Source organism: Galeopterus variegatus, unplaced genomic scaffold (assembly GCF_000696425.1).
Source record: "Galeopterus variegatus unplaced genomic scaffold, G_variegatus-3.0.2 Scaffold858, whole genome shotgun sequence".
Taxonomy (NCBI): Eukaryota; Metazoa; Chordata; class Mammalia; order Dermoptera; family Cynocephalidae; genus Galeopterus; species Galeopterus variegatus.
In genome coordinates this window covers 3,196-124,011 of record NW_007726969.1, presented here as the reverse complement: position 1 = coordinate 124,011, position 120,816 = coordinate 3,196, and the positions used below count along the sequence as shown (strand labels likewise).

At 44.0% G+C, this 120,816-nt stretch overlaps 1 protein-coding gene across 4 annotated transcripts; it reads left to right on the top strand.

Moving 5' to 3' along the window:
* The first annotated feature begins 12,793 nt into the window (after positions 1-12,793).
* On the top strand, positions 12,794-103,162 carry FGF1 (fibroblast growth factor 1 (acidic)). Of its 4 annotated transcripts, none has more exons than XM_008572977.1 (4): positions 12,794-13,165; positions 84,770-84,969; positions 97,574-97,677; positions 102,567-102,963. In XM_008572977.1, the coding sequence occupies exons 2-4, from the start codon at positions 84,801-84,803 to the stop codon at positions 102,756-102,758; spliced, it is 465 nt and encodes a 154-aa protein (XP_008571199.1). In that variant the 5' UTR covers positions 12,794-13,165; positions 84,770-84,800; the 3' UTR covers positions 102,759-102,963. The 4 variants fall into 4 exon arrangements, with proteins under 4 accessions (XP_008571199.1, XP_008571197.1, XP_008571198.1 ...); XM_008572975.1 differs by lacking the exon at positions 12,794-13,165 and adding an exon at positions 22,588-22,658 and having other exon boundaries at positions 102,564-102,963; XM_008572976.1 differs by lacking the exon at positions 12,794-13,165 and adding an exon at positions 74,080-74,126 and having other exon boundaries at positions 102,564-102,963.
* Positions 103,163-120,816: the final 17,654 nt, after the last annotated feature.

Below are 120,816 nucleotides of genomic sequence, written 5' to 3'. Positions count from 1 at the left end.
CCCTCCCCCGCCCCCTTCACTGTCTAGTAGGTCACTCAGTCTTCATTCAGTCTTTACGTGGACCACATGCACATGGATGAGTGGAGGGTGCTCCCTTGTGGCAAAAGCAGAAAATTATCTGAGCTGTAATGCACTTGCTCTTTACCCTTTTATTTTAAATTTTTTATTTTTATTTTGTCAATATACAATGTAGTTAGTTATTGTGTCCCATCACCGAAACCTCCCTCCCTCCTTAACAAGGTTTGCCAAACAGACTTTTTAACTGCCTGATAAAAGATCCAGGAAAACTTGAGATGTTCATCATTCACCATATCTGGTCCATGTGTAGAGAAGGGGCCAAGGGTCCATTCAGTATGTGATGGGTCAGATACTTGGCCCCAAAGTGTCCGAGGACAGCAGAAATGATTTGTTCTCACAGCTTTGGGATTTTGTAGCATGAGAAGGTGTCTTAGGAGAATAGTCCAAACCTGATACTCGTTAAATTCTCTGTTGGAGAATATGTCTTTGTAACATAAATTAGAAGTAAACAATTTAAAAGCCCTTGAAACACCATGTGACTAAGAAGGGACCTTATAATGACTTTGAATCATGTTTGGGTTTTTTTTTCTAATTTTCCTGATATTAGAAAGCTGGCATTATTAACAGTGACTTGGTGCAAAAACACTCTGAAGCAATTGTCACCAGCTCTGTCACCAATTGATTTAAAGTATGCAGTCAATTTAGCTTTTAGCAGCCGCTACAATAGTATTCACTGCCACCTGCTGCTCGGGCCTGGAATGAACGAGAGGTGGTAACCAGGAAACAGAGTCAGCTAAGCAGCACCTCTCAAACTTCAGAGTGCATTAGAAAAACCTGGAAGGCTTATGAAAACAGATTATTTCCAGACCCCACCTCTGGATTCTGACTCAGCATGACTGGGGCAGAGGATGCTGAGAATTTGTTCTTCTAATAACTTCCTGGGTGATGCTGCTGCTGGTTGGGGGATGCCTCTTTGGATAATGTTTGTAATTCTCCTTGTACCACACACTTCTAGAGCTTGATTATTAATCAGTCAAAATCAGTGAGTAGTCAAGAGCCTCTAATTCAGGGTGTCTCAACCTGGGCATTCTTTTTTTTTTTTTCCTTTTTGTCTTTTTTCGTGACCGGCTACAGTTCGCAACCCTCAGTGTCGCGCCCATACCGGACCAGGACCGGCAACGGGATCGCAACCCTCAGTGTTGCACCTGCACCTCGCTCAGCCAGTGAGCGGGAACCGGTCTGTATGTGGGATCCGAACCCTCGGCGGGAGCGCCTCCGCGCTCTCAAGCGGCGCACTGTAGCAGTGTGCCACCGGGCCGGCCCAACCTGGGCATTCTTGATATTTGACCTGGTAATTCTTTGTTGTGGGTGGGGGCTGTCCTTACATTGCAGGATGTTTAGCAGCGTCCCTGGCCTCTACCCACCAGATGTCAGCAGCAGCCTCCTTTCTCCAGGTTTTGATAATCAAACATGTCTCAGACACCAGCAGATGGACCCAGGAGGTAACATTGCCCCTAGTTGCAAAACACCGCTCTACAGGGTGGGAATATTTTCTCTCCCATTTGGTAGACTGTGAAGGCATCCTCAAGTATAGCCTTATGTAATACTTCTGACACATAGTGAAGTCTCAGCTCTTTAGGTTTAAATAACAATATAAAAAAAACCTTACATTTGAGTACCTGCTATATTTAAGTTACTCTGCTAATGCTTTTCAATACGTAATCAATATTTTAAAAACTTGATATATTTCACATTTTTGTGTATTTTACCCTCACAGCGGATCTTAATTTGCACTAGCCACATTTCACGGGCTGCAGAGCCACACATGTTTCCAGCTGCCGTGCTGGATAGCACAGGTCTAGACTCTGGGCCCAGACTCTGCCTCAGCCCAGCTGTCTTCCGGCCTTTATATGTGGAACAACATGTGCCAATTTTACTTCCATGTCCTTCAATTTCCGCCTGCATTTCAGCTATTTTGTCACCCTCACATACCTATTCATGTACTCTGCAATCTGTTCTTGGAATATTTCTCTTTATTTTTAAATGAGGTCTACAGTTTTATAAACTTTATCAAACAGTAGAATGCCTCATCTGGCGGCCAGACTGTGTTGACTGTTATCATATTGTAGTTCTGATAGCTTTTCCAGCGGCTGTTTTCCAACACAGTCTGTTTGTACGTGCACGACAGAGATCTTTCATCTTTTCTGATGCTAAGCACTGATGCACACATTTAGTCTCACTCCTGTGCTTTTTGGTTTATCTCACAACATCTAGGAGCGTTCATCCCCATTTGGGGATTTTGCCTTTTCATTAGTCTCAATACGATGTTTCTCCCTGTAGTTCTTCAGGTTGTCCTTAATATATTTCTGATCACTTAGGGAACAAATATTCTCTAGAGAATTTTGCAATAAACCTTTTAGTATCACCAAGTTTGCTCATTCATATTTTACAGGTATGAAAATCAAGTCAGACTTAAATTTACACAAATAAAAAGTAGAAACGAGAGCTTAACCTTATGAAAAGCTCCCTATGAGCCACGCACTGTGCTCAGCACCTGACCTGCATTATCTTATTTATTTCTCCTAATGGGCCTATGAGGTAGGTGCTATGATGATTGCTATGTTAGAGGTGAGGTGAGGAGGCACACAGAGTTCAAGTGACTTGCCCAAGGCCACCCAGCTAGCAACTGGCAGAGCTGGGAGTCACACGGCGGGTCTGTGTGATGATGGAGTTGATCCCTTAACCTCTCGCTCTGTTGTCAGGAAAGATGATTCACAGATGTTCTTGCTTCTGAGTTCGTAAGGGTGTAGTTCCATAGATTATATGCCATACTCAGGATACCACAGGGTTTCTCTTGATGGGAAAGAAATATATATACTTAAATATATATATAATATATACTTGGTATTCTACAATCTGCCTCTGAAGTAAGGTGCCAGGACTTCTCAGGATGCAAAGCTCTCCCATTGGGAGCTCAAACCAAGTAGTCACATCAGAACCCATCAGAACCCAGCACCTGGCGAGTATAGGGGCAGCGGCCAGAGCACAGAGGAGTTAGGAGTGAATATGGGGTGTGAGGATATGGGGTGACAGTTCCTTCAGGATGACAGGCCTCCAGGGGAAGAGAGAGGCAGGGAGAGTGGGAGCTGGAGGGAGGCAGGGCTCAAGGGAGGGGCTGTGCTTTCGCTTTGTCATTGTGTTTGTTAAAGGCAGTGTTGCAAAGCTGCTGGGGAGAAGGTTCAGAGCCGGAGATCTGGAAGAGCACTGGGAGGGGTAGGTGCTGAGTCAGCAAGGACTGCAGAGTCAGGATGGGAAGCTATTTGCATCCTGTGTTGGGGGAGTGTTTTGCTGAGTCTCACACCTAAGCCTGTTTGTACCTGCCTCACTCTATGGCTTCCCACTCTTACCGCCTGATAATCTATGACTATCAAAGATTCCCAGAGCTGGGTGGCTTGCTGGTTGTTTATAGTCAGAAATATTTTCCCTCTATGGTGTAACCCCTTATCCTTTTTGGTGATGAAATACAAAATGCATGATACTAGAACATGTGTCCTGGGGCAGCCCCATATGCAGGTGATGTGGTGTCATGCAAGGGACACTAAGTCTGCCTCCACCTGAAGTAGCTTTCACAGCTGGCCTGGGTCCTTGAACTAGTTCATCATTTGGATTACGTTCCTAAAGAGTCCTGTTAAACCTGCCACTGATGAATTAGACTGGCTTAAAATAAATAAATAAGAGTCCTGTTAAAGTACAAACAAGTCACATGATCTTGAAAAGAACATCCATGTTCATTGCAGCTTTATTCACAGTAAGAGGCAGAAGCAACTCATGTGCGTTGATAGATGAGTGAATAAATAAAATGTGGTATATATGTACAATGGAATATTATTCAGCGTTAAAAAGGAAGAAAATTCTGACAAATGCCACCCCATGGATGAACCTTGAGGACATTACACTAAGTGACATAAGCCAGACACCAAAGGACAAATACCGTATGGTTCCACTTACACGAGGTACCTAGAGGGCTCAAATTCACAGAGACGGAAAGTAGAATGGCGGCCACCAGGGCCTGGGGAGGGAGGAATGAGGACTTATTGCCTAATGGGTGTGAAGTTTCTGTGTGGGGAGATGAAGAGTCCCAGAGATGGAGTGGAGACAGCCGCACAACGTGCGTGTACCTGCTGCCGCTGAACTGTACATTTAAAAATGGTTAAAATGGTAAATTTTATGTTATATGCATTTTACCCCAGTGAAACAAACAAACAAAAAACCAGGCCAGTTGACCACTCATTCTCACCTAGCAGTTTGGCGCAGCTTTGCTTTTCAGTGAAGGACACTCCTCAGAGCAGGACTTTAAGGAGCCGGGGCAGGATGAGCTGGAGACAGAGGATGGTCAGAGGAGACCAAGCACTGGGCTCCAGGATGCGCTGTGAGGGAGGCCGGATGGTGGGTCCTGGCCTGAGCGGGGCGCCCTGCCGGGTCCTCGGTAGCAGAAGGAGAATGCAAGAGCCCAGACACCTTGGGGAGCTGCTGAGAGGGGAGTAGCCTTTGCTACTTTGCCTTTTCCTGCGGCCGCCTGGCCAGAGACCTCCTCCCGGGGAGTGGTAACACTGCCACACAGTGTGAATATCAGGCCCCTGTGAGTCAGCGACAGGCATGTTTGGAAAACCTTCTCCCAGATGTCCCCTCTCACAGGCTGGTGTAAGGGAGGCCCCAGCACCACATGCCACACCCACGACCCGCCACCGGGCCGCTGGGCCTGTGCTTTCCTTAATTCAGTGGGAAACTCCTCCACCAACAGACCTCAGGGAAGAAAGCCATTTTGGTCAGAGAAAGCAGCATTTTAAACTTGTGTCATTAATGAGGGAGTCTGAACTGTTAGACTGGCGTGGGAACACTCAGGGAAGGAATAGGTTAAATTTCCATGTACCTCCAGCTTGAGTCCCAACAGATGCTATTTTTATCAAATACTTTCTATTCTGTCACATGCTTTTTCAACTTTCTATTATTAGACAACTCAGGAAAGTCTGAGTTTGATCTCTCTCCCTTCTGGCTTCTCCCTTCCCGTTTTGCAGAAGGGGTGAGGTGTGGGCAGAGACCCTGACCCATCGATAGAAAGTGAATGATAGGGAAATGGCAGCATCTGAGAACTCGCCCGGAGTCAGAGCGTCCCAGAAATGGGCTCTGCCTCCTTTGAAGTGACATCTAGTCCTGGCTTCACCCCCTCCCAGCTAGCATAGCTGATGGGACAGGAAAAAATACGTATTTTGGAGTATTTACAGCATTGTTTCTCCCCACCCCCACTTCCTGCGAAGGAGGATTTAAACTTGGCCAGCTAAGTTCTGGAGTATTTCTTGTGCAGAATATGGGGAAATGAGGGAAAGGATTCTGAATTGTGTGCTGGGGGTGGGATGGCTTGATGGGCCCATCCATGGGAGTTGCTTACTAAAGAAAGTGGAATAGACCAGAAGGTGGGAGGGAGAATAAGAGAGACAAGAGCCAGGGATGGGCTGAGTTGGGGGGAATTCAAGAGATAAATTAAGGGGTATTGGAGTCACTGCTGGGCTGTCAGGAGAAGGACTCAGGAGAGAGACAAGAGAAGAGAACTTTTCAGAAATGTTGGTGTTATGAATGGAATCCACCCCTGCCTTCTGGCATTTTTAAGAGATTGCAATAAAGATATAAGTTGGTTTAAAAGCTATGTCTTGCAGGAGGGGCTGGTGTTAATTCAAGCAGCCTGGACTACTGGGAGAGTAGAGTTTAATGGCAAGGGAGTACCACCCTTCACCCCACTTCTCCCATCAACACAGCCTGGAGTCCAGATGTTTTAAACCAGTGTCCTATGGACTGCGTGTGGATGCCAGGTATACTCTGGCTAGTTGAGAGTTAATTATTTTGTGAACCAACATTGAAAATTGGGATTTCACATTTTAAAAGCCTGCATTTCCTTTCCTACTTCTCTTGAAAAAACTGGAAAATCTGGCAACATGAGGCCCTCATTCCCACAAGGCAAAAACCATCTAGTGCTCTCTAGTTAACCCCAGTGCCCACTGCTTACAGAAGGTGTGCACATGCACATGCACCTGGCCTGCTTCCTGCACTTATGTTTCTACCGTCTGGTAATGACAGACTGGATAATGAGGATAATTAGAAAAACAGGAAAAAATAAAAGTAAAATCTGCTTGAAAGCATCAGAGTTAAAAAGGCAATGAAGACTCACCAAACCAATATATGGGGAAAGATAAGTATTCAGGGAGACAAGCCAAATAACTGGGCCTCTTTGCCTCTGCAGATATTTGCTCCTTCTAGAAAAGACAGCTAAGAAGCTGAGAGACTAAGTAGCACCTAGGGATCTTTGCATGCTTATGGGACAAAAGTTGGAATTCAATGCCCATTAAAGGAGAGGGGGTCCTATAACCCCCTATTTTAGGCTAGGACCCTGAAGGACTACACCTTAAGACTGGATGAATTGGAAGTAGATGAGATTTTGCAGGGCAGAGACACAATATGCTTAAGTCTCCAAATTGGATGAAGGTGATCCCAGATTGCTAGTATCCCCAGGTGCTTGCAAAAGCTAATGTAAATACTCTCTGGAGGGATTTAACACTGTAGTAAGTGTTACATTACTTCTACCAACAATTTTTCATATACAATTTTAGCACATATGAAAATAAACAGTTGGATAATGAAATAAGACAACATGAAAGAAATTTGGTATAAACAACTGTAATAGAAGCAATTCCACAGAACTCTAGTTATTGGAGCCAACAGACACATACTCTAAAATAACTATGTTTACTGAGCATAAGGAGATAAAAGATAATCTTGAAAATTTTAGCCAAAATCTGGAAACTTTAAAAAAAATGGTGATGAAGATTCAAAAAATTACCAAATAGAAATTTAGAACTGAAAATATACCAACAAAAGTAAAGAGCCCAGTGGATGGGTTTAAGAAAAGATTAGACACAGCTGAAAGGAGAATCGATAAAGTGAGAAGTAGGTTAGCAAAAAAATCAGGATGAAACATGGAGAGACAAAAGGGTGGAAAATGCTACAGAGAGAATAAGAGAGATTGGAAAGGTAAAGTGAAAATTGAAATTCTAGAAGGGGAGGAGACAGAGAAAATGGGTCAGCAGCAATATCTGAAGAAAAAATAGTTGAGAAATTGCCAAAATTGATTATAGACAGATTCCAAAAGCCCTGAGAGCTGCAAGTAGGACACATTTTTTAAAAAGCCAAACCTAGGCACACCACAGTAAATTAGATGACCAAAGACAAAGAGAAAAAAAGTTACAAGCAGCCATCATTACTTGAAAAAATGTAATAGACTGTTAGCTTATTTCTTGAAACAATAGAAGCTAGAAATTAGTGGAATTTAGATATTTTTCAAATGCTGAAAGAAAATAACTGCCAACCTAGAATGCTATTCCCAGTGAAAATAGCTTCAATAATAAAAGTGAAATTAAGACATTTTCAGGACTCTTTAGCAGCAGCAGATACTAAGGGGTATGCTTCAAGCCAGAGGGAAAGTGATTTAAGATGATAGGCTGTAGATGCAGGACAAGGTGAAATACAATGCAAAGGTCAATTTGAGGAAATCCAAATGAATAGACTGTGCAAAACAACATCTGCAGGGGGGTAAAAAATTAAGATATGTAAAAAGTGCATATAAATCAGGAGGGAGCCTAAATGGAATTAAAATGTCTAAGATCCTTGTATGAGTACAGAAGAAGAAAAAAGTGCCAGTTAATATTAGACTTTGATAACTCGAGGACATATATTGTGATCTCTAGGACAACCTGTAAAAGAATACCAAAAATATATATAACGTCCAACATAATAGAAAAATAGAATATTCAGCCATGCCAAAAGCACACAAAAAGGGAAAACAAAAAGAACACAGAACGTGGGACAAATAAAAACACTAAAGATGGTAGATTTAAATCCAAATACATCAGTAATTACATTAAATGTAGACAAACTAAATACTTCAATTAAAAAATGGTTACACTGTAAAATGTTGAATATACTAGTTATCCTGAACAATAAACAAAGTAATTAATTAATTTTTTAAAAAGTCAAAGATTCTGGGACTGGATAAAAAAACCTATATAGTGTTTATAAGAAACACATCTAAGGGCCGGCCCGGTGGCGCACTGGATAAGTGCGCCGCTTGGGAAGCGTGGCAGCGCTCCCGCTCGAGGGTTCGGATCCCACATACAGACCGGTTCCCGCTCACTGGCTGAGCGAGGCGCGGGGGCAACACCGAGGGTTGCGATCCCGTTGCCGGTCCCCGGTCCGGTACGGGGGCAACACTGAGGGTTGCGATCTGTTGCCGGACATGGAAAAAGACAAAAGACAAAAAAAAAAGAAACACATCTAAAACATTAGTATTAAATGTTGAAATTAAAGAGTGGAAAAATATAAATATTAAAATTATATTAATATTAACAGTACCTATATTAATACCAAAGTAGACTTTAAGGTAAAAAGCAATGCTCCAGCTAAAGAGAGATACAACATAATGATAAAAAGTTTAATTTTTTAAAAAAGTTTAGTTCACAAGGAAGATATGATTACAAAACTAATACATATCTTACAATGTAGCTTTGAAAACATAAAGCTAAGATTGACAAAACCACAAGAATTGAGAGATAAAGGAGTATGAATACAGATTATTTGAACACAATTAGCAAACGTGACTTTGTGAACTTATATAGACAATTGTACCCAACAGTTATAGAATTCATGTTCCCCAAATATTTTCGATTCCTCACCTTCTAAGAAAATAATGGAATTGGGCTGGCCCAGTGGCGCACTGCTACAGTGCGCCGCTTGGGAGCGCAGCGGCGCTCCCACCGAGGGTTCGGATCCCACATACAGACCGGTTCCCGCTCACTGGCTGAGCGAGGTGCGGGAGCAACACCGAGGGCTGCAATCCCGTTGCCGGTCCCGGTCCGGTATGGGCGCGACACTGAGGGTTGCGATCCATTGCCGGACACGAAAAAAGACAAAAAGGAAAAAAAAAAAAAAGAAAAGAAAGAAAATAATGGAATTGAAATTCTCTACCTCATTTTATGTTAGGTGTAGCCATGTGACTTGTTTTTGCCAATGAAATGAGAGTAGAAATAACTTCCAGTATATCAGTAAATACGTCTCCTTGTTTCCTCCTGAAAGCAGAGGTCTGGAGCTCCTTCAGTCCGGGTCCCTGAGTGAGGATGAGGAGAAGAGCCTCCCAGATATGTCCCAACCCGCAAATAGACATGTTGACATGGGTGAGTGAGAAGGAAACCTTCGTTATTTTAAGTCACGGGGATTTGGGGATTATTTATAACCTCAGTATAACCTAGTCTATCCCAACTAATACAAGTAGAACAAGAGGACTGTTTCCTAGGCACAGAGGTGAGCTAAGTTCTGGGAGGTGGGCATGGGAATCGGGGCTGGAGCGGAGAGAGCAGCTCCCAAGAAGAGCTTATAAAGATTTTCTAGAGGCAAGTTTTGAAGGGCTTTGGATTTAACAATAAGCAATGGATATTGTCCTAGAAGTTGAAGGACTCCAGAAGCTGGTGGCTGGTTGAATATTGGTAGTAATGGAGAGGACGAACTGGGACGAATCTAATCAATACGAAGGGAGGAAATTAGGCAGAGAGCTATTACCAATGAACATGTTGCAGTTTATTGTTTTGTTTTGTTTTCACTCCCTAGAGGTGACCATTATTAAGAATTTGGTGAGACTAAGTTTCATGCCAAAAAAAAAAAAAAAAAAAAAAAAGAATTTGGTTAGCAATTGCATGCACACACAAACATACACATAAACCAATTTTAAAAAACACAAATTGTATCAATCATACCCTACCTTCTGAAAAAAATTTCTAGTTAATAAGATCTTCCTGGTTATTTTTCATGTTATCTCAAAGAGATTTCTCTTTCCCTGGTCACTCCCCATTACATACTGACAATCCCTATTATGCGTTCTCTTACCACCAAATACCCCTCCTTGGTAATGCTTATCAAAGCTGAATTCTTATATTATTTGAGTAATTATTAAGTTAATCTGTTTTCTCACTCAACTCCCTAGAGGTAGCCATGACTAAGGATTTGGCATGTAACATGTCAGTTTTTGCTCACTATTTTTGTATCTAGTGCCCAAAACAAGGCTTGGCACATAGTAGGTGCTCAGTGGGTGCTTGATGAATGGAAGGATGAATGAATGAACAGAGGACAACCTGTCACCCGACAGCAATAACCATAACCAGCCCTAGAGTGCAGCAGACTTCACCTGTTTTTGCTCTTGTGCCTTCTAAAACTGTTTTGAAAAACAATGTTACCTGTAACCACATTTCAAAACCGATATGTTAATTTTTATCATTAAGTTCATATGGTTTAAAGGTTATAACTTGCAGCATATAGTAAATATTGAACTGTAAAAATTAAATTGTGACATCATTCTTTAAGTGTTAACCTGTTATTATTATTTCTAATATTCTCTTTGATTTTCTTCCACAGTTCTGTCCCTCAATATTCAAGGTATGGGAGTGATAAAGTTGTTAAATGAAAAAATGCCTAATTAATCATTAAAGGAAGCTGAATTAAATCATTAAAGGCAGCTTCCAGTTTGGGAACTTGGAGATTTTTACACTTGGGGCAATGTCACTTTAGTAAAATCTGTGAAAAGTGACGAGTGTGTGTTGTGAACACAGACACGTTCTCAAGCAAACCAGCTTTAGGAAAGAGCACCTACAGAAACAGAGAACCTGAAAAATGATTCTCTAAAAATAATCCTTAGTGTGCGGCTCAGAAAGCCTTGAAGAAACCGTCCTGGCGTAATGCACTTTATGGCCTGCAGAGGGCAGTGTTGGACAAGCTGACTCTCCCCCAGGGTAGTTCAGCGGGATGCATAGGGAAGCCAGCCTGGGCCGTCCAGCCAGGTCCTCTCTGGCATGTGTGTTTGCACGGTGGATTATTCATAGAAAAACGGCTCCAGTGAGAATGGAGGCCAGAGACTCTCCATAGTACCTAGAATCAGGGCCTGGGACTGTAAACAAGCAATAACCTCATTCTCTCTCCCCTTTAAGAATTGAATCTGGGAAAGGAATTGGGGATTGAACTCATGGGTCTGAATAAATCATAGATTTTGTTTTCCCTCTTATGCAATGAAAACAACAGTGAAATCTCAGCAATTTATAGCTTCAGGAGACAGTAGAGCAAAGTGATGAAGAGCTCTGGAGTCAGACGGCGGGAGCTCCAGCCTCACTCTAACATTTCCAACGGGTAGGTTCGGGACCCTTCCAAATCTCAGCTCCCCTGTGTTACACTTCTCACTGTGTAACAGAGATGAAAAAAAGGATTACTCAAAGCAACATGAATGCAATGAGAGGCCCGAAGGGACTGCACCTCAGCAAGTCCTCTGTTAGAAGGAGAAAACTGGGTATAGTCCCGGTTCAAAGTTAGCTTCTGTTTTTTACTGTAAAGACAGGGAAGTTTCACAAGAAAAATCAGTTGATTCAATCATTTTAAAAGGACATGAAGACATGGGCAGTTTGACAAAAGTTATCAATGGCTAAGTATAGCTTAAATAATGGAAACTAGTAACATCAGTAAAGTGAACAACGCGGCATTCCAAAGTACAATTTGTGAAAAGCTAAGTTGGTCAAACTGCAATCATTATCTAAAATATAACCTCTCAACCAAAGTCACATTCTTATGATTAAATCTAAGTATAATTGTCTCTAAAGTTTCCACCAACAGACAACTCGTCCTTAGCAAACATTTTTTCACATTATTTCCTTCAATAGTTCTTAAAATCTCTTAACAGGATCGGTATGACAACCACCTGTTAGCTCTAAAAGCATTAAAGTATACAATCCCATACCTAAGCAGTGATTAGAGTTGATTAGATGGGGTGTTGGAACGCTACCTGTGGGCTTTTGCCCTCTGGCTGGAGACCGTTGTCTCATATGCATTACCTAAAAACCCTATTCTAAAAATCAAATGAGAGTCAAGATTTCTAACCCTCTACACCCCTAGCTGTCAAATAGGAGCAATATTGCCTTTCTGGTAGGGGTGTGGTGAGGATTAAATGAGACAACACAGGAAAAGTGCTCAGCATATAAATGGCGTTTAGCAAAAGCTCAAAAAATAACATTGATGAGGGTGAGGATGATGATATTGAATTGGCATTTTGTCAAGTGTGATTGTTTCGAAACTTTCCATTTGTATCCAAAGAGGAAAAATCAGGCTATTTTAATGTTGTCAGTTTTACAAGCCTAGGAGTTAGAAGCAGAAAAGCCAGGGGAGAAAGGCAGAATCTGCTTATTTGGTGGTAGAGCCTAGCTCCTTGATGCTTACACATGCCGTCCGAGGGTCTCTCTCACATGAGGTGTATGATGACTGTATGATATGACGACCAGCCTCAGAAACATTTACCTGCCTCAGACATAAAGTAATGACTTTTTCATTACATTTATCCTGTGAAACCTCAAAGGGTGGCCCTCAACTAGTTGAAAAAAAATTGGTAAGTTGGACAAATTGCGCAGATGTAATAAAAGTAAGGCTGGGAGCAAGACCCCCATCCTTCTGCCTCACATGGGGAAAGGTAACAGGAAGTAGTTCAGAGAGAAGCATGGAGACTACTTGGACGAGATCGTTGTCCTTTCACCTGGCAGCTGTCCAGCCCCCAAATAGCTCTTGTGTCCAGTCCAAAAATAAGATCACATGAGAGGGGGAGAAATCAATAAGCAAGTGCTTGTCCTTGGACTTTCTGTGGGCACACCAATGTCAGCCGCACTCCTAGGGGCCCAAGAGAGTGGCCTTACGACCTGGTCCACAGCCTCCCTCCCCAGGCTCCCAAAGGCCAGAGGCGAATCTGCTATTAGGGTGGGTGTGGTGTTTGGTTTGCACTCAGCCCTTCTCTTGGGGCTCCTCTGAGCTCCATTCACACCAGAAAGGGAGCAGGAGAGAGGACAAGTGGATCCAGCAGCCTCGACTCCAGGGGGATAAGGGGATTGCTTCCTTTTCCTGAAGGACATTCCCTTCTGATGGTGAATGGGAACTCCCTTCTGCCGGCAGCAGCCTGCCTGCGGTGCTCCTGGCGGGGCAGTGTGGACACTGCCCCAGAAAAAAAGCTCCTCAGAGCCAAGGCAAAGAGGTGAGTGCCTTTGTTTCTGCCAGGGGCTCAGATTGCTGCAGACTTTCAACTTGGCTTCATACTGGCAGTCAGCATGAATGTTCTCCCTCACCCCCACTTTCCTTTTCTCCTTCCCGATCTGGGTCTGTGTCAGACTTGAGTCTCTGCGGTAGATGGTAGAGTAAAATATTCCTGTGGTCCCTTCTCTCATTCAGAGGCCCATCTGCCCCCAGAAAGATCTGGGTAGGTCTGGTTCTTAGCGGGGAAGCAGGAAGTGATTCCTACCAAGTGAATTATTTTTGCTGAGATCTAAGAAGATGTTTACCAGGAAATCATTAGACAAATCCCATTACAGTAGAGCTAATGTTTCATTTTAAGAAGCACTGCATGAAATAGGAAATAGAAGGATGCCAACTGATTCTTTGTCATTGGACAAAAAGGAAAAAACAAAAGTGGAATGTGCAGAGCTGCCTTTCCCCCTATCCTCCTCTCCTCCCATCTCCTCCTGACTCCTTAGAGCCCTGTAAAATATACTTAACAGACCTAAGAACTCCTTTCTTTGGTTGAGAACAAGAGGAATAAAATGAAGGGTTTGGAGAGAATTGCTCACAAGCAGAGTCGAAGGACAACATGAAGAAACAAATTTTGCAGTGTCTTGGTCTCCCCTTCTAAAGCCTCTGCATGCCCAGGCACATCACATCCACCCGTGCCTGTTCAGGGATGCGTGTAGATGCCACCATCACTTGCACCTGTGTACTGTTATCCTGGACATGAACTGCCCCTGGGCTGTGGACTGCAAATGTCCATGCTGAGAAGAGGCCAACAAAATTCTGGTGGGAACAAGGAATTACTTCAATAAGTCAGGATTCCTTTAGTGGCCACAGACTGAAACCTAGTTTGAAGAGACTTAGGCAAAAAGAGGATTATTTTTTGCTCATGTAACTGAAAAGCCCACAGTTTTGGTATGGTGGGATCCAGGTGCCCAGATGATGGCATCCTGAATCTGTCTCTCTTCGTTTCTTGGTTTTGTCCCCTATGTTGTTCCATTTCCAGGAAGATTTGCTTACTTGAGGTAGCAAGACGGCTGCCAGCAGCTCTAGCTGACAATTTATTGGCATAGCCTCCCTATAAGAACAAGTGCTTCCCTGCCCTGGAAGTTCTAGCTAGAGTCTCAGGGTCATATCTCATAGAACCCGTGTGGGCATTGTGCCCATCCCTGCCATGGGGTGCAGTCATTCCCATCCCAAAACCTCATGGACGGAAAGCAGTGAAGGGGTGGTTGCCCAGAGATCATCAAGGTACTCATCCCAGGAGGAGTGCCAAGGTCAGCGGCTGTCACCGTGTTGCTCTTTTTGCGATGGCCTCAACTGAGAGTCAAAGCCCCTCCAACAGAAAATCCTCCTCATTCCTCGCTCTTACATTCCACAAAACTGTATTAGTGACGGAAGTTCTCATAGAAGGATAATTATTAGTGGAACAGGTGACTAAAAGACCCCATGACATGCCATTTTTAGAGACCCTTGATAGTGGGAAAGATACCAGAAGGCTTTTTGTCTCTGGCTCAGCTCACAGACCACCCACCGCACTCAGACCTGCCTAGGTCCCCACGTTGCCCGTGTGCACGTGGGTCTCCCCTTCCCCTCACATGCCCTTGCCCAGTTCTGTCTCCCTCTCCTCTGCTGCTGTGAACTCATCTTGGCTTGCAAGGGCCAGCCCGGCTGCTGCCTCTCCTGTGACACCTTGTCTAGCCCTTTCGGGCTTTTCTGCTGTCTCCCCTCTCATGACTGTCAGGATGTTCTTTAAGAATTTCATGTATCTTAGTTTTTCTCCCAACTTGAATTTTACATTCCTGGGAGAAAATTCAGTTCTGTCCCCAGCCCTCTCTGTGGTATCTAACACATAGTAGCTGCCTAATAAAGTAAATCCAATTAATTGACCAATAGAAAACCAGTCTCCCTAAGTAGCTTAGGGAGGATGGCTACATTATTTGGAATCCTTAATTCTGACTTTAAAAGTAACATAGAAACTACAGCAAACATTGATTGAGCTTAGAATGTACACCGGAGCCCCTACAGGCATCATCTCAAACAATCCTCACAAGGACCCTATGAGGCATGTACTGCTAGTATCCCATTTAAGAGAGGGGAAACTGAGTCTCATAATTAAGGCACTTGTCCTAGATGTAGCTATTAAGTTGTGATTTTGGGATTAGAACCCAGGCATGCCTACCATTTTATTTCCTATTCCACTCATAATTTACATGCTTATCAGTGGAATTTCCTGCTGCTTGATTTTAAAGAGCAAGGGGCAATGGGTGATTAGAGAACATGAGGAAGCTCAGGTATTTTAGACCCTTCTTCTGTCACCTGGGCTCCCAGCACCTCTATAAAAGGTCCTTACTAGATTCTACCCAGGGATGAGGGGTCAAACCCTGCCCCAGAGAAGACATGAAGGTCAGGGTCTGTAGACAGTGGTATGCTTTTTAATTAAATGAGGGTAGGGTGGTCTTTGGGGAAATGTTAGCTGGAGAGTGGGCTTTAGAATTCAAGCTTGCCCTCATGGCTGCCAGTCACTGGACATGGCCCTGCCCTTTCCTCTGCCCCTGACTAGGGTGACCTAGTTTGGCACCTTCCCTCAGAGGGTGGCTGGCAGGATTTGGAAGGCAACCAAATTCTGATCTCAAAGGAAATCAAAATCTTGAAAAAATGGCAAGTAGTTTTTACACCATCTATGCCCCCCCTTCGAGCCACCGGCCTCTTGGCTAACATGGTCACTTGTATGCTGGCAAACCCCTAGTCCAAGTGTATCTTGTTTCTTTGGTGTGCACTAGCCTAGTCACATGGGTTAGTGTCCTAGAAAGAGCAGATCCTATTTGATTTATGTCATTTCATTTATCCTCACAATATCCTGTGAGAGAGTCAAAGAGCTGGTGCTGTCACCTTCCTTCTGTTGATGGCACAACCGAGGCACAATGGGATTGTGTCGTGTCCCAAGATTACACAGAAGGTTCCACATGGGGGATGAAAGAGCTCATTGCTTCTCTAAGAGGTTATGATGGGGGTGGGTGGCATGTAAATATCTATATCTATATCTATATGCAAAGTAGAACACTTTGGGTAAACCTTTAAGACAGAAACTAGTGCTAGGCCCAAGAGAAATAAAAACATATGTTAACACAAAAACCTGTGCATGAACATTCATAGCAGCATTAATCATAATAGCCAAACGGAGGAAATAACACAGATGTCCATGAGCTGATGAATGGATAAATAAAATGTAGTGTACCCATACAATGAAATATTCAACAATAAAATGGAAAGAAAATTTGATACATGCTACAACATGGATGAACCTTGAAGACATTATGTTAAAGAAAAAAAGACCATATTGTATGGTTCCATTTATATGAAATGGCCAGAACAGGAAAATCTACAGAGACAGGAAGTAGATTAGTGATTTCCTAGGCCTGGCAGGAGTGGTGAATGGACAGTGATTGCTAATGGATATGGGGTTTCTTTTGGGGGTGACAAAAAATAGTCTTAAATTATAGTGGTGGTTGCACAACTTTGGGAACATAACAAAACCACTTAATTGTATACTTTAAATGGGTGAACTGTGTGGTATGTGTGAATCATATCTCAATAAAATTTAAAAACCCAACCCACACCTAGTGAAATAATTAACCCAGTGACAGGGCTTGGCTGAAGGATGTGGTCTCACCCTGTCTGCTCTGATAAGGTTGTGTTTTGTCCCATGGAGCTTGTCCCATGGAGCTTGTCCCACTCACACAACTCCAGTGGAAAGAATATAAATGGAAATGACAGTCCATCGATTTCTCCCCAGAGTCTAAACCAGGAGGATTTTTTCCCCTCTTTCCTGTACAGATCATTTTAAATTTTATGAAATCAATCTTACTATTCTATTTTTACTTCTGGGTTTTCTATCATGCTTCAAAAGTGTTCCCCATTCTAAAATTATAAAACGTATTAACTAATGTTTTCCCTATAATGCTTTCCTGTAATGTTTTCCTCTAGGGTTTATCTTTTTACATTTAAACCTCTGATTCATCAAGATTTTAAATAATAAACTGGGGATCCAGATTGGTTTTTTGGTTAGTTGGTTAGTCACACTTTAAACCAGGAGTTCTCAACCTAGGGTTAAAATGGGCTTGGGGCCTCTTGTAACTTCCTGAAATTAAATGTAAAAAAGTGTGTATACACATTTGTTTTCCCCAGGAATAGGGTTATAGATCTTGTCGGATTTTCAGGGTTTTTGTGACTCAGAAAAGCCACTGGGCTTTCTACGTTTCATAACCTGCCTGGGATCCAGGTACACCAGTTGTGTACATTCCAATCTGAACCAACAGGATAGTTGTCCAACCATTACAGGAGAGGCCTGAGCGATTGCCCCTGGGGGAAAATTTTGTCATGTGTCAAGTTAGAGCCTGACCACGTTTTGGTTTGTTCTGCCAAGGCAGAGAATAAGGAGTGACTATCACTGGCTTCCCTTGGGCCTATGAAGTTTAGGTTTTTAATCATCAGCTGACAAATCATTTTAGGTGGCAAAATCGGGGCCCTCCTCTCATACAGACTTTGAGGGGGCTTACAGTCCAATAACTATAAATAACTGGTAAACTGAAAATAAACTATTATGAAGAAGATGGCAGATCCTTATGTGCTGACTCGTGCATTCATGTAATAAATATATGCACAACACCTGCTGTGTATTCAGGCATCATAGGAACTGGTGGTTCCCAAAGTGCATTCCCTGGCCAGCGGCATCAGCATCAGCATCAGCAACAGCTGGAAATGTGTGAAAAAGGCAAATTCTAATTCGGTAGGCCGACCCCAGACCTACTGAATTAGAGACTCTGAGGGCGGGGCCAGCAATCTGTGTTTTAACAAACCCTCCAGGTGATTCCAATGCACCTTCAGGTGTGAGAACCACTGGTCTAGGTACTGGGTATGTAATGGTGAAAAAACAGAGTCCCACTCTCCGCATGGAGTTTACATCCCAGTGTGTATGGTGGAGAAGAGAGAGAACAAATAAGTAAACACGTTATGAATATGAAAATGTTCAGATAGTATTGCATTCTGTGAAGACAAAGAAAGCAGGAGGATGTAAAGGACAGTGATGGGGCTGATTCCAGGAAAGAGGTCTGAGCTGAGACCAGAATGACGAGAAAGAGCCAGCCACAAAAAGACTCTAGGGGCAGAAAAGAAGCATACATTCTGGGCAGAGACCAGTGCAAAGGCCCTGAGGTAGGACCAAGCTTGGCCCATGCGAGCAGCAGTGTGATGGGAGCACAGTGAGCAAGGAGGTGGTGAGGCAGTGAACGTGGAGAGGCGGGTGCTGGAAGCGGGCTCAGCTTTTGTTCTTAGTACAAGAGAAAGGCACGGGACAGTTCAGAGCAAATAAGGACACAACTTTATTTACCTTTTAGCAGGATCCTTCTGGAATGAACTGTAGTGGGTAAGGGTAGAAGCAGGAAGGCTAATTAGGAGGATATCACAGTAATCCAGGTGAGCAATATTGGTGCTTGGATGGACTAGACCAATGTGCGAAGATTTATTGTTGAGTGAAAACCAAACAATAATGCAGGACATTATGTGTAGTAAATTGTCTTTAGCACACGCCCATTCAGGGGTGCAGAGACATTTTTTTCCTGAAAAGATACACACACACACACACACACGTTAATAGTACTTATCTATTAAGGTAAGAGGGTGAAGAGGGTTATAGACGATCACTTTACACCTTTATGTATATTGTTCATTTTTATCATGTGTATGAAGGATTCCCTTTATTTAAATGTAAAATATATTAAAATAAAAAAACCCGGGATCTAGGGAAACAAAATAAAATAGGTGATGGGTGATTAGTACTAGAGGAGAGAAAGTCCACCTCTCATGGGTATGGCCCTGTGTAGGCATCCTCCCCGAAGTCACTGGAGGGCCAGGCCAACAGATTGGGATGAGCCCATGGTCTCGGATTACAGTGAGATCACGGTGAGACATCTTCCTTCTTGAGAGCCATTGGATCCAATTTCTGTCCGGCAGCTCTGGTGATGTTTGTGACTGTCAGGTCTCCTTGGGCAACCGATATAATTTCCTGTCAATGTCTCTTGTATTTCCCAATGCCTCCGTCATCTTGGCAGCTGGTTCACAATGAGGCCAGGATGCCCTTCGCTTAACTGCCTGATTGGGTATAAACAAAAGCAAATGCCTTGCGTGTGGGGTTGGGGGGAGGGAGAGGGTGGAGAGTGGCAGGCAGCATCTGATTTCTCCTGTCAGCTGATGAGGATTTGTTGTGCCTGAACAAGGTCAAATGAGATTAGAAAGAAAATGCAGTGTCTGGTGTGCATTTCACATAACTGCACCCTGTATGTAAACAGGATGAATGAAGGGGAAATTTTAAAGCAAATATCAAATGTGAGTTGTTAAGATTCAAGGACAAGACACCAGGGCTTATGTTATGCCTGGAGAGGAAGAAGGTATATTTATTGGAGGCATTTTGAATCCTGCTGATTCAATCAGGCTCTGCTTCTTTCACATTGGTGCAGTTAAAAAGTGGTAATTTTCTGTCTGATTTTCAGAGACACTGAACACAGAATAGGTCAAGCCACGGAAACCTCATTCTACCTTTATCATCCTTTTAAAGCTCTTGCGTGAGGCTTAGATTCGCTTTCTGTGAAAGCAACTGCCTAAGTGCTACGTCGCGGGTCCATCTCTTAGAGTGTGGAAGGAAATATCTCACCTCTAGCACCAGCTGTAAACTTTGGAGACGTGAATAACTCTGGGCAATCACACATCTCTGGATAAACCTGTTAGAAGATTTGTTGGTCCTCCAAATCTCGTCATTTTTTTCTTTCCTCAGACTACCCCTCTGCAGTGCTAGCATGGCTCTCATGTAAGTTTTTATCATGGCAGAAGTGGCTTTTAAGGAATAAGAGCTTTGGGGGAAGATTTGATTTCTGTTACATACTCTGTAGAAGATCTAGCGTATTGTGGATACTTAATGGGCAGTTTCGACAGTTATTATTTCCACTGACTATTTCCTGACACAGAGCTGGAGGGCTATTCTGAGGCCAGACTTTGTGACTAGGTAACTTCCAAGTCCCTTCCCACTCTAATAACAGTAGGGCCCCAAAGCATTTATATTATCATGTCTTAGGAGGTAAGATCTCAATGTATATTATTTAAAAGATAAATCTAGATACTTGGCACAGAAGTTGAAATAAATATAGAAACTGAGGGATGTTAAAATGAAATTTTTAAAAATTTCAACATTGGGGGGAATTATATTACAATAAATATCTTAAGGAACCGAGGATTCATTATTTCCTATATAATGGAAAAATAAAATAATGGAAAAATTATTATAATGAACCGAGGATTCATTATTTCCTATATAATGGAAAAATAAAATAATGGGCTCTTGCATTCCCAGTGTTCAAGATGCTTGCACATACTCAGACACGTTTGATTGTCATGATAATCCTGTGAGTTTGCAGGGCAGATGTGAGTTGGAAGTCTTATCGATCTCCTTTAGGAAGGAGGGAATCTGGGCACCTGAAGAGCTGAGTGGCCCAGGAATGACAAACAACACAGCGTGCACAGGTGAAAGATTGTTCACCTGAAGTGGGGAGACCTGGTTTTAGTCACAGTGAGGCCTTTAACAAGGGATACCAGCTGGGTGAAGCACTGAGTCTGAGTCCCTGTCTGCAGGATGTTCAGGATGCTCTAACTTTCAAATCTATCATTCCATGAGTTAAAAAGAGTTACCATGCATACTATATAAAGCATAATAATTCTCCAGCATTAAGACAACTGAAGTATTTTAACCTTTTTATGATTCAGAAGGCCCTTTGGAATCTTGCAGATACTCAGGAAGATTATTATGTTTTCAAACAAACTATCAGTATCCTTTGAATGTGTGGAAGTGGCAGCTCATGAAGTTTCCAGTTAATAGGTTTTGGAGGAATCAACTTTTTCTGTACCTTCAAGGCCCTTTTGGGAGAGCAGCTGCTCATCCATTATTGGAGTTATGTGAGGCTTGAGCCTCCAGTTCCCTGTCACAGGAGAAGAGCTTCAGAAGGCACATGAAGGCCTCCCCTGGGAGCTCTGGGAGGACTGTGGACAGCAAGCTTCCTCCACCTTTCCTGTACCTGAGCAACTTCCTGGAGGAGGGAGAGACTGGAGAGCATATCTCCAGTTCTAACAGGTCAACTGAACCTCTCTATCTATCTGAGTCATCAGATGGGCAGGCTTCCATACACACACACACACACACACACACACACACACACACACTCGCACACACACTCGCACATGCACACGCACATCTCCCAGGCTCAAACGCCTGCATAAGGAGGAGGGCCTCTTCACCAAAGACAGGAAACTATTAATCACGTTTCCACTTGGTCTCTTCAAAGACACTTCTTGATCCATATCCTTTCAGCCAATGAGTTATTTGTACAGACAGCTTCCTCCCTTCCTTACCCCATCCTGGCCAGTGGTATAAAGATGATATCCATGGCCCATTGAAGAGATCCCCACCCCTGAAGCTGGCTCACCTGAGGATTCACCTCATCCAACAGGGACCAGCTTGAACAGTGGTGAAGAATAACAGGAATGTTCTCTCTGTGGCTCCTCCCCAGTCCTAACCTGGATGGCCATTGCCTGGCTGGCTTTGGTAAATGCCCTAATTTGCTAATGTAGGGCTTGGCTCTGGGAATGGCACAGATGGACACACAAGCACACACACATACACACTGCCACACACAGACACCTACACCCTGTGCAGGGATGCCAGATGACAGGACAGAAAAGGACTCCCTTTCATCCAGCAGCCTTCTGATTCCAGAGGAACGTCTCTGAGCCACAACCTGCTGTTTCCATGGTGACTGAAGCCTCAAAATAAACAGGATTCTGCTCAGACGGGCCAGTAGTCCACTCAGCTCAGGCATTTACCCCAAGACAAACCACGTTAAAATAACACCCGGGGTAGTCGCTGTCACTGTCTGCTGTCTCTGCCTCCCTCCCCGCTGGCCAGCGGCTCTGTGTTCCCAGGTCTGGTGCTGGCTGTCCAGAGTTGGGGTGCACTTAGAGCTCTGTGTGCATCCCTGTGGGTGGGGTGGTGTGGTCAGTTGTCTACAGGCAGGTCCCCTCTGCTGATAAACAAGGGCAGACATAGACCTACCTAGGGGCTGACATTCACGGCTCCCCAGTCTGCCTCCCTGCTTCCCACACAGCCCTCCAGCACTGGTAGCCGGCTCTGTGGCATGGTGTCTGGAGGCGGGCCAGCAACCTGATGTGCATGCCACAGCCCGTCCCTCTCCCTACACGGAGCTGCAGGAACCCAGAGGTTCAGAGAGCTGGCTTGGGGCTGCTGGGGAAGCAGCCGCAGCACGGTGACAGTGACAAACACAGAGCAGACAACACAGAGTGGATTCTGTTTCCCCTGGGAAAGAATCAAGTGAAGAGGTACAGCCCTCAGCCTACAAGCTCTTCAGGTAAGAATCAGGGTATCTGTTCTGGGGAGCAGAGAGCAGGTCATATCCAGAGCTGAGGGTGTGTGTGAGTGTGTGTGTGTGGTCTGCGTGTGTCCATCCAAGTGCAAGTATAAGGCTATTTGGAGAGGAAGGAAAAAAGGGAAAAGCTAAGGCAGAGAAATGTTTTAAGCAAATAGCCCTGGAAACAGCACTCCTGCAAGTGAATTCCAAGAAGCTCACCTCCGGCTGGGTTTAAGACCTGGGTGGAGACTGCTCTGGGGGAAAGGCTTGCCAATGGCATAGACATGTAAAAATAGCACTTACAGTTTAGACACTGCACAAATGACAATGCACCATGCCACCCCATTATCTTCCCCCAAGGCCAGCCCGACTGGAGGGGGCAGGAATGTTCTCATTTACTAAAGTGCTGGACGCAGCCCTTGTGGTGCTGCAGAGGCCGAGTGCTGCGGCATTATCTTGCTGTGTCACACTCACTGTCTTGGGTAGCCTGGGAAGTCAGCTGCTTCAGGAACTCTCTCCACATGATGGGCAACTTAGATATAAAAGTCGGGCTGAAATACAGGATTATCTGAGTGTGTCAGCCCAAGGTTTTGATAGGGTGGTATTCTGATGGTCCACTGGTCACCTGGATCAATTCTTTCCTTCCCTTCTGGTCTTCTTTGAATCCTCATTTCAGTCCCCCTCTGACAGGCACCAGTAGAAAAGGAGCTGGAATGGCTAAGCACTGGGCACATTCTCTTGGCACCTACGCTATCCACGCCCATGTCATTGTGACATGCCAGAAGTGTGCAAGGCTCCTAGATGGAACCTTGAGAAGTGCTGGATGGGAGTCTCAGGCATTTAAACAAGCCCATTTTTCAGAGACCCAAGCAGGAACCCATCTTGTCTCCCCTCTCAGGCCCAGGAGCTCAGTCTCTGTCTCAGCAGAATTCACACGGTCCATGCTTTCTCTAGCAGTTTTACATTCCCCACTTTTCCTCCTTCATTTCTGATTTGGTGACCAGCACTTCCCCTCATTCTCTACAGGGATGGGACTGTTTATGATTTAGCTCCCCAAACCCCAGTGGGAGGACACAAACACCCAGCAGAGGGCGAGCTGGGCTGCTCCTCTGACAGCTTTGCGTGGGGGCGAGCCAGCCCGACAGTGGCAGAGGACGGAAAGAAACAGGTCTTGCTTTGGGAAGTGGCGTCTAGTGAAGGGCTGGCCAGCCATCTACAGGGCTGTTTGTCCATGTGAATGAGTGTAGATTTTGGTGGAGACTCTGATTCACAGTCACAAATTCCCTTTTTGTTTTCTTTGTGTTGGTCATTGAGGGCTTCCAAGGAAAGTCCCCTCTGGAGATTGCATCTCTGAAGGCAAGATCCCCAATTTGCTGCTGAGGGCAGCTGGCAGACAGACACAGGAGGACTTCTTTTTTCCCTGCCTTTTTAGAAAGAATGAATGAATGGATTCACAAGTGAAGTAATCAAAAGCAAAGTTAATACACAAAAAGTTAAGAGAGGAAACAATGAGTTTCTTGTAAACTCTCCCAAATCCTATGTTTACATGTGGCTTGCCTGGCTCCGAACAGGATTAAAGGAAGCACTATCCGGTTAAGTGCTTTGACTGTATAGGCAAGTAGCACCAGCCATGATGTAGTATTTTCAGTGGAGATGCTGAACAGACATCCATGTGCTCTATCTACAGCTAGCATAGGATGTCTGGTCCCAGGAGAGAGTATGGCCACTCACTTGGCTGCATGCATTCTGTGGACCCTGAGCAAGCTGTTAGAATAATGGAGCTGCTGGCCCTGCTGTGTTCGCTGCCCGGGGATGAGTATTGTGCAGAGAGGAAGGCACACCCACTTCCACCTCATTAAATAGGCATTATTTGGCTAACACAGTATCCCTTGATTAGGCTGCTGGAAAAATAACCTGTGGTCTCTTGGGCTACAGGCATACCCTGTCTAACATCTGTACATGACACACAAATTGTGGGTGAATAGTATTTTTCTTTAAGAAAGAATTCACTAATCAACAAATGTTCACTGAGTACCAACAAGGTGTCACGACTCAGGATGTGACTGGATCCAGTTCATTCAACCACAGAGAAGGGAGGGGACATATTGAATGGGCAAGTAACAGAATGGATCTGGGCTGACGGATGTTCAACTCAGCTGGAGGGAAAAAAAGGATTCCAAGGTATAGGAACAAGAATAAGCATCTGGGCCAGTGGCCCATAGGGAGAGAAAGGGGGGGGGGGGAATAACGATTATTTTAATTCCTAAATCAGACCACTTAAGAGGCAGCATAGCACAGTGGCAAAGTAGAGAGATTCTGCAGCCGGGCTGCCTGGGGTTCACATTCTGACTCTGTCACTTATTAGTCCTCTGACCTTGTGCCTCAGTTCCCTAATCTATAAAGTGGGGCAATAAAATGCCAACTTTGTTACTGAAAGGATCAGATGAGTAATGTGTTCAGCACAGTACCTGACTTATAACAAGGTCTATATGTGTTTCCTATTATCGTCATCATCATTTTTATTAAAAGGTGAAATCTGAAAAGGCTGCTCACAAGTCCATTTATTCCAATGTCTAAAGTGACACTTTATGAAGGACCACTAGTGCTGCACTTGGGCAGCACGAAGGTTCCTTTGCTTTGGCACGGAGCTCTGTTCACATCTGTGAGCATCTGGAAACAGAAGAGCTTCTTGCACTGGTTTCAGGTGCTTCTTGAGCCCTTACTGTGTCCAGGCACTGTGCTCAGCTTTAAAGTCTCGCCTCCCTGAGTTCTCATAACCACCCTGTAAAGTAGGGGCTGTTATAGGTGCAGAGACTGAAGCTTGGTGTGTGGACCATCTGCCTAAGGCCACACAGCTACTGAGTGGCAGAGCCAAGCTCCATGCCCAGGCTGTCGAACTGGTAGGCTGTATCTGTTTGGGAGCATTATGGGAGGTGTCCTGAGAGGCAGATAGAGCCTGGTGATAGGTATTTAGCAACAGGTGATATTGGAAGACCCTAGAAAGTAGGCCAGGATTTGGAAACTCTGCTGAGAGATGGCAGGGCCCTAGTTTGGGCCACAGGCAGAATCTTGGCCTTGATGACCCAAAGCCTTTGGGACTGGGTCTTTGGGAGCAAAATATGGATGCAGGTAGTGGGTAGCAAGGTGGGCCTCAAGTTTTTCTGAATCAGGCAATGGATGCCCCAAGAACAGAGGAAACGGTGCCTAACAACAGACACTGGAACAGCAAGTGAAGTAATGAAGTGAACAAGGCCAGGCTCCTTATGCCCCTCTAGCCTAGGTCAGAGGTCATCTGAACGAAGCCTGTGGCCAACTTTGGGTCATCCCAGTTGTGGGGAGAGGAGAATGGGTAACCCCAGGTATCTGAGCACAGTGAAGTTCACAGTCATGTAAATGATTAGGTTTGCCAATGTGATCCCCATAAATTGTACATTGAAAAGGTGATTTACAGAGATTTGGTTTATACATAATTGCTTGACTACCTCTCTGACTTCATCCAAGGAATGCCAGTGATGAGAACAGGTGTCAGGGGTGTGCCTACCTTGCACAGGGCGGTGCTGATGTGGGGGATTGCTCACCGACATGACTCATCTCTGCTCTTCCAGGACCTGAGGTCTGGTCCAGGGAATACCAAACTTTAATGTGCATAAGAATCACAGGGGAGCTTGTTAAAAAGTAGGTTCCTGCATCCTACCTGCTGTTATGATTCAGTGGATTCCTGAGGCACCCAGGATCCTGCTTTTTCTGGGTGGGGCCCAGGTGATTCTGATGTCTTTGGTCCATAGACCACAATCGATGAAGCTCAGGTGTGGCTGTTGTTCTGGTCCCCTTTTCTTTTACTATTAAAGGGAATACAGAGTGGTGTGGCCCGAATCAGTGGTAACTAAGCTCTTTTTTGTCATCCTTTCTTCCTGAATTTCTGACGAGACCACTGCCTGTTATAACAATAGCAACACACTTGCTGTGTATTGAGTTGTTATGTGCCGGGACAGTGCTAAGTCCTCCTCTCATGCTGTTCTCTCATGCGGTCTTCACAACAATCTCAAAATTAGGTTCTATTATTATCCGTATTTTACAAGTGAGGGGAAAAAAATCGCATTGCTAGTAAGGGGCTGAGGTGGGATTTGAACTCAGGACTAGCAGATTGTCAGAACGTAGACTTGTAAGCTCTAGGCTACTCTAAAAGAGCATTCCAGCTCCTGTCTGCTCAACACTCCTTTCTCATTCTTGGTGGGGTGTGTCTCCAGTTCACGTTCCTGTCTCATCCACCCCCATCCCCAGACTCCCATGTAACTTCTTCAGAAGATGGTGTGTCCCTGTACTTCCCTATTTTTATTTCATTCAATGAGTCAAAGAGAGTTGGGGCAATGGGCATGTGGAGGTAAGTGTTATGGGTTGCACTCTATCCACCCCGAAATTCATATGATGAATGTTCTGGTTCCTCCTGACCCTCGGCTCCTAAGCATGTGATCTTATTTGGATATAGGGTCTTAACAGAGGTAAAATTGAAATCATTAGGGTGGGTCCTAATCCACTATGACTGGGCCTTATGAAAAGGGGAAATTTGGACACAGAGACATGCATAGAGGGAAGACAAAGTGAGGATTCGTAGAGGAAAGACAGCCATCTGCAAGGTGAGGAGAAAGGCTGGCACAGCCCCTTCCCTCACAGTCCTCAGAAGGAACCAACCCTGCCGACCCCTTGATTTTGAACTTCCAGCCTCCAGAACTATGATACATTTCTGTTGTTTCAGCCACCAGTCTATGGTACTTGTTACAGCAGTCCTAGCAAACTAATACAGTAAGAAACCAGATTCCTAGGTTCCCCCTCCAGGCCTTGACTTTGGGGTGATCTAGCTGAAGGCTGACACATTATGCAAGCAAGTGGAAACTTTAAAACAAAACAAAACACTGAGTGCCTGTTTGTTGGCTTAAATAGTATTCTTGAGAGCTACAAGTAGGCCCAAGGCTCAGGAGGGAAGAAAAAAGAAAAATGGAGAAAGGAAGCAGGTAGAGGAAGAGAGGAGGGGGTGGGGACTGGGATGGGGACTTAGAGACCACTTCAGGTTCACTCCACTCATTCATGGGCACCTCCTGCATGCCAGGGAGTGTGCTAAACACTGGGCTGCAACAGAGCTCAGGACCGACAGTCCCCGCCTTCACGAAAGTTAGAGACTAGACGGGGGTACAGACATCAGTCTGCAGTAACTCTCCTGCATGCTCCTGCAGAAGCATATGGCAGAGGCTCCTGACCAGTCAGAGGGTTTGGGAAAGCTTCCACGAGGGGGTGATGCTTGGGTTGAGATTTGAAGGATCGGCCGGCGTGAACTGGGGAGGGAGAATGTTTCGGGCGGGGGGAAGAGCACTTGCAAAGGACGTGTGGTGTGAGGAAGCGTGGCGTCCCCAAGGGGCAGGAGGAAGGTCGGCGTGACCAGAGTGCAAGGAAGAACAGCAAGTTGGAGCTCAAGGGGCAGGTGGGGTCTTGGACCATGCTGTGCTGTGTGCTGAGGATTGAGGTCCTTGAGCTGTGAGCCATGGAAAGCCAGAGGAGGAAGTGATCCTACACAGGGAAGACTTGTTTCAACACAGGGACGCAGGGCTAGAGTTGTGGATGGTGATGGCGTGGTCTGGCAGTGAGGAAGCCCTGAGGCAAGATCTGCTGGAGCTCACACCCCAGGGGCTGCTGCATGGCCACTAGGGAGTGAGGCTCCAGGCCACTTCCCTGACAGTATTCTAGCCATGGTCCTCGTGCAACAGAGTATGTTCTAGGTGCTTGTAATGGTTGCATTGGAAGGGTCTAAACAGGGATAGCCCTCTGCTGTCAGAGAGGCTCATTAGGAAGCTTGGCGCCAGGCTGGGCTTGTGGTGCGGCTGACCAGGCAGCCCTTTCTTTGGCATTGTTTGAAGGACACAGAAAGGTCTTGGGAATATAACCTCTCCTTTGCCTGCATGTACTTTGCTGGACGCTGCAGGAGCAGGCGTGGGTTCCGGAGGCAGATTATTCAGCAGGCGCTGTGAAGAGTGGCTGAGATTCAAGTTATAAGGGGAGAAGATGGGGAGGGCAGGAAGCCTAGGCAGACCCCCTGAGGGCACCAGGGGAGAGAGTGGGCAGAGACAGGTCTGAAAGCGGGCAAAGGGTGCTGATGCGAGGAGTGCAAAGGACCTGATGGCAAATTTTGCCTTGGTCACAATTTCACACAAGCAGCAGCAAGATGGGCCGGGGGTGGGAGGGTTCAGTTGGTGTCTGCAGCCCTCCCAGGTGCCTGTGACTACCAGACACACACCCTATTCCTGTCACTGGGAAGCTTTGCATCAATGCCAACCATTTTTGGCATAACCCATATGTAAAAAAAAGCCCTGATATAAAATCGAATGCCATGCCTTTGCAGCATGCCTTGCCTGCCACACACAAAAAAATCCCTTTCTTTCACTTTGAGTGGAGGGACTGGATTTGGCTAAGTGAGGATGAATTCTGGAAGCACACTGTGGAGGAGAGAGGTGATTTTCAGGAAGGTGAGAAAGCAGCCAGGAGTCCCCTTGGGGAGCAAGAACCCCAACTCTACTCATCCCACACTGCCCCAGCCACCCTAGCCCCTGCCGCCTTTCTGCTTCTCTGCTGTTCCACGCTGCCTCCTGGACTTTGCAGTTGCTGTTCCCTCTGTCTGGAATGCTTTCCCCCAGTTCTTCACATAGCAGATCTCTTTTCCTCCCTCAGGCCTTACCTCTTGTCGACTCCTCAGAGAGGCTTTCCTGTTACTTTCTATCTGACCTCTCTTTCCTTCATAGCACTTATCCCAATCTTGTCAGTTTTTTAAAAAACTTGCTATTGTCTGATGAGAGTAGGTGCAAGACCTTGTCTGTCTTGTTCCCTGCTGTATCTCCAGTGCCTAGGACAGAGCCTCGCTGCATGGTTGGTGCTCAATAAATCCGTGCAATAAATGAATGAGTGAGTCATTCAGACCTGAGAGTGGGAGAGCCAAGACCCAGGACAGCAACGTGACCTCCTATCCCCTGTTGCTCCTTACAGCTCTGGGAAGGGGCCAGGCACATAGAAAGCAGAGCTGAGAAGTTTGCATCACGGGCCTCTGACCCTAGCTCAGGTAGGCAGGCCCCTCACAGTTCCCAGGACACCAGACTAGGTGTCAGCTGCTCTGGCTGACTCAACTGAGTTTCATCTCTGCAGAGAACTCACTTTGGGAGTCTGGAAAAGTCCTCTCCAGTGGTATCATTCATGCTTCGAGATGAATAACTTCTTTTGGGTGATGGGCATCAAAGGCATGCAAGTCATGTCAGGTACCCAGAAGGGAGACATTGGCCCAGCATGTTCCAGTCCCTGCACACACGGAGGCAGTCAGAGCAGCACACCTCCCCCTTCCCGCCAGCCTGATGGGGATGGCAGAGGAAGTTTGCATTGATTAATCAGTTCTTTAGGAACAAAAAGAATCTGTCAGAATTCAGAAATGGCAACTGAGGGAAAGCTGAGTGAATACGGCAGGGTCGCTCCCCGGAGTGACACACAGCATGTTCAATGCCCAGAGGAAAACACTTCCCTGATTCAGAGTCACAGGCTGGGTCGGCCTGGACTTCTTGGAGGTGACTGCATCACGTTTAGTGATAAGGTGGTGTTTAAGTTATGGGACCAAAATATTCCTCCTAAACCTTGATCAGTTTTTCATGTTTGAAGCAATAATGGGGATATTTCTAAATGGCAGAGATACAGGTTGGCTTCAGGATGGTTTCTTTTCAAAGGAGGGTTTCTCTCCACGGCTGGATTCTCCACTCAGTCGGTCATAGAAAACTCATTGCCATTCTCCTGGGCTGGTCCTGGGATGTCTTTGCTGAGAGCTTGGGAAGCAGAGCCCTAAGTGTCTTGGAGAGGGAGCTGATGCAGGAGACCAAGAATCTTTCTGACAGTTCCAATTCTGACCCATCTCTCTCTAACCTTTCATTATTTCAGAGCAGTAGCCTGCGGTGCTTTGGTAGGGTAGCAGAATGGTTAACAGCATGAACTCTGGGGTAGGACTCTCTGGGTTTGAATTCTGGATCTGACACTTAGTAGCTGTGTGACCCTGGTCGAATTACATAACCTCTCTGTTTCTGTAAAATAGGGATAATAATGCCACCTATATCTTAGGGTTGTTGACAGGAACATGTGAGTTAATGCAGGTAATGTCTACAGTACATGTCAGTGCTATATCAGTGTTAGTTGTTCCTATATTACAAGGTTAGTATAAGAATTTAATGAGATAAGACATGGAAAGTGTCCAAAATGTTTTAGCACACAATGCATAGCACATAGTATTTGCTCAATAAAATATTAATCATTATCGCTATCGATAGACTTTGCAGTCTGGCTAAGTTTTTTGGAAATCTTCATAAGAATGTAGTTGAACTCAAAAAATGGTCCTGGGACATAAAGTGCTCCTGCTGCTCTGCTGTTCACCTGTCAGTCTTTCTTGCTCTAGGGGAGGATTATTATCTTGTGCTTTTTCAGCACTTAAAATCCTTATGTCAGGAACCTAGAATTAGCCAAGAAAGCAATAGCCCCCTTAAAGAGTTTAAGCCCAGAGCAGACCCCGTGTCTACTTGCTCAGCACTTTTAAGCTTCAGGGGTTCCCAAAATGATTAAAGAAGAGTTGACTTCAGCAGACTCCTTTTGCTCAATGCTCAAAAGGCTTGGGATTCCCACCCAGCCAAAGGCCATGCAGTTCCTCAGTACAAGGACTCCTTGAAAATTCTGCTCATTGTCCCCAGGCACCGGGCTTTAAGTTCAAATCATTTGAAAACTGACTGCAGGGATTAAAGGGTGGGCTGTTACAGGTGGTAAATTGCACAGCCACTTTGCATTCTGGCTGCCTGATGCTCCGCCCTCCCTACTGAGTGACCTTGGGTGAGGCACTGGTCCTCTCTACGTTTTTGCTTTTCTCTCTGTAAGAGTGCCTCTCTCAGAGGATGGTTGTGGAGGTTAAATCAGAGGTGGCATGTGACATGCACTGCATAGCTGTCTTGCATGATACTTGCTAATTCCCTTCTTCCTTTGTGGCCCTCCTGTCTCATAGCTGTGCATATGGAAAAAGCCAGTGGTGATCAGTGTTTTAGAGGGTTGAGAATATTCCCTCGCACCAGGTGACCATGAGCACATTGCTTGGCTTCCGAAGCAGCACAGAGTTGGATTCTGGGAAGGGGTCCAGGCCACAGTCTGGAGGAGGGGATGCTGGCAGCTCCCACACTCAGGTCAGCCCATTCTTTCACCCCGTGGGCCAGGCCCGGAATATAGATGTTTAGTCTGCTGCTCTCCTGGGTCGTTAGGCCTCTCACTAAGGCCCGAAGATTGATATTCTCCTATCTGCAAGGTGGACCCCTTCCTGTCCCCCTCTGGCCCTCCCTAATGCTTCTCCACCTCCCACTGAGGCCAGGGAGTTTAATACACAGCTGGTTCAGGGTGGATCCAGAGGCATGCAGTGCAAGTGGGGGAGAGCGTTTCCAAGGCGATGTCCCAATTGTTTCTAGTGACCCATTGACCTGATCCTCCCCGCCTTGCACTGCCCCCAAACCTAGCCAAGCCTTTGGAGGGCGGCTTCACCTTGGGACATCTGGCTGGAGCTCTACTGTGGTGGGAGGTTTGGATCCCAGATCCCATGCTGGATGAGCCCTGGGGGAGGTCAGAGGGAGGGTGAGCCAAAGCGGGCTTCATGCCTGTGCTACCTCCAGGCCCGCCTCTTCTGACTGCTCGCGGCCACACGGAGGCCCCCGTTTTAGGCATTGTGTAGAATGTCTCTTTAGAAAACTCTAACTATGTCTTGCTCTAGGATGGAAGCATATTCTGAATTAGCTACTTTAAAGTCTTGTCATACACTGCAGATCAAGAGAGAGACTTCTGGTGACTAATCAGGAGCCGTACACTCGTCAGACTATTGCAGCCCCAAAGTCAGTATTTTCCTGGAATTGAGGTCTCTTTTTCATCCAGGCCAGTCCCACATCCTGCTGGACCTGCACTGACTGGCTCATGTTTATCATGATCTCTCCGCCATCCTTTTTAAAGGCTTCTCACTCCATCTGGGGTTTTATGTTGAACTCGCACAGCCCTGCTAGAGCTGAGCAGGACATGCTGCCTATATTCAAAGGAAACTGGGCAGCATGAAAGGTGTCCCCCTTTCCATGGGCTTTCTCCCTCTCTCCCTGTCTCCCTTTCTTTCATATTTATTGAGCACTTACTCCATGAGGGGCTCTGTCCCAGGGATACAACCACAAAAGGGTAGACATGGTCCCTGCTCTTGAGGAGTTCACATTGGGAGGGGCAGGGGAGTGGGAGACAGACAGTGCATCCACACACACAAAAGGTAAGCCAACAAAGAAAAAAAGAAAGAAGTGGAAATTGTGATAAGATCTAGTCTATCAAGAGAACAAGGCACTGGAACAGGGAAAGCCGTTATAAACTGAGTACAGAGGGAAGCCTCTCCAAACAGGTGACCTAGGAGCAGAGACCAGCAGAATGACGGGCACCATGCAAGAGGCAGAGTGGAGACTGTTCCTCTGGGAGGGAGGAACACATGCTAAGACCCTGAGGGTGGGCAAGAGCTTGGTGTGTTCTAGAATGCAGCAGAAGGCCGGGATACCTAATATCCAGTGGACAAAAGGGTAGGTGGTCCAGATGAGTCTGGTGAGACATGCAAAGACCAGATCGTGCAGGGCTCTGGAGTCACGGAAAGCATTCAGGGCTTCATTCTGAGTGCAGTGAGAAGCCATGGAGTGAGTTGGAAATAGGAAGTGACATGCGATGATTGATATTTTAAGACCCTCACTTAGCTCACGAGTGGAGAATTGACTTTAAGAGGGGCAGGAGGGAAGGCAGGGCCATGAGCTGGGAGGCTACAGAGTCATGCAGAGAAGCGATGGTGGAGGCTGAGGCTGGAGTGGGGCTGACTTCTCCAGGAATTAGCTTGCTACTAAGCATTTTCCTTCCAAAGAGCTCAGAGAACCATACCTCAGAATCATAACACGGAAACACCACCACAGCCCAAAGTCCTAGAGTTGGTCTGTAGAAGCAATAGAATTTAGATATCCTATTGCCTGTAAATGGCCATATTTATTAGGTTTCCAAACAGAATTAAGTAAGATCTTTGTCCAATGTTTGCTCCTTTGATTTGCTGAAAGGTATGTAAATACTCCTCTCTCTATATATCACAGTAGCTTTCTCTGTCCCTTACATCCTTGGCTGAAATATAAGCCCAAGTGGGCCAAGTTACTATTCTTGAGGAATTTGGGGATCGACCAGGAATAAAACATGAATAAAAAGGCCCAAATTCTCAACTTTGGTAGAACTTGCTTTGACTGAGTGATCTCACTTGCTGCAAAACTCAAAGGTAACTTTATACGCCTGAATGACCTAAATGGTGATCTCTGCTCTCCAAACACTATTGTGTTATTGCTCTTCTGAAGAGAGGTGGAAAACAAAACAGAACTGTAATGTAGACATTCTGCTTAGACTAATAATAATATCAATAGCTATTATGTGGTATGTGCCTCAAGGCACTTTAATTGTATTAACTCATTTAATTCTCCAAAAGACCTCTGAGGTAGGTACCACTCTCAATCTGCTTTTCCGGTGATAAAGGTGAAGCTTAGAAAGAAGTGATATGATGCCACGTGGCAGAAGTGGCAAGTCAGGGATTGGAGGTTGGACGAACTCCTAACTACATACCAGGGTTCAACTGCCATCTGCTTTGGTCACTACAGAGTTTTAAAAACTGCATAGAAAAAGACCTGAAGGAGATCATCCAGAATATTAGAAGAGCAGGGATACGAGTAAATTTGCTGTCTTTTTCATTTTTACTTTTTTATTGTTTTGAATACACAGTGCCTGGTACATAGTAGATACTCAAAATCTATTTGTGTAGTGAAATTGTTGAGTTAATGAGTATATGTTACTTAAAAATTATTTTTCGATAATTACAGTAATAGATTTTATTACAGGAAATGTAAAACAAAATTTAAGAAATTTTAAGAGGGCCGGCCCGGTGGCGCACTGCTACAGTGCGCCGCTTGAGAGCGCGGAGGCGCTCCCGCCGAGGGTTCGGATCCCACATACAGACCGGTTCCCGCTCACTGGCTGAGCGAGGTGTGGGCGCAACACTGAGGGTTGCGATCCGTTGCCGGACACGAAAAAAGACAAAAAAAGGAAAAAAAAAAAAAAGAAATTTTAAGAAAATAAAAATTTACCCATCATCCAGATAATAACTGTTAAAATATTGATAATATTAATTATATCTTCCCAGTTCTTCCCCATTTTGTCTATATCTGTCTGTCTGTATTTACTTACCTATCTACCCGCCTGTCTATTTATGCTTAAATATGTGTATGTGTGCATATAACAAACATGGTATTGTGCTTCATTTATAGGCTTTTAACTTATTTTTTTCACTTAACAATATATCATGAGCATTCCTCACTTCATTTAACATTCTCCTAAAATACAATTTTTAATGGTGGCAGGGCATTCTTCTCCAATTTATCTGAGTCTCCTATTATTGGATGTTCAATTTGTGGTTACTAGTATTAATAATGCTGTATTGAACATCCTTCTACAAAAACATTTATGCATAGCTACTGTCTTAGTCTGCTTGGGCTGCTATAACAAAATACCATAGACTGGGTGGCTAATAAATAACAGAAATTTATTTCTTACAATTCTGGAGGTTGGGAAGTCCAAGATCCACCAGCAGATTTGGTGTCTGGTGAAAGCCTGCTTCCTAGAAGGCCATCTTTTTGCTGCAACCTCACATGGTGGAAGGGGCCAGAGAATCTCTCTGGGACCTCTCTTATAAGGGCACTAATTCCATTCATGAGGGCTCCATCTCATTATCTAATTACCTCCCAAAGGCCCCACCTCCTAATACCATCACCTTGGGGGTGAGGACTTTTACATATGAATTTTGGGGGACACAAACATTCAGACCATAGCAGTTACATTACTATCAAAAAGGAAAGAACATTATATACTCAAATACAAAAGGGAGAAGACACTTATTTTTAGGGCTCCTTTGGGTAGGTCAAATGGCATTTTTCTTGCATCTGATGTTCAGAATCACTTATAGTGGAGAAGTCATTTAAAATACTCTCCAATTTCCCATTGCTGATCATTACTCATCTCTCAAACGTGTTTTTGGTGCAATTCTGCCACAGTGGGGGTATGTTAGGAAAAATCCCAGTTGTGGCTAAAATGTGGGTCCTGAAATTAGACAATGGGTTTAAATTCCAATCCTACCCCTTCTAAGCTGCGTGGCCATAGGCAAGTTCATTTTTCTGAGCCCCCGTTTCCTCCTGTATAAATGGCACCTACATCAGAGGATGTGGTAAAACAAGTAATGCTCTCCTGAGCATTCTGCCAGGGATGGAACATGTGCTCAGAAATTGTTTCTTCCTATTGTTATGAATATAGAGGAAGCAATTTCTTGCAAGTTCAGTGCTTAGGAAAACTCCTTCTCATTCTACTCTGCAGGATCCAAGGAAAATGGATTTAAAAATCACTCAAAATACATTCTGGCTATATTAACCTTCTTCCTTATTTTTTTTTGGGGGGGGGCAGTCAAAGTCTAAAATGTTAAAGACTATTAGTTCTTTTTTCCTTAGAAAGAACCATGTTTGTTGGATTAGAGATATATTTAAATAATTTTGTTGTTCACAGCTGCGTAAGGAATGCAGCCTTCCTGTCAATTTAGCCAGCTGTGTTATAACTGTCTATCCTAAAACAAAAACAAAGCAGGCAAATTTTTTTTAAAAAGCAAGACTATCTAGATCAAACCTAAATTGCTCTCAGTTTTATATAATAATACAGAAAATGTCTAACCCTTAAAATGTGGAAGAACTAACCTGACTCATATACTGTACATCATTTGTCAACACGGACACGCTACTGACACATAGTAGGTACTCACTGAACAGTGTGAAATACATTTTTTGAATACATGTTTTCCTTACAAACAGCAAGTTGTTGAGGAACAAAACAGTGTACTCATTTAATTTAAATACTGTCAGAGCCTGTTCAGGGGGTCAGAAGAAGATGATAGATAATTAAATGAACAGATGCTTTTTGAGTTTGTAAGTTGAGTCTTGAGAAACTTTCTCCTCCTAATTCTTGGCTCTTGAAATATGTTTACGATCCTGGAGGAATTGTGTAGGGATTTCTCTAAACCGCCGTCATAGGCAGCATGTTGTAATAAAGCACTTCTGATGGCCAGGCCAGGTTTTTTCATACTTATCTAACTGTGGGAAATGTTCGGAAAAGTCCTAGTGTACATGTAATGGTGTGTCCTCGGTGTCAAAATGGCCCTAGTGACCAAAGATAGCACATTTGATTGTAAGGCAACCCCATATTAGGCCAAGATGCTAATTGCAGGGTGAACCCCTGAAGTCCAGTAACTGTGAGGCAGGCCAAATAAATGACTGGCAGTGGTAGAACTGCTGGCATCCACTGCTGTTAGCAATTTGTTCTTAAATTTTTCATGTGCTTTGCTGGTATCAGTGGAGTGCCTTCTGTGTGTAAGAAACCAAACCACGGCAGATTCAAAGATGAAACGTGTTCTCTGCTCCCATACTGTAATAAGCCAGTGGGGGAAGAGTCAAGCCAACAACTCAGTCATAGAAGAAATGGAACAATTGTGAGGCAAAGCAGTACACCGTGGGTCCTTGAAGGGAGGAAGGATCCTTCTTACTGGAGAGATCAAGGAAAGCTTTGCAATGGAGGCAGCATTTGGTGTAGACCCTGAAGGATGAGAAGAGTTCTAATTAGCAGGAAATGGTGAAGAAGGCCCTTCTGGGCTGAGGGAACAGAGTGAATCAGCACATGAAGGCTTGGAAGCTCCTGGTGTTCAACAGGGGAAGAGGGATCAGCTCAAGATCTCCAGGATATGGAAGGATAGTGTGGTAGGCGAAGCTTTTCAGACTATATCTGTGGTCACTTCAATGCTTGGGCAAGGACTTTCGGTCTTAATATCTGGGAAGTGGGAAGCAAGGGCAGATTTCTGAGCCAAGGGTTGGCATGTGCAGATCTTCCTTTAGAAGAACGACCTCAGTGACAGTGTGCAGAAGTGATTGAAATAGCAAAGCTGGGAGGCAGGAGACCAATCCTGAGGCTCTGGCGTCCATCTTCCATTCTGTTTAACCTCTGTGTAGCTTTGGACAGTGTGGCCCAGCCTCAACTTCCCCTTGAATGCTGTGAGCCTGTACCTTTTGCCTCTCCTCCAACTCTGCCTGCTCTCCCCAGACTCCTGTGGCTTCTCCTCTGAGGTACCAGGTGCATTGGGGATCTCTGAGAATGTGGAAGGCTCCCAGGGTGGCTGCCCCTGTCCACCTCTGTCTTCAGAGCTCTTCGGCTTGTTCTTCCTTGAGGATCCCATCTTTCCCTTCTGCTCTGATTCTCCTGCATCTGCCTCACATTCTGGATTCTCTCTAGAGCCCCATTTTCACGGCCGGCCAGACTGTCCACGATGGATGGCTGTTACTCACCTCTGATGCAGCACGCCCCATGGCAAGCTCAGCATTTGCTCTGCTGAGTGGGCTTCTCCTGGTTATGTCCATTCTCTCAGTAAATAGCCTGGTCATTCATTCCTCCAGCGCCCCCCCATTACCCTGAGTTGTCTCTGATTATTCCTTTGTCAAATCATCTTCATTTTCCTCCTCAGATGACTTTCAAACCATCTTCTCCCTTCTACTCTCATGACTCAAGTTTAGGATCCTTTGACTATTTCAATTCGACAACTATTTATTGAGCACCAGGGACTGCGCTGGGGATACATTGGTCAGAAGGAAGCACATGGCCCCTGTCCTAGACTAGCTCACAGCCTAGTGAAGAAGACGAACATTAAGCGAGGACTTGAAGGCTGATGAATTTCTCAGAGATGGAAACACAGGGCACTGTGCCCCTCGGCCTCTGCTCTGCCTTTGCCCAGCCCCCACAAGTAACCACAATTTTCCTATAAAATGTTTCCAGAAGCATTTTACAAATTCCCTTCTCAAAAACCTCCACTGGCTCCACTTTTATTTGCTTGCAGATAAAAGTTAAACTCTTTGGAATGGCATCCCTAGAGATCCCCTGTGATCTGACTCCAAACTAGCTCACATCAGCCCTGTGCCTCCCTGCAAAGCCCCTGCTCAGGGCATCAGCCACTCACGCTGGGATGAGACGCCCTCTGCTCACTCATCCCCAGGCCTGTGTTCAAGCCATTCCTTTATTCTGTGCCCTCACGTGTAAAGCCTGTTTGTCTTTCTGGCTGAGGGGCCACGTCTCCCACAAAATCTTCCTGTCCCTGTCTTCCACTTCAGCCCTCCATGCCCCCAGCCCCTGGCACCTCCCTGAGCCTGTCATGGTATGTATGATTTAGCTTCTCACCCTCTGTCAAGGACGGGGAGCTTAGCTTATCCATCCTGAATAATCATAACAACAAAAAATAACAGCTAAAGTTATGAGATGCTATGTTGTGTATTTTATTTATATGCCAGGTGTACTGCTAAGTGCTTCACCGGCATTATCCCGATGCATCCTCATAACAAACACACAGGGTAGACACCATCACTGGCCCCAGTTTACAGGTGAAGGAACTGATCTCAGAGCAGTGCATTGACTTTCCAGATTTAAATCCAGGAAGCCTCACTTCAAAACCTATGCCTTTCACCATGACTCCACCTTCATCCCCTTGCTATGTCTGGTTGGGTTCCTTGTATGTAATAAGTCCTCCTTAGGAGTGGCTCAATGAAGACAGTGGGGACAGTGAAGCCAAGAGCAGTTTCCCCAAGTTCATGCTACGAGTCACAACCACTGAGACGTGACGAACGCAGGATCTTTCATGTCATGGGAAGGAAATGACACAATGGTTTTCAAAGGAAAACTGAACACTTCTGACTGATTTGGTGGCAAAAGATTAGATGGCAATTTGTTGAATCCAAACTGATTGAATCTGACTTGATTTGGGTGGTGACGCACACCATCACACAGTCCTGTTGGACCAGGCACCCAAAGCAAAGAACTTTCCTTCCATGTATGCACCGCTGCCTCTGCCTGAGCCTGAGAGGAGATATTCACAAGGGGAACGCCCTCTCCCTCCCGCATGGGCCTGTCCCTCTCAGCTCCACACAGACCTGCCTGGGATGGGAAGGTTGGGAAAGGGAAATGGTTGGTTGCCAGAGCTCTGAGCACAGGCAGCCAGCAAGGGTACTTCCTCCTTTCCGTCCTGGGCCATGAACAGGACTGAGCGTGAATGAGGTGGGAGCTAGCCCCAGAAAGCCTGGAGGAATGGAGCCCAGAGTTTTGACCTTTCAGAGCCTCCCAAAGCCTGCAACATTTGGTAGTGGGAGGACAGCCCACTCCTATCTTCTCTTTTCTTTTCCCCATTGGCCTGGGAGGGACTAAGAGGTTGATGGCGTCCCCTTGTTCTATTTCTTTGCTTGGCTTGAGTTTGGCCTTTCTGCTGTAGTGTAGACATCTTTATATGCCACTTTGTCTTCCATATCCTGGCTTCAATGCCACATGTTTTTTAGGGACTTGTTAGAGGATATACAGAGAGGCAGAAGGACAGACCAATGAATATGTAAGTGTCAGGAATCCTAACACACTCCTTTCTACTTTCCAGACTCTCTGATTCAACAACGCCATGCTGTTACTGGATTTCATGAAATCTTACACCCCACCCCATCCAAGACATTGCACAGTCATTAAGATTTTTAAAGGAACAGAAACAAGTTTTGAGAAGATAGTACTTTCTTTGACATGTTCCTCAGACCATTGGAGTCATTCTGTTGTGTTACAGACCCAGTGAAACTCCTCTTCCACAGCTCCCCCAGGGGCATCCACAAGGCCCCTGATGCTGCTACAGAGCCCACCCCATGAAAATAAGAGCTAATAATTGAGCCTGTGGCTAAGTTACATTCAACGAAGTCTCAGACTAGAGTGGTTCATGTTAAAATGAAATTCCACTGGCAGTCAAAGTTGCAGACAAAGTCTGGGTTTCTCTGATTTTAGAGATGTTAAAATACTAAAAATATGTGCGTCTGAGGCCTGATGAAATATCTGAGGTTCCACACCCCCTGATAGCCCTTTTGTACCATCACTGCTGTTGCAGAGGAGGACACAAGGCTTAAAGCTGTGGAGTCTGTGCCCATGGTCAGTGACACCAAGCTAGGAAGCCACAGAGTCTGGATCTGTCTTTGGCAACTTTCTGTGCCAAAGTCCCTACCCTTCACCATCAGGCCATCCTGCTTCTGAAAGAGATAGGCTGTCTTTGTCATTTGTTCCTTCTGGTGGGCAGCCGGAAAACAGTGGAGGCACCGAACTGCGAGAAAAAGCAAACCTTGCCTCATCCCTCACCACAGGGCTCATCTGTGCCTGGGCTCACTTGGAGTCTCAGCTCCCCTTGGACTCTGGCTCTGTGTCCTCCAGCCCTGAGGTCAGGTGACCCCTTCAGGAAGATCCTCCCAGCTCTGACCACTCGTTTCCAAGTTCATAAGCCTCCTCAGTCCAGGGTCTTTCTCTGACCCATCTCTCTCTTTTCCCGAACTTCACTTATGATGTACGCCAGATTTTGTATCATCATCCTTGACCCTGAACTTTATTCTTCCCACGTCTTCCTTTCCTCCTCCCATCTCTCCAGGCATCTTAACTCTCTGGCCTCACCCTGCTTTGTCAAGAGCTTTATTCACGTCTCAATCACTTCCTAGCCCTGTTCACACCGCTTTCTCATTAAAGGCTTTCTAGAATCCCTTCATATTAAGATGAAAATATCGGACAAGAGAGTGGAACAAAGAGGTTGCATTTGTGGAAAAAAGTCAACTGGACAAATTTTTTTGCTTTAGTGTTTGACCCCAAGACCTTGTTCGTCCCCTGTGGGCTGTGTATCTGCAGGCCAATCTCCTGCTTTTCCAACTATGTCACAACAGTGTATCTTCTTGCCCTCTGTCTTGACCTCCTGGCTATCCTCCCCACAGTTTTCCATAGTGATGAAGGAAGTTGTACTTTAATTAGATCTTCTCATCTCTTTAAAACACCCTCGTTCTCTCCCCTCCCAGCCGCTGAGTCACTTTTTCCTAGCCCATCTCTTCTCAAAGACTTCCCTGACACTGCAGATGAAGGATGAGACGTGGCGCTTTCCCCTTTCCTGATTTTACCCCCACTTCAACAAGGAATTAAAATTACAACTTGGAAATGCTTTCTAACTGGCAAAGTCATTCTATTGGAAAGTGCCCAATTTATTTTTTTCCTGATTAAACTTCTCATGTATCCTCCGTCCTTCAGAACCTCTCTCCTTTTTCTCAAAGAACAGTACGACCGTCTCAACTCAGCCCAAGTTTCCCACAAAGCCCAGCTCAGAGAAACTTTAAAACATCTTGCAATTTCAATAAATGTAAACCTTTATTGAACGTTAGATATTATTCATTTTCAGTGTTTAATCAAAGTGTGAAACCTGCTTGGTACTGGTTTCCTCTGTTCTAAATCCCCCCAGAACAGCGATATGTCTGCTTCATTCACATGCTCCCTACATGGATGTGGCTATAGAATGTGCTGAATGAATGACCAGTAGTTATTGCGGAGCTTCTGTGTCCATTTTCAATGTAAGCTCCATGAAGGCGTTCATTCAGTCAACAAGTGTTTATTAGAACCTTACTACATGCCAGGCCCTGTGTAAAGCATGGTGGACATAACTGTGAACAAACAAGCAAAAGTCCCTGCCATCTTGGAGCTTACCTTCTAAGAAAAATGACCATTTAAAAATCATTAAATTGGTGTCCACTCAATATTGGACTCTAATCAGTGTGTTGGAGAAAGTCTTGAAATGACAGAAAGTTGAATTCATAGTTGTTCTAGGAGAGTTAAAATATTGGGAAAGAGAGACAATTAGAGAATGAGGTGAGGGCATTTTCTAGCAGCCTTTATTGAGATATAGTTCACATATGATACAACTCACTCATTTAAAGTGCACAAGTCGATGGCTTTTTTTGTATTCACAGAGTTGTGTAACTATTGCCACTATTTAGTTTCAGGACATTTTCAACACCCTAAAAAACCCCATACCCATTAGGCAGTCCCTCCTCACTTATCCCCTTCCCCTAACCCATGGCAACAACTAGTCTACTTTCTGTCTCTACGGATTTGCCTATTTCGTGTAAATGGAATTGCACAGTATGTGGTCTATTGTGACTGGCTTCTTTCATTAGCATAATGTTTTCAGGGTTCATCCATGTCATAGCATGACCAGTACTTCATTCCTTTTTATGGCTGAATAATACTGCATTGTATACATACCACTTTTCTTTATCCACTCACCATTTGTTGGTCATTTGGGTTGTTTCCACTTTTGGGCTATTATGAGTAATTCTGCTATGAACATTAATGTAATCATTTTTGTATGAACATAAGTTTTCATTATTCTTGGGTATATCCTGAGGTGTGGGATTGTTGGGTCATATGGTAACCTTATGCTTAACCATTTGAGGAACTGGAAACTATTTTCCAAAGCAGCTGCACCATTTTACATTCCCCCCAGCCATGTATGAGGGTTCCAATTTCTCCACATCCTTGTCAACACTTGTTATTGTCTGACCTTTTGGTTAAAGCCACCTTGGTGGGTGTGAATTGATATTGTTCTTTTGGTTTGCATTTGCTTGATGGTTAATGATGTTGTGCATCTTTTCATATGGAGATGAGAATATATGTATTGTTTGTGAGGCAGCTATTGACTTAGTTGCCAACACAGTGCCAGCGTGTCGTAGGTGCTCAGTAATATTTGCTGAATGAATATAACTATGAGTGGAGCACAGAAAAATGCCTTGATGGACATCGGTTCCATTAACTACAGCAGGCCTGCAGGGGAAAGGTTGTATGAGGGAAATACTTTGCACATATGAAGCAATGTATTTTCATTGCTCTCCTCCCATGCGGCTGCCTTTAAACCATGTTCCACTTGGAGCCTCCCTTCTCAGAGGTTGGACCAGGAGACCTGTCACCTAGAGCCAGAGAAGGAAGGGGAAACACTGAGGAAAGAGGACAGTTGCCTCAACTGCCAGGATTTGTGGCGAGAAGGTCTTTGAAATGGCACGAGCTCCCATTTAATATAGTGGGGGCTAGGCCTGGCAGACAGATGGTGGAGCCACTGACAGGGAGATGCCCACCTGCCACTGGGGTTTAGCCCCAAAGGTGCTATGAAAAGGAAAAGGAGGATATGACGGGCACACGTGTGCACGCACGCGCACGTGTGTGTGTGTTAGGGGTGGCTTTGGCTTTAGAAGCGTCCCGATGAGTTGAGGGGAACACTGAAGGCAGGGCATCCCCACAACATGGGGTGGCCCAGAGGGTTGTGAGGTTGGACAGGTGGGTGTACTTTGCACCCCAGATTTCCATGGTTCCTATGTCAAGAAGATGCTGAGATGACGGCCAGAGGCCATTGTGGGGTGACCTTGCAGTGGGGTAGGGGCAGATCTCCTGGGCAGGGAAGAAGAGACCATGGCCAGCAAAAGCTGGTCAGCCAAGGAGACAGCCTGGGTGCTGACCCAGCCAAGAGAGACCAGTGGCCCCAACTGGAGTCAAAAAGGCCAAGGGATGGGCAGCAACAGGGCAGGCAAAGGGCTCCACGCCGGAGACCTCGGGCCCCAGAGGACCCTGAGCAAGGGGATCACTACACTTACCTTCCAGTTAGAGTCTGAGGGGCCCCACTCCTCCCACAGCCAGACGCCCCTGCGGAGAGGAGCAGGGAGGGCAGCCAGAGCCCGGAGGGCCCTGAGGGGCAGAGCGTTACCTACCAGACTGTCCACATTCTCACACTGGATGAACACGAAGATGGTTTTGAGCTACAGAACAGGTGAGGTCTTGTGAGAAGGCCCAGATTACAGACAAACTAAGAGAAATGACAGTCATGTTGTGTGAGAAACCTTGTGACAGTGCCCATGGGTCTGTTTACGACTGGCTAGCTGAGGAGTAAACCAGCCAACCAGGTTAATGAGACCAGGAACACTGTCCCCTTAGCATTGCAGTGCCTGTGGCACTCAAGGAGTGTCTGGGCAAGAGAGTTTCTCCCCTTCGACCAGAAAAACAGTCCAAAGTGCATGCCCTTTGTCATCTTTGGCTGAGATTCTTTCAGAAGCATTTGGAGGTGTCTGGATGGGCCAGGCCAGACAAACGTCACTCCAACAGTGCTACCTCCTGCCTTGTGAGCCCTTACTTTGTTCCGGGCACTGTGCTAACTCTGTACATGTATCATTGAATCCTCCCAGCCAGCAACCCTCTGAAAGTAGGTATTGTTATTCATATTTTATGATAAAGAGACTGAGGGCTTGGTGACGTTTCCCAGGATTTGCTGTGGGCTGGTGGTTGTGCCAGTATTGAACACAGTGATCTAGCTGCAGAGGCTGGGCACTTAACCACTGTGTACACTGCCTGCCATTACTCTGCTTAAAAGTTCCCCTTACAATTAAAGCAAGATTTGGTGAAAAGCTGGTTATTGAAGAAAAATATAAAAATCTTTTTGTTTTTTATTTGTAAAAAACATGTACCATTTCACAATAATAAGGATGGTAAAGTAGAAAACTGACATGTAGCCGAAGTGAAAGAGAGCCTGAGTCAGTTCAGCCACTTACTCCAACATAAGCCAACACCAGCAAACTCAAGGCTTCGGTGTTGTTGGTTATAAAATTTTTCCCAAAAGACATCATAATGCTTCCATCCATCCATCCATCCATCCATCCATCCATCCATCCATCCATCCATCCATCCAGTTTTTCGTCTCACGATTACTGAGCATACTATGTTCCAGGCACTGCGCACCCAAATGACCAGGAAGTTCCTCCCTTCAAGGAGTTCACAGTCAGGGCAGAGTGCCCCCAGAGCACATTGTATACAGGTGTTGGAGGTATTAGGAGGTTGGTTCTCTGTGTCCTGCATGTCCTCTTCCTTCAGGTCTCAGCTCAAATGCCGCCACCTCAAGGAGTCTTGCCTGTTGGTCTTATTCTTTATTCTCTGTCTTGGTTCTTTGATCCTGAAGGGAATATCCTTAAGCACAATTTGCAGTTTTCCTTTGTCCTGTGTGTGTGTGTGTGGTCTGTAAAGACCTACTACAATGTGGTCTCATAAGGGCTGGAACCACAACTAGCTTATTCACAAAAGAATCTCTGAGGCCTGACACACAGTGGGTGCTTTGTTTGTTGCCTAAATGAATAAAGGTTGCAACCAGATCACAGAGTCTTGAATGCCAAGCTAAGAAGTTTGGATTCTAACCTGTAGGCAGTGAGAAATATCTGAGGAAATTTGGTACAAGACAAGGCATGATCAGATCTGGGGTTTGGGAGGACAAGGCTGGAGATGCTGTGGACAAGGTAAGAGGATTAAGTTCCAAAGAGAAGCAAGTGCCGTGGATAAGTGTGAGAAATTGGAGGCCTGACCTAAGACATTGATGGAAGGAGAGGAAGGGAAGGAAAGGAAAGAAGAAAAATTTAAGAAATATTTAGGTAGAATCATTAGGAGATGCCTGTGGGTAGTGAGGGAAAAGGGATGTGACTAAGGTCTGTAGCTCAGGCTACTTTGTAACCACTGCACTGTCATTAATTAAGCAGAAGGGACAGAAGGAAGAACCATGGGACATCCACCTTGGGACGTATCAACAGAATGTCTAGAAAGGTTTCTCAGAGGTGGTGGGGGCTGTGATTCTGCAGATCAGGGTCTCGCAGACATGGGTGGAATCTGAGGCAGACAAGGACACCTGGAGAGAACATATACCTTAAGAGAGTCCCCTGAGGGATGCCACACTTAAAGGGTGGCTAAAAGAAAAGAAGCTGGGTCAGGGCACTCATTAGGCAGAATACACTGAAGCCAGCGCTTCTGTTGAAACTAGAGAGGGGAGGGAGAATTGTCTAGAGATTAAAAGTTCTACCCCCCACTGGGGCTGGAGAGTCCACGAGAGAGAGGTGGAAACCCAGGCTCAGGCTGACACACCACTGCAGCCATGCAGAACAGCAGGTGCAGTGGGCCAGATCTTTGGTGGCTGAAGGGAAGCCACACAGTGGGAGTTGGAGGGAAAATCTCCCAAATGGTAAAAGCTAAGTCCATTCAAAACAACATCCATAACTGACCAGACAGCCTCAGGCCATTGCAACCCAGGTGTGGGAAGAGATCATGGGTGAGCTTTCTCAAGGCAGTTTCAGAGCAGGAGTGGGCTGGGACCACCTGAGAGGTGCTGGCCGTGCTGACTTCCTTCAGGAAGCTCGGCTGTGCAGAGAAGCTGACAGTGGGGGGAACAAGAGGGCCCCAGGTGGGCGGGAAGGATTCCTCAGGTGGAAGCGCCTTAGCAAGTTTGGGAGCTGAAGAGGGAGATTCAGTAGACGGCATTCTTGCCCTCTTCTTAGAGGGCTTTAACGGTGTTATGTTTTTTCCTTTAAATTAGAAAAATACCTACAGTAACAACATAAAATGTGAGTTCCTCTTCATCCACCCTATCTCACTCCCCAGAGGTAATCATTTTTTTCAGGTTCCCATGTATCTATACATACATTCTATGTATCTGTACATTCAAAATCAATTATGGGATAATTCCATACGTACTGTTCTAGGACTTCCTCCCCCCCATATGTGTACATATATGTCTACCTCTCTTTTTCATGGCTGCTTGATATTTGCTTGGCCATATAATTTATCATTCCATTACGGATGCAACATCATTTCCAAAGTTTTGCTATTGCAAAGAGCACTGCTGTGAACCTCCGCAAGTGATCTTTGGGCACTTTGTGTGAGTCTTTCTGCAGGACAAATTCTTAATACTGGACTTGCCCTTAAATGTGTTGTTTCCTTAAAGGCTTCTTGAATTTGTCTGCTCTTCCCTCAGGGACTGGAAAAATGCACGGAAGAAGAAATATTTCCAAGAAAGCTCTTAAATTAAAAAATAAAAAGGTTTTTAAAATATTCCAGCCTGGGGCCGGCCCGGTGGCGCACTGCTACAGTGCGCCGCTTGGGAAGCGCGGCGGCGCTCCCGCCGAGGGTTCAGATCCCACATACAGACCGGCCGCTCAATGGCTGAACGAGGAGCGGGGGCAACACCGAGGGTTGCGATCCCGTTGCCGGTCCCGGTCCGGTACGGGCGCGACACTGAGGGTTGCGATCCATTGCCGATCACGAAAAAAAAAAAAGACAAAAAACAAACAAAATAAATAAATAAATAAATAAAATAAAATATTCCAGCCTAATGAATATGCAGCTTTCTTCTTAATTGAGATGTTGTGGGTGACTGTATTTATGCATAAGTAACTCTTATTAACCTGATAAATATGAACTAAATATAAATAACTCTCAAAGAGATAAAATAACAGTCTACTCTTCTTGATTTGATCATCCATATTCTACACCTAGAGTCAATATTTGAAGAAGTTACTGATTCCCAAGTGCACATTTAGACATGTTAAAAGAGTCGTGGTGTGGGAAACCTGTTCATAGATTTAAGGCAAACCAAAGGTTGAAGTCGGTTAAAAATTTTTTAAAATATCGTTATATTCCTGGGACCTGGTATTTAATCTGTGAAGTCATCAGTTTAATTCTATTTTCAGATCTTTCTTTGGCAGAGAGGGAGGAAAACCCTCTCATTCTTGCAGAGAACACAAAAACATGCATGAAAACGGCGCCTTGGTCGGGTCCTCTTGTTTCACCACCGTGGCCGGCACAGTTAGCTCAGAGCGCCCTCTCCTGGCCGCGGGCTCCCTTGCACCAGCCTGGATCCCGCCCATCCAAGGGCAGGCCGGACACATGTGGTTTTCAGGATTTGGAAAGCTGCTCTAGCTCTCCAGCTCGAACATCAACGAATCTTTAGGTTTCTTCTGCCATAGCCACAGAAACCCAAGATGTTCTTTTTCAATATTTGTGCTATATTTTCTGATTACATAGGGTGCTGCCTTTTCTTTAAGAAAAATTCGTTGGTAACTAATTTTTTTTTTAAAATACCCTTCTTAGATCTGAGTTAGCCAATTGGGATTCCGCTTATCTTTGTTAACTGTTGGGTATAAAATTTATAATTTTGGATAAGTGGGAACTGGACCTAGAAGCCAATGCAAAATGGCAAACAGTTCTATGTGTCAGCACCCAATATATTTGAGCAAAGTATGGCTGAGTTTGAGGTTTTCTGTCCAGTTTGGAAAGTTGTCAGAACCCTAAATTAGCCTCATATTTCCTGCATTCATTTAACAAACATCGCTGAGCACTTACTATGTGCCAGAGTGTGCCAGGCGCAGGTCTCAATGGTGGACAAGATGAGGATATGCCACTTTAACCATTATGTGTGATAACGAGGCAGTGTTTTTATTGCAAATGCTTGCAAAACCAGGAGCATCACAATGGGTTACTGGAGCTTCAGTGCTATCCTTTCATATTACCTGTTAATCTATCCTATGCTGCTACTACTACTAAATTTAACTAGGTTAATCCTCTCAACTCAGAAATGGCTTCTAAGTTTTTAAAAGGAGCTATTCAATCCTCCAAGGAACATGCTCATAATCTGTTATGATAGGAAGGAGGAGGCAGCGTGAAAGAAAACAATTTGTCCAAACAACGGCCTGTTTTCCTTGGATCAAGCGAAGGCACAGCTGAGGCCAGGCCCTGCTTGGATGTGGGAGCCTGCGGTTACCTGGCACCATCTTCACCAGCCCTGTTGGGTGAGCAACAGGCCTGGAACCCTCCGCTGGCCCTTGCCTGCTTCTCCTCTAGGCACAAGACAAGCCCCCTTCGCCCTCGCTCTCCCCATCTCTCTCCCTCTCTCTGACTCTCTTCCCCTTCCCCCTCCCCATCAGCTGTGGAAGCCCAGGGGCCCATTTGCCAGATTGGGGTGGGGATCAACCCTGGAAAGGGCCAGCCCCGAAGAGGGGGTGTTTCCTTCCAACCAGGCCACAACATTTATGGAGTCGAAGACAGCAGATGGCAGCACTGGTAGATGAGCCAGGCAACGTCATCCAAGAGATAAGGAAATGACATAAGGCCGAGGGCTGTACGAACCAAGCCCCAGTGCAGCATCCGAGGAGATCCCACTAGTTAGCTACTCCCTGACTTTCACTAAACTTCAGATGAATCTTGGAGGGGCAGACATCCTTTCTTCCTTGCTTCTCTTGGATTTATAACCACACGATGATGCTTCTTTGGGAAAGTTGTGGATCCTTGTATTCTACTATCCAAAGTTTAATGAACTATCTCCCAGTTCATTATAAGTGAACTTGGCTTTTTAAAAAGCTAACATCCTCTCTAAAATCATTCCTGATTTCCAAGAGGGCAGTACCGAAGGATGGTGCTTTGTGGGCATGCTCTATCAAAATTCCAAAATTTCAGGTGCTCTTTCCCAAGTTAGGCTGTTCAATGAAACCCAGTTCATTCAGTTCAATTCACCAAATATTTACTGAGCTGAGCACTGTGTTAGAAAAAGGCCTGGATGCTACCCTCAGGAAATTCACAGATCAAGAGAGGAGACAGATGAATAAACAGATCATTTCAGCCCAGCACGGTGAATGCAATGATAGAATGACATACAAGGCAGTACTTTCAAGCCTCTGCCCTCATGGAGTTATGGTCTGGAGGGAGAGCCAGACATTAATGGGAAAACTGCACAAATAAAAGTAGAATTTAAACTCTGACCAGTGCTGTGGAGGAGATGAAACCATGAGAGCTTTAATAGGGCACCTGGCCGGGGTGGAGATGGGGCATCCCTGAGGAAGTAACAGTTGAGATCTGAAAGATGGGTCAGGGTGACTTAGCTGTAGAGTGGCAGGGACAGTGGTGCAGGCAGGGGGAAGACTGTGTGCAAAGGAACTGGGGCAGAAGGGCACATAGTATGTCCAAAGAACCAAACCAAGGCTGGCGTGGCTACGGCACAGGGCTGGAAGACGAGACTGGGCAGCCAGGCCAGAGAGGTCAGCAGGGCTGGACAGCCTGAGGCTCTAGTTGGTCGCAGCATTCACCCCTGTACGCTCATTTCCTTATCTGTAGAAAGGGGATCAGAACAGAACTTACCTCGCAGGAACGAGGGAGCCCGTTTCTGTGAAGCATTTAGAGTGATGTGCTGTAAGCATCGGCTGCTGTAATCGTCACCAGTACCAGCCTTGTCACTCTTACCAGGTTGAGCCTGTGGATAAGGGCCCTGTGGGGCCCAGGCCAGATGTTTCTTTTGAACAATTCACACTGGTTATGTGGGCACAGATCTGTAGAAGTCTCAGAGGCTACAGAAATTAGTGTAAACTCCCGTGAAGGTGACAGCTGGCTTTCTGGAGACATTCTGAATGAATGACAGGCTGGGCTGCTGACCACAGGACTCAAAAACAACCACCAAGAGTTTATTCTCAAATACCCAGAAGAAAAACGAGACAGAGGAAGGAGGACAGAGCCTCCCAAGAGAAGGCTGTCTATAAATGGAAAATGACACTGAAAGAAAACAAATCTTATTTGATGTGAACCCATTTTGGACTCTGTCTGGAAATCCAGGCAGAAGGAAGTGGAGGGGACAGGGAGTGAGCAGATGCGTGCAGGCTGCGTCGCCTGCCGGGGGCCAGCACAGATACACATGTGCACTGTGATGAGGCAGTGAGGACGGGCTGCCAAGGCGCCCACACCTCTGGCCAGACCTGGACAAACCGAGGTGCCCCTGGGGCTGCTGCTGTGATGCCTGCCCGGGCTACAAATGTAGGCCCATGGGCTGAGATGGGGAGCGGGTAGCAGGGAACTGGGGCGACACAGGGAGAAGCTGGGGAGGAGCACTGCTGGGACCCTTGGGCACTTCTGTTTCCTAACATGGGCATCTTCAGGCTATTTACCTGGCAGGGTGAACGGGATAACCCACCTGGTACATGCTAAATAAGGAATCAGTTGATCCTCTCTTCAGAGTGACTCACAGCCCCTATGACCCAAGGCTTTTAGTTTTTGTGTGACAGCCACCTGCTGTGCAGCACAGGTAATTTCTGACTATCTTGGTGCCTCATATTTCTCATTAGAGATTAATTGCAAACTTACAATTTAAATGGCTCTCCTTCAAAAATATTAACAATAATAAGAGGCAACATTTTCGTGACATGTGTTTACTATGTGCAAATACTGTTAAGAACTTTCCTGGGAGATTATAGCCCAAATATTAAGATGTGGAGCCAGAATGGCTGGGTTCCAATCCCAGACAGATCCCTTCCTGGATATGTGGCCTCGAGCAATTACTTAACATCCCTGGGTTTCAGTTTTTTCATCTGTGAGATGTCAGTGTTAACAGTGCCTACATTGCAGGGCTCAGGAAGGACTAAGTAAGATAGTGCCAGGAGAGGCTCTTAGTAGAGTGCCTGCTCCTGAGCCCTTAATACATGTTCACAGTCACCGCTATTACTAATCCTCTCAGTGTATGTGACCTATTGCCCATGCAGTACAGCCCAGAAAACTGAGGCCAAAAAGAGGTGAAGTGTCCACAGGAAGGAATATTATTCAGCACTAAAAAGAAAAGAGATATCAAGCCACAAAAAGACATGGAGGAATCTTAAAGGCATACTACTAAGTGAAAGAAGCCAATATGAAAAGCCTACGTACTGTATGATTTCCTCTACAGACATTCTGGAAAAGCAAATCTATGGAGGCAGTAAAAATGTCAGTGGTTGTCACGGGTTAAGAGGGAGGGAGAGAGGGATGAATTGGCAGAGCATGGAGGATTTTAAGGCAATGAAACTATGCTATGTGATACTATAAGGGCATATACATGTCATTTACACTTGTCAAAACCCACAGAAGGTACAACACCAAGAGTGAACCCTAATGCATACGGTAGACTTGGCGCGTCTGGTTCATTAATTATAACAAATGGGCCACTCTGGTAGGAGATGTTGACGGTGGGGGAGGCTGTCGGGAGGGGGGGTCCTCTCTGTACTTTCTGCTTAATTTTGCTGTGAACCTAAAACTGCTCTAAAAAAAAAATTTATTTGAAAAAAAGAAACGTTTAAGTCACCCAGCTCCTAGGAGGCAGTGCTGAGACTCGAATCTTATTGTCCCCTGTACTGAGTCTGAACTCTGAGCCAGGGGTCTCACCCCCTTCCCTCTGCTGCTGTGGTGGATTCGAGCTCTTTGGGTTGAAGAAAGTTACAGACTAGAAGGGGTTGAAACTCAGGGAGGAAAGACACCAGTCCACCTGGGTTATCACTAAAGGTTCCTTGGTCCCCAGGCAGGGTGCCCCAGACCTCACAGTGGCTTCCCTTCTACTTCCAGTCCTGGCCTCCCTGAGCATGGGGCACTAATGAGAAGGAGGAATCTAAGCTGCATTAACACCACCCTCCCGTGAACATGCACTCAGCTCTCTAGTGGGGGATAATTTGGTCTGTGGGCACGCTAGGGATGAGTCTGTGTGTGTTAAACTATACGTTTTCTCTTACAGTTTACAATGTTCCGACTTCTGACCTGGCTCTCCACCCCCAACAACACAGGAATTTCCCATTTTCCACTTTAATGCATTTGTAGATTCTGCATCTCGTAGTTGATTATATGCGATGATCATGTTTTCCCACGAGGAATAATAGAGTAACTGAGGACTGTGTATTTGGGGTTTTTTTTTTATCAATAAACTGATATTAGAGCAATATCCAGTTACTATAAATTTTTGTTATAACTTCAAATAATAAAGCTATGAGCCCAACTCTATAAACTACATACACATGGATTATAAAGGACCAAACAATAATGGTCATAAGCATTGTTCTCACTGACATTGTCACCATTTATGGGGCCACGTAAGAAGGTTTAGGTTCTGCGTTAAGCAGTTTATGTGCCTTAAGTCACTGGATCTTCACAAAATTCCTGTGAAGTAAGTACTGTTACTATTATCATTTTGCAGATGAAGAGACTGGAGCTCAGAGAGGTCACATGACTTCCCAAGGGCACACAGCCAATAAGAGAGGGGTAGCACGTATCTGAGGCCAGGGCTGCCAGGCTCTATAGACCGTGTTAAATAGCCATGTTTACCTTCACTGTCCTTTTGAAACTTTTGCCATATTATCTGGATAAATCCTATAGATTCCTTCTCTCTTCTACTTTAAATGATATATCACGAACGTCATGCCCTAGCATGGTGCCTGGCACAGAAGAGCTGCCAGTCAATGTCACTGTCCATCCTTCCCTCTGCACGCCCCTTACTCCACCATCTATCGGCTCCTCTTTCTCTTTCCCCTTCTCAGAGGCACCGTCTGTGTATCCAGTGCCTCCCACACTGGAGGATACCTAAGAATCACCTAGCGAAGTTTATTACCATGCAGATGCCCATGCCTGACCCCTGAGATACTGACTCAGCAGGTCTGAGGTAGGGCCTAGGAATCTGCATTTTTAAGCCTAATGTCCCATGTAATTCTCATTGTAGTGTTCCTTGGATCATATTTGGAGAGACACTAATCTGTGGGTTTTTAAAGAAAACAAGTTTATCTTATTTAAAATGCCTGTTAAAATGCATATGTTACCAAAGTCAGAAAGTTCAAAAGGGTAGATAGTAAAAAGTTCATCTCCCTATGTACAAGGATGTTCATGGCGGCAGTTTCGGTAATAGTAAAAAATTAAAAGTAATAGGTGTCCATCCCTAGAGATCATATATAAATACGATGTAGGCTATTTATAAGATTGGAATTTACTTAGAGTAGTTACAACAAATATCACAGATAGTGTGTAAAAATGGGTAGATCTCACGAGCAACACTGAATGGATCAAAGCTAATTGCAGAACCGTCCATACAGAGCACACGCTGTGTGCATCACACACACACACACACACACACACACAATTCATAGCAGTTGTTACCTCAGAGGATGAGGGATAGAAATGTTATGAAAAAGGGAATCAAAGGGGATTTCCACTTTAATGCTTTATTTCTTTTATATAAATAAAGATCTGAAGTAAATTTGAGAAAATGTTAACATTTGTGAAATCTGAGTAGAGTGCACACAGGTGTTTCTGATTTTCTTTTCTTTTCTGTTTTTTTTTTTTTTTAGAAGTTGTCCCCTTGCCCCTGGTCACCTAGTTTCCTTCCCTAAAGGCAGACTGCTGTGGTTTCCTTGGTACCCGTCCAGGTCAGTCTATGCATTAATAAGCATGTAAATCTCATCTGCATGCTTAATCTGCTTCTCTCCTACCTCCTCCAACACCTGGTCTTAAAAATTAAATTCTCTTTCCATCTTCAATCTATTCGGTCCCTTTCCCTGCAGGTTTCCTCTCTGCCGGCCGACATTCCCAGGTCTCACATTTGAGAAGAGCTTCTCTCTATTCTAACCCCAAGAGACTTCTTCTGGTGTGACCACAATACTTCCTGGGAGGGTGGTGTGCACTTCCTCTGTAGGGGAGGAAATATTTTCTTTCCCTCTACCACCAGAGGTCCATGGCTGGGTCTCTGTAAATTAGACCGACAAAGACAGACTAACCAGAAAAAAAACAGGAGTTTATTAACATGGACGTCGCGTACACCCATGGGAGCACTTGGTGGTGAGCACCTCAAAGGGTGGTGAGAACCTGGGCCCCTATAGCATCTTCGCAAAAGAACAATACATTTTTAGAGAAGTGACAAGGCAAAAATGACTTTGAGTTTCTAGGGCAGCAAATTGTGGGAAGGTAAATATATGGGGGCCACCACTGGAAGCTCAGGATTAGTTGGTAAGGTTTATTCCGATGATTAACTCCTGTCCTCCCTGGGGGTGGGGAGGAGGGTTGTAGGCACCCCACTTTAAGCAAATGGAAGGTAGAGAGCTTTATCTGCTTCTTCTCAATTGTCTTGAACTCAAAATAATCAATAGGTCAATGTGGCATGTTTGGGGGTGGCATTTTCCTCTGCCCTTCGCCTCCAGCTGTGCGCCACCACAGCAAACCTCTCCTTTCCTCACTCCTCCATTCGCCCAGCTCTGCTGCAGAACTCGATGGGAATTCCTTGGTCTTTATGCTCCTTGACCTTCTCTCCTGCTCTGACTTTTGTGATCATTCTTCATCAAAATTTCTTTTCTCACCTCCTCCTCTCAGCCCCCCTTCCCTCGTGCCCACAGTGGGGCTCCCCACACCCCCAAACCCCACCTTGCTCCCTGCTCTCTTGCTCGTCTCTACTGATGACCCCCCAAGCCCCTGCACTCTGGCCACCAGTGAGCATCATGGGAAGACGCTCACTTCCTCTTTAGTCCTCATTCTGTGGCTTCAGAGCCACACGCTTCACTGTCTGAGGGGCTTTACATGAGCTGAATAAATGAATGATTATGATCTGTCCTGAGATGACTGTCTGGGGTTAATCTAGTCATCGGTGGTCAAAGGTGGAAGATGTTTTTCACCCTAGAGGAATTAGTGATTGCCGTCTCTAGTCCATTGGTACAGAACTACCTCCTGCAATGCTAAGAGACTCAACATATGTTTATCTCTATGCACAGGGTAGGTTCCTTCAGCAAAAATCTGAATCTAATCTATGAACTCACTAAGAAGCCTATTATTAGAAAGTGGTGGCATGTTCTTTCCTAAGAAAAAAAATCATATTTGTATTTTTTCATTATCACTGCTGCCACCCCATGCCTAACTTTTTAAAACTGGACTTTGGTCCCCTCTGCTTTCTGAGGATGTGTGTACATTATGCCAGGGCACTGGAGACTGTGTGGGGCCCTGATCATTTTATGACCTTATGCCCAATCTGTCCATGAGGCTTCATTAAAATCAGACTGATTTATTCTAACACATTCTGCTTCACTGTGTGTCAGGTCATAGATACTGAGGTGGGGAAGAAACGACGACAGGGTGAGAAATCAGGTAGCGGAGTCTTGGTACACAAGCCGACAGACACCCAGAAAGTGAGAGAAAGGCAGGATAGACAAGGGAGTAGCGACCGTGGAGGGAGGCTTGGGTGGGGCCTGAGCTCAGGAGAGCTTTAAAGGTGAAAGGTGACTCCTGGAAGAAGTGAGGTTATGGAGGCAGAGTGAGATTAACAAAGAAACAGAAACGTAAAGGATGGAGAACGAATGGAAACGGTTGGAGCAAGATGGTAAAAGACCATCATCAATAACAGCAGCTATCATCTGAGTGTTGATTACACGCCAGGCAGTGTAATCAGGGTTTTATACAGATTGTCTTATTTACCTACCCAGTGACCCTGTCGTAGGTACTCCACTCATTTTACAGATAAGGAACTTGCAAATCAGAGAGGCTAAGTGATTGACTTGGGGTCACAGAGCTGGTAATTAGAAGAGCTGAGATTCCGATCCAAGTCTCTTGGATGCCAAAGCCCATGTTCTTAACCAATGTCTTCTACCATGTTCTTATATTGATTCAGGGACATTTCCTACCCCCATGCCTGCTGTAAGCTGAGCAATGCAATGTCTCCCCACAGCCTGAAGAGTGAGATGCTGGGTGATGAGCTAATTCAGAGGTGTAGCCCCAAAGCCCTGCTATGACTGAGCTGTCTGCCTGGGCTGCAAGTGCTCAAATCCGTCATCAGGGAATACTCACTCCATTGTGCCGGGCCCCACCTAATGTTTTTTTATTGTCTGTCCTTCACCGTGAGTAATGCTACTTTCCATTTTAAGCTGGGAGCCTCAGAAGATGACCGTGTTATAAGCCAGGGTTTAAAGAGAAGAGGTGCCTGGGGGATTACTCACCCACTTCAAGACACAGCCAACAGCACACCCTCCCACTCAGGATGCTGCTGGAAGATCTTCTTTTTTGCCAAGGTCTAAAGGAAATCTGGTTATCCTTGGAATCAGACTAGGAATGGTGCCAGGACATCAGAAAGCTGATGAGTTAACTGGTTCTCCAAGTAGAACTACTGTGCTTGCTTCTGGTCCCCCCATGTGTGCTAAGGTTTTGTTACTTGTTCATTCATTTGGCATTTTCTGAGGGCCTACTATGTGCCAGACCCTCTGCTCTGTGACAGAGAAACTGCTATGAGCTAAACAGCTTTAGTCCTCATCCTCAGGGAGCTAACAGTCTGGGGGTGGGGGATAAGCAGACGATTCTAATAAAATGTCATAACCAATAGAGTGTGGTAAATAATTTGACACAGAAGCTCAGGGAGTTTGAGGAACCCACAGCTGGAGGATTTATGCCAAGGTAAGTATGAAGGGCAAAGAGGAACTGGCTAGGTTTCTTCACTGTAAGCAGCAAAAATTGACTCCAGAAAGAACACTTAGTAAACCTGGGGTTTCTCACAGAGTCACTGGAAAGGTGTGGTGGCCCCAAGTCACACAGCAGAAATGGTCTAGCCAGACACAAGATCTATGTGGGGGGCGAGGAGGGGTGGTAACTCTCAAATATACAGGATGGAGCTTCAGATGCAGGACAGTCAGAAAGGATGACAAATGCCCAGGACAGCAGGTAGAAGTAGGGAAGGTGGGGAGGAGAAGGCTGTCTCAGAATGACCTAAGATATTCTGAGTCAGAGAAACCAAAAGCAGCAATTTAAAGAGAGCCTGACTTACTGAGGCAAGCAGCGACTGGACCTGGGCAGGCAAGCTCTCGGGGGCTTCCTCAGTGAGTGCAGTTTACTACCCGAGGAAGGCTTGGCTGCCCTTGTGGGGAAGCCAGTCACGTGCCAGCAGGTAAGTAGGAGCTATGTTTTAAGTCTTTCCTTTTTGTTTGTTCAGTGCTCCTGGGGCCATTCTTGAAGGCCGTAGTTCTTGCTCTATGCCTTGAGATTACAGAGCCCAGCTAAGTCAAAAAAATGTCTCTGCGTGATAGTTGGAAAAAAAATAGGACAAGTCAATGGGGTAATGATAACAGCCAACCTTTATTGCTTGTGCTGACATGCGCTTACACGCATTACTTCATTTCATGCTCATGACAAGCCCATTTACTGACAAACACTGAGGCACAGAGATTTTAAATGGCTGAGATCCCATGGTTAGCAAATGTGGAGCTGAGATGCAAATGAAGATCTGCTTTACTGTAACTAAGAGTCTGTTGACAGAAGACGTGAAAAATGAGGGTCACATGAAGAAAAATGGTCATCTTAGAAAACGTGTATCTATGCTAAGTGCATAATGAGGGGTTGCAAGCCTAACCCCTTAGCTGTCACCTCCCTCGTGGGTACCATTTTGAATCTCCAGGTCAGCTATTGCTCCCTACTAAGAAATTTTAAAAATTTATCCAAGGCTAAAAAGCCCCACTTTCCTAGAGGGAGCCTTGAGTGGAGAACTTGTAGCAATATCTCAGGGTATTGGCTCCTAGATTGCAGCAAAAGGAATATATAGTACCTTTAAATTGATTTTTAAATACAAATTTCTCTGACTATACAAATAATACATGCTCCTTGTGAAAAATTAGGGAAATATGGAAAAACATAATAAAGAAAACAAAAATCACCTATAGTCTTAGTGCCCTATGATGGCTGTTGTTATATTTTGGAGGTGTGTGTGCATTTGTGTGTGTGTGTGTGTGTGTGTGTGTGTGTGATCTGTAGTATCCTTTTCTGATGCTTACACATTGGTATTGTCTTTTTAAATTATGATTCTTAATATCTTAGCTAATTGTTATTACCTTGATGTAGTCCTTTTCCTCAAGGGAGAATTGCATCAAAATATTCAGTTTTGCAAATGTACTAAATGAGCATCAGTTAACGGAGTAGCGCATGATAAAGAACACAACTGGTTTGTGCAGATGAGCGGGCAGAAGCCATGGGGGCTTCCTGAGGTGCACTGGATGTGGTATGTGAAAGGGCCTAGTCCTTTAAGAAGGACTTGGTTTTTCATTATTTATTAATATTCCTAGTTGGTAAGCTATGATGTTGTGAAATATATAGCTGGCCTTTGTCCTGGCATTGCATGAAATCTTTAAAGTGATGTGTCTTTTTTTATCCTAATGAGCTGACTGGTGGTTGGCAGCCCCTAGGTAGCTTCAGGATGGGGGCTGGTCACAGGAAAGACTGAGGTAGGATTAGAGAGTTGGGATATTCAGTGTCACCCCTCCCCACTCCCAACTTCTGGGAAGGAGTGAGGGGCTGAAGGTTAAGTTAGTCACCAATGGCAGTGATCTAATCAATCATGCCTAGAAAATAAAGCTTCCATAAAAACCCCACAAGGACAAGGTTCAGATGAGCTTCCAGATAGCTGAATGTGGGGAGGTTCCTGGAGGGTGGTGCACCCTGGAGAGGGCATGGAAGCTCCGTGCACCTTCCCCATGCCTTACCCTATATGCATTTCTTTCTTTTTTTTTTTTTCCTTTTTTTGTCTCTTTTTTCGTGTCCGGCAACGGATCGCAACCCTCAGTGTCGCGCCCGTACCGAACCGGGACCAGCAACGGGATCGCAACCCTCAGTGTTGCACCCGCACCTCGCTCAGCCAGTGAGCGGGAACCGGTCTGTATGTGGGATCCGAACCCTCGGCAGGAGCGCCGCCACGCTCCCAAGCGGCGCACTGTAGCAGTGTGCCACCGGGCCGGCCCCTATATGCATTTCTTCATCGGCATCCTTTGTAATATCCTTTTTAATGAACCAGCAAATGTAAGTAAAGTGTTTCCTTGAGTTCTGTGAGCTGCTCTAGAAGGTTAAATGAACCCGGGGAGACTGGTCAGTAAGAAGCACGAGGAAAACAACCTGGGCTTGCGATTGGCTTTGAAAGTAGGTGCAGTCTTGTAGGACTGAGCCCTCAACCTGTGCTATCTCCATGTAGATAGTGTCAGAATGAACTGGAGGACACCTGCTGGTGTCTGCTGCAGAAAGGAATTGACTGCTTGCTTGGTGCGTGGGGAAGACCCCTCACACATCTGGTCACAGAAGTATTTTGTGTTGTGAGAGTACAGTAGGAGAAACTGAGTTTGTCTTTCTTACTCATCAGCATTGACTGAAAAATGTTTAGCATAATGATTAACCTAATCAGGTAACCATTTGCTTATTAGGAGAGATTTATTCCACAACCTACCAAATGCATGACATTCAGTAGAAGAGCAGTTGCTAGGACTGAACTCCACACGGAATTTTTGTTCTGTTCCCTCTTCCCCGTCAGTGGCCTAGGGGACCCCGTCTCTTCCCACATCGCAGCCAAAGTCAGTCCAAAACCCCACAGCTCAACACACAGCTCTTCTGCCCTCTCAGGCAGGAATGCGCCGTGGCCTTTATTGTCCTCTCTGAGCTTCTCACTCTTGAAGCCCATGTGGCTCAAGCCAGCACAAAGCCATGTCTGTTTGGTTTCTGCTGTTGTCAACTCTTGGCATATCATGTGCCACCCACCTCCTGTCTTTTTCACAGATCATTGAGACAAAGTCCTACCAGTTCAGGAGCCCTGTGTGTTCCCTCTTTGTAGTCCAGACATCTGCTTTGTGTTGGGAGTCAGTGGCCGGTCAAGTGCTCACGTGATGCAGCTGGATTTGCTGATGCAAACAAGGCTGCTTGCATGTGAGTTTCCTGACCCTGGAAGGCTCCACAGAACTAGCCCCTCAGGACTTGATCAGGACTTTATCCCTAGTCCAAGGAGACAAGGAAAATGAACTTGAGTTTAGTTAATAACTTACAGCCAAGAAGAAACAAAGCCACTTGGTTCTTCTTTTTCCTGCCTGTCTGTATGTACCCCTTTTCTTACTGGGCCATTCCTTGTCTTGCTGTGAGGTGACATCACTGCCAAGCACATCCATATGGTGGCCTGGGAAGCCATGGGCCAGCTGGCTCCTCTGACAACAGTGGGTGCTCTAACTTGCTCTTCCTAGAAAAGAGCTCTCCAGCTCCTGCTTTTCGTGCTTTTTTTCCCCATGCTTCGTTAGATTTTTTTACTTACAAAAGTAAACAACACGTGTCTACTTTAAAAGTTAATAATCTCCAATGCCACTTTCTGTTCTATTTTTAGCTCCTTGAAATTTATGAGATTCTCTTTACATATTCCATTTGCAAACAAAAAATGAATAATAGTTCAGATATTTAAAATACCTGCTAACCCTGGGAGTTAATTCATTTCTCAAAATCTCAGTTTTCTCAGCTGTAAAAATGGAAATAACACTATATATGCTGTGGTGCTGTTATGATAAATCATGAGATAACATACCATATATAAAGTTATACATGTTTTATTTTTAAATCATGTTTACCTTTACAATGATCATCTGTGGCAAGTGATACTGGTTTTACATTTTCAGTAGTGTTACCAAGTTTCCATTTAAAGTGAATTTCAGTTTAAACATTGATGCAACTTCAAAAACACTAAACAACAACAAAAATACATTCTAGCTATATATATATATCTAGATTATTCAGGACAAAACATTTGGTATATGTGGAAAATAAACCGCCTCACAAAAATAAATGACAAAGAAAACACAAGAAGACAGGGAACCCCAACTAATCCTAAATCAACCAGCCAACCAACCAGACAGCAGAAATCTCAGAGCGAACATGGACATTTGTGGCATAGAGTTTGAGGGAGCATGAAAGATCATTTTCATTGGCTTTTCATCACACCAAGACCAAAATAGCAAAAGAGGCAGTTAGTTCCCATTGTCCCTTCCCCTTTTTGTCCCTCTCACAACTTCCTTTCTTTATCCTGGCCAACCCCCACTGCAAAATCTCAAAGCATCTAATGTTCTCCATTAGAAAAACCACCTAAGTGTGGGGTTCTGTGATCCTTCCCTTCCCTCAGATCAAAACTTCTGTCTTTTTAAAATGGGTATATGTCCAAAGTATTAGCCAGAAACCTTAGTCATCAGTTTAATAACCATGAACAAATATTCACTGAGCAGCTACTAAGTGTATGGCAAGAGTGCAAGCCTGTGGGGTAGGGAGTACATGAGACCCAATGCCTGCCCTGGAGGAGCTGAAGGTCCGCTAGGGAGGCCAGGCAGAGATGCAAATAGCTATGACTGCAAGTACCACAAACAGCGACAGCCAACACGCACAGGAGGACACAGGAGGAAACGGGGAATTTTGGCTTGGTAGGGATCAGGACAGGTTCAGGATGGAGGCAGCACTGGCCACTTGAGAAGCATTTGTCCTTTAAAAAGATTATAGTAACTCCTGCAGCAACCCCCCAACTTGTGGATTGTTTGAGTCCTTTGCCCATTCTGGGCAAACACCTGGAAGAAGGTTCAGCGTCCTATTGTTTCTTCTCTGAAACGTGCTGGCTCCTTGCTCTTGAGGATCACAGTCTCCTCCAGTGGGTGAGACAGGCTTAGATGTATCTGGCTCTGTACACATCCCTGACCTGACCTGGCAAATTCCTGCTCATCCTTAATGGTCCCAGCTCAAATGTCACTTCCACAGAGAGACCCCCCGCCATCCTCCGTCTGCCAGTCCTCTCCCCTCCAGCCACCCACCGCCTCATTTCAACTGGGAGATATGGGAATTACCACCACTTCAGAGTTTCTTATTCAGCTGTCTACTTTTTAAAAATTTGATATCTCCCTTTATAGGAATCAAAATAGATAATGAAAACAGGGACTTTTCTTGTTTGCCTCTGTGTTGCTGCCTGATAAATCATAATATTTAATAAGTATTCCTTGGATGAATTAATGAATAATAATAGTCTAACTCACTCTCATCTCTTGCCCAGTCTCTTCGTCTCTCTGGTTGATGGGTTGGTTTTGTGGGGAGGGGTGAATGGTTTTAGACAATATATAGGATTAATTTCAGGTTGATTTAATTAATCAAAATACAAATGCATGGTTTCAGTGTGGCAACTGGCAAATTAGTATAGTTTACTGGGCTTTGGTTAATGAGGAGACTTGGGACAGCACTTTTCAGCACTTGAGACTTGAGACATGCCTTTTCAGCAAAACTGATATGCTGCACAGGATGGAAAGATCATCATTCCTTCCTCCCACCCTCTCTTCTATCAACAAATATGCATTTTCCTAGCTTTACTGAGGTAAAACTGACAAGTAAAAATTGCATATATTTACCCTGTGCAACGTGATGTTTTGATATATGTGCACACTGTGAAATGATTACCACAGTCAAGCTAATTAACAGATCCATCCCCTCTCACAGTTGTCATTGTGTGTGTGTGTGTGTGTGTGTGTGTGTGTGTGTGTGTGTGTGTGGTGAGAACATTTAGGATCTACTTTCTCGGCAATTTTCAAGTATATAGTACAGTCTTACTAACTACAGGCACCATGCTGTAGGTTAGGGTCCAGGACTTGTTCCTCCTGTCTAACTGCAACTCTGTACCCTTGGCCAACATTTCCCTATTTCCACTTGCCTCTTCTCAGCCCCTGGTAACCACCATTCTACTCCCTGCTTCAACTCTTTTAGATTCCACATACAGATGAGATCATGTGGTATTTGTCTTTCTGTGGTTGGCATTTCACTTAGCATAATGTCCTCTAGGTTCATCCACGTTGTCACAAATGATAGGATTTCCTTCCTTTTTAATACTGAATAGTATCCCATTGTGTAGATATACTACATTTTCTTTATCCATTCATCCATCAATGGACCTTTAGGTTGAGTCCATATCTTTAATTGTTAATAATGCTGCAATGAACATGAGAATGCAGGTATCTATTTGAGATACTATTTTCAATTCCGTGGGATATATATCCAATAGCAGGACTGCTGGATCATATGGTAGCTCTACTTTTAATTTTTTGAGGAAACTCCATACTGTTTTTCATAATGGCTGTACTAATTTACATTCCCACCAACAGTATACAAGGGTTCCCTTTTCTCCACATTCTCACTAACACGTATCTTGTCTTTTTGATAATAGCTATTCTAACATGTGTAAGGTGATATCTCGTTGTAGTTTTAATTTGCATTTCCTGATGACTGGTGATGTTGAGCATTTTTTCATGTACAGTCATGCGTTGCTGAATGCTGGGGATATGTTATGAACAATGCATTATCAGGCGATTTCATCATTGTGAGAATAGGATAGAGAGCACTTACGCAAACGTAGACGGTGTGGCCTACTACACACATAGCCTTTTGCTCCGAGGCTACAAACCTGTACAGCATGTTACTCTACTGAATACTGTAGGCAACTGAAACACAATGGTAAATATTTGTGTATCTAAACCTATCTAAACACAGAAAAGGTACAGCATATATATGGTGTCATAATCTTACATGACCACTGCAGTATACGTGGCCTGTCGTTTACTAAAACATCATTACATGGTGCATGACTGTGCCTATTGGATATTTGTATGTCTTCTATTGAGAACTGTCTACGCAGGTCCTTTGCCCATTTTTAATTGGGTTATTTGTTTGCTTACTGAGTGGTCTGAGTTCCTTACATATCTTGGATATTAATCCCTTATCAGATGTATGGTTTACAAATATTTTCTTCCATTCCATAGGTTGTCTCTTCACTCTGTTGATTGTTTCTTTTGTTATGCAGAAGGATTTTAGTTTGATACAATCCCATTCGTCTATTTTTGCTTTTGTTGCCTGTGCTTTTAGGGTCATATCCAAAAACTCATTACCTATATCAATGTCGAGAAACTTTTTCCCTGTTTTCTTCCAGTAGTTTTACAGTTTCAGGTCTAACATGTAAGACTTTGATCCGGTTTGAGTTGACCTTTGTATATGGTGTAGTCAATACATATTTATTAAGCACATACTATGTGCCGAGCCTGTGCTAGACACTGGGGATAAAAAGCTGAGCAAGACAGATGGGAGCTCTGCCCAGTGGAGCAAAGTCAAGGGGGAAACCATTCACTAAACAGGATGAGGCCTGCTCTGAGGTGCAGTTTTGGGGAGGAGTTGGAGCATCCAGGGGGTTGAGGCAGGGGGAGGCAGAGGCAGTGCTGGCAAAGCCAACAGAGGACTCATTCATTCTCTTGACAAACATTTAATGAGCACCTAAGGAAATCGATTTCAAAGGCCCAGAGGTGAGAGCCAGCTTGTCACATTAGAGAACTGGAAGAAGTTCACTCCTGTGCAAGGCCACTGATGGATTTGGTGCCAGGGAACTCTTCTGTCCTTACTCAGTACAAAGATTAGGAGAGCTTGGAGGCAGCATGGGTCACCAGATACACTCAGGAAACAACTAGAACGTAAGCTCTGCCTGCTTTGTTCACTACCATGCTTTGTTTGCCATCTGAGAATGGGGCCAGAACGCAGCAGATGCTCAATCACCATTTGCTGAGTGAGTGAATGAAGCCCGGCAGGATGGCCTCAGCCCTCTCCTCTGGCATCATCAGCTTCACAGAGTCATAGGACCGGGGAAGCACCTTGAGAGCTGCTGGTCCATTCCCTGCCCCCTACCCCTAGGCTGTCTGTCCTGCCCTTAAACCTTCCAGAAATGACACTGTCTTGTAGATTTTGTAAATTATATTAGCATGACTCGGAAATTTGGTTCTTGAGGTCATACGCACACTGCTGAGGGAGAGACGATGTGTCTGATCATTGGTGAGTCAAGGGCAGGATGGAGAAGAACAAGACAACAGTCCTGGATGCTGGCATGGCCACCGCAAGGGGCTCTGGCTCCCAGCACTATCTATCATCTAATAAGACACCATGATGCCTCACTTCCAAATCTGCCCCTGAGGATCAGTGAGCCCCACATTCCCAAAGCAGCGTCACCTCATGTGCAAGTTATATTTCCTGGTATATTTGGGGGTGGGATTTTTAAATCGAAGTTTGGCTCATCTCCCAGTACCATGCACTGGCTAAATGCAGCTGTCTCTCTCAGAGAGGGCTACTTGGCCCACGTATGCGAGACATCCTGGCTGGGGAGCCATGAAGAGTAGACACCACATTTGGCCTATACCCGTCACATCCTCCACTCTGAGGTCCCGGCACCTCTTACTTGGGCTATTGCATCTAGTTTCCCTGCTGCTGGCTTTATCCAACATTTTTCCACTCAGCAGCCAGAGTGACATTTTCAAAATGCCAATCTGGTGATGTCACACTCCAGCCTGGCCTGTTCAGTGGTTTTCCACGGTCCTTCAGATAATGCCTACAGGGCTCTGTGTGATCTGGCCCTGCCAGCTTCTCCAGCTGCAGCTCTCTCTGCTCATCCATAACAGACTATTACAGTTCTCCCAGTGAAACATGCTCCTTCTGGACTCAGGACCTCTGCACATCCTATTACCTGCCACTTTCCTCTCCCTAGTCACGAGTGATAAAAATGCCCCTCCTCCAGGAAGTCTTCTCAGGCTCAGGTCATTTATTATCTGGCTCCCCTGGTGCCCTGGACTTCACTGCTGTAACATTCAGTTCATTTGGAATCCCTTGTATGAGGGAGTCTTTCCCACTAGAATTCAAACTTCAAGAGGGTCTCACTGCATCTGCCTTGTTCTCCACTATGTTTCTTGTGTCTGGCACATAGTAGGTACTCATTAAATGTGTGTCAAGTGAATGAATGAGTCCTCTGACTGCTGAGACAGGAACAAATTTACGAAATAAATTAAGAGGCAGAGAGAACCAGATTTCATCTTATTACGGGCTGTATGTTGTGATTAGGCCCATGGTAATTCTTCAGAACTGGTTTTCGGCTCAGTTCACAGAAATCTGGGCCTTTCCACTAGGTACCACCATGATCAACAAAGCAGGGCATACGGCAAACCAAATAAAGTCAAGACATGTTGGTGTGCCGGCTGGTGGCCTGTGCCTCTCGCTGCAGAGCAGGAAGGCTTCCTCCTCAGCCTCGGTCAGCAAAACAGGGTGAGAGGACCAGGAGTCTCCACTCATTTGGCCTCCCCCTCTATTTTATTCTCTACCCCCCAGCAGCAACAAACGATAATTCAGTAAAGGAAATATGAGTAATGGAAAGAAAGAGAAAAAAATAAACATATCAAAATGGGCAGTGTCCCCTGGGCCACTGCTTTTAAAGAAAACAAGGAAAAGTAGATTTGGAGATATTTCAGTGACTTTTCTAAAAGGAGAAAAATAATCAAGCTTGCCCTTCACTTCTACTGAATTGCTTTCCTCTATCTTGATGTTTATCCCAGAAAAATTTATCCCAGACTAGGGGTTCTCACACTCTGGTATGTGTCAGAATCTCCATGAGCCTTGTTGCAGTGAATCAGAACCCCTGGGAGAGGACCCTCACCTGACTCCCATGCAGGTGGCCACACACTGGGGAAGAAAGCTCAGGATGTGAGTGCCAGGTTATGTTCTTTGCCTAATGACACGTGATGCTGCTCAGGTAGGAAGCTCAGGTCTGCCCCGGAAACTCCAAAATCAGATGCTGAAAACCTTGTTCAAAGTGAAATACCACAAACTAGACTTAGAATGTGCAGAAAAATGAAGACTGTTGGTTCCACCTTCTGGTGGAGCTGGTGGGAGCACATTCTGTTCATTTTATTCACTATGTTGACACTGAATGAGCTGACCCCATAGGCAAGGACCTGTGTGGATTATGATAGAAAGGTGTGGATGGCAATGGAATTGAGCAAGACATTGATGATGGTAACTCACATTCATTGAGATCTTAGTACGTGCTGGGTGTTTTATATGTATTATCTCATTTAATCCTCCCAACCACCCTATGAGGAATTATTAGCCCCATTCTATGGATGAGAAAACCAAGGCACAGAGTAGTGGAGTGACTTGCCTAAAGGCACCCAGCATGTTAGTGCAGAACCAGATTGGAAGTCAGGTCTCCCTGACTCTGGAGTCTCAGGTATAAACCACAATAGTCTCCCCTAAGATACCCAGCCCCTGCCTTTCTGATGCTGACAATTAAATAGAAAACGCATAAGAAAATCAGAAGAGTAAGTGCAAATTATATAGCTTTGCACAACAATGAGCAATCAACCTGGGGACAGCTGCTGAGTCTTACTCTGGTTAATTATTCGGCAGACTCTTTGTTACAAGAAGTCATGAAAGGAAAGCCTATAACTAAAGTGACTCTTTTCTGTCCTCCATGGAAGGGTGGAGTCAGCCATTTTTTTCCCCATTTTTTTAGAGAAAGCCAGCCATTACAAATAGAGATGTAGATTTATGTTTATTAATGAGGGAAAAATTCTTAATGTTTTCAGTAAAGTCAGATTATTAAAAAGCAGATTATAAAACCATTATATATGAGGGTACTTCAAAAATTTCATGAAAAGGGCTGGCCCCGTAGTGCACTCAGGAGAGTGCAGCGCTGGGAGCGCAGCGACGCTCCCGCCACGGGTTCGGATCCTATATAGGACTGGCTGGTGCGACGCTCCCGCCACGGGTTCGGATCCTATATAAGACTGGCTGGTGCGCTCACTGGCTGAGCACGGTGCGGGCGACACCACACCAAGGGTTGTGATCCCCTTACCTGTCACGAAAAAGAAAAAAAAAATTTTTTTTTCATGAAAAAATGGAATTTCAAAAAACATTAATCTTTTCATGAACTTTTTGAAGTAGTCTCCTGTATATATGATTCCCTTTTGTAAAATGCTTATATCTTTATGTATAGAAAAGCTAACAGAAGTTATGTCTGGCAGACAGAATCACAGACAATCTCTAAAACTTTTTCTTGTTTATTTGTATTTTCTAATCTTTCTATCACTTCCTTATATTTAAGAGTTTCTAAGTGGACTGACATTTCTTGCTTATTTGTTGAACTGATACAACAGTAAAGCAACAAACCCTAAATATTAACCCTTTGTTTCCCAAACCATGGGGCATGTGCCGCTGTTGATACAGAAGTTCTGAGTGGTACTAAGACATATAAGAGTACTTCATAAAGTTTGTGGAAAAATAAAATTAAAAGATAATATAAATCTTTCCATGAACTTTTTGAAGTACCCTCATATTTTTCAATAATACCGCAGAGAGAAAGGGAACTCCCTGTTAAGTCTCCTAAAATCATTTTGGTTATTCAAGGAGAAAAATTTGGCTTGGGACAACTATGTTTTCAAATTCCCCTAGAAGAACTGCTGTTCTTTTTTTGTAACTAAAAGAGATCAGCAGGCAGGAAGCAGAATCTAAGCAGAACTCAATGAAATTGCTGTTCTTTCATTGCGTTTATCTTTGTGACAGCTTTGTGTTTTGGGCAAGTTTTTGTAATTGTACTAGAGACATAAAGCTTCCTTTAACGAAGGAAATTAAATTTAAGTAAAACTGCTTGCCAGTAAATATAAATTAAAAGGAAGGAATTTGGTAAGAGGACAGTGATCAAAACGACGAAGGCAGCACACCTGCATTGAAGTTGGAAGAAAGTGGTGTTCACCTCCGGTGAGGATGAGCCACTCCTGCTGGAATACCAGAGTGCACTGGAATATCCCAACAGCTCCCCCAGGCCTTGATTTCTATCTTATCATTTTAATATAAAAACAATGGCACGGAAATAATAAATGAGCAATTTGCTCAAGTGATGACCCGGTCAGTGGGGGGACGATTTCAGAACAGGATTCCGAGTAGTCCAGATAAATCCTCCTGGGAGAATGATCGAGGCGGAAGGCTCCTCAGAGCAGATAAAATTTCTTTGTAATGTTTGCCCTGAGGAAAGAGGTCCTTCCACAGGAAGAAGGTCAAGCCTGGTCTATTTTTATAAGAGCATTTCAAGTGGTTAGCAGACTTATTTCCTGTGGTTCCCAGGAATTCGGCAGCAGGCTCTCAGGAGGATGTTGGTGATAGGGAACAGGGACTTGATGACTGAGAATCAATAATTATCTCTATATTTGCTTCACTTTTTTCTATAAAAATAATCTAGGGGAAAAATGCTTGCTTTAGAAGAGCAAAGTTCATTACGGCAGACAGCAGAATGGCACATAAGAGTCCCATAGTGTGTGCAGAGTCCTTAGGTCAAGATTTTGCAAGCTGAAAATTCATTTGTTCCCTCATTCTGTCCCTTGATCATTCATTCAACAGAGAGTGAGCAACTCCTGTGTGCCAGCTGTCATTTGAGGGCTGGGGAGAAGGTGGGGGAAAGCTTGGCTTCTGTCCTCCAGAAGCTTACAGTCCGGTGCAGGAGAAAGACATCAAACAAGGGAACAGAGGAATGGACATATAAATAGTTACAAGTGGTGGGAAGTGTTGGGAAGGAAAGGAACAGGAGGCTATAAATAAGTGTATGAAAAGTGATCATCATCATTAATCATCAGGGAAATGCAAATCAAAACCACAAGGAGATATCACCGCACCCCAGTTAGACTGGCTATTATCAAAAAGACAAAAAGTAGCAAATCCCATGGGCCGGCCTGTGGCTCACTCGGGAGAGTGCGGTGCTGATAACACCAAGGCCACAGGTTCAGATCCCATATAGGGATGGACAGTTTGCTCACTGGGTGAGTGTGGTACTGACAACACCAAGTCAAGGGTTAAGATCCCCTTACCGGTCATCTTTTGAAAAAAAAAAAAAAAAAGTAGCAAATCCTGGTGAGGATGAGGAGAAAGGGAAACCCTTATACATTGTTGGTAGGAATGTAAGTTGGTACAGCTGTTATGGAAAATAGCATTGTGGTTCCTCAAAAAATTAAAAATAGAACCACCATATGTTCCAGCAATCCCTCTATAGGGTATGTATCCAAAGGAGAGGAAATCTATATGTCGAACAGATATTTGCACTGCTATGTTTATTGCAGCACTATTCACAACAGCCAAGATGTGGAATCAACGTAAGTGCAGCAACAGACGAACGGTTAAATAAAGTGTGGTATGTATACACAATGGAATACTACTCAACCATAAAAAAAAAAAGAATGAAATTCTGTCATTTGCAACAACATGAACGAGCCTCAAGGACATTATGTTAAGTGAAATAAGCCAGACACAGAAAGAAAAATTCTGCATGTTCTCATTCATATGTGGAAGCTGAATAAGTTGACCTCATATAAGGAGAGAGTGCAATAGTGGCTACTAGATGCTGGCAAAGGTAGGGGGAAGGAGAGGCTGATTAATGGAAACAAAATTACAGCTAAATAGGAGAAGTAAGCTCTAGTGTTCTGTAGCACTACTATAGGGTGATTACAGTTAACAATAATCTATGCTATATTTTCAAATAGCTAGAAGAAAGAATTTTGAATGTTCCCAACACAAAGAAATGATAAACGTTTGAAAGGATGGATATGCTAATTACCCTGATTCGATCATTACACACTGTATACAGGTTTGGAAATATCACTCTGTACATAGACATGTACAATTACTATGTGTCAAAAAATTTTTTTAAAAAAGAAAAGGAGGCTACAAAAGAGAATAATAGGGGTAGAGTGGGGACTGGACTTAGATGGGGAGGTCAGGAAAGACCTTTGAGGAGGCAGCACTTTGAGCAGGAACAGCCAGTGGAAACTGCTAGGGAAGGACGTTGCTGGAAACTGCACGACTGGTAGGAAGGCAGCCGTGTGGCAAGACCACTGTGGGCTTAAAGATACAAAAGTAGGGGTGGGGGCTGGAATGTAGGGGCAGAGGGAGGGACTAGCGGGATGGAAGGCCGGACCATATAGGGTCTTACCGGCCATGGTAAGGGTTTGCATTTTATTTTATGGAAATGGGAAGCCAAAGCCATGGAAGGTTTTAAGCCAGGGAGTGACCAACCTGATATAGGTTTTAAAAGATGTCTCTGGCTCTGTGAATAAAATGATGGCAGGGGGCCAAGAACAAAAGAGAAGTCTCTTTCAGGTCAGACAGGGGCTGATGGTGGACTGGACCGGGTGTTGACAGAGGGCTTGGTGATAAGTACCTGAATTTGATAACCTTTCCTTAGAGTCAGAGGCTTGATTAGTAGACCTCAGAAACGCCAACCAGCTAACAGGGCTGGGACTAGGGGCGGATGAGGGAGGCACTTGCTTGGGCTAAAAAATTTACTCAGCGATCAAGATAAATAATATTTTCACACAATATTTTTCAAAACTCCAATATAATGCAAAAATATCCATGATGAACAAAATATCGAATAATAACAAGAAAACGCAGGATGAACAACAGCACTGATAATATCATATGAGCAAAAAGAGCCTGATGTGGGCCTCAGTGGGTCTTAGGTCTGTGTGTGTACAGTGGTGGGGTGAGACAGACAATAACGAGTAAATGAACAAGTGAATAAAATCACAGATCATCACCACTGTTATGAAAGACACATATTTAGGGCTGAGCCAGACACAGGGAGTTGAGGAGGGATCCCTTAGATAGGGTGGGTCCAACATAATTAGACTCAGGGAGGCTTGAAAATGCTATGTATGGATAAGAATTTTTGCAAATCAAACCCATCAAACTTCCTAACCGAGTGTGAAATTTCACAGCCTAATGACTTACTCCTATGGAGGATAGTTTTGAAAAGCAGCACTCAGTCATTTTTTATTCTCAGTAAGAATAGCTCTGCAGAAAGTTATTCACACCACCGAGGGCTCAAGAATACGATCCCCAGAAAACATTGGGAAATGTTCTGTCTTCTGTCTGCCCCACCCCAGGGGCCTATCTAAATGTCTAGATTTATCAAATTCCAGAAGAGCCTCTTGAACCCAACAAAGCCAAGCAGGAGCCAAGGAATGTGGGATTTTGAATGTCGAGAGGAATTATGTGCAAAAAGATGGCAGTGCAGAGAGGCAAGTAGAAGTCACTGACGCTTCTCCTCACTTCTTGTTGCCTAATCTGCCTTCAAAGGCCAATAACTTTAGAATTCTCTGTTTTTCAAACAACCCCACCTAACATAGTAGTTCTTTGATCTCTAAAACATGAGAGGGGAGCAGTGGACATTGAATGATATAAATGGCTTTGAAAGGTCAGTTAGAAAAAAGAAACAAACAAGGAGGGAGACTGTGAGGAGCTGAAGGGATGAAAGCAAACCGTGCCTTGTGCTACCTGCCAAAATGAAAGAAGACCCCAGTGAGAGACCATGTGGGACAGATGAGTGTACTGTCACAGTTATCGCTACCTACCTAGCCTCCTGATTCTCCCAGGAAATGGCATCTTGACTGCAATGTGCACCTTCCTAGAGATGCTACATACCAGGGGCAAACTTATCTCTGAGTTTAGCTTCTTGGATATAAGATTTCAACTCACTTGCAAGCCCTTTCATCCCTTATCAAACACCAGTCATTTCCTGGGGTCTTTGGTGATGTTCTCTTGTTCCATCTCCTTGCTCATCACCTGGTTCCTGCCAACAGCGGGGTCATGTGTGGACCTGCGTGTGGAATGTCAATGACATGGCACAGGACCACCACAGCCATCGGTGATGCTGAAACAGGGCAAATGGGAGAACGGTCCCTTTTGGACCATTCATGTGGGATCAAAGAGAGCTGGCAAGTACAGGGAACCACTAAAAATAGCCAAAGTCCTTAAAAAGAAATAACACAAAAGGAAACAAGTTTTATATTGTCCTAATGCAGGCTCTGCAAAAACTGGGCCCTGGAAGGCTGGCGCTGGGGCAGTGATTCTTTTTTTCCTGTCCTTTGGCTGTGACACCCACCAGGTCCCTTTGCAAATCCTGGGCCCTGCTCCCCCACCTGCTTCCTGCATGGTGCTGGAAGCCTCTGCAGGAATGTAGCTCTTGGGGAACCACTGGGGCCTCCATGAACCCCTTTCAAAATCCAGAATAGACTCTGACATGTGAAATGACTTCCATGGGGTTTACATTCCTCCTTCGTATCCAAGCACCTTAAAACACAAAAGCGCAAGCTGGGATTGCTAACCTTTCTTCCAGAGACGCCTGGATAGCATCTGTCTGGCAAAAATGTGAGTTTTGTACTTTTCATTTTTTAATGTTTTTAGTGAGCCTGGGCCTCTTAGAAAAGAGGCCGCCTAACAGAGGGGCAGCATCATAAACTATGTCTCGGTACTGAGGGTTTTATTCTGGGCTAAGCTGCAGATGCGCTTTCATAAACTGCTCGGCCTCTCTGCATCACAGTTCTCTTGGCTAGAGAAGAAGGGGAGGGTTCATCCAGCCCATGTGACAGAGGAGCAAACCCAAAATGAGTGTGAAGTACCTAACGTGGTGTCTACACAGCAGACACTCACGGATGCTTGTTTACTCCTGTAAAATGCTCTGAAATCCCAAGTGCTATAAAAATTCAAATAACCCACTAAAACACAGCCTCTTATCAACAATAATAATAATACCCCCTGGCATTTTCTAGCACCCACTAGGTCCTTCCCAGCCCTTGTTCTACTCCTTCCTTGTGGCACCACAACACAATCTCTGAATAGCTTCATTTTATACATGAGGCAGCTGGGGATGTATGCAGCACGCTAAGGACTGCAACGGATACACAGCAAATGTTCAAGAAAGGGTCACTATTGTATTATTTATGGACTATTTAATTATTTATGGGTATGTCCACAGCGAGACTATAGGGTAATGTGGTAGGACAATCCCTCAGCATTTCCAAGCAGACAACAAACACACACATGAAAAGACTGAGTTAGGAGAGGCTAAATTTTCTCGGTCGGGAGGGAAGAAAAAAAAAATACCCAGCAAACAGACCATCTTCCTATGAACTGGAAGGTCAGCTGACTTCGAGAAAGGAATGTCCTTGTTGGGCCTGTTCTGGAGACTGTAATTTGCACAACCGAGTCTGAAGATTTTTGGAGACACGTCAGTAAGTGGTTAAAGGAAGGGGTGAGAGCCGCCAGAGCCCCCGCAGAATCACTTTTCATTTGGCTGGAAGCCCCGGGCTTTAATGCATCCGTCTTCAGGAAGGATATTTCCACTTAACATGAGTGCAGGTCTTTAGGATGGCGCAGAGCCTGCAGGACACTCTGGACCAGGGTGCACCATTCAAGTTCACATATAACTGGGGCCGGCTGAGCATGCAGCTGCACCAGGGAGTGCTCTGTTTTTCCTCTTGGAGTGAATGCTGTTTTCTCTAAGTGCTTAAAAGAATTCCTGACCTCCAGCTGAATGATGCTCTATAGTGTGGAAGTATATTGGGGGTGGATAAAGCCGGACAGTAGAGAATAAAAGATCCTGAATCAAAGGAAGAAATAAAGGCTATTGGAGGAGTTCTGTGTGTGCCTCTGTGTGAGTGTGTGTGTGAGTGTGTGTGTGTGTGTGTGTGTGTGTGTGTGTGTGTGTGTGTGTGGTGTCTGCTTCTCTTTGTCTACTCCTCATTAAGAAGTGTGAGAGCTGAGGCTGGGATCATGCTTTGGGATGCAGTTGGGTTAGGTTAACAGCCCCACTTCCTGCTAGCTACACTTCGTCCAAGAATCTCTGCCCCTCTTATCTGGGGCACGGCTTGATGAGTCTGGTACGGCTAGATTCTCCTTAAAAGCAGAAACTGATTACTACTACCACTTCATCATCTCTTATCTGAAAAGCCTTGGGCTAGATGTGTTTCAAAATCCAGAATTTGGGGGATTTTAGAAAGGCAGTAAGGCACATACGTCATATTATGGAACAACTCCAGTGGAGTCTGGGACAGTACCCTAGAATCAACCATGTTAATAATTCTGTACCAGATTATGTAAATGTTAACACAAATTGGGATAAAGACTTCAAATAGTCTCAGGACAGTTTAGGCCAGGTTTTGCCACAGTCCAAGTTTTGAAAGAACTTCTAGTGTTCAGAGCTTTTTGGATTTCAGAACTGTGGATTTCAGGCCTCTCTTTTTCCTTTCTTTTCTTTTTAAAATTTTTAGGACAGCTGCAGCATTCTTCCTGTGGCAGGCGCTGAGTAGTTGTTGACATCTACAGTTATGTCACCTTGATCTCCTTCAGATAAATTTGATTCTGGAAGCCAGAGGACAGTTTATTCTTAGTGACTTGGAGATTCTTTAGGTTTAGAAGGATCCTAGGGCTGGCCAGTTTGCTCACTTGGTTAGAGCATTGTGCTGATAACACCAAGGTCAAGGGTTCAGATTCCCTTACTAGCCAGCTGCTAAAAAAAGAAAGAAGGGTGCTAAATTAAAGAACAGGAGAGAAAGCTGTTAAACCCATAGTTTCTCTGTCTTCCTGGATAGTAAGACATACAAATCCATGAAATATACTGAGAACTCGTCACCAGTATATGATATTCAGCACCTAAGCAGATGAGAAGAGAGCATCGCTGCACATAAGTGATGATGAAAAATTCTAACCCCTCACTTGGAAAATGGTATTTTCAAATATTGCTAAAATATTATTAAATGTTAAAAATCAAGTTTTTTCAATCCAAATCAATAGCACAGATGACTGGCAAAACTAACAGCAGGGTACATGGATGGTGATAATCAAGCTAACACCAATTGAATGCTTACAAGTTTCCAAGTGCTGGGCTTAGCATTCGGGACACATTATCATTCAGTGTTTATGATGACTCTGGGCAGTAGCTACTGTTATAGAGTCCCATTCTGCAGATGAGGAAACTCATGCTCTGTGAGAATCTGCAATTTGCTAGTGAGTATCCAACCAGGATTCAAAGCCATGTCTAGTAGTATGCTGGTAAACCAGCCATCAGAGGAAAAGAAAGAGCAAGCCCCGATTTATAGCATTTGCCAAGTTCTGTGGTATAAACACCCTCACCAGGGCTGATTTTGAGCTACTAATAGTTTAACAACCAGCTAGCAAAATTCCTGAATATTTAATAATTGGCTTTCAGGAATTTGTAGGAGCTGTCTCCTGCATGCCACTGTCAAGTCCACCCCACAGTCAAGTCCACAATTAACTGTCAACTTTGGAAGATGAGAGGTCAGTTCTTGGAACAGAACTGGCTGGGGGCAGCATGCTGACATGCTAGCCCAGGCTAGTTGGCCACGGCTATGCTCCTACCTCAGGCCCATACAGATCACTGAGGGTGGAGTATAGGAAAGAAGAGGGAGCAAACTGCACACCGTCTCCCTTTCTTCAGGCAAACTTTCCTTCACTAGAGGCTGTGAGGTGGGGTGCCTGCCAGCTTGACACTCCCTGGCAGAAATAGCAAAACCTGGAATTGAAATAAGAAAACCTGGAATTGTTTTTCTAGCCCCCACACATCTTTTTCTTGGCCAGATAAGGAGATCAAATTTGAAATCAAAGGATCTGATCTTCCTTCCTGAGATCCTTAATTTCCACAGTGTTTCCTTTGAAGAGGTAGGGAATTATTTGCTACAGGATGGGAACAGGGTTTGGGGCTGCTTTTAATCAAGGGTAGGGTATGCCAGCCTCATTTGAACCCAATTAAAATACATTTAGGCTCTTGGCCTAGCTTTTTTGTCAATACCTGTAGGACACCACCTTGTAATTAGGTCTGTTGACAAGATGTTTCCGCTAGAGGCTCCTGAGAAGGGACTGGTCCATTAATCAACAGGAATGCACAGGATACCAATTATATGCAGGTATTTGCTACATGCTAGATATAGAAAGAAAAGGTATAGTTTCTGCCCCAGGCCTCAGAGACTAATGAAAGAGATAGTCAAGTAAACATAGTTAAATTACATTTATTCACTCATTGAACAGATGTTTATCAAGTGCCATTAGGTGCCAGGCATTTTGCCAGGCACTTGGATGCCATGGTGAGCAAGACAGATTGGTTTGTACTATCATGGAGCCAACAGTCCAGTCATGAAGAGAGACATTAATTAAATAATCATAGGGATGAATGTGTAATTAAAAACTGAAGGAAAAGTACTGAAGAAATGTTAAATGGTTCTGAGAACTGGAGGAACCTGACCCAGATAAGGGAAGTCAGGAAAGTCTTCCTTGGAGAATTGATGATGAAACTAAGATTTGAAGAAAAATTAGAAGTTAACCAGATGAGTGGGATAGAGATGAACAGTTCTCTCCAGACAGAGAGAACAGCATGGGCAAAGACCCTAGGGGGGGATGGAGTGCAGAGTTTGTAAGGAGATGGAAAGCCAGTTTGGAGGGAGAGTGTGGGGGGAGTCGAGGCAGAGCAGGAAGCAAGGGCTGGCCCTCCCGGCATCCTGCAGGCCATGCCAAGGCTTTGGTCTTTATCCCAGAGCAATGGGAAACCACTGTGGGTCTAAGCTGAGGAATATAGATGGCAATCACACCCAGTGCTGTGATGAAGTAAAGGAAGGGCTGCTATGGGAGAACAAGGGACTCAACTCATCTAAATGGGTGTGTGTGGTGCATAAGAACAGTAGGGGAGTTAGGGTTGGGGGATGTGCCCAAATAAGGTTTTCTGGAGGAAGAAATATCTGAGCTGAATTTTTGAAGTGTAAGTATTACTTAGCCAGGCCATGGTGGAAGGGAGGAGGAAAGGAGAGAGAGAGAACACTGCTGGCAGCAGGAGGATGTTTGGCTTAAGGCCTGGGTGGGTGTGAGGGTGTGGGAAGACTACAACAAGAGGCCAATAAGAGAAAAGGCAACAGGGTGAGGCAGGGACCAGGTGATGAAAGCCTCATAGGTCATGGTAGGAGTCTTGGTTTATCGTGAAGGCAGCAGGGAACCACTGACCCAGTCAAAGATCTTAAGTAGGGAGTGATGATCAGATTTATGGGTTAAAAAGTTCACTAGCAGCAGGATTGGAAGTGGATTGAAAGGGAGCAGTGCTTGAGAAGAGAGACCAGTGCTGCCTGCTGAAGAAGCCCAGGTGAGAGAGAGTGTTGGGTCTGCACTAAGGCGGTGGCAGTAAGGATGGAGAAGAAAGGATGGTTTTAGGAGACATTAAAAAGTAAAATTGAAAGGACATTGTCATCAACTGCCTGGGTGGGAGTGGTTTCTATTCTACTCAAAGAATAGTCTGAATGAAACAAATTCTTCTATTTGAGTCTTCCCTTCTGACCTGGTACATGGTCAATTTTTGTAAACGTTCCATGTGTCCTTGAGAAGAATGTTGTTCACTTGATTGTTGGGTGCAGGGTCCTCTTATACATTCACCCAGTTAAGCTTGCTGATTGTGTATTTCAGTCTTCTGCATCCTTTTTAATATTTTATCTGTTTGCTCTATCATTTATGACAGAAATGTGCTAAAATTGCACACCATCCTTGCGGATTTGTCAACTTCTCTTTCTATATTTATCAAGTTTTGTTTTATATATTTTGTGGTTATGTCATTAGGTACACACAAGTTTGAAATTTTTGTTTCTGTTGAATTATTTCACTTATCATCATGCAGTGATCCCTTTTATCCTTAATTACCCCTTTTGCCTTAGATCTATTTTATCTGATGTTAATATAGCCACACCAACTTTTCATTTTTTGTTAACATTTGCCTGGTATCTATTTTTCATCATTTTACTTTTAGCCTTTCTGTATTCTTATACTTAAAGTGTGTCTCTTTTTTTTTTTTTTTTTTTTTGTCCTTTTTGAGACCGGCCGCACTGCGCTCAGCCAGTGAGCGCTGTGAGTGCACCGGCCATCCCTATATAGGATCCGAACCTGCGGCGGGAGCGCTGCAGCACTCCCAGCGCCGCACTCTCCCGAGTGCGCCACGGGCTCAGCCCTAAGTGTGTCTCTTTTAATCAGACAGTAGATGAATTTTTTAAAAACCCAATAGCTAGTAAATTTAGTCCATTTATATTTATTGTGATCATAAATATATCTGGATTTATATCTGCCACCTAATTTTGAGCAATTTTTTTGATTTTCTATTTTTTTGCTCTTTTTCTGGATTCTTTTGGATAAGTAAAGTTTTATTTATTCAACCTCATTCCCCTTACCCCTACCAGTTGTTGTTTGGAATGAATACATTCTATCTCTTCACATTTAGTAGTTAACTTTAACATTTAACATGCATATTTGACTTAAAAAAATATGAAGTTAATTAAAGCTTATTTGGAACAAAAGCTGAGTCCTTTTTTGTACATGCTGAGTTTGAGGACACATCCAATTATCTCTTAACTGATGCCTACACATCTAACTTCAGTGGCTTTATACACTTTGCAAAATGTCCTCTTTCATGAGTATTCTGCATTGCTTAAGCAGTGACAGGGGTTAAAAACAAAACCGAAAAAGAAATGTCAGTATTTGCCTTCCCTTGTTTCTTAGAACTATGGGTCTTTCCTTCTAGTTTAGTCACCAGTGCCAAGTTGAGCACAAGTGTCTCCCAGAAATAGTGGACTTCACAAATGCCACTTCAATAACTCTTGATAAGGTGAGAACTGAGTCTCAGACATTGCCCAGGATTCTTTTACATAACCATAGCTTACCTTTGCCTCCTTCATCTTTTCTGCTATGTTTCTGGCTTAAGTAATAGAGGAAGGGAGAAGAAGCTTAGTTCATTTCTGCCAAATATGGGAGGAAATGAAAAACTCTATTTCCAAACCGATCAAAAAATTATTTAAAATTAAGTGTTTAATCACAGCTGACCTAGACCACATGAGGCTTTAACTAGTTCAACATAACCAGTTACTCATCTCCTATAGGTCAGGTCACAGTTTTATACTTTCCAAATGCTGTTGTAAATATTGTGCCCATTTAACCCTTCAGACAACTCTGTGTAGCAGGCAAGGTGGAGCTTGTTAAAGGAAACATCTTGATGGTGGATGAATTTCCCAGGTTCCCAGAGCTGGGCTAGGCAGTGGTTGCTTACTATTCCACATTGAAAGTGACCGTTGTCTTCCTGGGCAAAAGAGTATACTTCACATCTTCTTCATGTGTCAGAGTTCAAGTCTCTTCCAGAGGCCACAGCCAACAATGTATGTCAGACTTAACACGAATGTTCCAATAGGCTTGGTGTTCTTCTCACTTTGGTGTCACTGATAAATCAAGAAAATCATCTGGCTTTCCTAAAATCTCACCCTAATCTCTAATGGCTGGGCTTAGTGTACAATGACGACATGGAATTCATTGGGATTGATCTCTTCTGTCTCCCAACACACACACACACACACACACACACACACACACACACACACACACACACACACAGATAATCCCCTCCCCTGACAGCCAATAAAAAGGAAATAGTAACGAGAAGCAGAGCTTATAAATTTCCATTACACTTAATGCCTGATTTCACTTAGTTAATGGATTCATTTATTAGAGCAATTTGTGTAAATCCCCAAGGGCCTGCTAAGGTTGCTGCCTTATGGTTTTATCACATCATACACTTCCTTTATTCCTGTCCTTTAACAAATAGCAGATTGGCAAAGGAACTTTGGACCAACTACTGCTCAAAATATAGGTAAATTGTAAATAAAGTTAAAGATAAGGGCTTTTCATGCTCCTGGGGTTTCCTTCAGTGATAACAAGGGATTTCATTTTTTGTATGTTTCAGCTGATTCATAAATCCCGCCGCCACAATTTTTCAGCATCATGTTGACTCCAGGCTTATTTTCAGGAGTCAACATGTCCCCTTCAGATTTCCAGGTATGGATCTGAACTGAAGGGTTATGGGAGCCATCTGAAGTCATTACAGCCACCACCACAACTGTCCCTCTTACCAGGGGAGCAGGCGGAGAGCAGAGTTGGGGTCTTGTATAACTGCAGGTTGCACTGTGGTCAGGAGGGAGGGGACACCTGAGGACCTGCTGAGCTCTGCTGAGGTTATTTAGTCGGTGAGAGCTGCACAGTGATGAAGTCCAGGCTGCAGGGCTTCTACATATATGTGAATGTGAGCATTAGTATAATCCTTGGCCAGAGTTCGCACCTCCTACCTCAGCCAGCCTCTGGCTCATCTGTTCCCCAACATCCTAATAAGGTGGAAGCAAGAATGCCAACAGAGCGAGCCAAATCCATGCCCGGCACTTAGAACACAGCTTAATGGAGACTCCTCCCTGGGGCTGCATTTAGAGAGCAGGCCATCCTTAACATGCAATTGCCCCACAATCAGGGGCGAACAGGAACCTCCTCAGGAGGAAACCTGGAGACAAGAAACAAAATTCTGCCCACCTAAGATTGACAACACGAATGACTACCTGTATAGCTAAATGGCAACCAGTACATAATTATTGTCTTCTGTACTAAATTAAGTATATACAATTTAGAAGGTGCTTGGAAAAAATCAATGAAAGAAACATTTTTATTATCTCTTCACTGTATTTTTAAAAGGAGGCATCTGGTGATGGCTGTGGGCTAATGAAGAGGTGATGGGTGAAGATACCACATTTGCAAGAGCTAAATTGCTTTACACGAGAAGGGGATCCAGAAGGGAGTGGAGTGGGGAATTGGAGCAATCGTGAAATTGAGAGACTGGCTGGAGGGAGGGCTGAGGGGACAGACAGGGTGAAAGAGAGTGGGAGAGACAGGGTAGGCACAGAGAGACTTAGAGGCTTGTGAGTGACAAAGAAGAGTCTGGAAGAGATAGTGAGGATTTGGGAGGCAAATGCAAGGTAAACTCTGCAGTCCTCCCCGTGAAATTGACTTAAATAAAATTAATCTTCTGTTACTGTATGATATGAAATGAACTGGACAGAGTTTCACTATATATGGAGGATATGTTTGGGATGGTCTTACTTTAAATGCAGTTTATATAGTGTAAGCAAAATTCTCTTTGGGGGTCCTTAGAGGGACCTCGAACAGTAGCTGAAACTGGGGACAATTGCCCTTTGTTGCTGCAGACTGGGAGAAATGTGCCAGAGACATTAAAATGCCAGGAGTAGAGAAACAAATGGAGGCTTTCAATGTGAACCCTAATTCCAAAGTCATAAGGACAGATGATTGTAATTGGTCCTTCATTTATGATGGAATTTCTTTCTACAAGAGAAGCTCCTCAAAGCTGTTGCTGGAATGGATGGGTGGTTAGTGCAGGGAGTGCAGGAGAACTGGCTGGTCTTTCATGAAGTTCACAGTGCTACAGTGTGTTTCTCCTGGGGAATGAGGAGATGTGTGGAGCCCTGCTTCACGATTGGCATGAGGGCAAAAGTGGAGGCTGTTGTTGGAGACAGCCATCATTTGGGTTCCAAATGAATAACTAAATGAATGACAAGTTTATGGCAGTAGACATACTAAGCAATGGGTAAAAACCCCCACTTCTGGTCAAAATATTGCAGTATCAGTGAAGTCATTTAACTTTTCATGGCAGTTGAGGGCAAGTTGAAGTTCTGTGTTCCTTTTGAGGCTCAGCTCTACCACTTACTAGCTGTTGGCCTTGGACAGGTCATTTAACATCTCTAAGCTTTGGTTTCATTTTATTAAAAATGGGGATAATGTTAGTGTCTGCTTCAAAGGGTTGTAGTGAGGTTAACATGAGTTAACTTGTAGCCTAGAGCCTGTTAATGATGATGATGATCATTGTTATTATAAGACCACTTGGTAATGGATATGCACAATTAGCACCTATTTACACGGAGAAGTGAAGCTCCCACATTAGCGTCCCGGTCTCTTTTTGGCCTCTTTATTTTATAGTCTTTGTAGTCACTAGCACTTCCTTCTCCTAAATGGTGGAGCAAATACATGCTTTAAAATTCTAATGTTCACTGGCTTTGGTTTTCAATCCTTAGAGGTATAGCTGATGCATTTTTACACTAATATAAATTTGTTTATAGTGGGTGTATACAACATTAGAGGATTATAATATGTAATATGTAATAATATGTATTAGGATTCTGTATTAGAAGTGTATCTCACATTAGAAAGCAATTAGGCTGAAGGTGGCCCGTATGCATGGCCCATGTGCATGGCCTGTGTACAAGGGATAGACTCACATTCTCTGTATGATAGGAGCATATGTGGAAAGCGGTGGAACAGGCAGTACCCAGGCATATACATACATATATATACACATACATACATACATACATACAAAGGTACTTCAAAATGATTGTGGAAAAACAGAATTGAAAGATAATATGAATCTTTCCATGAACTTTTGGAAGCACCCTCTGTATATATGTTTAAAAAGAACCATTACAGCCTTCCTAATGACTTGTATAAAATTCCTCTGGTACAGTATTTGCACTTTAAAAGCCCCATTTAATGCCCTTCCATACTTTATCCCCTCATTCTGGTTCTGTTGCCCCAGCAAATGCAGAATGTTTCCATTACATACTAACCCTTTGCTGTCCTGACTGTGTCCCTGAAGGTCCCCAAATGTCCAGGCCTCCTGTGCTCTCTGCTGCACACAGGTCTTGCAGTACCTAGTGAAGACAGTGTGAGGGTGGAGGGTAGAACCTCGGGTTTTGGCTTTTGTGGGTTTTAGCCAGACCCAGGGTGTTATTTTAGGGCAGCTTCAGTGTTTAATTTGAGGATGCGTGTGGACCAGAAGGAGGGACCAAAACATGATTTTTTTCCTCTTTGGCCAAAAGATTAAATTTGAAATTCTAAAAACTATACAGCTCTGTCCAAAACTGTAACCAACTGGGAAGAGAGAAATGCCTGAAAACCCCACCCATGCCAGGGACCATCCTTCCTAACCACCAGCCACCTCACAGGCCCGTTTACTGTGGGCATCACCTGGGCAGCCTGTGGTTACGAGCTAACCAGGAGCACTGTGCCCTGAAGCTGTCCTTCCCTTCCTGAAAGTGTACATTGTGCCTTTGCTGGAAGAGCCTTCTACAGGTTTGTCTAATTTCTTACAGTTCTAAAAGCGCCACAACTAGCAGCTGAGCCATGGCTGAAGGGGAAATCACAACCTTCACAGCCCTGACCGAGAAGTTTAATCTGCCTCCGGGAAATTACAAGAAGCCCAAACTCCTCTACTGCAGCAACGGGGGCCACTTCTTGAGGATCCTTCCGGATGGCACGGTGGATGGGACAAGGGACAGGAGCGACCAGCACAGTAAGCAGCCATCTCTATTGTACACCCTTGCCCTCCTTGTGTCTTCCTTAGTCAAGGAAGGATGAGGGGAGGATATCTAAGTACCAGTCCCTCTTCTCCAAGGTTCTACTCAGGCACAACACATTTGGAGGTTAAGGTAACAAAAGTGTGTAAAGGTCAGGGTTTGGAAAATAGGGAGTGTGGGGCTGCTGCTTACCTAAAGGTGTCCTGCTTTGCGTTGTTAAAAGGACTCTCTGCTGACCTAACACAGCTGGTTGCTCGTTTTCAATGGCTGTGGTGTTTTTGTGAGTTTCTGTAACTAGTGAAAGATCTGACCCCCAGGGCTGGTCAGAGGCCCACGTGCTCCATGATGGGAAGAGCCAGACGGGCAGGGCAGTAAATCCTGCACAAAGCTGTGGGCCCAATTTCAAGTTAACAGAGTCTCCAGGTTATGTTTCCACTGGGCTTGATTTGTGAAATCCTAGTTCATAATCGTAGTCTTACACATCATAAATTATGTACCTCTCCCTCCACACATCATGCAGATGTGGTTGTGGTAACCAGGAGGGGTAAAGTCGTTCTGCAGACCTTACAGAAACCAGAGAGTGGGAGTGACTCCAGCCAAATGCTGAGCGTCTCTGCCAGGCCCTCCTGGCAGCCGGCTCTCAGAGGGTGCTGATAAATGAGGGTACGGCCTCGGAGCCAAGAATCTTCCTGACTAAGTATAAAATCTCTGCCTTCTACTTCTGGTGTTGGTGTGTGTGTTTGATATTAGGTGTCTGGGTCCTACTGTGACGTTATCAGAGATTCCCGGAGTATCACTGAGGCATTAGGGGTTAGGGAAGCTAAAAGTCAGATCCAGTCTCTGCTTAGAGGTTCGGCAATCTCAAGAGTCAAATATGACACAAATCAAGAGAAGGAAAGTATGGGTGAAATCAGGGGACACAGAATAGAACAGGCAGGAAGTAAGGTCTGTAGCACTGACTTTAAAGTAGGATGCAAAACACTGGCTTTGGCTTGATGGCTTATATATCAGGGGGTCTTAATTATTCATAGACTCTTAGCACAAAGGACCACTTCAGTGGTGCTCCCTTCCCACCTTCAGACGCACAGGTAATGGGATGGACACCAGCATTTACAGACCAGGTGGCATTGTCCTTTCCTTCCCACCCACCACATAGACACTTGAGATGAGGAACAGGATGGCTGAGGCTAGAGTTTGTAGCTGCAGGATTAGATTTTTGGGGGCTTTGTTTTGATGGCTTGCCTTCATATGGGCCTGCTGAATGCCTTATACTCAGTGAAAAATAGGTATCAGAATGAGGCAAAAAAGCTCTATTCAGTATGTTAAACATATACATAAGCAACGTTTACTGCAAATAAATGGACTTAGATTGTAGACCATTGTGTCAGGCATGAGCCACAAGTCGTGGGATCTGCCTCACACATCACAAGGGGAACAGGCTTTAATTTCTCTGGGTTTTCAATGTTACTAAGAAGTGTTTCCAGTTTTCTGAATCAATGGGGATGCTCTCTGGTCCTCAGAATCCCAGAGGAAAGACACCATGGTGATGTGTTCCATGGAGTTAAGCTGGCTCTTCTAGGAAACCTTGAATTCTGGGGTATCAAGAGGCTATAATTCTGAGATTTCTGTACAAATGGCATATGACTTCATTGTTGTCATTCCACTATTAACATTATAGACTTCACACTGGGTATGTAACATTGGGACAACTTCTGAAGTCTGCTGTGGATTTGGCCACCTGACCCAAGGTGTCAGGAATCCTTGGAAGGCAGCTCAGTGCAGCCGTAGGTATGGATGTGAGGATGTCTGCGTCCAAGTAATGCCGGATTATTTGCCAAGTGGGCTTGGGCAAATTACTCAACCTTTCTGGCCTCGCTTGTGTCACTTGTAAAATAAGAATAATATTGCTTGTCTCACAGCATTCTTGGAAAGATTAAATGAGATAAAATAGTGAAAGGTCTTGGCACAGTGCCTGGCCCACAGCAACAGCTCAGCACATGCTGGTTAATACCGCTGTTTTCATCATCAGCCCAGCATATGGATATACTGGATAATATTTAAAGACCTTAGAGTCTTCTCTCTTCTATGAGACTGCCTCCCATGAAAGACAAGAGTCTAGATTCATGTTTTGGTTCAGGGCCTCTCTGCTAACGTTCAGAGTTGTCATGTTGGCCTGTTATTTGCTTACTTTAAAACAAATACAGGGGCCAAGGAGGACAGAAATCAGAGTAAGTGGGGTGGGTGGGCAGGAATCTACCTCTGCACCAGTGCCAGGAGAACTGGATAATCCACATACCCGCTACAGAGTCAGGGGCCCTGCGTTTAGGGTCAGAAAGCTTGAGTTCATTTTCGGGCTCTGCCATCTTCTAAGTGGACAGTTAACGTTTTCTCCATTTTGTGTAACGTGCTCTGCAAAAGAACTTCAAGTCCCATAGCCCTATGATTCTTCCAATCATCCTCTTCTGTCTAGAAATTGAAATATCTCCAGTATTCCCAGCTGTCTAATTTTGTGGGAAATTTTTTTAAAAAATCTTTTAATCTCACTGAGACTCAGTTTCCTTATCTGTGGAATGGTAATAACACCGCCCGGTGTCCCTCACAAGGCTGAAAACTTCAGTAAGAGCCTGCAGGTGAGCAGAATCCTTCTGGGCATGGCTCACTCCCTGAGTGTGGTTCTGTCGCCCTCTTCCGCCCAGTGCTGGTACTGCCACAGCCCTTCTGAATTTCAAGGGTTATTCAGAGAGAGAGAGAGAGAAAAGAAAAAATCCAGCCTTGGACAGTGGTCCCTGGATAACTGTGATCAGTACAGTCTGGCAAGGGGATGGTTTCTTTTCCTTGATCATTAGCTTGAGCATGACTAGAGACTGTGGTGACAGGTAGAGCGTCACACTCTAAGATTTCCTTCAGGAAGAATATTTCTAAAAGCCAATCCAATATTTAAATAAATCTACCTAAATCATGCAAGATAGTACTGTGTACATGCAAGCTCTACAAGGAAAAAATAAATCCTTTCACAGCTTCTCTTTGTCCCCAACCAGTTGATCTGCCCTGGGCTAAATTGGGAGGTTTTCAAGACTTGTCTTCTTCCCACCTCTAAAAGAACAAATTTCCAAGCACCTACCCTTTCTTATAGTGGTATACATCTACAATGGATGCTTGTTTGTAGGTCATTCTGATAAAGACCTGACTAAAATGTCTCCACTGGTGGGAATTTCTGCCTGTAGAGAAGACGGTTTTGGTTTGTCCCTTTAGCATTCCTCAAATCACAGCTGTGGGCAATTACCAGCACAGGCTGTGAGCACCTGTCCCACTGCCATGCTGGGAATACCAGGCAAAATCAGCCAGGGAGAGCTGCAGCTTCTGGGGCCAAAGGGGTGCAGCTGGTGAGAAGGTTTGTGATGACTCCTGGAGCTTTAGCTCTGGTGTCACCATGACAGAGAGGGTCCCGGAACAGACACAGGTGCAGGGAAGGGGACTGGTGCCAACCTGAGCACAAAGCATTTGAGGAGTGTCTCATGGACCATGAAGCTCTCCTTGGAGTTGTCTTTCTACATTTGTTTGTGTGATTATTTAATGGTTTTCTCTCCCACTGGGCTCCGAGGATGAGGACTTTGTCTCTTACTGCTCGACACTGCAAATATTTGTGTCTAGTACATTGCCTGCCACCTGGTATAATACCCAGTAAACATTGACTTACTGAGTGACTGAATTGTACTGGATGGCAGATAAATTCAAATTCAACAATGCATTCAATAAGTATCCACTGAGCACTGATATGTGCCCGGCATTGCTCTAGTCTCCCATTTCTGCCAAACCACAGCCTGTGAGGTAACTGATTATCAGAGCTCCGGGGACACTGGAGGTAACAGTGCGTGACCACCTCCTAACCGGGAACGTGTGGCACCGGCCACATCTCCTGCTTCCACACTAAGGTCCTTTCTGTATCTCCCTACCACTCCTGACACAACATTATGACAGTGCTTTCTCCCCCAAAACTGATAGATACACAAGGTGGATTCCCACAGCCTGCTGTGTGGGTCAGATGGGTATAGGTGCAGGTCTCAGCACCACTGTTTACTAGTCGTGTGTCACCTTGGGACAGTTACTTCTCCTCTACATGCCTGTTTCTTCGTTTTAAAAATAAGAATGACAGTAGTTCCCATCTCATAGGAAAGTAGGAACTTTAAATGTGATAATGTTTGTGAAAGTGTTTAGCACACTGCTATGCACGTGTTAAATGCTTGAAAAATGGTGTTTATCATCATCATCATCATCATCATCATCCCTCCGCTAACTTGGCCTTCCTCATCTAACCCTCTGATCCTATGTCTGTTGAATTAAATGAATGCTGCGCTTGCTCACAGAACTGAGGGTGATCTCTAGCTCAGCTTCTCTGGGATTTTCTGGCTGGAGCTCCCGAGGCCTGGCACTAGGACATAATGTACCCAAGCCCTGCCCCGTCTCACTTCTCTGGCAGAACAAGCTGGTTTGGGCAAAGACAAGGAGAAGCTCCACGTTTGATTCTGCTCTTTCTGCTGCAGTTTCCTCTCTGGTGAGGGGAGGCCATGACTCATTCCTCAACAGCATTAATAACTGGAACAGTAGCTAGAGAATGACAATACATTCACGAGCATCCCCAACCTGCACCTCCTCCTGCCGCCCACAAGCCCTCGCCTCCCCCAGCACGTACAAGGCTGCAGCGGGAGCAGGCTTTCCAGCAGCACTCACCACACAGACGGAAACGTTCTTGAGCACAGTGCATGCCAATCAAATATTTATAAATCAAGCCACATCCTAAAGGCACAAGGGGAGTTCGTGGGTCAAAAGAATCCTATTTTGCAGTCTTTTAAAAAGGGCAGGCTGCTCTTCAGGGAAGTCCCTCCCGCCCTGTTGTTTTGTGGAGCTCAGACTTGCATTCTCTGCTCTGATATGACTTGGCACCTAACAGTAAAGCATTTTGCTCTCCACCAGCTTGGGCCCAAAGTCACAACAGCTTTTCAAATGACCACAGTGGGTGGAGCTGGGTCTTGTTGCCAGATGTCACAGAGAGGGGAAGGCTTCCCAGCAGGAATGTTCTCCCCAACAGGGAATTCTAACCCTCGTCATATGTGATGTAAAGGACTCCCTGCGGCTCCTTCCCACCACCCCTTATCTGATTATACAGAGGGATTTTTCTAGATAAACTTAAAAAAAAGATATATATATATATATATATATATATATATATATATGTATGTATGTATCACTCAGTCTCTAGACTATATCAAAATTTTCCAGGCACCTTTTTCAGACCCTAAAGGAGTAGACACCTTTACAAATTTTAAGAAAAGTCTTTTTCATACACATATATATATTCCAAACCACTGGAATTTTCCCCCTCAAATTTGATTTTTTTTCCCCTTCTCTGTCTTTCTCTAATGTTTTATGGAGTCCAGCTTGTGGCTACATTTTAATTATAAATGCCACTGACATAAAACAACCTCACCAAGTTCTGAATGAGGCTGACCTCACTTTGGGTAAACACAGCAAAGGACGGGAAGTCTCCAACCCAGAATAAACTAGGCACGTAATCTCTTTTGGTCTCTCCTTGGAGCACAGAGGTGGAAAGCGGCTTAAAGGCCACAGATGTGCCATAGAAGCAGAACCTACCTTACCACGCATTTCTCTGGCTGAATGCACCAGTTGTAATCTTATCTTTAAAAATTCCTAGGTCAGGAGGGCAAGATGCTAGGATGGCTTGGGGCTTGGAAATGGGGCAGAGTGCCCCAAAGCTCACTTCTCTTGGCACTGGCAGGCTCATAACTCCGTTTCCTTCTTTCTACCCTTGGAAAGTAAGGGACCACATGCCTCACTGTGGACAAACTACTGCTAAGACCTAATGGGAGGCTTTGGGGAGCAGAGGAGAAAACCTAAGATACAGATTTACAATTCCTCAGACAAAAGGTGTGAACACCTAGTTGGAGTCTGGTATATTCACTCAAAAACTCTGGGTTCCCCTTTACATAGGTTCCCTACATATGCAGAAACCCATAAAGGGGTTTATTGTGGACTGGGTGGTGCAGGGATGCGAATCCTTAACGTTGGTGTTATAACATCATGAAGGATGAGTTTAAATAAAGACAAGGTAGGAGCATGATCAACAAAAGTGATTTTGCACATTTCAGGTTATTTGACATTTATTTTTGATAAATAGACCATTCCCAAACACACCCTAATGCATTCCTAATAAAGGAGCAGGACTCTGGATCCTAATGGGGACACTGATGGGCACAATCCACCAAGCAAACAGTACCAATCCTCTTCTAGTATATTCTTAAAATGTTTTATCAATTTGAATTTCTCTAAGAGATTTATATCTATCCTAGAGTATCTTTTAAAAAGTTGCTTTCCGGGGCCGGCCCGGTGGCGCACTGCTACAGTGCGCCGCTTGGGAAGCGCGGCGGCGCTCCCACTGAGGGTTCGGATCCCACATGCGGACCGGCTGCTCACTGGCTGAGCGAGGTGTGGGAGCAGCACCGAGGGTTGCGATCCCGTTGCCGGTCCCGGTCCGGTGCGGGCGCAACACTGAGGGTTGCGATCCGTTGCCGGTCACGAAAAAAGACAAAAAGGGAAAAAAAAAAAGTTGCTTTCCATTTCTCCTGCTAAATTAAAAGTTGTCCCCACTTCAGAACTGGGACAAAAGAGGTACACTATGAGCAACAGATTTGTCTCATTTTTCGAAAAACTCTTGTTCCTTCATCCTTAGGATGCTTTAGAACCACTGACCTCTCTGGTCATAGACAGCAAGTCCTAAATTCCCTGTATGGGATAAAAAAGAGGTGCTCCCCCCAGCTATGGGAACTAACCTGGTGGAGGGTGTTGGAAAGGGGAATGAACAGAGAAGCTGCAGCTTTCGTAGCCCATCACCCCACCCTGCCTCCCCAGTTCTCCTGGGTCCCTGTCCGCCCCCAAGAAGACCCACCTTTTATGGATATCTATGCTCAGATCTGCATGCAATGTGGGGCCAGGCCTGAGCTGGGTCAAAGAACATCTCAGGAGTCACCAGCAACAAAAAATAGGAGTTGTGGCCAGCTCTGAGTGTTTGCCCATTGACTGAGAACAGAGCTGTAAGCATCAAGTACCACTCTGAGAGGGACAAAAGAGAATTTAGCAAACACCAGCAGCCCCAGCACCCAGTGTCAGCAGGACCACCAAGCGGGCTGTTCTTCCTCCAGATTGATTTGAAAGAAATAAACTGTTAGGATGAAGAAGACATTCTCTCCAGTCTTCTCCCCAGCCTTAGCACTTCTTACCCTCCCCAGAGCAGTGTGTATGAATTTGGTCTATATCTAGCCGCAGTTTCATACTTTACTGCATATGTACTCAGGAGCTATGAACCTTGTGTTGTGTTTTCTATGAACTTGTCATCAAGGATTTACTACGTTCTCCCACAATTTTGCTTTTTTCACTTTTTGTTATTTTCTACTTTTCTTTAAAAGGGAAAAAGAGAGATATATGAGGGCCAGCCCTGTGGCTCACTCGGGAGAGTGCAGCGCTGGTAGTGCTGAGGCCGCGGGTTCAGATCCTATATAGGGATGGCCAGTGCGCTCACGGGCTGAGGGTGCTGTGGACTTATCCGTTGGAAAAAAAAAAAAAAAGAGATATAGATCTATCTATCTCTATCTATAGAGAAAGGGATAGCAGTTTCGTTGCAGTTTCTGCACTTTTGTTTATCTATAGAGAAAGGGATAGCGTTTTGTTGCAGTTTCTGCACTTTTGTTTGCTTTTAGCTGAAAAACAACTGAGATTTTTTGTTCTCTTGTTTTATTATTCATAGGTTTAATTGTCTGTATCCCTAATGTGTGCAAGTCCTCAGTGCAGGGACCACTCCTGACACTGAGCACAATCCCAGCACACAGCAGACGACTGACTGTATACTGACTGAACGGCTCTCCGTGCCCCCCACGTGGCACTGCTATGAGAGGAAGAAGCTTCTGTCGTGTGGCCGCCTCCCCCCCACCCGGCCCCCCTTTCTCACATGCTCTCCTTCCATGCACGTCCTCAACAGCAGCTGCAACAGGACGCAGGTCTGGAAAACTGGAATGAAATCACACTAGAAAGCTGGACATCTAGGCAGCTACATGATCAGCTCAGGCTGGGTTTTGCTCCTTCCTGCCAGCCCTGCTTGCAGAAGGGTATATGTTTAGGAAACTTAGCCAGAAAGAAATCCAGTGAAAATGAGCTATGAAACTTGGACATCCTGGAGAAATAATATTTACAGAGGAAACTCTCGAGACGAACTCTCACCAGCGCAACAGCCCTGGTGCTGGGGCTCCTGGCTGAGGGCTGCAGTCATGTGCTAAGTAGCCTCTGGCTCTTGTTTACTCTGTGAGGCTTTTCACGGCCATGGTGAGACTGCACCAATGGCAAGCCAACTCTTAGCCCCGTGGCCAGACAAATGGGTACTCTCTAAGGCAGCAGAACAGAAATGAACCAGGAAATGGAAAGCTTTTAAAATATCTTCCCTGATGACTTAAAAGAGCCTGCCCTTATGGAATTCTGTAGCACCTATAATGTGTTTGACTAAATACCTCCATTTATGGGTGGTAGGTGGAAAAAAGTCCCAGGCAACTAACCTCACTCCATTCCGTGGACACAAATGGGATCCTGGATGAACACTCGCCATCTTGTACACGTCTGATCTCGAATGAGAGAGGTTCTGAGCAGGGGAGTGTGGCTGGATTTGGACCAACCCATCCCATAAAGTGTAGCCCAAGAGGGTGTGTGAAAGAGAGGAAAAACCAGGATACCTGGAGTCCTCAAGCCTGGGTCTGGTCAGGTTTTGTTCCTTCTTGTAAGTAAATCTTTTGTGAAACATGCTCTTAACAAGCTTCAGCCCCTCAACTGCAGGGCAGTGCCAGCTTCCTCCAGGGATTGCTGTGAGATGAGGCCACATAAGCACAGCAGAAATGATAATAACAGTACTGGCCACTCCCCATGCATTGGATCACTTAATCCCCCAACAACTATCATTATGGATAAGGAGACAGAGGTAAATAATTTGCCCAGTGATTGCACAGGTAACACATGGCTAAGCCAGCATTTAAATTCATGCACTTTGATTCTGGAGTCCACACTGTTTAATCTCACACTGTATACATCAAGACAGAAACTAGCATGATGCCTGCCTGGCACATTATAGGTGATCAATAAATGGCTATCCTCCTCCTTTGGTCTCTCTTAAATATGAAAGATTATGTTAAGAAACTGACAGGAAAATCTATGTGAAAGTTCTCAGAAAACCATGAGGTCTGAAAACCATGAAAATACAGGACTTTTTTTTTTTAAGGCTTTATTGAGATATAATTCAGATACCATACAATTTATCCATTTAAAGTATATGATTCAGTTCTTCTTACCACTTTTCTTATCAGAGTTGTGCAATCATCTTCACAATCAATTTTAGGACATTTTCAAAAAGAAACCCCTCATTCCTTAACCATAATTCCCCAGCTCCACCCCACCCCCGTCCAGGCCCTGGCTGCCACTAATCTACTTGCTGTCTTTATGGACTTGCCTGTTTGGGACATTTCATTTAAATGGAATCATAAAACATGTGGTCCTTTCGGACTGGCTTTTTTTTTTTTTTCCACTTAGCACTGTGTCTTCAAGATTCATCCAAGTTGTGGCATGTATAAGTACCTCCTTCCTTTTTATTGCTGAATAATATTCTATGGCATGTAGTAGTATTATTAAAGTATCTACTTGCTTCATAGACTGTTTGGCCTGGAAAAAACTGTATAGAGATTGAACCCAAACACCTTCCATTTTACTGATAAGGAGACTGTGGCCGAGAGTGGCTAAGTAGCCTACCCAAGGCCACCTGCTGGTTGGTGGCAGAACCCAGCTGTACACCTCTCAACTTGGTCCCATCTTAACTTCGCTCCACAGGGTGTTACTAGAAACATAATTCAAGTGCACAGCTGACTGATGATGGACCAGCAGAATCGTCTCTGCCAATATTAGCCTAATGTCATTCATTCAGCAAATATATATTGACCGTCCTCTGTGTGCAGGTCACTGTGTGAGGTGCTGGGGACTCAACGGGCAACAGGACAGGCAAGATCCCTGCCCTTCCTCTCACAGTGTACATTCTCCTGGGGAGGCAGACATAAATGGGTAAACCCCGAAATAATAAAATAATTGTATGGTAAGTGCCACGAAAGAAACAGAGCAGACAAGAGGCCAGGAAAGAATGATGTGGCATTAGTGGGAGGTGAAAGTACAGAGAGTCATAAGGTACTCGGGGGAGGCCTCTCTGAGGAGGGATATTTATGCTGAGGCCTGGAGGAGAGCCAACCTTGTAACTGTCTGGAGGAAGAAGGTACCAGACAGAGGACATAGCATGTGCAAAGATCCTGGGGCAGGAAAGAGCTTTGTGTGTTGAAGGAGTGGAAGAGGTGACACAGAGTGACTGAGCAGTGAGTGTTGTGATTTGAGGCTAGAGAGGGCAGGGACCAGATCACCACAGAGGCCCTTTGGCCTGTTCTCTCATGACTACACTCTCCGAGCTAACCAAAGATAGGAAGACCTGTGGGAAAGTAGATCAGTGGCTTCCAGTTCCCTTCCTGTGAATTAAACTCCACTCACCACAGGAAGCTAGAGGAAGTCCTGAGTCTCTATAGCAAAGACTTCCAAGGACAAGAGAATTGCATCTTCAGGGAGGGTGACATAACTACGTATCACCCTTGGGATGAATCAGAAGACAAGGAAACAAAGGGAAATGAGAAAATACAGGCACATTAATAGGGAAGTGGTTAAATGACTGTGGTATAGCCACATAATGGAGCACGATTCAACTAGCAAAATGAATAAAATTAACTTTTTCAGTACTGATGTAGAAGGATTTTGAGTTAGTCATTAAGCAAAAGCACGCTGCAGACCATGTCTATAATATGTTACCATTTGTGTGAAACAAAAGGTGTGAAATAGTATGTATTTGGCAATATATGCATACGATCCCTCTAGAAGGATACACATAAGACGTGTCTAGGAGGGTTTCCTTGTCTGTCTCTGTCTCAGTCTCTGCCCGGGGGAATGTACATGTACACCCTGTAGGAAGGGCAAGGATCTTGTCTGCCCTGTTTACGTTGTGTCTCCATTGGTTGCAAGGAGGTATGGGGGGAGGGGACTTTTCTCTGTCTCCTCTGATATGGTTTACAGATTTGAAACATGTGAATGTATTTCCTGTTCAAAGAAATTAAATAAAAAATTAAAACAAAGAAAAGACAATGAGGGGTCCAGATCTGCCCACCAAGGCCCTGCGTTCCAGCCTCCCCTACCCCTCAGCCTCTGATAAGCTGACCCTTAGAGACAGTCAGCTTGTCCTCCTGGAGAACTATTGGGTGGCCACTGTTTCCTGGTCTAGATTTCACTCCCAGTCGTAATGACGGTTGTAACCGTCTGCTGACCAAAGAAATTGTCCAGAAGAATCCAGAATCAATTCCATTTTTCAATGTGAACCATCAAAGTGCCTCCCTCCAGAGGCACCCCAGGGTGAATGAACAAATGAATAATTATCAAGTGGGTATTGGATTCCAATTATGTATCCAGCACTGGGCAAGGCGCCTTAGGAGAATCAATCAGTGTGAGCGGGGAGAGTGTAACTCACAGTCCTCGCCCTCGATCTCAAGGCTTCTCAACCTGGCACTATCGACTCTTTGGGCTGATAATTCTTTGTTGTGGGGGCTGTCCTAAGCAGTGCAAGATGTTTAGCAGCATCCCTGGCCTTTATCTGCTAGATGCCAATAGCACACCACTTCCTCCAGCTGTGACAACCCAAACTGTCTCCAGACATTGCCAAATGTCCCCTGTGGAACAAAGTCACCCCCAGCTAAGAACCACTGTTCTCATCACTGCGTTTCCAGGTAACTGCTTCATTCCCTCAGTCAGAAGTGGGGATTCTTCCTCTGGCTGTACCCTAGTTAGGTTGTCAGAGAGGTGAAGGGGTTGACTGAATTTCATTGTGGGTGGGTTCCCTGAATTTCATATGTGGCCACCCATCCTCACTCCCTGGGAACCTCTTCTGTCTGGGAAAATTACAATCTCAGATTTGAAAAAATAACAATGTGTTGACAAGTGTCTCTCCCACGCCTAGAAGGCCTAGGCCATAAAAAGGCACCCCGCATAGCAGGGGTGATAACTAAAGCAGAACGTGCTCAGGCCATGCCTGCTTCTAGCACCCCCAGACTGCTGGAACCATGGAGCCCAGGAAGCGAATGCCATAGCCTCCTGTGATTGTCTTCCTCCAGGGGACAGAGAGCGGAGAGGGGCACTGTGAAGGTGCCCACAGGGCCACTTAGCAACAAACAGGGTGGACAGGTAGGTAGGCCAGCCTGCTGTGGTCTGTCCTCCCTCTCTCAAGAACACAATTCCCAATGGGCAGCTTTCTTTGGAAGGCAAAGAAAAGGGACAGTATTTCCACGTTTTGATTAATTTGGGGCTCATCCTTGTGGGCAACATGAATGAGCAGAATTTTCCATCGCCAACTGTCCTGGCTGCCGGGCTCTATGGGCAAGAGCTAGTGTTTATTTACTTTTGCTCATGTTATTTTTATTCCAGTTCAGCTGCAGCTCAGTGCGGAAAGCGTGGGTGAGGTGTATATAAAGAGCACCGAGACCGGCCAGTACTTGGCCATGGACACCGACGGGCTTTTATACGGCTCAGTAAGTATGAGGCTGACTTGCTTCCAGATACAGCCGAGGTTTGAGGTTTCCAGAAATCTTGTTACATCGAGTGATGCAAACTATAAAGCAACAATTAGTCTCTGTTTGTTGTTTTTTCCAGTAGGATTCCCACCCTCTACCCTGTCTTATTTTAGGCACAAACATAAAAGGGTTTCTTGTGGTATTCTCTCAAAATACTCAGATGTATTATCATATAAACATAGAGGAAACATTGATTGATGTTTTGGTAACTCATCCGTTACTCATTTCAGAATATCTAATCCCACTTCATTCATTCATTCCAAAAACGTTTCTTGAGCACCTACTACATGCTATGGGTGTGTCTCTTAATGCTTTTTACAAAAATTGCAGAGCCCTGACTCTAGTAGTTCATATGTCATGCATAAAACTTTGAAAAGAGCTCCTCTTACTCTGGAAGGACCACCTAAAAGGATGAAAAGTTTAATGCCTTAATTCAGCATTTATCAAATGCCTCCTGTGTCTAAGTGCTGTGTTAGATCCTTAAAGCGGTGTAAGGATGAATGAGCCACATGCAGAGGTGTGGTCTGTTTATTCAATATCTAAAATCTTCCACATCACCTGCTTGTCCCTCTCATAGTTACTGCTTTATATGGGTTTGACCCAGTGTATAGGTCTTTGTGAGAAAGCAATAGAAATGGAGGTAATCTTATTTTGTTCCTATTGGTTTCTCTGTCAAAAGATTTAACTGGAGAGAGAGCTGAAACCAATGACTGCTAGATTTAAAATTATTTCTGGATTTTGGTGATTCCTTCTCTGTAACCTAACAGTTTATAATTAAGGCGGGGCTGTCATGCATGACCCTATCCAGAACCCCTTCCTTCCTTTCATGAAGATGTCTATAAAAAGGCAGCCAGTGGGGGGATTTTAGTCTGGGGCTTCCTTTAACTCCTATCAAATTGCCAAGTAACAGTGGGCGCAGGAAACCCTCTCCTGAAGCAGTAATCTCAGCCATCTGAGATGTTCCAGATGTAATCTCTTTTTTCTCATGCTGCCCGCTAGGGGTCAGGAGATGAAATCATCTGAGTAAGAAGTGGCCTCTAATATGCCGTTTGCTGAAATACAGGTCAACCAGGACAAGTTTAAGGGGTTTGGAGCATAGGTAGTGACTGCTACGTGGGGAGTCGACTTCTTTTTTAAGGCAGTACTTCCCCTTACTAATCAAGTCAATCAATCCATCATTCAGTCTTAGACTCATAATTGAATCCCACAGTTATGCCACTTTGGCAAGTTACTTACTCTTGTCCAAAATGGGGACAGTAACCACCTCATACAGAGCTTGAGAGGATCCAGTGAGACGACACACAGAATGCACCCACCACAGCGCCTGGCGCGTGGGAGGCACCACATCCATGGTAGCCACAGGACAAATAATCAGCTTATTAATCCCAACTCTCACTGTGTCTTAGGTTACAGGTTACAGTTTTATGGCTTTTCCCCCATTAAATCAATTTTGATGTTTATTACAACCTTCTTTTCCTTACATAAAAATATTGAGGGGAAACTCCCCAAATACAATTTTCTCCAGGCCCCAGGCACCCCCTTCTCCTACCATAGCCCTGGCCGGCACTGTAATTCACCTGAAATATGATCTTAGTGTATTATGCCTAAGGAATTTTGCATTTTCCCACTAATAAAGAGAAGTTCTAAAATATCTCAAGGCTCTGCTTTATGCTCTTATCACATTTTAAGTTTTAGTCCATCCCGATTCAAATTTGTGTGTGTGTGGAAAGGTTGTATTTACTTACAAAATAAGTTTGAAAGACTATATACCAAAATATTAATATCTCTGGGGGTGGTAAGTGGGTGATTTGATAATATATATCAAAATATATAAATAAATACCTTCATGTATTTTCCAAATTTTCTACAGTGAGTATATGTCACGTATGTAATTGGGAAAAAAGCATGCTAAATATAACCATGAAAACAATGGGCATGAATCTATAGTTGATCCACATGCCCTCTGCATTGTACCAAGTGCGCAACAAGCACTGACAAATCCTGCTTGAGGGACAGAGCTCCGCCGACTTGGCCTGCTGACTCAGCCTATGACTCAGCCATTCTGCATAGGTCAACTGCACCAGTGTAATAGAGACATCAGGTGGGGAATGTGGCCGTCCTCACCTTCGTCACAGCAAATAGGCCTGACGCCCACTGAGGGGCATCATGGGGTGAGACCCCCTACTGGGGAGTGGGCAACCCACACGGGTCCACATCTGCCCACCTCCTTCCACCCCCAGCAATGTGCATCAAACACTAAATGTCTGGACTAAGTTCCTCTAGAGGCAGCAGAGTCATCCTATTAAATATATTTATATCCTATCTTGTTCCAAAATGACCTAAAGTGTCTCACCCAGTTGTCATTTCACTAGACTATAAATAAATAAGAAGCAGGAAACGTCCTGTTACCTAGTCCCTTACTAATAAAAGCTAATTGTATTGACTGCTGTCCATTGTCTCAAGAATCAAAGTAAAGTCACTACTTAGCTGGTCAGCACCTATTATTTGCAAAGCCCTGCGTCTGAGGGGTAGACACAGAGCTGACAGGACTCCATCACTTTCCTCAGTAGGGTTTATAGTCTGATAGGATGAACATGCTCACAAATAGAGAACAATGAACAATATGATTGGAAACTGCCAGAAAGGGAATCACCAACCCCTGCGGGTGAAGAGAGACTATAGAGATAGTATGACTCAAAAAAGGAGAAAAGTCAGATGTGTTAGGTCCCTGGAAGGACAACACACAGCATCAGTGATTTGCTATATCTGTTTTAAATCCAAATATAACAAATGTATTCTAAAATGCTGACAAATAAAGAAGAAGAAAAAAAGATGTTCATTATTCAGATATTAAACCTGAAAGAAGAAGAAAAATAAATAAATAAAATAGCCTTTCTTTAAAAAAAAAAAAAAAAGCCAGAAAGCAAACCTCAGGCTCAGAAGCTCTGATGGGCAACAGTGTCTGGCCAGATTTAATAATTTTTTATTTTCCTAATTTTTCTATGATTACCGTATTTAAAGCAATTCGTTCTCCATTTACTTAGTGATACAAAATACACTCATAAAACAATTTTATATGCCTTGAATACACACAGAGCAACTCTAGAAGGACAGACAAGAAACTGGTAACAGAGGTTGCCTTGATTTTAGGGCCACTTAGCAGCTGGGGGCAGGAATGGAATTCAACTTACTTTTAACAGTTTACCCTGTAAAAATCTGTACCATGTGTATGTGTTACCTATTCAAAAAATAAACCTTAATTTAAAAATAAATTTAAGCAAAGAAAATAAAATAAAATGCTGACAAATAGAAAGTTCAAAAACTGGGTTCCCCCCACTAACAGATGAATTACAAGTAAACAAAACAGGGGTTGGTAGATATTTTTCAAGTAACTACACTATTTAATATGTGTGGCTATATTTCCAGCTTAATAGATTTAGAGCTGCACTAGATTCCACTGTACGGAAGTGCCTTTTCATGCATATGTAGGTTGCTTCCAATTTGTTGCCATTCTATTCAATGCTTCAAAGACCACCTGGAAAATACAGTTTCACACTTGCTTAACTATCTCCTAAGGGTCAATTTCTAGAAGTGAAATTTCCAGGTCAAAGGTAATGCATATTTTAAATTTTGATTCACATTGCCACTCTACCCTCAGAAAGTTTCCACCAATTTATCTCACCAACGTGTGTGTTTTCTGCACTCTCACCAATACTAAGACTTATAAATGTTTTTAATCGTTGCAGATACTACAGCAAATATATGATAAATAATTTAATTTGCATTTTTCTTGCTACTGGTAGTGAATATGTTTTCTTAGGTTTATTGCCTTCTTTTAAAACAGCACATAAAACATGCCATTTTGACATCAAAAGTCTATATCCATATAGCCTCGTCTATTGTGTGTATATATAAAGAGATATAGGGAAGGACGTTTATCAACTGTTAACAGTTGCCTCTTTCTGATGGTGGGCTTTGGAGTGCTTTTTTCTTTTAAATAAAGTTGCAATTTTTTTTAAAGTTCAATTCTTTTATAAGTAGCATCTTTTTATGACTCTTCTTATTAAGTAGTGAAAACAAAGTTATTTTCATGTTTTAAACACTTATTTAAGTTCCAGCATATGTTTTACGTTTAGGACAAATTTTGCACAAGCATTTATGCTCGTAAAAATACTGAGGTAAAAATCTTTATATTGTTAGTGAAAATCACTGGGAGGAAAAGGAATATTAGCAGGTTTTCATTTATTCTTCAAGTCCAAATGTGAAAATCCCCGCTGCATTGTGGTCTGGTTTTGCCCATTATGAATGTTTTTCCATGGTCATGCCTATGTGCCAGGCCTCTCCAGAGACAAAAGATCATCCCTACCCTCAAGGTACTTATAGTCAAGTAGAATCTCCTCAACAGGAGATTCTAGAGTCCTGCAGACAGTAAATGGCAGGGGAACTTAGAATAATAGCAAATTCATATTTAAGGCTCATTTGTACTGGGTGCTGTTCTCGGTCCTCATGACTATCCTTTGAGACAGGTTCTACCATTATCCCAATTTTCCTGAAAAAGAGACTGAGGCACAGAGAGCTTTAGTAACTTTTCCAAGGTAACACAGCTAGTAAATGGAGGAACTCCATTTAAAACCATTCATTGAAGGCTGACCCTGTGGCGCACTCGGGAGAGTGCAGCGCTGGGAGTGCAGCAGTGCTCCTGCCGCGGGTTCGGATCCTATATAGGGATGACCGGTGCGCTCACAGCGCTCACTGGCTGAGCGCGGTGCGGCCGGTCTCAAAAAGGACAAAAAAAAACAACCATTCATTGATAGTTCTGTTCTCTTTTGGTTTTGTATTTTTAGCAGACACCAAATGAGGAATGTTTGTTCCTGGAAAGGCTGGAGGAAAACCATTACAACACCTACATATCCAAGAAGCATGCAGAGAAAAATTGGTTTGTTGGCCTCAAGAAGAATGGAAGCTGCAAACGCGGTCCTCGGACTCACTATGGCCAGAAAGCAATCTTGTTTCTCCCCCTGCCAGTCTCCTCTGATTAAAGAAATCTGTTCTGGGTGCCGACCACTCCAGAGGAGCCTTGAGGAGTCCTTACCTGGTTGACCCCCAAAAGTTCCTTTGACTATTGGCTGCACTAACCCCCAGCCCACAGAGCCTGAATTTGTAAGCAATGTGCTTCTAAATGTCCAGTTCACTTTTTTGTAGTGCCCTTTACCCCAGCACGGTTTGGGACAGAGGGACCAAATTGCTTCTAGGGTCCAACTGGCTGGCCAGTCTGGGTCTGGGTTTGGATGTCCAGTTGCCTCTGGACACCTGCTGCAGGCTGAGCCTCTCAGTGCAAAGGTGGAGCCGAATGAAGTGTGGTAAGGGGGCTGCCAAGTGGGTCATTAGTAATTTGCACACCACTTCCCTCCCGTGGGTAAAACCTGTCTGCGATTCCCCCAAACATCCGGCATGACTCCCTTTTCTCCTTTCAGTACCCCACAAATATTAACAGAGAAGCTTATAGGTTGGTTAAAAGAAGGCAGCATTCCATGAATAGAAACATGGACAAAGAAATCTCCCTTCTAGAAGGGATTTAAAACGGAAAGGGGAGATTGGATTTTTGGTGGGCAGCTTAAAAGGATGGGATTTCCATGTAGCATAAATGAAGGAGGGAGGTTCAGCCACAGGAAAGCAGAATAAATCCACAGCCTCGGGAGTCATTACTATGCCTTGACCTTCCCAAGGTTATCGGAGCTGCAGGAAACCCCTGGATGATGTCAGGTGGAGAGCACGAGACGTGGTTTCTTGATAAAAGCAAGGACATCGGATGTTGGGAAATTCATCTGGGTCTGGGGAGCGGGCGTGGGAGTGATGAGAAAGAAAGGGAAACATGATCTGGGGGATGTTATTCCTGAACAGGATGATTTGAGAAGTGAGAGGGGAAGATAAATTGACATTGGGCATGTGTCGTGCTTGGCCACAGTAAGCTGAGCCTTTGAGGTCCCAGAGCGGTGCTTCTCCAGCTCTGACATGTCTGCATGTCATCTCGGGTCTGCTTTGAATGCAGATTTTGATTCAGCGGGTCTGGGGTCGAGGTTCTGCATTTCCAACAGGCTCCCAGGTGCTGTGGACGCTGCTGCTTTCCCCCACCACACCTTAAGGAGCACTGTATTCAATGACAGTGGCTCAAATCCCCCACCATCACCTCACCCCCACCCTTGAAAACGCACCCCCACGACTCTCCCTGAATGTTCAGGCAGCATCAAGGGTAGGAAGGCCTGAGTTAAGGAGCATGATTTTAAGGCGCTTTGGCCCAAAGCCTATAAAATGCCCGTTTAGAAGATAGACAAAACATACTTCAAAAATGTTAAACCCTCACAGTTTTTCCCAGGAGACTATTTGTGTTACCATAACTTGTATAAATATGCTTTCTGCTTAAAGTAAACTTGACCAAGTGGCTAGCAAATTAGAAACACCATTCATCTCTGACATACGATACTGATGCCATGTAAAGGCCTTTTATAAGCCATTTTAAATGCACTGTGATACTGTATGTTTTAATTACATTTTAAATATATAGCTCAAAAACTGTTAAACCGTTTAGCATTCAGCCACTGAGAATGGTAATAATAGGATACAACGTATAAACTACTCAATCATCTAATACTTACATTTACCTACACAATGAGATTTTTCTGTTTTCCACTGTGCTGTTACAAATTTTCTTCTGAAAATGGAGACTTTTTATGCTATAATTGTGGATAAAAACTGATGTGAGTGTTAGCTTGCGTTATGTAAGGAACCGAAGTAATTATTAACTGAAGAATAATTCCTTAGTAATTGAACTGTCATATTTAGAATGGAAGAAAAAACAATAATTTGTGATATTTCAAAGCAATAGTGCAATTGAAGAATTGAACTAAGTAAGCTGACATTATGGGTAACAATAGTTTTCTGCATTTGTACAGCAAAATAATTTCATAACCTTTTTTTGTTTTTGTAAGTTGGATAAGATGATTTTATTTTATTTTAGTAAATCTTTGCAGGCAAGTTGGGGATAAGGCAGTATGGTTTAACATCTTTTTAGTATGGAAATTTGGCCAGAAAAAGGTACCCCGAGAGGAAATCTAAGATATTTACAATGGTCCATAATTTTTATTGGATGAGTCCATTTCAAGTATAACATTGGCCAAGAAAAGTTAAATACCATTGCTAACAGATGAGACGAAAGTCTGTGATTTCAGAAACCCAAAACAATGTAGTAGAAACACTTTTGTGACTGGGACACTCTCAGCCCAGTCATCACTCATGTATTCATTCAATGTATATTAAGTGCCTACTGTGTGCCAGGCACTGTACTGGGGGCCTTGTCTGTTAGGTTCGCTGCTGTATCCTCTCCCAGGGCATTATATTTATGATTAAAGATGCTGTAGATTCATTTCTTTCAGTCAAGTGAAAACAAGGACTTTGTAGATTCCTGCTGAATAAACAGCAGGTTCCAGAAACCCAGGTTTTGGAAGAATTAGTCACTCTCAGCATAAGATAAACCCTTATCAAAGTGTCAGAGGACGTGGCAAGGTAAACTGAACATTTTCAACTTTGGAACCCTGTCAGCTTCAGGGAGACTGCTTTCGCATCAGGAGAAGATCCGGCCAGATCTTGTGAGAAGGGAGTGGTTGGCAGTTCTCTGCTCTGTTCCGAACACGCTGTAGTTCCTTAAACATGGGAACATGGCTCTCTCTCTTCCTGAAGTACGTCTCACAGCCATCTGCCTGTCATGTGCCTCTCACGTGGATTCGTTTTCAGGCCAACTGTTAGGAGCTGCCTGACACTCTGTACAAAGCACCGGGAGCACATGTGCTTTCGATTGTTTGCAATGCAGTGGTGGTGGAGGTTGTTATCTGCTTCCTTGGAAGAGATAATAATTAAAGCCTCCTCTGGCCAACAGTGTGTATGTACGAAAAACTGATTGGAGCATCAGCTGTTCCTCAAGAATGAGATCTTTACTTAGTGTAGGAGGCAAGAGAGCCCCAGTCCTCAGTCTTGTAGAGCGCACTGCCTAAACCAACCAAGCTCACAGGCTGCAAAGCAGATCTCTGACGAAGACGACGCCTGTCATTTTACATCTGTCTCTTTTTTTTTTGTATCACAGTCTGTACCTTACAAATATTAATAAATGTTCTATTAGTAGGTGATAACGTCTCTGACTTTCTGAACACCATGGTGCCTCATCTCTCCCACCCCACCCCACCTCCACATCCCTGTGGTGTGGCTGCTTATCTTGTTACCAGATATGAGACTTTAAAGGCTGGCAGGAAAAGCTAAGGTGGAAACATTTTTTATTTTGTTTGGAAACATAAGGCACTGTGGGTGATTTTCTAGGTTTCTGTGAGGGAAATATACTCAGGAAATTTGCTCCCTGAGCAGCCATGCACCATAAATAAATCAGCTGAAACTTTTTCTTCATAGTATAAACCAGGAGAAATTATGCTACTATTGTCAAGTTGACCAGCTTGTGCTTAGACAAAGATATTTTGATGTGAAAAAAATATTTAAGAACTTATTTACAACTTTAAATCAATGCCAAGAGAGTGTATCTCTTTCTCTCAAGAGCCCTGATATGGGGCTATAGATTTGTCCATCACATTTTCTGAATTATCATACTAAGCAATGTTTCCTTAAATAAATCTCTGAATATTATGTCCTATTCTTAGGAGGAAGTACACTGTTGTCTAACATATCGTGGCAGGATCAGATCACACACACACGCATGCACACATGTGCACACACACATGCGTGTGCAGGCACCACCTACAAAACAAGTTGGGCAGTGTGTGTTCACTCTGCTAATTACATACCACAGTCAATTCCTCCTTTTCCTTCTAAAGTTGCCTAAAGCATTATGTGCACACACACATGCGTGTGCAGGCACCACCTACAAAACAAGTTGGGCAGTGTGTGTTCGCTCTGCTAATTACATACCACAATCAATTCCTCCTTTTCCTTCTAAAGTTGCCTAAAGCATGGTGTTTCTCCTTCTTCGAACTTGGTCCACAGTAAGAGCTACATTTTCCATTACAGCCTGGCACATATATACCCTTTACACATACACACAAACTGATACAAAAAATGTCTCAAATCTATATGAGACGCACTTGATTTTCCTATTATATTCCACTAGAAAATACTGGTGAAACATCAGTTAAATTGGGTCACAACATTAATGGGTCACAACCATGGCTTTAAAAACACTGGTTTAAAGCAACCCTTCTCCTTCACAAAGATGGTGAGTCCCAATTAGGATCCTGTGTTATGACTGTAGCATTTTCAAAAACAAGGTTTTCTCTTGAATAAACAAGACATGGGGATATCCCGTTGCCCAGGAACCATCTGTTCGGAAGGCTCAGTGAATTCTTTTCACCCAGTGTGCTGCTAATCATGAAATATGAATGGAATGATCCAGATTCCATGGTGCCTCCGATGCTGGTCTTTACAGAGTTCTGCTTTTGGGAGCCCTAGAGATTTTGACCACCTCCCCTCCTTTGGAATTCTCATCACTTTGGGTCATCACTCCCTTACTCCTGCTGTCTTCACTTCATTCCTCTCTCTTGCCCCCCGAATTCCTATTTCATAATCATTTCTTAAAAGGACATAAAAAGTAGACTGAGCCAAGAAATGGCTATAAACTTGGGACCTCTGAGCATCCTCCTCAGCCCCCACCACTTTCTGGAAATTACCTTCTCACCTCTTATCTACCTAAAAAAAAGAAAAGAAGGAAAAGAAAAAAGAAAAAGCCAGTTTACCATTTATGACTCAGTTGTAAGATAAATGCTGCTGCCACTGGAATACAGCTCATACAGGGATTTTAAAATTCCCATCTGCTGAACCAACTAAAAAAAGCAATTTCTATGCCCTAAGTGTTTGAGAATGGGCCTCTTATTGTTGAACTTGACCACAGGGAAAAATATAAATAAAGTCATCGCTTTTCATATTGGGGCAGGAAGGGGAGGAGAACGTCAAATCCCAAGCACTTTGGGGCTGTGGTTATATTAGCTAATATGGTAATAGTGGCACAAACAAAAACGTGCCTTCAACTGTACTTTCACAAATTAACCAACATTGATTTTAGGAGTAGTGACAGTGTGGGAATATTTAAGCCCAACCAAGCAGTGGGACTTGAATGTTCTCTATTTCAAAATGAGTAGGGATGTTTTGTTTGACAATGTTAAAACTGAAATAATGGCTAGTAAAAAGCGGCACCTCCTTCCTTTCTATTCCATCCCTAAACCTGTCCTCCAACCCCAAAGGAGACTCTTTGCCATTAGACCTGAAACTTACTCTAGGACCCAGTCATAGAACAGAGAGCTTGAGGCTTGGGGATCTGACGTCAGGTACTCCAGACCCCAGTGATTTAACCAACATTCTCTCAAGTTACAAGGGAAATGTACTCAATGACTATTGGAATCTTTCTGCAACGTTGGACCCACTTTGCAGTTGACATATTGACCATGACATACTACACTGTTAGCTATCCCACCCTAGTTGTAAAATTAAAAAGAGAAACCAGTTCACACATGGCCTGAAGCCTGATGGTGGGTTTGCTTTATAAAAGGCACATATTGTGGGACCTTCTTTTGGGGTCTTTTGATGGGTCTGAGAATGTTTATGATGTGGGGAGGAGGTATTTCCCAAATTGCTTCCTTTCCTCTTAGCTCCCCACTGTCACACAGGCTAAATTTACACATTCAGCAGCTAAACACTGGTGTCTGTTTTATTACATAAACAAGCAAAACCTCACCATGTCCTTGATGTGCTTTTCTATCAGCCTTAATGAAAGGTTGGGCACTCCCTGTTTGGAACTGAGTTCAATTTAAGGATTTGGTTCACTTGGCCAAAGTGTTTGGGGGTGCAGATGTAGACAGACAATTTGTACAAATTGTCACAGAAACACACGTCCTTGTGATTTTCACATTTTATGTTTTCCTGTCTTAGGGAAAAAAATTTTTTTAGTCTGACTCAGAGATACATAAGAGGAAGATGTTTGATGATTTTACTGATATGCCTGATATGCTTCAGCCAAAACTCTTTATTCTCCAAAATAAGTTACAGGAATGTTATTATACACTAACTTGTTTTGTGTGGATTGGAAAAACAGGACTGTTCAGAGACTGGGAATGTCAACCGTGTTGAGAGTTCAGTAATTTCCTGTGGAAATGAACACTAAAATCTATGTCATTCTCAGAATAGAGCACCTGCATTAGGAACAGAGCTGCTGACCCAGGATATGATGCAGGTTTTAGGACTGGCCAGATTACTTCTGACAATACAGGACAAAATTGCAGGGTGCAGAAAGGTGAGTGCGAGGGAAACTTGTTTCTATGTCCTTGGTGCTACCAGAGTCTGCCATATAATATTTCATTAAGGTGAACAAGACAGATGGGTTTTATAGATTGCTTGAAAATGTGTAATTCCCAAGAAACTTGAACATCTAGGAAGAGTTTGACAAGCAAAGGGCCACCCCATCCAGTCCAGTCCTCAAGAATAAATAGCAACAATAGTGGAAAATAAAGTATCTTCCTCAATTCTCTCATTAACACATCCACTCATTAATCATATATTAAGTGTCTACTGTTGTATTAATCAGGGTCCAGTCAGGAGACAGAAACCACAGCAATAATTTGAACAGAGAAATTTTAATGTTAAGAATTATTAGCTAGTAAAAGAGATTAACTATGAAGAGCAGTAAAGAGATCTCTAAAGAATATTGGTACAGCAGATATAGGGAACAGCTACTATCTTCAAGGCTGAAGAGAGGTCTCACCGAAGGACAAACTTGAAAGAGGGTGTCCTTTCAAAAATGAGATTCAGACTTCATTGGAGAAGATGTGGCTGTGGCCCACCAGACGGTGAAGAGTTTCACTGAGGAGCTTCAGGGAGCTTCCCACTGCAGTGCCAGTGAAACTCTCTGGAAGCAACTTGCTGAAGGTTGTGCACCACTAGGTCCCCCACAGGAAGCTGCCCATTGGCCACTACACCATAGAGCAAAAAGAAAAGCATGAGAACCCCCCCCCCCCAAAAGCCCTTTCCTCTGATAGTGTCCCTCCAGTGCCCTCTGCTGACAAACTTACTTTGCATCAGCTGGTATAGAAGAAATGTTTGCAGGGTCCAGCTTCAGTATCACAAAACAAGGCCAAGAAGAGTGGATTTGGAACAGACACACAATGAATTGATAACTGGCACAATCATGATCTAGATACTCTGCTAGATACAGGGTATTCAAAGATGAGAAAGTGTGGTCCTTTCTCTTAGAAAGCTTATTATAGCAGTGGAGAAAGTCCCTGGATGACAAGTGTTACATTTTTTTGGTTTTGTTCCCTTTTAAAAATGCTGCTGTCTTTCTAAGCTCTCTGAGCTTCTTAGAAGAGCACCATATGTGTTCAAGGTACTGTGTTTACACATCATTAAGTCCTTGCTTAATTTAAATCAACCCATATTAATATAATACAAAAATACAGAAGAAGATAGCTTTGAAGCCAGACTGCTAGAGTTGAAATCCTGGCTCCTTCAATTAGTGACTTTGTGACCTTCGGCATATTAACTAATCCATCTGTGCCTCCATTTCTTCCTCTGTGAAATGAGGATACAAACAGTATCAACCACACAGTGCAGTTGGGAGGATTAAATGAGATGGAGACATGCATGTATTTTTAACACAATGTCTGGCATACGACAAGGATTAAATAAACATTTGCTATTATTTTTATAATAAATATGATTATAAATATTATATAAAAAGATAGGACTAAAAATCTTTTAGATTTTCCATTTAGATTCCTAGTGATCAATTTCATGAATCCATATTTGGAGAGATCTGGCTCCACTGCAGTCCGTATGAAAAAGACATGAGAGAGGGCCGGCCCGTGGCTCACTCGGGAGAGTGTGGTGCTGATAACACCAAGGCCACAGGTTTGGATCCCATATAGGGATGGCTGGTTGGCTCACTTGGGAGAGTGTGGTGCTGATAACACCAAGGCCACAGGTTTGGATCCCATATAGGGATGGCTGGTTGGCTCACTTGGGAGAGTGTGGTGCTGATAACACCAAGGCCACAGGTTTGGATCCCATATAGGGATGGCTGGTTGGCTCACTTGGGAGAGTGTGGTGCTGATAACACCAAGGCCACAGGTTTGGATCCCATATAGGGATGGCTGGTTGGCTCACTTGGGAGAGTGTGGTGCTGATAACACCAAGGCCACAGGTTTGGATCCCATATAGGGATGGCTGGTTGGCTCACTTGGGAGAGTGTGGTGCTGATAACACCAAGGCCACAGGTTTGGATCCCATATAGGGATGGCTGGTTCGCTCACTTGGGAGAGCGTGGTGCTGACAACACCAAGTCAAGGGTTAAGATTCCCTTTACCGGTCATCTTTAAAAAAAAAAAAAAAAGACACGAGAATCTTAGTTTGCTCCAAGTTTAATAAGGCGCAAATTATGGTAACTTCTCTACAACAGTTTGAGCTGGTCAGTCTGCATCTGGGCTGTGGTATCTCATTCTAGGTGCTGCATACTAAAAGAAGTTTTATAAGTTAAAAAAAAGTTATGTGGAGGATAACAGATGAAAGTGTCAGTGAGGGGCCAGAAAACATACACAAAAAAACAGCCAAAGAAACTAGGTTTGTTTAGAAGAAAGTAAACAAACCTAGTTTGTTTAGAAGAGATTTATAAAGGAGGTATCATATCTCTCTTCAGATAGTTCAAGGATCATTTTGTTCTTCTTGCTCTGGCAGTCACAATGAAGATAGGTATTTGGAACTTGACAAAGAAATGGGTTTTGGTTCAATATAAATTAGAAAAGAAGAAAAAAAAATTACCACTTTCTAACACCAAAGCCATTCCAAGCATGGTTGAAGCAACTCCATAGATGGTGATTGGTGTCTGTCTCTACTGGAGATTGTTACACAGAGGCTGGACACATACCTAGGTTAGACCCTGTGATGCATCGCCCAGATCTGTTCAGAAATTACCCTCCCAGCTGCTGAGAGTGTTACCTGCAGACAGGCCTTGGCCATCAGCACTTTGAGGGATGACCTTGATGAAGAGAGCTGCCTTGCCCAAGGTCACACCCCTCCCAAGGTAGTCTGCGTGTGTGTGTGATTTTTTGGACAGCTCGAAAGTGTCATTCCAGCTTCAGAACTTCCCACAGGACGGCTGAGGCCACTATGGAGACTGCCTCAGCTTTTCTCTCTGCCCTATCCTACTTCCTTCCCTTCCACAGGTGTTTCAAGAGCACTCCCAAATCAAGTTCCTGCACACTAATCTTCACCTCACAGTCTGCTTCCCAGGGAACCTAGCCTGTGACAATACCTGCCCAGGATGCTATGGGCACTGCTCTGAGCAGGGTCACAGCAAATGTCTCTGAGAGCCCTGTGACTACCAACCTTTGGGCATCTGAAGCTGAATGTTCTAAGTCCACAAAGTTCCAACCTGTTTCCTCCTTATATGGATAATACTCAAGAGACTCTTAACCTTCTTTCTAATCACTCGGCCTATGGCTGGTCTGATGTCACTTGAATGGGTACTTGTTGAGTCATTAGATTGTTTATTCAGTCACTGTCCAGTCTTTCAACAAATGTTTATTAAGTTCCAAATACGCACCATGCCAAGTGGATACAATGGTGCACAAAAAAGCTCTTTTCTGGAGCTTACATTCTTGTGAGAGGAGACAGATATTGATGAATGTATCCCAAATTTCATTCATTTGCACACTGCTTCCAAAGTTTTTGCCCTATATGCCTATTGCCTGATCATGGTACTTCTAATTCATATAGTTTATGTAAAATAGATTCAGTTCTATCTACTTTAGGCCCATCATAAGCAAAAATGCTGACAAAAAGATAAACAGTAATTACTTGTAGTATTATTAGATATTTTTCTAATACACATTAAAACAAACATCTAACTTTACCAAAATAAAATGAATATCTATATATTATCTGTCCCACATACATATACCATGCTTTAGGAAACAATTTACACAAAAGGCATATCTCAGTTTTCTGTTGCCTTTAACAGAATTCCCGAGTCTGGGTAATTTATAAAGAAAAGAAATTTATTTCTTACAGTTTTGGAGGCTGGGAAGTCCAAGGTCGAGGATGTGTATCTGATGAGGGCCTTCTTCCTGGTGGGACTCTTTGTAGAGTCCTGAGGTGATACAAGGCTTCACTTGGCAAGAGGGCAAGAACATGCTAATGTGCTCTCTTTTTCTTCTTATAGAGCCATCAGTCCATTCCCATGATAACGCATTAGTTCATTAACCCATGAATGGGGAGAGGAACAGGTAAAGGGGCATGAAAATCAAGTACAATATATTTTGAGAAGTAAAATAAAATAAAATAAAAAGATGTTCAACATCATTAGTCATGGAGAAATGCAAATCAAAGCCACAGTGAGATACTATTTCATATCCACTGGGATGGCTACAATTAAAATATAAAAAATAAATATTGGCAAGGATGTTAAGAAATTGAATCCCTCATACATTGTTGGTGGGAATATAAAATGGTGTAGCCACTATGGTAAACAGTTTGGTAGTTCCTCAAAGAGTAAATCATAGAATTGTCATATAACCCAGCAATTCCACTCCTGGGCATATATGCCCAAAAGAATTGAAAACAGGTATTCAAACAAAAACTTGTACACAAATGTTCATAGCAGCATTATTCACTGTATTAGTTTATTTCTGTTGCTTATAACAGAATACCTGAAACTGGGCAATTTATAAAGAAATTAAATTTATATCTTATAGTTTAGAGGCTGGGAAGTCTATGGTCCAGGGACTTCATCTGGTGAGGGTCTTGCTCTTTGTGGGTACTCTCTACAGCAGTGCAGGGTATCACATGACAAGAATAGTTTGAGCAAGAGAGCTAACCTCCTCACTTGCTCTCCTTTCAAAACCATCAGAACCATGCCCATTACTCCATGAATGGATCCATCCATTCACAAGTGCATAGTCCTCACAAACTAATCACCTTTTAAAGGCCCCACCTTTCAAATATCATGGTTGGATTTCCCACCCTCTTAATACAGTTACAATGGGGATTAAATTTCAACCTGAGATTTGGAAAGGGCATTCAAACCATAGCAGGATCACACAGAGAAATGCAAAACTGCAACTGTGACAGTCACTTACAAAGAAGTATCCAGTGTCCTCAAACCATATAATAAGGAACTTAATTTACTCAAGATCTTCCCTGAGGAAGTGAGCTGATATCTGAAGGAAGAGTAAGAATTGACTAGGTGAAGAGGTGGGGGGAGGCTTGTGAAGAACATTCCAGATAGAGGCAGCAGCATGTGCCAAGGCCCTGTGGCAGGAGAAAGCACAATGCCAATGAGTATGAAGAGCAAGGTGTGGGGGTACAGGGGCATGATATGAACAGAGGCCAGTCAGGGAGGCAGTGGCCAGTGACAGGACAGGGAAGTTGGGTAACTCCATTCTCTGACATCTGTAGATAACCAAGTGGAAGTTATATATACATAATCATTTTCTCTCCCTCCCTCTCTCTCTCCACAGTTGAGTTATGACATTTCCTAGACCCTCTGCCAAAGGACACAAATAATCAGCATCAGTATGCATGTTTCTGGCCTGGGTTCAAATCTGAGACTGTGAAATGTATTCCAGACTTGAAACTTTGGAGGCTGAGATTCTATTTGCTAAATATTTAGATCTTTCATTGAGGCTTTTATTCATTCCATCTAGCAGGTGGAGTACAGGAAAATGCTTTTATATTCCCAACAAGTTCCCTTATACCCAAAAGCAAAGCGAGGTTTGCCAGCATAGTCGAGGGTGAGAGCAGAACAGGGAAACAGTGATGATGTATTTGAGTCTCATTCACATAGAAAACATGAAGTAATTAGCTTCTTACTGCTGTGCTTCCAGAGATTCTGAATTTGACGTTTCTGTCCAAGTTTGGGTAGCTATGCTATTAATCAGTCCAAAAACAAATGAAGTGGCTTAAAAAGTATCACACAACCAAAAACCANCCCCCCCCCCCCAAAAGCCCTTTCCTCTGATAGTGTCCCTCCAGTGCCCTCTGCTGACAAACTTACTTTGCATCAGCTGGTATAGAAGAAATGTTTGCAGGGTCCAGCTTCAGTATCACAAAACAAGGCCAAGAAGAGTGGATTTGGAACAGACACACAATGAATTGATAACTGGCACAATCATGATCTAGATACTCTGCTAGATACAGGGTATTCAAAGATGAGAAAGTGTGGTCCTTTCTCTTAGAAAGCTTATTATAGCAGTGGAGAAAGTCCCTGGATGACAAGTGTTACATTTTTTTGGTTTTGTTCCCTTTTAAAAATGCTGCTGTCTTTCTAAGCTCTCTGAGCTTCTTAGAAGAGCACCATATGTGTTCAAGGTACTGTGTTTACACATCATTAAGTCCTTGCTTAATTTAAATCAACCCATATTAATATAATACAAAAATACAGAAGAAGATAGCTTTGAAGCCAGACTGCTAGAGTTGAAATCCTGGCTCCTTCAATTAGTGACTTTGTGACCTTCGGCATATTAACTAATCCATCTGTGCCTCCATTTCTTCCTCTGTGAAATGAGGATACAAACAGTATCAACCACACAGTGCAGTTGGGAGGATTAAATGAGATGGAGACATGCATGTATTTTTAACACAATGTCTGGCATACGACAAGGATTAAATAAACATTTGCTATTATTTTTATAATAAATATGATTATAAATATTATATAAAAAGATAGGACTAAAAATCTTTTAGATTTTCCATTTAGATTCCTAGTGATCAATTTCATGAATCCATATTTGGAGAGATCTGGCTCCACTGCAGTCCGTATGAAAAAGACATGAGAGAGGGCCGGCCCGTGGCTCACTCGGGAGAGTGTGGTGCTGATAACACCAAGGCCACAGGTTTGGATCCCATATAGGGATGGCTGGTTGGCTCACTTGGGAGAGTGTGGTGCTGATAACACCAAGGCCACAGGTTTGGATCCCATATAGGGATGGCCGGTTCGCTCACTTGGGAGAGCGTGGTGCTGACAACACCAAGTCAAGGGTTAAGATTCCCTTTACCGGTCATCTTTAAAAAAAAAAAAAAAAAGACACGAGAATCTTAGTTTGCTCCAAGTTTAATAAGGCGCAAATTATGGTAACTTCTCTACAACAGTTTGAGCTGGTCAGTCTGCATCTGGGCTGTGGTATCTCATTCTAGGTGCTGCATACTAAAAGAAGTTTTATAAGTTAAAAAAAAGTTATGTGGAGGATAACAGATGAAAGTGTCAGTGAGGGGCCAGAAAACATACACAAAAAAACAGCCAAAGAAACTAGGTTTGTTTAGAAGAAAGTAAACAAACCTAGTTTGTTTAGAAGAGATTTATAAAGGAGGTATCATATCTCTCTTCAGATAGTTCAAGGATCATTTTGTTCTTCTTGCTCTGGCAGTCACAATGAAGATAGGTATTTGGAACTTGACAAAGAAATGGGTTTTGGTTCAATATAAATTAGAAAAGAAGAAAAAAAAATTACCACTTTCTAACACCAAAGCCATTCCAAGCATGGTTGAAGCAACTCCATAGATGGTGATTGGTGTCTGTCTCTACTGGAGATTGTTACACAGAGGCTGGACACATACCTAGGTTAGACCCTGTGATGCATCGCCCAGATCTGTTCAGAAATTACCCTCCCAGCTGCTGAGAGTGTTACCTGCAGACAGGCCTTGGCCATCAGCACTTTGAGGGATGACCTTGATGAAGAGAGCTGCCTTGCCCAAGGTCACACCCCTCCCAAGGTAGTCTGCGTGTGTGTGTGATTTTTTGGACAGCTCGAAAGTGTCATTCCAGCTTCAGAACTTCCCACAGGACGGCTGAGGCCACTATGGAGACTGCCTCAGCTTTTCTCTCTGCCCTATCCTACTTCCTTCCCTTCCACAGGTGTTTCAAGAGCACTCCCAAATCAAGTTCCTGCACACTAATCTTCACCTCACAGTCTGCTTCCCAGGGAACCTAGCCTGTGACAATACCTGCCCAGGATGCTATGGGCACTGCTCTGAGCAGGGTCACAGCAAATGTCTCTGAGAGCCCTGTGACTACCAACCTTTGGGCATCTGAAGCTGAATGTTCTAAGTCCACAAAGTTCCAACCTGTTTCCTCCTTATATGGATAATACTCAAGAGACTCTTAACCTTCTTTCTAATCACTCGGCCTATGGCTGGTCTGATGTCACTTGAATGGGTACTTGTTGAGTCATTAGATTGTTTATTCAGTCACTGTCCAGTCTTTCAACAAATGTTTATTAAGTTCCAAATACGCACCATGCCAAGTGGATACAATGGTGCACAAAAAAGCTCTTTTCTGGAGCTTACATTCTTGTGAGAGGAGACAGATATTGATGAATGTATCCCAAATTTCATTCATTTGCACACTGCTTCCAAAGTTTTTGCCCTATATGCCTATTGCCTGATCATGGTACTTCTAATTCATATAGTTTATGTAAAATAGATTCAGTTCTATCTACTTTAGGCCCATCATAAGCAAAAATGCTGACAAAAAGATAAACAGTAATTACTTGTAGTATTATTAGATATTTTTCTAATACACATTAAAACAAACATCTAACTTTACCAAAATAAAATGAATATCTATATATTATCTGTCCCACATACATATACCATGCTTTAGGAAACAATTTACACAAAAGGCATATCTCAGTTTTCTGTTGCCTTTAACAGAATTCCCGAGTCTGGGTAATTTATAAAGAAAAGAAATTTATTTCTTACAGTTTTGGAGGCTGGGAAGTCCAAGGTCGAGGATGTGTATCTGATGAGGGCCTTCTTCCTGGTGGGACTCTTTGTAGAGTCCTGAGGTGATACAAGGCTTCACTTGGCAAGAGGGCAAGAACATGCTAATGTGCTCTCTTTTTCTTCTTATAGAGCCATCAGTCCATTCCCATGATAACGCATTAGTTCATTAACCCATGAATGGGTTAATCCATTCATGAGGTCATAGCTCTTATAATCCGATCACTTCTTAAAGGCCCCACTTTCAGATATCATGGTTGGATTTCCCACCCTCTTAATACAGTTACAATGGGGATTAAATTTCAACCTGAGATTTGGAAAGGGCATTCAAACCATAGCAGGATCACACAGAGAAATGCAAAACTGCAACTGCGACAGTCACTTACAAAGAAGTATCCAGTGTCCTCAAACCATATAATAAGGAACTTAATTTACTCAAGATCTTCCCTGAGGAAGTGAGCTGATATCTGAAGAAAGAGTAAGAATTGACTAGGTGAAGAGGTGGGGGGAGGCTTGTGAAGAACATTCCAGATAGAGGCAGCAGCATGTGCCAAGGCCCTGTGGCAGGAGAAAGCACAATGCCAATGAGTATGAAGAGCAAGGTGTGGGGGTACAGGGGCATGATATGAACAGAGGCCAGTCAGGGAGGCAGTGGCCAGTGACAGGACAGGGAAGTTGGGTAACTCCATTCTCTGACATCTGTAGATAACCAAGTGGAAGCTATATATACATAATCATTTTCTCTCCCTCCCTCTCTCTCTCCACAGTTGAGTTATGACATTTCCTAGACCCTCTGCCAAAGGACACAAATAATCAGCATCAGTATGCATGTTTCTGGCCTGGGTTCAAATCTGAGACTGTGAAATGTATTCCAGACTTGAAACTTTGGAGGCTGAGATTCTATTTGCTAAATATTTAGATCTTTCATTGAGGCTTTTATTTATTCCATCTAGCAGGTGGAGTACAGGAAAATGCTTTTATATTCCCAACAAGTTCCCTTATACCCAAAAGCAAAGCGAGGTTTGCCAGCATAGTCGAGGGTGAGAGCAGAACAGGGAAACAGTGATGATGTATTTGAGTCTCATTCACATAGAAAACATGAAGTAATTAGCTTCTTACTGCTGTGCTTCCAGAGATTCTGAATTTGACGTTTCTGTCCAAGTTTGGGTAGCTATGCTATTAATCAGTCCAAAAACAAATGAAGTGGCTTAAAAAGTATCACACAACCAAAAACCACATCCTTCACAAGATAGAAAAACAGAACGGCAACTTGGAGATGGTGCCAGTTTCAGGGTTTGGTGGAGAAGTGGCTGGCTGAAGAATTTTAATCTGAGTATGAAAATAAATAACATAAATATGTTTATGCAGAGATCTAAGGATGAAAATGCAACAGCCCACATCACCCTGCAGAAACTAGCTTCTTAAAGTCCTAAGGTCAAAGAGTGACCCCATAGAAAGAACAAAGAAACCAAAGAGACAGAAAGCAAATAGAGATAGAATATTTTTAGTGCTCCAGATTTTGTAAGAAACATGACTGATTCTTTATAATAGCCATTCTGGATTGGTCTCATCCTTTTTCTACAAGGCAGGGAGATCTGCCTTCCTGACAACAAAGAAGATAGTTCCTGAGTCCCTGCTATGGAGGAGGGATTGCCACAGACACCAGAGAATCAAGGAAAAAAGGAGGCTATTGAGGGGTTTACAACTTACCTGGAGAATGTGATATATAAACAAATCAGTAGAATGTAACATAGGAGAGCACTAAAAGAAATATGTACAGGATGCTACGGGAGCACAGGTGGGAGGAAAAATTCTTCCAGGGGAATGAGGGAAAGCTTATCAGAGGAGTGACATTTGAACTGTGTCAGAAGAGATGAGCAGGTGTTATGGTTTGAATTTTTATGTGCCCCAAGATTTCTATGTTCAAACCTAATCATCAATGTGATGGTGTTGGGAGATGGGGCCTTTAGGAAGTGACTGGGTCATGAGGGTAGAGCCTTCATGAATGGAAAAGTGCCCTTATAAAAGAGACCCCAGAGAGTTGCCTTGCTTCTCCCACCATGGGAGGACACAGCAAGAAGATGCCATCCGTGAACCAGAAACAGGGCCCTCACCAGACACAGACTCTGCTGGTGCCTTGATCTTGGACTTCCCAGCCTCTAGAACTGTGAGAGATAAGGCTGTTGTTCATAAGCTACCCAGTCTATGGAATTTCATTATAGCAGCACAGAATGTCTGCCAGGTGGAGAAGTGGGACTAGGAAGCAGGATCATGGATTCTCATTCACTCGTGGCTTAGACACTAGAGGGTTGGCTTGTGAAGGGAGTCACTTGTGGTCAAAGTCACCCCTGAAAAGCCTGCTAGGAGATGTATATACTATCCTTCAGTAAATCCAACGTAGTGTTTCTTCTTCCCATGTGGAAACAGATTACTGCTCCTTCAGCTCATCACCAGAGGAAGTCACTGGCATGCCTTTGTGGGATTTCATCCTGTGAACACTGTGAATAATTTAAGCACTGTAGTCACACTCAGCCAGAGAAGTGCCACCAGTATAAGAAGCCCAGGAAACCAGGATAACAGCAGACTCTTGCCTCCCCCGTCACTGCCCTGGGAGCACGTAAGCAAAGAGTAGAATGGCAGGTGGACCACCACGCTATTTACCTTTTTCCTCGCTCTCTCTCCTAAAGTCAAGTTGATTTCTGGTAAGTTAACTATGTACGTGTGATGTCAATTTCTTGCTTTGGAGACAGCTCACTCCACTATTATAAGAGGGTACTTCAAAAAGTTCATGGATTCACATTATCTTTTAATTCTATTTTTCCATGAACTTTTTGAAGTACCCTCATTTGTGACTTCCCTAAGCCTTGTTTCCCACGTCTCTAATAGAGGAAGAATATTAAAACCTTCTTCACCAGTTGTTGTGAAGATGAAATGAACTAGCCTGTGCAGACTGCACAGAACACTGCGAGGCACGGGGAAAGTGGTCAGTGCATGTCAGCCATTGCTGCTGTTCTTACTTCTCCAAGCAGAGGAGACAGCACAGATCAGGGCACAGAAGTGCGAATGAGAACAGCATGTTTAAAGAGTGGTGAGCAGCATAACTAGCCAGGGGTGAAGCTGGTAAGGCAGGAATCTTACTTCCCTAATCTGGGGAATTTGTGAAGGTTCCTAATTGCAGGATGAAGCTTCAACTCTGCCTTTGGGCAAGAAGAAACCAATGGAGATCTTAAGCAGGTGAGTCATAACTCCACATTTATATTAAACCGAGATAGCTCTGGCAGTAGC

Coding starts and splice junctions, on each gene's coding strand:
- FGF1 (XM_008572974.1), top strand. CDS start 84,801: ATGGCTGAAGGGGAAATCACAACCTTCACAGCCCTGACCGAGAAGTTT. Junction 84,970..97,573: donor GGACAGGAGCGACCAGCACA/GTAAGCAGCCAT, acceptor TTTTTATTCCAG/TTCAGCTGCAGCTCAGTGCG. Junction 97,678..102,563: donor ACGGGCTTTTATACGGCTCA/GTAAGTATGAGG, acceptor TTGTATTTTTAG/CAGACACCAAATGAGGAATG.